The sequence below is a fragment of the Vigna umbellata genome, chromosome 11 (genome assembly GCF_029865625.1).
Source record: "Vigna umbellata cultivar VRB3 chromosome 11, Vumbellata_1.0, whole genome shotgun sequence".
Classification (NCBI taxonomy): Eukaryota; Viridiplantae; Streptophyta; class Magnoliopsida; order Fabales; family Fabaceae; genus Vigna; species Vigna umbellata.
Genome location: NC_142175.1, coordinates 24,868,385 through 24,989,667, shown reverse-complemented (window position 1 = coordinate 24,989,667; position 121,283 = coordinate 24,868,385). Strand labels below are relative to the sequence as shown.

The 121,283-nt window shown below is 39.1% G+C and overlaps 10 protein-coding genes and 4 long non-coding RNA genes across 20 annotated transcripts; 7 read left to right on the top strand and 7 right to left on the bottom strand.

Annotated features, from left to right (window-relative positions):
- The first annotated feature begins 2,853 nt into the window (after window positions 1–2,853).
- LOC148191302 (uncharacterized) lies at window positions 2,854–5,409 on the top strand. The gene is made up of 4 exons (XM_088101982.1): window positions 2,854–4,156; window positions 4,248–4,471; window positions 4,548–4,805; window positions 4,893–5,409. The coding sequence occupies exons 1-4, from the start codon at window positions 3,326–3,328 to the stop codon at window positions 5,407–5,409; spliced, it is 1,830 nt and encodes a 609-aa protein (XP_087958108.1). The 5' UTR covers window positions 2,854–3,325.
- Window positions 5,410–10,500: 5,091 nt separating this feature from the next.
- LOC148191301 (uncharacterized) lies at window positions 10,501–11,391 on the top strand. The gene is made up of 2 exons (XR_015782974.1): window positions 10,501–10,565; window positions 11,158–11,391. It is a non-coding gene; the product is annotated as an uncharacterized LOC148191301 (long non-coding RNA).
- A 10,443-nt stretch (window positions 11,392–21,834) lies between these two features.
- On the top strand, window positions 21,835–24,352 carry LOC148191300 (uncharacterized). Its single transcript, XM_088101360.1, has 3 exons — window positions 21,835–23,280; window positions 23,395–23,535; window positions 24,281–24,352. Exons 1-3 carry the CDS (start codon window positions 21,835–21,837, stop codon window positions 24,350–24,352), a joined length of 1,659 nt encoding a protein of 552 aa, XP_087957486.1.
- A 5,571-nt stretch (window positions 24,353–29,923) lies between these two features.
- LOC148191299 (uncharacterized) lies at window positions 29,924–32,222 on the bottom strand. Of its 2 annotated transcripts, XR_015782972.1 has the most exons (3): window positions 31,196–31,747; window positions 30,984–31,071; window positions 29,924–30,217 (listed from the first exon to the last, which is right to left on the bottom strand). It is a non-coding gene; the product is annotated as an uncharacterized LOC148191299 (long non-coding RNA). The 2 variants fall into 2 exon arrangements; XR_015782971.1 differs by lacking the exon at window positions 29,924–30,217 and having other exon boundaries at window positions 30,781–31,071; window positions 31,196–32,222.
- A 135-nt stretch (window positions 32,223–32,357) lies between these two features.
- On the top strand, window positions 32,358–33,262 carry LOC148191298 (uncharacterized). The gene is made up of 3 exons (XR_015782913.1): window positions 32,358–32,796; window positions 32,889–32,979; window positions 33,064–33,262. It is a non-coding gene; the product is annotated as an uncharacterized LOC148191298 (long non-coding RNA).
- A 10,010-nt stretch (window positions 33,263–43,272) lies between these two features.
- On the top strand, window positions 43,273–46,505 carry LOC148191297 (uncharacterized). Its single transcript, XM_088102568.1, has 8 exons — window positions 43,273–43,828; window positions 43,953–44,040; window positions 44,267–44,446; window positions 44,548–44,727; window positions 44,842–45,015; window positions 45,232–45,383; window positions 45,516–45,642; window positions 46,238–46,505. Exons 1-8 carry the CDS (start codon window positions 43,782–43,784, stop codon window positions 46,247–46,249), a joined length of 960 nt encoding a protein of 319 aa, XP_087958694.1. The 5' UTR covers window positions 43,273–43,781; the 3' UTR covers window positions 46,250–46,505.
- Window positions 46,506–47,717: 1,212 nt separating this feature from the next.
- LOC148191296 (uncharacterized) lies at window positions 47,718–49,351 on the top strand. 3 transcript variants are annotated; one of them, XM_088102393.1, is made up of 5 exons: window positions 47,718–47,929; window positions 48,063–48,515; window positions 48,591–48,692; window positions 48,781–48,846; window positions 48,937–49,351. In XM_088102393.1, the coding sequence occupies exons 2-5, from the start codon at window positions 48,498–48,500 to the stop codon at window positions 49,081–49,083; spliced, it is 333 nt and encodes a 110-aa protein (XP_087958519.1). In that variant the 5' UTR covers window positions 47,718–47,929; window positions 48,063–48,497; the 3' UTR covers window positions 49,084–49,351. The 3 variants fall into 3 exon arrangements, with proteins under 3 accessions (XP_087958519.1, XP_087958518.1, XP_087958520.1); XM_088102392.1 differs by lacking the exon at window positions 47,718–47,929 and having other exon boundaries at window positions 47,936–48,515; XM_088102394.1 differs by lacking the exons at window positions 47,718–47,929; window positions 48,781–48,846 and having other exon boundaries at window positions 47,936–48,515.
- Window positions 49,352–50,572: 1,221 nt separating this feature from the next.
- On the bottom strand, window positions 50,573–53,539 carry LOC148191295 (uncharacterized). Of its 2 annotated transcripts, none has more exons than XR_015782848.1 (9): window positions 53,329–53,539; window positions 52,318–52,352; window positions 52,096–52,227; window positions 51,790–51,879; window positions 51,588–51,710; window positions 51,383–51,511; window positions 51,200–51,281; window positions 51,012–51,102; window positions 50,573–50,916 (listed from the first exon to the last, which is right to left on the bottom strand). XR_015782848.1 is itself a non-coding variant. In XM_088101604.1 (9 exons), exons 2-9 carry the CDS (start codon window positions 52,339–52,341, stop codon window positions 50,815–50,817), a joined length of 795 nt encoding a protein of 264 aa, XP_087957730.1. In that variant the 5' UTR covers window positions 52,342–52,352; window positions 53,329–53,530; the 3' UTR covers window positions 50,573–50,814. The 2 variants fall into 2 exon arrangements, 1 of the variants encoding a protein (XP_087957730.1); XM_088101604.1 differs by having other exon boundaries at window positions 51,178–51,281; window positions 53,329–53,530.
- Window positions 53,540–63,483: 9,944 nt separating this feature from the next.
- On the bottom strand, window positions 63,484–71,196 carry LOC148191294 (protein CLT2, chloroplastic-like). Of its 3 annotated transcripts, XM_088101986.1 has the most exons (8): window positions 70,931–71,196; window positions 69,874–70,136; window positions 69,722–69,771; window positions 69,609–69,644; window positions 69,421–69,471; window positions 67,278–67,389; window positions 66,559–66,684; window positions 65,927–66,436 (listed from the first exon to the last, which is right to left on the bottom strand). In XM_088101986.1, exons 3-8 carry the CDS (start codon window positions 69,764–69,766, stop codon window positions 66,279–66,281), a joined length of 528 nt encoding a protein of 175 aa, XP_087958112.1. In that variant the 5' UTR covers window positions 69,767–69,771; window positions 69,874–70,136; window positions 70,931–71,196; the 3' UTR covers window positions 65,927–66,278. The 3 variants fall into 3 exon arrangements, 2 of the variants coding, with proteins under 2 accessions (XP_087958112.1, XP_087958111.1); XR_015782963.1 differs by lacking the exons at window positions 69,874–70,136; window positions 70,931–71,196 and adding an exon at window positions 63,484–63,633 and having other exon boundaries at window positions 66,210–66,436; window positions 69,722–69,857; XM_088101985.1 differs by lacking the exons at window positions 69,874–70,136; window positions 70,931–71,196 and having other exon boundaries at window positions 69,722–69,857.
- Window positions 71,197–77,391: 6,195 nt separating this feature from the next.
- Window positions 77,392–81,509, bottom strand: LOC148191293 (uncharacterized). Its single transcript, XM_088101989.1, has 2 exons — window positions 80,560–81,509; window positions 77,392–77,577 (listed from the first exon to the last, which is right to left on the bottom strand). Exons 1-2 carry the CDS (start codon window positions 80,804–80,806, stop codon window positions 77,486–77,488), a joined length of 339 nt encoding a protein of 112 aa, XP_087958115.1. The 5' UTR covers window positions 80,807–81,509; the 3' UTR covers window positions 77,392–77,485.
- A 6,016-nt stretch (window positions 81,510–87,525) lies between these two features.
- On the bottom strand, window positions 87,526–90,430 carry LOC148191292 (protein CLT2, chloroplastic-like). Its single transcript, XM_088101987.1, has 3 exons — window positions 88,883–90,430; window positions 88,620–88,765; window positions 87,526–87,737 (listed from the first exon to the last, which is right to left on the bottom strand). Exons 1-3 carry the CDS (start codon window positions 89,134–89,136, stop codon window positions 87,682–87,684), a joined length of 456 nt encoding a protein of 151 aa, XP_087958113.1. The 5' UTR covers window positions 89,137–90,430; the 3' UTR covers window positions 87,526–87,681.
- Window positions 90,431–94,698: 4,268 nt separating this feature from the next.
- LOC148191291 (uncharacterized) lies at window positions 94,699–97,664 on the bottom strand. The gene is made up of 8 exons (XM_088101788.1): window positions 97,394–97,664; window positions 97,182–97,269; window positions 96,766–96,945; window positions 96,485–96,664; window positions 96,197–96,370; window positions 95,830–95,981; window positions 95,572–95,698; window positions 94,699–94,991 (listed from the first exon to the last, which is right to left on the bottom strand). The coding sequence occupies exons 1-8, from the start codon at window positions 97,438–97,440 to the stop codon at window positions 94,980–94,982; spliced, it is 960 nt and encodes a 319-aa protein (XP_087957914.1). The 5' UTR covers window positions 97,441–97,664; the 3' UTR covers window positions 94,699–94,979.
- Window positions 97,665–98,654: 990 nt separating this feature from the next.
- LOC148191290 (uncharacterized) lies at window positions 98,655–100,553 on the top strand. The gene is made up of 2 exons (XR_015783120.1): window positions 98,655–98,713; window positions 100,295–100,553. It is a non-coding gene; the product is annotated as an uncharacterized LOC148191290 (long non-coding RNA).
- Window positions 100,554–102,357: 1,804 nt separating this feature from the next.
- LOC148191289 (protein CLT2, chloroplastic-like) lies at window positions 102,358–116,814 on the bottom strand. The gene is made up of 11 exons (XM_088101358.1): window positions 116,042–116,814; window positions 115,779–115,924; window positions 114,859–114,896; window positions 108,106–108,221; window positions 107,284–107,311; window positions 106,897–107,004; window positions 106,784–106,819; window positions 106,596–106,646; window positions 104,453–104,564; window positions 102,906–103,031; window positions 102,358–102,783 (listed from the first exon to the last, which is right to left on the bottom strand). Exons 1-11 carry the CDS (start codon window positions 116,293–116,295, stop codon window positions 102,626–102,628), a joined length of 1,173 nt encoding a protein of 390 aa, XP_087957484.1. The 5' UTR covers window positions 116,296–116,814; the 3' UTR covers window positions 102,358–102,625.
- Between the last annotated feature and the right edge of the window lie 4,469 nt (window positions 116,815–121,283).

Below are 121,283 nucleotides of genomic sequence, written 5' to 3'. Positions count from 1 at the left end.
TCGGTTTTGTTTACCAGCGTTCGTCATAAGCAGCGCTTAGTATTAGACTGAGCGTTCGTCCAAAGGAACTCTCGGTCTTAGATTGAGCGTTCGTCCTAGTTAGCGTTCGGTCTGATACCGAACGTCCGTTCAGATGAGCGTTCGTTCTATTTGGTGCTCGGTCATTGACCTAGCGTTCGTCCTAAGGAGGGTTCAGTTTCTACTGAACGCTCGTCCTTATCATTGCTCGTGAGCGAATTTCACAGCGTTCGTTCAATTTATTAATTAACGTTCGGTCTTTGACTGGCAGTGTTCGTTTCCGAATTTACTAATGCTCTGATTATTTATTTGAAATCATTTAAACTGTGATGGTCCTTTTCATTTAACCTCAAGTCTTTATACTTAGAATTTTCCTAAGTATTATTTGGATCTTTTAGACTCAATTTCAATTAAATTAGTCAATTGTCTCAACGTCTGTGAATGAATAATGGTGCGTTTCTTTTGTTCAGAAACGTGATAGCAGTGTACTGTAATACAATCATCTGAATCTATTAAATGATAAACTTTGTTTAAATTAAGAGAGTGGAACATAGAATGAAAATGTGAATAAGAGAACTGGTTAATATGTGCGAATGGTATTTGAATGAATTTTATGGGATTGGATTGTGAATGAGCGTTCCAAGGAGGAACGTCTCCATGATGTGAATATGAGAAGTAGTGTAGTATGACCATGGTAAAGCTGCTGATGGCTGTTTATCCTGATATTCCGTGAGTGCTCATCCTCATGTAGAGGGGAGTAGGTCATGTGTGGGAATGGCAGGAGGCCCTAGTCCTATTGAGTACTTTGGACTGATAGGGTTAACCTCGGGTGGCAGCTGATGGATGTTTCCAGTTACCACACCACCTGGGTGCAAAAACGCCTGTAGATACATGGCTTCATACAGTCCGGACAGTCTTTAATTATGAGAATTTGGATAATTTACTGTATGCGAGAAAATATATCTAATGTGGTATGAAATGTATGATTGATTTACTATGTTAAAATATGTTGATTGTATAAATTAAATTACCTAAGCTTACCCTTGCGTTTTCCTTGTGTTGTCTACTGTTTCTGTATGTCCGTCTTGTCAATGCAATGATCATCCGTTGTGGATGTGAGCAGATGGTGAGATACCTCTGGAAACAATGCTGGAAGAAGAAAATTTGGAGGATGCCAACTTGGTAGAAGTTGAGGTTAAAGCTGAGCAGTAGAGCGCTCGTCCTGTGGCAGTTGCTAATCTTTCTGTATAGTATTTTGGGACGTTAGGTGTATAGTTTTGCAGAACGTTCGTCCAGGGACTCATTTTATTTTTTTTTGTAGATCCTGAACGCTGTAACTGTAGTACGTTCAGTTTTAAATTTTGAGCAGCTGTTGTAAATATTAAGACTGCACTGTAATTTCAGTAAATGTGATTAGTTCTGATTAATGGTAATTACTATTTATTGGGATGTTACATGATCAAATTTTCTATATATTTTTAAATTGAATGTTATTTAAGTTTTGGTTAATTAGAGAATGTAGTTGTTATATTGTTTCACTATTTTGTTTATTTATGTCTACCTGTTAAGAAATGTTAGTTATTATAATTAATTAAAAATAATATTAGTTACTTTTATATTTTCATTAAAACATGTTAAATAATGAAGTTGTAATTTTCTCTAATGATTTTCATAACCTACAAAAATCATCGTTACTATGATTATTGATGTAAGTAATAACAACGGGTTTTCATCATCCAGTATGTTCTAAATTAGAGTTTTAATAAAAATCATTTATAATTTTACCTTAATCATAATATCATATTGTATTAACTTCAAAATTTCACATTTATTAATAATTAACACAAATAACCAAACAAATGACAATACTAAATAACAATCAAGTCACCTAATTCAAAAATATAAAATTTTAAATATTTAACAATTTTATTTATGAAAACAATTAAAAAAAACTTTTAACTTAATTAAACTTTATATTTATCATTATAACCACCATTATTATTGCCTCCAATCTTGCAACATATTTGTGTTTTAATTATGATATACATCAAATATTAAATGTTTATCAAAATCTTATTATATGGTGTTATCTTCTCATGACTATCAAACTAACTCTTATATTTGATTATCATCTAGCACAATACGAGAAACTATTGGGTCATGTACAAAAGAACCAACCAATGGCCTAGACCCGTGAAATAACAAACTAAAAAATATGCAATCCACTCGGACATAAAGGTAAAACCAAAAAAGACGTGCATCACATAATTGGATGTGCAATGGTAATAATAAACCAAAAAACACTATTTCATCGCTTCCAAAATCTCCAATCCACGTTCCCCATTGGGCACCAGCTAATTAGGATGGCAATAAAGTACAAAAATAAACCTACAAACATAAATCTACAAACATGAAGGAATTCCCCAATACCCAACACTAGCTGTTACATTTCCTTTGCATTCAACCTAATATTACTTCCTCCAACAGCATGCGGTGGTCAGTCTCCCATAACCCATTAGGTCAAAATCCTAAATCTCCTCCTTCAGTGTTTCCTCTGCAAAGAAGCCAAAATTGTTAGTTCTCTGTAACAGTACAATGCAATCACGTTGGTTGATAATGCATACACTAAAAATCCTTTTTCAAATTAAAAGCAAGATAAGGGANNNAGGCTGATGATGTTGTTGAAGGAGAAATTGAAACAGAGGTTGGTGAGGGTGAATGTGAACAACATACTGAAAGACAATTTGAGGTGGCTGTTAATGAAGGTGAGAGAGGCCACTATGATGGAATCAATGAAACTGTTGTGGTGTCAGAAGAAAGAGTTGAGGCTGATGATGTTGTTGAAGGAGAAATTCAAACAGAATGTGAACAACACAGTGAAAGAGAATTTGAGGTGGCTGTTAATGAAGGTGAGAGAGGTGAGGATGATGATGTTGTTGAAGGAGAAATTGAAACACATGTTGGTGTGGGTGAGGTTGAAGAGGATGGTTGTGATGTTCGAAGCTGGACCAGTAGTGGTCATGATGATGGCAATGAGGAGGTTAATTACGACTGTATGGAAGGTCTGGTTGATGTTAATGTTGAGTGTGATTTAGAAGAGGAGGTAGGAGATAGAGTGGCAGATTGGTTTGGTAATGTTGAAGTTGATGTGCAATCTGATGATAGTGATGTGGATGATGGAATCAATAGTGATCATCATAGAGGTTTGTCCGATGATGAATGAAAATCTGATGAATTAGACAGTGGAGCAGAAAGTGAAGCAGAAGATGCGGAAGAGGAGGGTTATGGGAAGTTTGTAACCTTCTGCATGCCTAAGACAATGGTAGATTATAAATGGGATGTGGGAACTTATTTTGCTAACAAGGAAGACTTTGTGGATGCCATTAAAACATATGCAATAGAAAATGGCAGAAATATTAAATATATTAAAAATGATAAGAAGAGAATGAGGGTAAAATGTATGGGTGCTAAAGGAGAGTGCCCCTGGATGGCATATTGTGGTTATATGGAAGCCATTCATACGTGGCAATTAAGGACTATTGTTGATGACCACAAATGTAGTAGAGAGCACAAATTAGGATTAGTTAATGCAAAATGGCTCAGTAAAAGGTTGGAAAAAACTGTTAGAGAAAATCCACAAGTAAAGGGAAAGGAAATTCGTGAGAAGATAAATCGAAAATGGAATGTGGGTGTATCTAGATGTATGGCTTATAGGGCAAAGGCCATTACTTCAGAAAATGTTGATGGGTCTTTCAAAGACCAATATAGAAGGATTTATGATTATGCCAATGAGGTTTTAGCTCGTAATCCAGGATCCACAGTAAAAGTCAAAGTTCAAGAGAATGTGGATGGAATCAGTTTTATGAGGTTTTATACATGTCTAAAGGCCTGCAAGGATAGTTTTGTGTCCTGCAGGCCAATAATTGGGTTGGATGGTGCTTTTCTGAAAGGAAAGTATGGTGGTGAAATGTTAACTGCTGTTGGTAGAGACGCAAATGATCAAATGTTACCTCTTGCGTATGCCGTGGTCGAAGTAGAGAACAAGGATACTTGGAAATGGTTCCTTCAACTTCTGGTTGAAGATCTCGGTGGGGAGGAAGTAAGTTCATCATTTACATTCATGTCGGACCAGCAAAAGGTAATGCACATGACCTATTCCCCGATTATGTTAATTATCTTTGAGGTTGAAATCATATCTCTAACAACACTGTCATAATTTGATTCAACAGGGACAACTACAAGCTGTACAAGAAGTCGTGCCTGGAGTTGATCAACGTTTCTGTGTTAGGCACTTATACGCTAATTTTAGGAAGAAATTCCCTGGAAAACAACTCAAGCGTTTGATGTGGAAGGCAGCTACAGCAACCCATCCACAAGCATGGGAAGCAGAAATGAGAAATATTAAACAACTTAACGATGAGGCTTTCAAATACTTGTTAAAAATCCCTCCCAGGTTTGTATTTAAATTTCTATTCTTAAAAATCTGCCAAATATTCACAGTAACATTGATGAACATATATATGTTGTAGGTACTGGTCAAGATCAAGATTCAGCAGCAAGGCTCAGTGTGATACTTTGGTTAACAACTTGTCGGAGGCTTTCAATAGTGTAATGCTGCATACAAGGTCTAAGCCAATCGTAACCATGATGGAGGAAATCCGGCTTTACTTGATGAAGAGATGGGCAACTAACAGGACAAAAAGTCAATCACTTTCTGGGAACATTTGTCCAAAAATGAAGACTAGACTAAAGAAGGAGTCTCAGTTAACTAAATATTGGATACCGTGGTAAGAATGAGGTTTGTTCACTTATATTTCTTTTTAAATGTGTTAGTGGTTTATGATTTAAATGTGTTTCTTGTTTGGATTTTACAGCTGGTCAGGAAACAAGATTTTTGAAGTTCGACATGTGTCCCAAGCCGGTGACAAATTTGTAGTCAATTTAGATGAAAATTTGTGTACATGCAGGAAGTGGGAAATCACTGCCATACCATGTTGCCACTCGTTAGCTGCTATGAAATTCCTAAATCTTGATGCAGAGGAATTCATTCCATGTTGTTTTAGGAAGTCAACATATGAAGAAACATACTCTTCAATTAACTATCCAATAAATGGTAACAATATGTGGGAGATTACCACATATGAAGATGTTCTCCCTCCACCAAAAAGAACTTTGCCTGGAAGACCAAAGAAGAAGCGAAGGTTGGAGCAATGGGAGTTGGTGAAGGATGACAAAAGAATGAGGAAGGGTGGTTTCAAGAAAAGATGTGGCATTTGTAAGGAACTCGGCCACAACAGGACTTCTTGCACCAAAGCACAACAAACACAACAAAGTAACCCATCAACTCAACCAAACATCCCATCATCAAATGAAGAAGAAGCTGTAGTTTAAGGGGATAAATGAACAACTTTAATGTATTTTTTAATGTCTCTTTGTATTAGACAGTACTTTGGTGCTCTTTTTGTATTACACAGCAACTTGGTGCTCTTTTTGTATTAGACAGTACTTTGGTTATCTTTTTCTATTACACAGCTGATAATGCTAATTTTGATGTTAAATCCTCTTTTTTGTCTTCTTTTGTAAATAATTATGATGTCTTCTTTTGTAAATAACTCGTCGCCCACCGATAAGAGGACGCTCGTCCACTCTGGATGCTCGAGAGGACGCTGCCCAAGCGATAAGAGCACGCTCGTCCACTGTTGACGCTCGAGAGGACGCTGGCCAAGCGATAAGAGCACGCTCGTCCACTGTTGACGCTCGAGAGGACGCTGGCCAAGCGATAAGAGCACGCTCGTCCACTGTGGATGCTCGAGACGACGCTGGCCAAGCGATAAGAGGACGCTCGTCCACTGTTGACGCTCGAGAGGACGCTGGCCAAGCGATAAGACCACGCTCGTCCACTGTTGACGCTCGAGAGGAAGCTGGCCAAGCGATAAGAGCATGCTCGTCCACTGTGGACGCTCGTCCACTATGGACGCATTAGAGAACGCTCCCTCAGCGAGAAATAAGACGCTCGTCCACAGACGACGTTCGGTGCACGGTCGGCCAGCGAGAATAGGACGCTCGTCCACAAAGGAGGTGTATGATAGCAATATATACACTCATAAAACAGTGACCCTGAGCAATGCAGATTTTTTTAGACTCATAAAAACATTACAACTTCAACATAATAACATTATTTTTACTCATCACATTTCATAACAAAAATAAAGTTTTCACTAGTAAGAAGTCTGACTTTCATTGAAATGGAAGAAAAGTACAACACGGTTACAACCCATCAGCCCATTCTCATCAACATTGATACGCAAATTGTATTTATTACACATAAAAGAAAAACCAAAAATATCAACACCTTCATCCAGTTTTGAACAACCAACAAAGATTTCTCAAACTTAACTAAAATTTTCCTATTACTATCCATTTCTTCACTGTGCACCGAACTTTCTTTGTTTCCTTCACACTTTAAGCATTTGCCCCTTTCCTCTTCCACAACATCATTGAACCATTTGAAGTAGTTGCAACCACCCTTTTCAGCACCATTCTGTATAAACAACAATTGATTCTCAAAAACACTTCCACATAATACAAACGTCAAATAAATCATACCTTATACTTCGAGCATCCCCAAAATTGCTTGCCACGATTCTTCAAAGTTTTAGCAGTTCTCAGCGCGCATCTCAGTCCACAGTGGCAAATCGGTGAACACAAATTACGGTTTTCCTTCCGCCACACACTGCATGTCGACGAACAACAAGAATGCTCCTTCGACATCGTCTTCGAACAACTACGTTCTTAAACCCACCCACCTGCGACGAACAACTACGTTCTTAAACCCACCCACCTGCGACGAACAACTACGTTCTTAAACCCACCCACCTGCGACGAACAACTACGTTCTTAAACCCACCCACCTGCGACGAACAACTACGTTCTTAAACCCACCCACCTGCGTCGAACAACTGCGTTCTTAAACCCACCCACCTGCGTCAACCGATTTGGGGATTTCTGCAATTTAGGGATTTCTCCTTCTCTTTATGGTTCACTTCGAACACTTTCGCCACTGCTTTCCACGTGCTTCACCGCCAACACCTTCCTGATTCTACCGAAATACCACCAATAGATCACTCGCAAATCTAGAAACGTTACCTATTGTCCGCCAAATTGGAACCACAAAAGACAACCGAAAACCCTCGACAAAACCCTCTGCAATTTAGGGATTTCTCCTTCTCATAAAACACTCACTGATTGTGTTCAAAATCAAAACGTTGCGTTTTGATTTACCATAAAGCACTCGCTGATTGTGTAAAAAACTCACCATAAAGCCAGGTCAATGCCACGTCAATAACATTTCCTGATCTCAGCATCCCACTCATCAATTTTTTTAACGCCGTCCAGCCAACTTAACGGGAAGGACTCAATTGATATGAATTTTCAAAATTAAGGACCATTTTGATACACTTTAAAAAACGAGGACCCAATTGAGACATTCGTACATAAATAGGGATGTAGTAAAGGATTAAACCTAAAAAAAACCCTAATTAGTTTATTTCCCCAATTTAAAAAATGTAACCCCATTTCAAATTCCCAATTCAGCCTGCCACGTCAACTCACTTAAGCCACCTCATTGCCACGATTGCACAAATCACATACACAGTCAGAAAAACGTTATCAATTATAACGGCGTTAAGTGGGTAGGATTCAATTGATACAAACTTCAAAACATAGGTATCAAATGCCTACATTTTTAAAACCGGGTACTAAACAACAAATTACCTCCGAACATGGGGACTAAGTAGGTAATTAAGCCTTGATTAATTATTGAAAGGTACATTATGGTTTACGTGATATTTGTTGTAGGCTCTTTTCGTATTTCTGTCTCTACCTTTACTTTCAAATTGAAAGGCATACTGTAACATCCTAAATACAGTAAACACCATATAGTAGAATTAATCACATTTAATGATAAACCAAATCATCTTAATTAAACGAAAGCACAGTTCTGGCCGAACGGCCTTACAAGAGATAAATATGAATAAAACGTTCAACTTAATCATACTTGACGAACGTTTTACAAACCAACACCGAACGATCGTAAGAAACTTAAAAACCAAAAACGGACGAACGTCCACTTAACGAAATAAGTAACACAAGCCGAGCGTCCTATTCTTCGGTCTTCACCTCGACTTCTACTAATTCTCTTTCCCCAGTATTGTTCTTCCAACGCCTCTTCCAACAAGGCATCTCCTTCTGCTCACATCAAACAAAAACACGGATGATCATTGCAAGGACAAGGACGGACGTACAAATACAGGACAACACAAGGAAAATACACAGGGTAAGCTTATATAATTTAATTCAATTAATAACATACAATCACATATACCAGCACAATCAAATACATTCTAATAGACACTTCCATCAAAACCCTGATGCTAGACTGACTGTCCGGACTGTATGAATCTTGTGTAGCTACTACGTTCGTGCACCCGGATGATGTAGTAACTGGAATTCTCATCAGCTGCCACCCGAGGTTAGTCCGTTCCGTCCAAAGTACTCCTAAGGACTAGGACCTCCTGCCGTTCCCACACATGACGTACCCCCTCTACGTGAGGACGAGTACTCACGGAACATCAGGATGAAACGTCGGCCAAGCTTTGTCCACATTCATACATTACCAATTCCAATATTCAATATACGTGAGTCGTTCCTCCCTGGAACGCTCGTCCAAAATCCATCATCATATAATCACTCTAAATAAGGTTCACACTTCAGAATATTACACTTTATCCTCATTTTCATCTTTAGTTTTAAGAGCATAAAATAACGAACGTTCAGTCTTCTGAAGAACGAAGACGAACGCTAAAGACTAGATTTAAAAGGACTCGTTGCCAATCAGAATAAGTCAACACATAATGATATGACGAACGTCATTGCTACTCGAACCAGATGAATGAACCGACTCTTAGAGATATACACTCAATATTCAGAATAATTTAGGTACAAAGACTCTAGGTCGAATCCAAATGGATAAAGATACAACAAGCCAGTTAATTAACTATACTGAGAACAATTTGTTTAAAGGGATCGACTGCCAGTCAATGACCGAATGCGATAATATACATTTACTAAATATTAGAACGAACGCTATTTACGCCCGTTTGGAAATCAAAGGTAAGGACGAGCGTTCGGTATAAGACCGAACACTACTTAGGACGAACGCTAGGTAGGTGACCGAGCAATAATTAGGACGAACGCTAAGTATAAGACCGAGAGCTCATTAGGACGAACGCTAGGTATACGACCGAGAGCTCATTAGGACGAACGCTAGGTATACGACCGAGCGTTACTAATTTTAAGTATAAGGTATAATTTCATTATTTCATTTCAGAGACTCAGATACCGCTAGGCTAAGCCGAACGCTCAAACCTAGTTTTTTTTCACAGGAGGACGCTCGTTCTCAATCAGAACTCTTTCCAAATGAAAGAATTCCTTTTTAAACATTTTACTAGAAAACCGAACGGTATAAGACCGTACGATGACGAACGTATTTTATCATATTCAGGATTTCATATTTCAAATTTTAAACTTAAGTTCCAACATACCAGTGCATACTTTATACTTCACCTCAAATTACAAATTTACAAACTTTAGAACATTTACGTTAATAATTCATATTCTCATTGATAAATATCCATCATCATCATACAGATTAATCAACATACACCATAATTATTCAGGTTCACATTCATACATTTCAACCATCATCCATCATGCATTCATACTCATACTGGATACATACATTTACTCAACATGCAATCATTTTCAGCAAACATACAACACCATACGAATTAAATCAATAAGCTTCCCTTACCTGGATAGTGGTGTACGTCTAAGAGTATGACTTTGTCTCGTTCAATTATGGCTTTCTACCCTCAACGATTTTCTTAAGTTCTTCACTAAATCTAACCAAAAGAAACGTAGAAGAATTTAGCTTATACCCTTGCATGCAGCCGAATCTTGGTTTGCATGTAACTCAGAAACGAGTGTCCAGAGTCGAGAGACTTACCGGTTTCAGAACTTGGATCTATTCTGTTCAGATTGAAGCTCTCAACTCAGAGGATGCTCCTACGGTTTCTGAATATGAATCGGAGAAGAGAGTGGTGAGTTATGGTAGAGAGAAGATGGAAGCTTTCTAGAGAGAAGGAGGAGAAAAATAGAGTCTGAGTTTGGAAGGGAGAAGATGCGTGCAGGAGAGTGGGAGAGTGTTTCAGAAAATCCATTTTGTTCTCCCCACGTCCACACGAACGTGCGTCTCTCCTGTCGACACCTGCACCCCCATTACTGACTTTAATTCTTTCCTGGTGACACTTGGCGTGAGTTGCAGAGTTATGGAAGTGGGTTTTTAATGAAATCAGAGAAGGGTTTCAGTGCATTAGTTAGATTTGACAGCTGGCTTACGGTTTAATTTTCCAAGGTCTTACACATACCATTTGCTGAACTTCCTTCATATTTTAAAAGCGGTGCCGGTTGTTTTCTAGGTAAACCAGGTAAGATCTAATAAATTGGTAGCAATGCAATTATACATATATATCCTCACGTGGTTTTCTAGTACTTGTCTGCGTTTCTTATTACACCTTCTGTTGTTAAAACACTATCAAGATTAGTTACTATGTGTATGTATGATTATTTTCCTGGGTTTATGACCTTGAATTTTCAAAATTGCATTAATAAATAAAATAACAAGGGCAAGTTTTAATTAATGGTATGGAATTTGAAGTGGGTCTATATGTCATTGGGTTTTCTTGTCTCGATGGGTAGATCTTGTGGCTATCACAAGGTTCATGTCATATTCGATACCTTACCTTTTATGTACTAGGATTATAGATGCTTTTAGTCCTTCAGGTAAAAGGCCGAATAGTATATAAGCAATGATTTAACCCGTCTATAACTAGATTACTTGGAGTTTAGTTATTTCTAACATTTTTATATAAAACAATTAAAACTCATAATTGTAAGAAATCAATAAATTTATATATAGTTTTTGTCTTGTACCCTTTAGATGATTTTGAACCTTGGTTTAACTTTCTTTTGTGTTTAAGTTTTAATATAATGTGTATTCCTCTTCAATTTCTGGCTTAGGTTGTGATGGCGCTCCCCTACTTCCACTGCTTTACATAATTACCAATTTGGCATTCAACATATCCCTCCTTAATGCAGTAAAAACTTCTTCTGCAGTTGTATCTTCTCTTCTAGTAATGTTGTCAGGTACTCGTTATCATTGCATCTCACTCTTCTTTGTTGCATTCTAAACTATGAATCGTAAGGTCTTTTGTACCTCAGGTTTTCTTAATAGTTTTTTAGCTTACGTGTGCTTATGATTTTTGCAGTGCCCATATCGGTTTATATTCTTTCTCTACCATTACCATATCTTCCCGAGGGAACAAGCTTGAGCCCATTTTTTTTGCTTGGCTGTGGAATTCTTCTGTGTGGTCTCTTACTGTACAACACATCTCGACCTGTGAGGAACAGCTCTGAAGTGGACTGAAACCGTCCCAGTTCTGAGGATGAACTATCGGCTGGGCACCCTGCCCAAAAGAATATCAGCAGCCTCCAGGTACTACTGTTCACGGTGAAATATATTTTCTCCAACGTGCTCGAATTATACATACTCACTATCGTTGCGATTATTCTTTTGAGCCGAAAATTTGTTCGGTTTCCACTTTTGAGTGTCACTTAGTTGCTTTATGATGGCTGACTTCCTCGTTCTTCCACTGGATTATTGTAACTTAAGATTATGCATATATCTCTGATCAATTGTTCTGGTATATTTTCATGTACATTAATACATAACAGAAAAATGCAGTTGACAGAAATGCAAGGTGCGAACATTTTTAAGTGTTTTTTTTTTAAATTCGCTTTTTAACACAATATTTAGAGTTGAGGCATGTTTATATAAATTTCAATACAAGCTCCTTCTTGGAGACAAATATAAAAAGGAAAATTGGAATTAGATTTTTTTACAAATTAAATTAGCTTATGTGGTAAGTGTAACATCCCAAAAATACAGTAAACACCATATAGTAGAATTAATTACATTTAATGATAAACCAAATCAGTCTTAATTAACAAAAGCACAGGTTCTGGCCGAACGGCCTTACAAGAAGCAAAATACAATTAACGACGTTCGACCTAAACATACCAGACCGAACGGTTTAGGACAAAATAGAAATATCGATCGGTCAATAAAATCAAAAGGGGAGGGGTCGTTCTAATACTGTACTCTAATCTAACTAAACTAACAGATAACCGAACGCACTACTGTTCGGCCTTCACTTCGACCTCGACGAGGTTTTCTTCCTCTAAGTGTTCATCTTCAAGCGCATCCTCAAGCAGCGCCTCTCCATCTGCTCACATCCACACGGATGATCATCGCAAGACAAGACGGACGTACAAGGTCGAGACAATACAAGAAAAAAACGAAGGGTAAGCTTATTGAATTTAATTCAATAACATGCATTTCATAACACATCAAACGTATCAAATACATTCCAACATATAGTTCAATAATTTCTTTAAATCAACCAATTCCTGATACTAGACTGACTGTCCGGACCGTATGAATTCTGTGTAGCTACGACATTCGTGCACCCAGGTGGAGTAACTGGAATTCTCATCAGCTACTACCTGGGGTTTGGGTGTTTTTTTTTTAACGAGGCCTGACATTCCTCTTAACTACAAAAATTTTCGTCCTCGAAAATTAAAACTTACCCAGAAACAAGTGAGGGTATAAGTCCTTCATGGCATCCTCCACTTCCCATGTAGAGTCGCCTGTCTTGTCGTCCCACACCACCTTCACCAATTTGATCGCTTTCCTTTTGTAGTACTTGGTGCGGATGTCTTCAATACGAACTGGCTTCATCTCTAGCGTTCGGTCTTGACGAAGACGAACGTCTTCCAACTCCAGTATATGAGAGGGGTCGGCTATGTACTTCAGGAGTTGGGAAACGTGGAAGACGGGATGAAGGTTGGACAGATGAGGAGGTAAAGATAATTCGTAAGCTACTGGTCCGATCCTCCTCAGTATTTGATAGGGTCCGACGAACTTTGAGGGATAACTTCTTTGGTCGCATAGCTCTGCCGACTCCTGTGGTCGGGTTCAGTCTCAAAAAAACGTGTTCTCCAGCTTTGAACTCTAACGGCCTTCTTCTCTTGTCTGCATATGACTTCTGCCGACTCCTAGACGTCTTCAACCTTTCTTGGATCAATTTCACCTTTTCGGTCGTTTGCTGAATGAGCTCAGGTCCAGTCAATACGTTCTCTCCTTCTTGAAACCAGCAAAGTGGCGTGCGGCAGTTCCGTCCGTAAAGAGCTTCGAAGGGAGCCATTCCAATGCTGGACTGGAAACTGTTGTTGCAGGTGAACTCTACTAACGACAAGACTTCATCCTAGACGCCCATATGATCAAGGACGCACGTCCTCAGTAAGTCTTCGAGCGTCTTGATGGTTCTCTCGGACTGACCGTCCGTCTGAGGATGGTACGCCGAACTCATGTGAAGTTTGCTGCCGAGCTCGGTTTGTAGTGATTGCCAAAACCGCGAGGTGAACCTTGTGTCTCGGTCAGAGATGATACTCGAAGGTACTCCATGTAGACGAACGATCTCCTTAATGTAGAGCTTGGCTAGGTTGGTCACCGACATCTTCAAGTTGACTGCCAAAAAGTGAGCACTCTTTGTTAAACGATCCACTATAACCCAGATGGAGTCGTGATTCTTGACTGTACGCTGTAGATGGGTCACGAAGTCCATTGAGATACTGTCCCACTTCCATTCTGGAATCTCTAACTGTTGTAGTAGACCGCCCGGCCTTTGGTGCTCAGCTTTTGCACGTTGACAAGTTAAACATGATGCCACAAAACGTGCGACATCACCCTTCATTCCTGGCCACCAGAATGATTCCCTGAGGTCTTGATACATCTTAGTCATGCCAGGGTGCATGCTAAGACGGCTGTGGTGCCCTTCCTCCAGGATAATTCTCTTCAGATCTCCATCGTTTGGAACGCACGTCCTACCCATATAGCGTAATAGGCCGTTCGTTCCAGCGTTGAATTCCTTTGCTTGATCTGTACCGAGCGCGCCTCTTATCTTCATCAATTCTTCATCTGTTAGTTGTTTCATTCTGATCCGGTCAAATACGTCACTTGATATCCTAAGGTTACAGCATTTGATGTTGTTCGGTTCTAAATTAAACTGTAACCTTAGGTCTCTAAAACTCTCCACCAAGCTTAATTCTCGTACCATTATGGACGAGACATGAACCACCTTCCTGCTCAACGCATCTGCTACAACGTTCGCTTTCCCCGGATGGTAGAGTAACTCAAAATCGTAGTCTTTTAGGAACTCCAGCCAACGCCTCTGCCTCATGTTTAATTCTTTTTTATCAAAGAGGTATTTGAGACTCTTATGATCGCTGAAGACTTGGAACGTAGATCCATACAGGTAGTGTCTCCAAATCTTCAGAGCAAAGACGACCGCTGCCAACTCCAGGTCGTGTGTCGGATAATTCCTCTCGTGAATCTTCAGCTGACGAGAAGCGTACGCGATAGCCCTCTTATCTTGCATAAGAACGCAACCCAACCCTTGATGAGACGCATCACAATATACTTCAAAGGGTCTGGCCGTGTCAGGGATGATTAACATTGGGGCGCTCGTCAACTTCTTCTTCAACTCCTGGAAGCTCGCTTCACACCGATCAGTCCAAGCGAACGGTTGATCTTTGCGTGTAAGCTGCGTCATCGGTGCTACTATCTTAGAAAATCCTTCGATGAAGCGTCTATAGTAGCCAGCGAGACCCACAAAACTCCTGACTTCCGAGACCGAACGCGGACTTTCCCATTCTAACACCGCTCGCACTTTGGCCGGATCGACTGAGATTCCTCCAGCGGAGACTACGTGTCCCAAGAACTGTATCTCCTTCATCTAGAATTCGCACTTGGACAACTTAGCATACAGCTCCTTCTCCCTCAAGACTCCAAGCACCATCTTCAAATGTTCTTCATGTTCTTCATGGCTCTTGGAGTAGATGAGGATGTCGTCAATGAACACCACCACGAACTTATCCAAATACGGCCTGAAAATGCGGTTCATGTAATCCATGAATATGGATGGGGCGTTCGTCACACCAAACGGCATCACTACATACTTGTAGTGTCCGTAACGAGATCTAAAGGCCGTCTTCTGAATATCTCCTTCTTTAACCCGAATCTGGTGGTAGCCTGATCTCAGGTCTATCTTAGAGAACACGTTCGCCCCATGCAACTGATCCAGCAAATCATCAATCCGTGGTAGGGGATACTTGTTCTTGATGGTCAGCTTATTCAGTTGTCTATAATCAATGCAGAGCCGAGAGCTGCCATCTTTCTTCTTTACCAATAACACAGGCGCTCCCCACGGTGAGATGCTTGGTCTAATAAATCTCTTGTCCATCAGATCTTCAATTTGTTGTTTGAGTTCGGCCAACTCAGCTGGTGCCATTCGATATGGTTGAACAGAGATGGGTGCTGCTGTCGTCACCAAATCAATAGTGAATTCAACTTCACGAACGGGAGGCAATCCAGGTACTTCATCCGGAAAGACGTCCGGGAATTCGTCCACAACCGATCGTCCTCCACTGGACTCGTTGTTGGACGATCGTTCAAAACTCCTATCTCCAACCTCCCTGTCTTCGTGTGTCATTATCAGAAAGCAGCTGGCGCCCTCCATGATGTCTTCTTTCAGCTGCCCGAGCGTCACAGACAAATCTTCTTCATCTTCCTCAGGAAAGATCAATTCCTTAGCACCACAGTCTATGAGAATGTGATTGGTAGTCAGCCAATCCATTCCTAAAATCACTTCTAGCTCCTTGAGAGGTAAACATATAAGGTTCACCTTATACCTACGCCCTTCTACCTCAATAGGACATCTAATACAGACTGTAGACGTCCTAACCTCACCAGCCGCTGGGGTTGACACCACTAAGTCAAACTGCATCTCGCTCTTAGCTAACCCCAGTTTTTCAACGCACGCCTTCGAGATGAAGGAGTGTGTCGCCCCCGAATCATACAACATGCAACAGGGTTCTCCATATACTAAACAGGTACTGGTAATTAGTGTACCTGAACTAGCAGCTTCAGCGCCCGTTAGTGCATATACTCTCCCAACAGCTTGGGCTCGTCCACCTCCTCTTGTTTGGTTTCTTCCAGCGTTCGGTGGTCTCATCACCGCTCGTCCGCCCATATTGCACTCGTTTTCTAGATGACCGTTTCTTCTACATCGGGTGCAATACTTTCCTCCAACCAATTGAGGGCAGACTGACTTGAAATGGGCCCTCTACACTGGAAACATCTGACCGCTCCCTGCTGTCCAGATTGTCCAGCAACAACCATCGTCTGAGACCCACTTGACTGTGTTGGGCGAGTGTACGGCGTCCTATTCCGATTCAGATTTGTTCTTGATAGAATCGGTCCCCTAATTGCTTGTTGTTTCTTCTGCTGCTCGACTTCAGCCACGTTCTTCTCCAACACCTTGGCCCTCTCGACCATAGCAGGAAACGACCTAATACACAGGCTGGAGATCAATACTTTCAAGTCACTCCTCAGCCCGTTCTCAAACTTTCGACATTGCCACTCTTCACTTGTAACCATGGTATTAAAACGAACCAGATGCTTAAATCTGTTTGTATACTCCGAGACGGACATCCCCCCTTGTACTAACTGTAGAAATTCCACTTCCTTGGCAAAGCGAACGCTGTCAGGGAAATACTCTTCATAAAACTTAGCCCTGAAAACTTCCCAGGAAATGGGACTCTGAGCTTCAGTCAGTAACATCTTCATACTCGCCCACCAGTGGCTAGCTTCTCCAGTCAGCAAGTATTCTGTAAAGGCCAACCGGTTGTCATCCGGACACCTCTTAGCGTTGTAGATACGTTCCATATCCCTTAGCCACTGGTCCACCTCATCAGGAAGGCATTTTCCACTGAACTTTGCAGGATGGTGTTGAAGAAAGTTCTCCAAACTCCATTCCGTCGGATGATTAGCAGAAGAAGTAGACGCCCCTGATGTATTTCTGGTGGCGGCAATGATCTCCATCACTTGCCTCTGCGTCGCTTAAGAGTTGGCGCGAGCGGCCTCTAGACTCTGTAACGCAGCAGCGTTCTGCTCCATCAACACAGCATTCTGCTGTTGTAGCCTATCTATCACCGATTCCAACAACCTAGTGTTGTTGGGCACATCAGGTTCATTGGGCTGTGGTGGAGGAGGAAGTCTAGGTGCCATTTGTTCTCTGGGAAATAGAGAAAAACGAGCGTTAGTCATGTTCAAAGAGTTGAAAAAAATAACTCATTAAACACACATTAAGCACACAGCAAAAACATAGTGTACTCATAACCTACAGTGTCCTTTAGAGAACAAAACTGCTCTGATACCACTAAATGTAACATCCCCAAAATACAGTAAACACCATATAGTAGAATTAATTACATTTAATGATAAACCAAATCAGTCTTAATTAACAAAAGCACAGGTTCTGGCCGAACGGCCTTACAAGAAGCAAAATACAATTAATGACGTTCGACCTTAGCATACCAGACTGAACGGTTTAGGACAAAATAGAAATACCGATCGGTCAATATAATCAAAAGGGGAGGGGTCATTCTAATACTGTACTCTAATATAACTAAACTAACAGATAACCGAACGCACTACTGTTCGGCCTTCACTTCGACCTCGACGAGGTTTTCTTCCTCTAAGAGTTCATCTTCAAGCGCATCCTCAAGCAGCGCCTCTCCATCTGCTCACATCCACACGGATGATCATCGCAAGACAAGACGGACGTACAAGGTCGAGACAACACAAGAAAAAAACGAAGGGTAAGCTTATTGAATTTAATTCAAGTAATAACATGCATTTCATAACACATCAAACGTATCAAATACATTCCAACATATAGTTCAATAATTTCTTTAAATCAACCAATTCCTGATACTAGACTGACTGTCCGGATCGTATGAATTCTGTGTAGCTACGACGTTCGTGCACCCAGGTGGAGTAACTGGAATTCTCATCAGCTACTACCTGAGGTTAGTCCGTTCCGTCCAAAGTACAGTTATGGACTAAGACCTCCTGCCGTTCCCACACATGACATACTCCCCTCTACTTGAGGACGAGCACTCACGGAACATCAGGATGAATCGTCAGCTAAGCTTTGTCCACATTCATACTTTACAACTTCCAATTTTCATCCAAGAGTCGTTCCTCCTCGGAACGCTCGTTCAAAAAAACGAGGACCCAATTGAGACATTCGTACATAAATAGGGATGTCGAAAAGGATTAAACCTTTTTTTTAACGAGGCCTGACAGTAAGCTAAGTTATAAATTTTATAACTTTTTCCATATATTGTATCTAATTCTTTTACTTGTAACTTGTGTATAAGTTAATCTTAGTTGAAGAGAAATTAAATTTATTTATTTATTTCCTATTTTTCCATTAAGAAATGTGTAGAAAAACTTGTCCGAACAGGTATTTCAATGAAAAGCCACCCGGTTAATAATTATATATGACTTCCAAGCTAAAGTTTTGTTAGCTGCCATGTTATACAATGCAATACTTTAGGTCCAGATAGAATATGATAGGATAATAATCACCTTATCCAATTTATTGTCTTGTTATTTATCTTGCATGTGTCATTTCATGTATAATCTTAACTATCAGTATTACCATGATTCCTCTGTCACTATATCATGACCACAAGCAATAACCATCAAATCTATCAACATTACTACACTCACTCTCACCCTTTTTTTCTCATTGTCACCATAATTATTCTTATCCTCATCATTATCCTTAGGATTATCATCACTATTCTCATTATTATTAGTATTATCTCATTATTATATTAGTTTCTCATGAGGAGAATTTTCAATTGAGTCCGATTTATTATGTGATCTGTGAAACCCTGATAAATTAATATATACAAATCCATTCTCTGATCACACTTTTAAATGCACTGTGCCACGTCAAATTCCACTCTTTTCCTCTCTGCATGCACTAATGCCATCTGTCACGTTGGAAGCTTCCAAAAGCTGTAGTGGAAATCAGGTGGCAGTATGTGAGTGCACCATTGTTTGACGAGGAAGAGAAAAACAATTTCTCTGAAAACACTTCTCTTCCTTCCATGCAATCTTCTTCTTCCTCAAGAAATTCTGGCCTTCCATCTTCTCTGTATTCTCCCTGAACTCTTTCATATTCTCTCTAAGATAACTCACCATCATCTCCTCCAATCTCATTTCAGACACCGTAGGAAACCTCTCTGCACCGTGAGCATTCTTCTGAACCGAACAGAACTGAGAACTGAACTGGTAAGTTCTCGTCCCTGCACCTTCATCTAATTTAGTTCATGCGAACCAATTTCTGGTTGCATGCATGAGTTATAGGTCTGAACCTTATGTCATTTTGGTTTATTAGATTTAGTGAGAATCTTGGAGTGACTCGTTGGGTAGAAAGCCGTGAGAACACTAGAGAAACCATAAGCATTTGGGAGTTCACTGCTAGACCAGGTAAGGGAAGCTTTAGTAATTTAATTTAATACTGGTTTGATTGTATGAATGTAATGAAATGTACTGGAATGTTTGAACTGCATGAAACAATTTCTGTGTAAGTGTACATGAATGAATATGGTTGCACTGGATGTATATTATAAATATCGTTGGAACATTATGCAGAGAATGAGATGTATGAGTTGTAATGTGATTGATTTTCTGTATGGTTTGGAATGAAAATGATTTGAACTGTATGTTGATGATGATATGTTTGAACTGGAAAAAAATTCTGTATTGATGAGATTGTAATACGAATTCTGTAATGTATGAAATTTATGGTGAAGATGAAATTTTTAAAGTTCAAATCATATGAAATCTGTGAAATTATCGTGTTTGAAAAATCTGGAAATTTTATCTTCTCTGATTGATCATGTACGCTCGTTGTTGAACGGTCTTATACCGTTCGGTTTCTCTGGAAAATCACTTAGAATAAGGGTTCTTTCATTTGGAAAGGACTCTGATTAAGAACGAGCGTTATTGGTGTCAAGAGTTAAGTGTGAGCGTTCGGCTTGGCTTAGCTTGTACCACGATTGAAAATAAATTGAAGTATAGTTAGGACGTTCGGTTTTGTTTACCAGCGTTCGTCATAAGCAGCGCTTAGTATTAGACTGAGCGTTCGTCCAAAGGAACTCTCGGTCTTAGATTGAGCGTTCGTCCTAGTTAGCGTTCGGTCTGATACCGAACGTCCGTTCAGATGAGCGTTCGTTCTATTTGGTGCTCGGTCATTGACCTAGCGTTCGTCCTAAGGAGGGTTCAGTTTCTACTGAACGCTCGTCCTTATCATTGCTCGTGAGCGAATTTCACAGCGTTCGTTCAATTTATTAATTAACGTTCGGTCTTTGACTGGCAGTGTTCGTTTCCGAATTTACTAATGCTCTGATTATTTATTTGAAATCATTTAAACTGTGATGGTCCTTTTCATTTAACCTCAAGTCTTTATACTTAGAATTTTCCTAAGTATTATTTGGATCTTTTAGACTCAATTTCAATTAAATTAGTCAATTGTCTCAACGTCTGTGAATGAATAATGGTGCGTTTCTTTTGTTCAGAAACGTGATAGCAGTGTACTGTAATACAATCATCTGAATCTATTAAATGATAAACTTTGTTTAAATTAAGAGAGTGGAACATAGAATGAAAATGTGAATAAGAGAACTGGTTAATATGTGCGAATGGTATTTGAATGAATTTTATGGGATTGGATTGTGAATGAGCGTTCCAAGGAGGAACGTCTCCATGATGTGAATATGAGAAGTAGTGTAGTATGACCATGGTAAAGCTGCTGATGGCTGTTTATCCTGATATTCCGTGAGTGCTCATCCTCATGTAGAGGGGAGTAGGTCATGTGTGGGAATGGCAGGAGGCCCTAGTCCTATTGAGTACTTTGGACTGATAGGGTTAACCTCGGGTGGCAGCTGATGGATGTTTCCAGTTACCACACCACCTGGGTGCAAAAACGCCTGTAGATACATGGCTTCATACAGTCCGGACAGTCTTTAATTATGAGAATTTGGATAATTTACTGTATGCGAGAAAATATATCTAATGTGGTATGAAATGTATGATTGATTTACTATGTTAAAATATGTTGATTGTATAAATTAAATTACCTAAGCTTACCCTTGCGTTTTCCTTGTGTTGTCTACTGTTTCTGTATGTCCGTCTTGTCAATGCAATGATCATCCGTTGTGGATGTGAGCAGATGGTGAGATACCTCTGGAAACAATGCTGGAAGAAGAAAATTTGGAGGATGCCAACTTGGTAGAAGTTGAGGTTAAAGCTGAGCAGTAGAGCGCTCGTCCTGTGGCAGTTGCTAATCTTTCTGTATAGTATTTTGGGACGTTAGGTGTATAGTTTTGCAGAACGTTCGTCCAGGGACTCATTTTATTTTTTTTTGTAGATCCTGAACGCTGTAACTGTAGTACGTTCAGTTTTAAATTTTGAGCAGCTGTTGTAAATATTAAGACTGCACTGTAATTTCAGTAAATGTGATTAGTTCTGATTAATGGTAATTACTATTTATTGGGATGTTACATTTATTGGTATCAGAGCAGTTTTGTTCTTTTAAGGACATGTAGGGTTATGAGTACACTATACTTTCGTTGTGTGCTTATTGTGTGTTGATGAGTTATTATTTTTAACTCTTGAACATAACTAACTTACGTTTTCTCTGATCCAGAAAATGAATGGCGCCTAGACTTCCTCCCCCACCTCAGCCAAACGAGGCTGACAATTCTAACAATACCAGAATGTTGGAGACGGTCATTGACAGGCTTCAACAACAGAACACCACTTTGATAGAACAGAACGCTGCCTTAATGAGGCAAAACCAGGAAGCACTGAATAGTTTGGAGGCCTCACGTATCAGCTCTGAAGCAACTCAGAGGCAGTTGATGGACCTGCTGACCTCTGCTAGAGGCACACCAGGAGCCTCTTCTTCTAATGCTGCACCTCATGCCGAATGGAGTTTGGAAAGCTTCTTGCAGCACCACCCTGCGAAGTTCAATGGAAAAGGACTTCCTGATGAAGCGGATCAGTGGCTTAGAGATATGGAGCGGATCTATGATGCGAAGAGGTGTCCAAATGATAATCGGTTGGCCTTTACAGAATACTTATTGACTGGTGAAGCTAGTCACAGGTGGACAAGCATGAAAGCCATCCTGACTGACGCGCAGAATCCTATTAATTGGGAGGTTTTTAGAGCAAAATTTTACGAAGAGTATTTCCCAGACAGTGTGCGCTTTGCTAAGGAGGTGGAGTTCCTTCAATTGGTGCAAGGCAGTATGTCCGTCTCAGAATACACCAACAAATTCAAACATCTTGTCCGTTTCAATACCATGGCTACCAGCGAAGAATGGCAATGCAGGAAGTTTGAGAACGGGTTGAGGAGTGATATGAAAGTATTAATATCCTGCCTGTGTATCAGATCCTTCCCTGCTATGGTTGAGAGAGCAAAGGTGCTTGAGAAGAACATTGCTGAGGCCGAACGACATAAGAAACAACAAGTGAGTAGGGGTCCGGTTTTGTCCAGAGGTGCATCAAATGTGAGAGGGTCCCCATATACTCGTCCCACTCAATCCTCTGGCGGATCACAAGCTTTGGTCACTGTTGGCCAATCTGGACAGCCGAGAAGCTTAACCTGTTATCAGTGTGGAGGACCACACTATCAGTGGGCTTGTCCACAGTTGCCAGGAGGAAAATATTGTACTCGTTGCAGACAGAATGGCCACTTGGAGAACGAGTGCAATATGGGAGGACGTGCGGCAATGAGGCCGCCGAACACTGGGAGAACCCAACAAGGGAGAGGTGGACGTGCGCAAGCCACAGGAAGGGTGTACGCAATCACTGGTGCTGAAGCTGCTAGTTCAGGTACACTCATCACCAGCACTTGCATGTTGTATGGAAAGCCTTGCTGTGTACTGTATGACTTGGGGGCAACTCATTCCTTCATCTCGAAGGCGTGTGTTGAGAAACTAGGAATAGTGGAGAGTGAATTACAGTTTGACCTGGTGGTGTCAACCCCAGCGGCTGGTGGGATCAAGACGTCTACCGTTTGTGTAAGATGTCCTATAGAAGTTGAGGGGCATAGATATAAGGTCAATCTCATTTGCTTACCCCTGCAAGATTTAGAAGTAATTTTGGGGATGGATTGGTTGGCTACCAATCGGATCCTCATTGATTGTGGGAAGAAGGAGTTAGTCTTTCCAGATGAAGAAGAGGAAGAACTGTCAATCACTCTTGGGCAGTTTAAGGAGGATATCATGGAGGGGGCAAGCTGTTTCCTTATCATGACGTATGAAAGCAGTGAGATGGAGCGTTCATCCAATGTTGATAACAGTGGAGAACGAACAGTAGTGGAGGAATTTCCAGATGTTTTTCCGGATGAAGTACCTGGTCTACCTCCCATCCGTGAGGTAGAATTCACAATTGATTTGGTAACCACTGCTGCACCCATCTCGGTTCAACCTTACAGAATGGCACCAGCTGAGTTGGTGGAGCTTAAGAAGCAAATTGAAGAGTTAATGGATAAGAAGTTCATCAGGCCAAGTGCTTCACCATGGGGAGCGCCTGTATTGTTGGTCAAGAAGAAGGATGGCAGCTCACGGCTATGCATTGATTATAGACAACTTAATAAGCTGACCATCAAGAACAAGTATCCTCTTCCAAGGATTGATGACCTGCTGGACCAGTTGCATGGTGCGTGTGTATTTTCTAAAATTGATTTACGTTCGGGCTATCATCAAATTAGAGTGAAAGAAGAGGACATTCAGAAGACTGCATTTCGGTCTCGTTATGGCCATTATGAGTATGTGGTGATGCCCTTTGGAGTGACAAACGCACCTGCAATCTTCATGGACTATATGAACAGAATCTTCAGGTCGTACCTTGATAAGTTTGTTGTGGTGTTTATTGATGACATCCTCATATATTCCAAGAACTTTGAAGAACATGAAGACCACTTGAGGATTGTCTTGAGCGTATTGAGGGAGAAAGAGCTGTATGCCAAGCGTTCAAAGTGTGAATTCTGGATGAAGGAGATCCAATTTTTGGGGCACGTTGTTTCTGCTGGTGGTATTGCAGTGGATCCAGCCAAGGTGAAAGCAGTGCTGGATTGGGAGAGTCCACGTTCAGTCACGGAGGTTAGAAGCTTTGTGGGACTTGCGGGCTATTATAGGAGATTCATTGAAGGATTTTCTAAGATAGTAGCCCCTCTAACTTACCTCACCAGGAAGGATCAGCCGTTTGCTTGGACAGATAGATGTGAGGAGAGCTTCCAGGAATTAAAGAGGAAATTAACGAGTGCTCCTGTGTTGGTCATTCCAGACACGGCCAAACCTTTTGAAGTGTATTGTGATGCATCGTATCAAGGTTTGGGCTGTGTACTGATGCAGGAAAAGAGGGCAGTGGCTTACGCTTCCAGGCAGTTGAAAATTCATGAGAAGAATTACCCCACACACGATTTGGAGCTGGCAGCAGTGGTGTTTGCTTTGAAAATATGGAGACATTATCTGTACGGTGCAACATTTCAAGTGTTTAGTGATCACAAGAGTCTCAAGTACCTCTTTGATCAAAAGGAATTGAATATGAGGCAAAGGAGGTGGCTTGAATTCTTGAAGGATTATGAATTCGAACTGCTGTATCATCCTGGAAAAGCCAATGTGGTTGCTGATGCATTGAGTAGGAAGGCAGTAAGGGTCTCGGCAATGATGGTGAAGGAGATGAACTTGGTGGAGAGTTTTAGAGATCTAAGGTTACAGTTTGACTTAGGAGCGAACGATATCAGGTGCTGTAACCTTAGAATTTCCAGTGATGTGTTTGATCAAATTAGGAGGAAGCAACGTGAGGATGAAGAACTGGTGAAGATCTTGAGCGTGCTTGGTTCGGATCAAGCCAAAGAATTCAATGTTGGAACGGATGGCCTATTGCGTTACATGGATAGGACGTGCATTCCAAATGACAGTGAGCTGAAGCGGATTATAATGGAGGAGGGACATCACAGCCGTCTTAGCATGCATCCTGGCATGACTAAGATGTATCAAGACCTTCGTTTATCCTTCTGGTGGCCTGGTATGAAGAGTGACATTGCACGTTTTGTGTCCTCTTGCTTAACCTGTCAAAGAGCCAAGGCTGAACATCAAAGACCAGGGGGATTGCTGCAGCCATTGGAAATTCCAGAATGGAAGTGGGACAGCATCTCCATGGATTTTGTGACTCATCTGCCACGTACAGTCCGAAACCATGATTCAATTTGGGTGATTGTGGATAGATTGACTAAGAGCGCCCATTTCCTGGCTGTTAATTTAAAGATGTCCATGACAAACTTGGCCAAATTGTACGTTAAGGAGATTGTTAGATTGCATGGAGTTCCTTCAAGCATTATATCAGATCGAGACACGAGATTCACATCTCGTTTTTGGCAGTCATTGCAAGGAGAATTGGGAAGCAAACTGCAAATGAGTTCTGCTTATCACCCTCAGACGGATGGCCAATCTGAACGAACCATCCAGACTCTTGAAGACTTGTTGAGGACGTGTGTTATAGATCATATGGGAGTATGGGATGAAGTTCTGCCGCTTGTTGAATTCACATACAATAACAGCTTTCAAGCAAGCATAGGAATGGCACCGTTTGAAGCTCTTTATGGAAGAAAGTGTAGAACTCCTTTGTGTTGGTTCCAAGAAGGTGAGATTGCATTAACCGGACCTGAATTAATCCAACAAACAACCGAGAAGGTGAAATTAATTCAAGAACGATTGAAGACGTCTCAAAGCAGGCAGAAATCGTATGCTGATAAGAGAAGAAGACCCTTAGAGTTTGCTGCTGGAGATCACGTATTCCTCAGGCTGAATCCAATCACTGGAGTGGGGAGAGTTCTTCGTCCAAAGAAGCTATCACCTAAGTACGTTGGACCTTATCAAATTCTGAAGAAGATTGGATCAGTTGCGTATGAACTGGCTTTACCACCTCAACTGTCCAACCTACATCCAGTCTTTCATGTTTCTCAACTCCGGAAATATATATCTGATCCATCACACGTACTGGAGTTAGAAGACATCCAACTTCGCCCAGACAGGACACTGGAGATGCAACCTGTTTGTGTGGAAGACAGCCGCACCAGACTCTACAAAGGCAAAGATGTTCGTCTCGTAAAAGTGGTGTGGAATGCAAAGACTGGTGACTCAACATGGGAGGTTGAAGAGGCTGTGAGAGAATTATACCCGCACCTATTTCCTGGTAAGCCTTAGAATTTTCGAGGACGAAAATTTTTTTTAGTTAGGGGGAATGTGAAACCCTGATAAATTAATATATACAAATCCATTCTCTGATCACACTTTTAAATGCACTGTGCCACGTCAAATTCCACTCTTTTCCTCTCTGCATGCACTAATGCCATCTGTCACGTTGGAAGCTTCCAAAAGCTGTAGTGGAAATCAGGTGGCAGTATGTGAGTGCACCATTGTTTGACGAGGAAGAGAAAAACAATTTCTCTGAAAACACTTCTCTTCCTTCCATGCAATCTTCTTCTTCCTCAAGAAATTCTGGCCTTCCATCTTCTATGTATTCTCCCTGAACTCTTTCATATTCTCTCTAAGATAACTCACCATCATCTCCTCCAATCTCATTTCAGACACCGTAGGAAACCTCTCTGCACCGTGAGCATTCTTCTGAACCGAACAGAACTGAGAACTGAACTGGTAAGTTCTCGTCCCTGCACCTTCATCTAATTTAGTTCATGCGAACCAATTTCTGGTTGCATGCATGAGTTATAGGTCTGAACCTTATGTCATTTTGGTTTATTAGATTTAGTGAGAATCTTGGAGTGACTCGTTGGGTAGAAAGCCGTGAGAACACTAGAGAAACCATAAGCATTTGGGAGTTCACTGCTAGACCAGGTAAGGGAAGCTTTAGTAATTTAATTTAATACTGGTTTGATTGTATGAATGTAATGAAATGTACTGGAATGTTTGAACTGCATGAAACAATTTCTGTGTAAGTGTACATGAATGAATATGGTTGCACTGGATGTATATTATAAATATCGTTGGAACATTATGCAGAGAATGAGATGTATGAGTTGTAATGTGATTGATTTTCTGTATGGTTTGGAATGAAAATGATTTGAACTGTATGTTGATGATGATATGTTTGAACTGGAAAAAAATTCTGTATTGATGAGATTGTAATACGAATTCTGTAATGTATGAAATTTATGGTGAAGATGAAATTTTTAAAGTTCAAATCATATGAAATCTGTGAAATTATCGTGTTTGAAAAATCTGGAAATTTTATCTTCTCTGATTGATCATGTACGCTCGTTGTTGAACGGTCTTATACCGTTCGGTTTCTCTGGAAAATCACTTAGAATAAGGGTTCTTTCATTTGGAAAGGACTCTGATTAAGAACGAGCGTTATTGGTGTCAAGAGTTAAGTGTGAGCGTTCGGCTTGGCTTAGCTTGTACCACGATTGAAAATAAATTGAAGTATAGTTAGGACGTTCGGTTTTGTTTACCAGCGTTCGTCATAAGCAGCGCTTAGTATTAGACTGAGCGTTCGTCCAAAGGAACTCTCGGTCTTAGATTGAGCGTTCGTCCTAGTTAGCGTTCGGTCTGATACCGAACGTCCGTTCAGATGAGCGTTCGTTCTATTTGGTGCTCGGTCATTGACCTAGCGTTCGTCCTAAGGAGGGTTCAGTTTCTACTGAACGCTCGTCCTTATCATTGCTCGTGAGCGAATTTCACAGCGTTCGTTCAATTTATTAATTAACGTTCGGTCTTTGACTGGCAGTGTTCGTTTCCGAATTTACTAATGCTCTGATTATTTATTTGAAATCATTTAAACTGTGATGGTCCTTTTCATTTAACCTCAAGTCTTTATACTTAGAATTTTCCTAAGTATTATTTGGATCTTTTAGACTCAATTTCAATTAAATTAGTCAATTGTCTCAACGTCTGTGAATGAATAATGGTGCGTTTCTTTTGTTCAGAAACGTGATAGCAGTGTACTGTAATACAATCATCTGAATCTATTAAATGATAAACTTTGTTTAAATTAAGAGAGTGGAACATAGAATGAAAATGTGAATAAGAGAACTGGTTAATATGTGCGAATGGTATTTGAATGAATTTTATGGGATTGGATTGTGAATGAGCGTTCCAAGGAGGAACGTCTCCATGATGTGAATATGAGAAGTAGTGTAGTATGACCATGGTAAAGCTGCTGATGGCTGTTTATCCTGATATTCCGTGAGTGCTCATCCTCATGTAGAGGGGAGTAGGTCATGTGTGGGAATGGCAGGAGGCCCTAGTCCTATTGAGTACTTTGGACTGATAGGGTTAACCTCGGGTGGCAGCTGATGGATGTTTCCAGTTACCACACCACCTGGGTGCAAAAACGCCTGTAGATACATGGCTTCATACAGTCCGGACAGTCTTTAATTATGAGAATTTGGATAATTTACTGTATGCGAGAAAATATATCTAATGTGGTATGAAATGTATGATTGATTTACTATGTTAAAATATGTTGATTGTATAAATTAAATTACCTAAGCTTACCCTTGCGTTTTCCTTGTGTTGTCTACTGTTTCTGTATGTCCGTCTTGTCAATGCAATGATCATCCGTTGTGGATGTGAGCAGATGGTGAGATACCTCTGGAAACAATGCTGGAAGAAGAAAATTTGGAGGATGCCAACTTGGTAGAAGTTGAGGTTAAAGCTGAGCAGTAGAGCGCTCGTCCTGTGGCAGTTGCTAATCTTTCTGTATAGTATTTTGGGACGTTAGGTGTATAGTTTTGCAGAACGTTCGTCCAGGGACTCATTTTATTTTTTTTTGTAGATCCTGAACGCTGTAACTGTAGTACGTTCAGTTTTAAATTTTGAGCAGCTGTTGTAAATATTAAGACTGCACTGTAATTTCAGTAAATGTGATTAGTTCTGATTAATGGTAATTACTATTTATTGGGATGTTACATGATCAAATTTTCTATATATTTTTAAATTGAATGTTATTTAAGTTTTGGTTAATTAGAGAATGTAGTTGTTATATTGTTTCACTATTTTGTTTATTTATGTCTACCTGTTAAGAAATGTTAGTTATTATAATTAATTAAAAATAATATTAGTTACTTTTATATTTTCATTAAAACATGTTAAATAATGAAGTTGTAATTTTCTCTAATGATTTTCATAACCTACAAAAATCATCGTTACTATGATTATTGATGTAAGTAATAACAACGGGTTTTCATCATCCAGTATGTTCTAAATTAGAGTTTTAATAAAAATCATTTATAATTTTACCTTAATCATAATATCATATTGTATTAACTTCAAAATTTCACATTTATTAATAATTAACACAAATAACCAAACAAATGACAATACTAAATAACAATCAAGTCACCTAATTCAAAAATATAAAATTTTAAATATTTAACAATTTTATTTATGAAAACAATTAAAAAAAACTTTTAACTTAATTAAACTTTATATTTATCATTATAACCACCATTATTATTGCCTCCAATCTTGCAACATATTTGTGTTTTAATTATGATATACATCAAATATTAAATGTTTATCAAAATCTTATTATATGGTGTTATCTTCTCATGACTATCAAACTAACTCTTATATTTGATTATCATCTAGCACAATACGAGAAACTATTGGGTCATGTACAAAAGAACCAACCAATGGCCTAGACCCGTGAAATAACAAACTAAAAAATATGCAATCCACTCGGACATAAAGGTAAAACCAAAAAAGACGTGCATCACATAATTGGATGTGCAATGGTAATAATAAACCAAAAAACACTATTTCATCGCTTCCAAAATCTCCAATCCACGTTCCCCATTGGGCACCAGCTAATTAGGATGGCAATAAAGTACAAAAATAAACCTACAAACATAAATCTACAAACATGAAGGAATTCCCCAATACCCAACACTAGCTGTTACATTTCCTTTGCATTCAACCTAATATTACTTCCTCCAACAGCATGCGGTGGTCAGTCTCCCATAACCCATTAGGTCAAAATCCTAAATCTCCTCCTTCAGTGTTTCCTCTGCAAAGAAGCCAAAATTGTTAGTTCTCTGTAACAGTACAATGCAATCACGTTGGTTGATAATGCATACACTAAAAAGTCCTTTTTCAAATTAAAAGCCAAGCATAAGGGAGGGGAAAGTGTGTATCTGTTGATGGATAAAACTCAAATTTTCAAATACATACAAAATTTGTGTTGGTGGTGAGCAAATTCCCTCAAGGGGCATTTTTAACTTTATTTCGTATTGTGCGGGTATCATAGTATCACTTTTATTACTGTGTTCAGCACACAGCTCAGAACTATCAGTAAACAACTGTACATATAGTATAACTCTCCATGACCAAAAATTGGTTCGAAAATTACAAAACTAGTCGACAAATAACCAACTCTACACGCTTACTCCAGAGGAATAAGACATTAGTTTATTTAAATAATTTTTTATTACACACAGTGGATATTAGAGCAATCATCAAATAATTTGGTTGGTCATATGCAATGCAGATGCAACAATACATAAACCACATCCACATAATTCGACTTAAACAAAATTTCGTATATGAAGTTCAAAAAAGTAGTCTACAATAATAATAATCATATCATTCATTGATATCAGGGTATATTTAGCTATAACAAGAAAACTTATAGAATCCCAAAAAGGCCCAAATTGCGAAACTTCATGTCCAAACAACAGAAAAACTTCTTTTAAATCTTAATATTATATGAATTTGAAATGACGTTAACGGAGTCCTTAAAAAAAATTACTTAAATTGAAAAAAGAGCCACCCACTTTGGCAGTTAAAGATTGAACTTTAAGCCTCCCAGTATCGAGCCCTTCCTTCACCTCTTTCAACAACGCCGCAAGTTTAGGCGATTCTCTGCGAAAAACGACAAGATTTTTAAAAGATAAAGGCTCCAGTTTATTACTTGCGTATCAGAAAATTTGAAGCAAACACAAATTGATGCACGTTCAAGGAAGAGGAACAATTTAAAAAAACCTACTCTTCCTTGATAATGTCATCATCTAAATGCTTCGCACTGTTTTCCATGACTTGAAGTGATTTTAGTCGGTGATAAAGGATCTAATCGGTGGAGAATGGTCGTGAAGCAGAGACGAATATGTGGTTCGGTGGATCTGGCAGACGTGAGGAGTTTGAGATTCTGAGGTGAAGAATCTCATGAGAAAAATGACTCGGAGGCTTCGTTCATGAGGAAATTGTGAGAGCGAGATATGAGGTTTGTGGTTCACATGTGAGGAAAGGCGAGAATGAAGCGTGGCTGATAAGGTTGATGACGCGACGAGAAGAGATGTGCCTGCGAGGAGAGCTGACGATGATTTTCTATAATCTCCAATCCTGAACCTTCTTTTTGTAGGAATGTGAGTGATTAAAATTTGATAGAAACAGAAATTAAATTATTGATGAAGAAAGGTTAAGGGGAAAAATGAACGGAGAGGGAGCGAGAAAGATTCAACGACCAAAGACAGAGAGAAGGTGACGGCTTCTTGGCGGTGGATGGTATTGAGAGTGAGATACTGCGGCGGATGAAGGGATTTGCGAAACTCAGAACGGGGCAAGATGGGTGCCCAAAGAAACCTTTTTTTCTTAAAAGAACAATATTTTAGGAAAATGATACTTGAACAACCTCTTTTGACAACATTTAGACACGGGACAGGTGTCTAAATGGGAGTGGTCCACGCGGAAAATCAATTTGAAAATGAAATCTGACGTGGAAAGGGGGTGGGCAGGGTTTTCAAGACGTGCCTTTCAAATTTGAAATTCATTTTTGGAAGAATTGTAGAGAGAGAAGCGCGAAGGTTGAGAGGGAGAGTGTGACCTAGAGAGAGGCCGAAAGAGTTGGAGAAAGGGCGTTCGAGAGAGAGAGGTTCGACGGAGTGCTTGCCGGAGTGTCGCCGGACAACGTTGAAGGACGTGTCGGAGCTAGTCAACCCCTCCAGCCGGTTCTGATTGACGGCCGCCGCAGCTCCGACGTTGGCCAACGAAGCGAAGACGGGATCGTGTTTTGTCCGGCCTAGCGAAGTAGGGGCGCGTTCAAGGTCTCGCTTCGTCCCACCTGCTTCCGTCCCTGTGTCGGAGCGCCGCCAGAGCGTCGCCGGAGCATCGCCGGAGTGTGGACTGTTCGGTGGACGAAAAAGAGGGGTTTTCCGGGTTGTTAGTCCCACCCACACATTTTTCCCACGTCTCTGTTCCAACCGGCACACCTTGTGTTCACTCAAGGTTCGTTCTTTTTATTCGAGTGGATTGAGGCTTTAATATAATATATGTATGATGTTGTTTGTGGATGATTTTGGTTATGTATGATCCGTTGTGTGTAAGCTGTAATAATATGACTTGTTGGATAAATTAAATGTGTGGTGATTGATACTATGGACATGAGAACATAAACATTATTCCTTTGACGATACTAAAATGTTTACGGAAAAAGTGGGAAAATTTATGGAATAAATTTAACTTTTTGTGGAGTGTGTTGTTTTTCAGGCACATAATCTTGCATTGCTTTTTGGACATTTTGATATATATTTCGGAAGACAAGAAACCATCATTGGAGGTACAACACTTGCATACTCCAATCCAACCAAACAAGTATGTTTGTTGATTTTTGTAAATATAATATTTTGACGTATAATTGATATGTTAAATATCATACTTGCGTTGTTGGACTTGTTTTGTTGTAGATTTGATTGTGGAGTAATTGTTCTGAAAATTATGGAGTTGTGGGATGACATTGAGAAATATGAAAGAAACACAATGCCCAGTTACACAACTGTAAGCTGTAAAAATTTATATGTTCTGCATCTTTCATACAAATGTTGCATTTGATTCATGTTTTGTGCATTACTGTCTTTGCAGGAAGAACTACAACAAGTTAGGGAGCAATATGTTTGTCAATGGATTTTGGATGTGGACAACGTGCGGAGGAATCAAGTGTTGGAAGATTTAGGCATTTTGTAGAATGTTGGAGATTATTGATGAAAGAAAACTTGTTACTTTTCATATTTATGTATTGGTTGGACATCAAATCTGATTTCAGAAATTGTTGAGAAATATATTTGGCAGTTGAAATTCAGTTTGTTGAACTTAATTGACTTTCATGTGCAAAACGTTTTACCCAATTACGTAGTTGGCCTTTATGTGCAAAAAGTTATACCCAGGTACCCACTTATTCAGCCTTTGGTACCAGTTCTGGTCCAGCACCTGCACCGTTACCAATTTTGCTTTGTGTGCCACGAATTTGTTAATTAATTCCTAAATAATTGTTTCCAAATTACTCAGAAATAGATGAAATGAGCTACAACACATGAGGCACTCCAAAATGAGTGTGGTGGACAAAGATGGCCTTTATGTGCAAAAAGTTATACCCAGGTACCCACTTATTTAGCCTTTGGTACCAGTTCTGGTCCTGCACCTGGAGCGTTACCCATTGTGCTTTCTGTGCCAGGAATTTGTTAATAAATTCCAAATAAGTGTTTCCAAATGACTTCTCACCAAATACTTATACACACCTTTAACCCATGCACTGTGGGAATAAACTTCTTTTTTGGGGTATGTATGTTGTTCAATATTATGTGTGTCCTTTCATTCAAATAAATAACATTAAGAAAAGGAATTAAACACTAACAATCAATGAAAGAGGCATAAATTCATTCAAAACATAGTAGTTTACATAAGATTTCAGTGGCTACATCAATCCCCCAACAATAATGAAACTAACTCTCCATGAATGGAGAGCTCAAGCTTACAACAATGATGGAAATGAAAGAAGGAAGAAGACCCAAGGTTGAAGAAGGACTGTTCCCACAGCTCCTGTCTCGCCTCCAAGAGCTCCAAATGAGAGAAATCGTGTTAGGGCAGCCAAAGATCCCCAAATGTTTCGAGACCACTTGAATAAATAGGCATTTTGACACATCAGAAAAAGTCGCGCCCGGCGCCCTCTCAGTCGCGCCCGGGCGTGAAACTCTATGGAAAAACAGCTTCCACTGAGCGTGGACGAGCGTCCACTTCTTGCTGCCGAGCGTCCACTGAGCGCCAATTTGGACGAGCGTCCTCTTAGCTCGCTGGACGAGCGTCCATTGCATGTCCTCACTGGACGAGCGTCCACTACGCGTCTTCGTTGGACGAGCGTCCACTGCGCGTCTTCGCTGGACGAGCATCCATTGTGCGTCTTCGCTGGACGAGCGTCCACTGCGCGTCTTCGACGGACGTCTTCCACTGAACGTATTTGCTTGACGAGCGTCCACTTCTCGCTGGGCGAGCGTTCTCTTCTCGCTGGACGTGCGTCCTCTAGTGCGTCCATACTGGACGAGCGTTCGTTCTCCTGGGCGAGCGAGCGTCCCTTGTCACGCCCGGGCGCGAGACTCTCTGTAAAGTTGCGCCGGTGCCCCATTGTCATGCCCGGGCGCGAGACTCTCTGGAATGTCGCGCCCGGCGCCCCTTTGTCACGCCCAGGCGCGAGGTGCCTTCCTTACTCCTTTAGCCTCCTGCTTTTGTATCTTTTCCTTTGTTCCCCCTCTTAGTAGTTAAGTACTTCTCCAATACACGCAAATTGTCTACAAATTTGAGGAATTAATGATGAAAACTTATATGTAAAGCATACACTAAACTTATTCACAAACGTAGATAAAAAGGGAGGATTAAACATGTTTCAAGCTTCAAAAGGGTCAATTTGGTACGAAAATTGGTTCAAAGATAATGGTAAAAATTACCGTTATCACTTGTTTCTTTTCCCTCATTTGATCTACTTATAAGTAATTTGGGAACAATTTCTTAACATTTTATTAACAAATTCCTGCCACATATAAAAATACATTTTGTGAGACTCATGGTTCAGCAACATAACTGGTACCAAAGCCGAATTAAGTGGGTAATTGGGTTGAAGTTTTTTCACAGCAAGGCCAACTAGGTCTACCACTCTCATTTTGGGGAAGCTTGTTTTTTTCACAGCAAGGTCAACTAGGTCCATGACTACCAATCCAACAAAATTACAAAAACAATGTAAGATTAACCAAACAACATCTATAAAAATCATTAACACAACAAAATCCATTACACTTCAATTATATTTGGATTTCTCTTAAAATTCTTATTCCAATCATTATATTTTACAATAAAAATGTCAATTTCTTTACAAAACCAATTGTCATCTAAAAATTCTTCATACAGAAACGCAATCGAGTTTTCAAACGTGAATAATACACACTTTAAATAAAGATAGCATCAACAAAGCAGGTGCACATGCAGTCATCCATGGTGCACCAGGCATAGGTAATTTATTATGGCCAGATACAACATTTTCCGAAATACTAAATAGTGTGCTAACAAACTAAATCATGTCCTTTTACTCTGAACTACAATGAATATCAGTGATGCATCAGTAAAATGTATGTGGAAAGGATTATGAATCTTGGAAAACTTTTTTACGAATCTTAATATGTATGGATGATAATTTAGATTTTTCAATTTACCTCATTCAAATTGAATACAGGCTAAATATATACGGTATCATCTTGATAAGAACACGATAAGGACCATGCAGTTCAAAATTAGAATAAACTATCAAATGTTATTATATTGTTCAGCCTTGAAACATGCTTTAACAACACCTATAAAAATCATTAACACAAGAAAATCCATTACACTTCAATTATATGTCAATTTATAAAGGATAAACATGAAATGGACAACCACACACACAGTATCATTAATTATATAAAAGGACCTTCCAAAATCCCAAGTCATCCCACCACATTTATTTCATCTAATAACTTATCAAATATCTAGATTACGGGTAAAGCACAAAAATTTTCTCACTTCAGAGACACATTTTCATCTAAAAAGTGAAATTACATTACTTTTGGAGGTCCTGTATTCCATAAATTTTCCCACTTCGGAGACACATTTTCAGTATCGCCAAAGGAATAATGTTTATGTTCTCATGTCCATAGTATCAATCACCACACATTTAATTCATCCAACAAATACTATTAACAAACCACCTCCATCATACATAAACAACATTTCACCGCCATCGAACAAGTCATATTTTTACAGCTTACAAACAACGTATCATACATAACCAAAATCATCCACAAACAACATCATACATAGATTAAAGCTTCATTCCACTGAAATAAAAAAAAAACGAACCTTCAATGAACACAACGTGTGCCGGTTCGAACACACAGGAAGAAAAATGTGTGGGTGGGACTAACAACTCGGAAAACCCCTCTTTTTCGTCCACCGAACAGTCCACACTCCGACGATGCTCCGGCGACGCTCCGGCGGCGCTCCGACACAAGGACGGAAGCAGGTGGGACGAAGCGAGACCTTGAACGCGCCCCTACTTCGCTGGGCCGGACGGAACACGATCCCGTCTTCGCTTCGTTGGCCAACGTCGGAGCTGCGGCGGCCGTTAATCGGTACCGGCTGGAGGGCTTGAATAGCTCCGACAGGCCTTCAACGTTGTCCGGCGGCACTCCGGCAAGCACTCCGTCAGACCTCTCTCTCTCGAACGCCCTTTCTCCAACTCTCTTGGCCTCTCTCTAGGTCACACTCTCCCTCTCAACCTTCGCGCTTCTCTCTCTACAATTCTTCCAAAAATGAATTTCAAATTTGAAAGGCACGTCTTGAAAACCCTGCCCACCCCCTTTCCACGTCAGATTTCATTTTCAAATTGATTTTCCACGTGGACCACTCCCATTTAGACACCTGTCCCGTGTCTAAATGTTGTCAAAAGAGGTTGTTCAAGTATCATTTTCCAATATTTTACTATTTGCACCCTTGCTGTATTTAATAATAGGTTTAATGTCTCGGTAGGTCCCTATTTTCGGCGTGAATTTCAAATAGGTCCCTTTTCTTTTCGGCGTCTCAATTGGGTTCTTTTTTGTGTAAAATTGGAGCAATTAGGGGTCTGCCGTCAAATTAGACAAACGGCCGTTTAAGTTTGCCTACGTGTTATTAAAAATGATTTTGAATTAATTTTTGTATTAAAAAATGGATTTGTTCTTCAAGGGCAAAAAAGGAAAACTGGGGCAAACCCTTTTCTTCTTTTCTTCTTCGATTGGAAGCGCGGTTCTTCTTTTCTTCTTCGATTGGAAGCGCGGAGGGGAAATCCCTTCCGAATGAAGAACTTACAAGAGGTCACGATGCTATTCGCTATCAGGACCGCCGGCGACGACGCCGGTCACCACCAGGGCTTCTCCCAGCGCCCCGCTTCACTTCGGGCAAAGCACTCCTGCACCAGCGTCCACAACCGTCGCGACCCCTCGAGATCTCCAGTCAGGCGACCGTTGCGCGACCACGCTCCGTCAAGATAGGACAGCCACCGGCGATGACGGTCACCATAGGAGGAAGATTTACCAGCGTCAACGCGACCTTCTCCTTCTTCGCTCTTCTCCGACAACCTAACTTCACCGTGCTTCTCACTGTTCCTGTTTTTTGACTGTTGGAGACATGAAGAGAAACTCAAAATTTGTTTTGTTTGTGCCCGAGTGGTTCTTGATGGTTCCTAGTGAATACAGGTGAGTACTGTGAGAAGTGTATGATAGATGATGAAGGCGTTGAGGTGGTTACGGATGAGAGGAGTCAAAGGTTGGAGTTTGTATGGTTGCAGTAGGCAGAGACTGGGAAAAAAATCTCTACATAATTGAGCTCAACCGTAATTGCAAACTAACTTTTAAGTGCCTTACTTGAGCTGGCATAATCCAAGAATAAACGAAGCAAACAAACAGAGGGCCAGTGAGAATGTGAACAGAAGTTAGACATTCTATTCCAACAACAATGCCACTTAGTGGTAACCAATGCTTGACCAAAAACGACAATATTAAAGGTTGTATTGAAGTTGAGCAGTTAGAGTGTTGATTCCAGATTTGTTGGGAAAAGAAGGAAAACCAAGGGTTTGCACCTAGCGTCACAGCCGAACGGTATGAGTGCGTATGTGACTGGAGAACGAACGTCCCTAGACGAACGCTACGAACACACAGTACTGCAGCGTGGATGACCGAACGGTATGAGTAACATGTGCGACTGGAGAACGAACGTCCCTAGACGAACGCTACGAACACACAGTACTGCAGCGTGGATGACCGAACGGTATGAGTAACATGTGCGACTGGAGAACGAACGTCCCTAGACGAACGCTACGAACACACAGTACTGCAGCGTGGATGACCGAACGGTATGAGTAACATGTGCGACTGGAGAACGAACGTCCCTAGACGAACGCTACGAACACACAGTACTGCAGCGTGGATGACCGAACGGTATGAGTAACATGTGCGACTGGAGAACGAACGTCCCTAGCCGAACGCTGAAGGAGATGAACAGAGAAAGAGAGAGTAAAACGCACAGAAACAATATTATTCAGTCTGATTTCTTCAAAGTCACATTTACAAGAACAGAGGTTTAGAATTTATACAATGAAAAGGCAACTGGACAGTTAATTATAAACTGTCCTCTCTGAAACAATCATTACAAAACTCTAACACAAAGTTGCCACAGTCCTCTCTTATTTAGGTAATTTCCTAATCTAAACCGAACAAATCTAACCCAGAACTACATAAATCAAGGTAAATCAACAAAAACATAGAAAGCCCTTTGAGAGAAGTATAAGAATGATCCAGTTAAAGGGAAATGAAGCCATACAAGGTACCAAATCACTTCATCTTAGCCTCTGTAAAGAGAACATGACGATTAACCCTCGGATCAAATTTTCGAAACTCAAGCTTCTCTGTGAACTGTCTCGGCTTTCTCTTTTCATAGAAAAATCCAGTGCCGGCAGCAGACACTAGTTTCACAAACATCTGAGCCTTTTTCTTCTTGTCACCCATTCTTTACTCTTGAAAGTGATATCACTATCTATCACAAACGCAAGATCTGTAATGGAGGTGTTGTGAGACGCAAATCTGTGTGGTAGATGTTCGATTCGTCGCGCTGCTGCAGGTGCGTAAGGCTGCTCCTTCCACTGTTTGTCGTGGCTAACGCCGGTGAGGTGCGATTGGAGGTTATCAGAGGAATGGCTAAGAGAAGATGATATGAAGAGGATTATATGAAAAGGGTTTGCCCCAGTTTTCCTTTTTTGCCCTTGAAGAACAAATCCATTTTTTAATACAAAAATTAATTCAAAATCATTCTTAATAACACGTAGGCAAACTTAAACGGCCGTTTGTCTAATTTGACGGCAGACCCCTAATTGCTCCAATTTTACACAAAAAAGAACCCAATTGAGACGCCGAAAAGAAAAGGGACCTATTTGAAATTCATGCCGAAAATAGGGACCTACCGAGACATTAAACCTTAATAATACTTTCGCTTTACTTTATTTTTTCAAATAAATTATAAAATATATAGCTTACGAAAATATATTTGGTTTAATAAATCAGTTCAAATAGTCCATGAATAGAATAAATCAAGTTTAAAAAAACAATAACTTAAGTTGAAGTGAATCAATTCCTATCAAATCTCTTTAAAAGTTGTACAGTATAAAATATTAACCGAGTGGTTACAAACAACCAACCGGATATTCAGGTAATCTGTTTATATCTTATTCTGTTTATATTTTATTGGGCTTATATCAGCTTAGGATCCATGAGGTAAATTATAAATACAAAGCCAGGGCCGAAAGCCAGGTACGTTCCACTTACGCATTATTTACTCTACGTTACTCTCAAATACTCAATAGTGATAATCATTCACAAAACATTCAACTAAGAGTCGAGGCTCCTCAAAATCACACGCCTAACTTGGGCGTCGGAGTACCTTTTGCAGGTACATCCTCCCTCGTCAAGAAGGAGACCGATCGGTTTGTGCCAACACCGATCGGCCAATAGCAGGAGTTTGGAAGCGAGCGAGCGGCCCAGACACATCAGCAGGTTAGTCTCTCGGTCCCAAAAATATCTACTTAAACATTTTGGCGCCCACCGTGGGGCCGAGCGGCAAACCCAACGGTGACCACGAGGAGCATGGAGGAACAACAAAGCTGAACGGTAAAGCCCGTTCCCTAGGAAGCACTCCTAGGTCAAAGACCGAGAGGTAAATCCCTCTCGGTTCATGTTGAAGGACGAGCGGTAAATTCCGCTCGGTTAATGTCGAAGGCCGAGAGGTAAATCCCTCTCGGTTCATGTTGAAGGCCGAGAGGTAAATCCCTCTCGGTTAATGTCGAAGGCCGAGAGGTAAATCCCTCTCGGTTAATGTCGAAGGCCGAGAGGTAAATCCCTCTCGGTTCATGTTGAAGGACGAGCGGTAAATTCTGCTCGGTTAATGTCGAAGGCCGAGAGGTAAATCCCTCTCGGTTCATGTTGAAGAACGAGCGGTAAATTCCTCTCGCTTAATGTCTAAGGACAAGCGGTAAATCCCGCTCGGTTAAAGTCGAAGGCCGAGAGGTAAATCCCTCTCGGTTCATGTTGAAGGACGAGCGGTAAATCCCGCTCGGTTAAAGTCGAAGGCCGAGAGGTAAACCCCTCTCGGTTCATGTTGAAGAACGAGCGGTAAATTCCTCTCGCTTAATGTCTAAGGACGAGCGGTAAATCCCGCTCGGTTAAAGTCGAAGGCCGAGAGGTAAATCCCTCTCGGTTCATGTTGAAGAACGAGCGGTAAATCCCGCTCGGTTAAAGTCGAAGGCCGAGAGGTAAATCCCTCTCGATTCATGTTGAAGGACGAGCGGTAAATCCCGCTCGGTTAATGTCAAAGGCCGAGAGGTAAATCCCTCTCGGTTCATGTTGAAGGACGAGCGGTAAATCCGCTCGGTTAATGTCGAAGCCCGAGAGGTAAATCCCTCTCGGTTCATGTTGAAGGACGAGCGGTAAATCCCGCTCGGCTAATGTCGAAGGTCAAGAGGTAAAGCCGTCTCGGTTGATGTTGAAGACCGAGACGTAAATTCCTCTCGGTTCATGTTGAAGGACGAGCGGTAAATCCCGCTCGGTTAATGTCGAACGTCGAGAGGTAAAGCCCTCTCGGTTAACGTAGAAGCCCGAGAGGTAAATTCCTCTCGGTTCCTGTTGAAGGACGAGCGGTAAATCCCGCTCGGTTAATGTTGAAAGTCGAGCAGTAAAACGCTTTCAATTCCGCAAACGCAGCCTCCCTCAAACTCATCAGTCCTACAGTTACCATGGCTAAAGCCAAACGCTTAACTCGGACTTGGGGGGCATAGTGTACAGTATAAAATATTAACCGAGTGGTTACAAACAACCAACCGCATATTCAGGTAATCTATTTATATCTTATTCTGTTTATATTTTATTGGGCTTATATCAGCTTAGGATCCATGAGGTAAATTATAAATACAAAGCCAGGGCCGAAAGCCAGGTACGTTCCACTTACGCATTATTTACTCTACGTTACTCTCAAATACTCAATAGTGATAATCATTCACAAAACATTCAACTAAGAGCCGAGGCTCCTCAAAATCACACGCCTAACTTGGGCGTCGGAGTACCTTTTGCAGGTACATCCTCCCTCGTCAAGAAGGAGACCGATCGGTTTGTGCCAACACCGATCGGCCAATAGCAGGAGTTTGGAAGCGAGCGAGCGGCCCAGACACATCAGCAGGTTAGTCTCTCGGTCCCAAAAATATCTACCGAAACAAAAGTGAGAATTATAATTTTATAAATTGCAAAATTATATTTATGAGTTTTAAAACTCACGTGTGTGTGTATATATATATATATATATATATATATATATATATATATATATATAGATATATATAGCGTAGTATTCAGTTTCGTAGTATCTGATCTCTAGCGTTCGTTCAAACAGTGTTTGAGCTCATAATATTCGGTCTCATAGTATTTGTTATATATGCGTTCGTCTAAACAGTATTGACCTAACAGTATTCGGTCTCGTAGTATTGATTCATCGCGTTCGTCCAAACAGTTTTTGAATTCATATTATATTTACTAACAACGTTCGGTCCCTAGTGTTCGTCCAAATAGCGTTCGGCAAATAGTATTCAGCCAAATAGTGGTCAACAAAACAGTGTTCGGCCTGCTGTTCAGCAAATAGTGTTCGTCCAAACAGTATTTATTCTCATAACGTTCGTCCAAATAGTATTTGATCTATAGCGTTCGTCCAAACAGCATTCGCTCTGATAGTGTTCGGTCTCTTAGCGTTCGTCATTGCAGTGCTCGACCGAATAGTGTTCGGCGAAAATAAAGGTGTTGTAGAACGAGCGTTCGTCAAAATAGTGCTCAAGTAGGCCAAAATAGCGTTCGGTCGTGTATTCTTAGGTAGCGAACGTTTGCGTTCGTTCTCAGGTGATCAATCTTCGTTCGGCCTTAAATTTCATATTCTTAAGTTTGAATCTTGAACGTTCGTTTGGTATAGTAGTGATATTGAGCGTTCGACCTGAAGTTGGTATTCTTAGGTTTCAATCTTAAGCGTTCGGTCTTGGTAGATTAGTGATGCTTAGCGTTCGGTGTTCATGATGTTTATTCTGTTAGTGATCGTTCATAGGGAACGTTCGTGAAATTTAGTGTTCGGACTTAATGAAGCTTGATCTATGAGCGTTCGTCCAAACAGTAGTGGATTCAATATGATGTTCGGTTTTAACGTTCGGTCTAATAGTGATTAATCAAAGATGGTGTTCGGCCTAATAGTGTTGATGTCAATATGTTGCTCGGTTTTAGCGTCCGGCCTAATAGTGTTGAATCCAATATAGTGCTCGGTTTTAGTGTTCGGCCAAATAGTGTTCGTTCAAATAGCGTTCAGCCAAATAGTTCTATGTAAATAGGGTTCGGCCAAACAGCGTTCGTCCAAATAGCGTTCGGTGAATAGTGTGTGGTGAATAGTGTTCGGCCAAATAGTGTTCGTCCAAATTATAATTATCACTTTTAAAGAGATTTGATAGGAATTGATTCACTTCAACTTAAGTTACTGTTTTTTTAAACTTGATTTATTCTATTCATGGACTATTTGAACTGATTTATTAAATCAAATATATTTTCGTAAGCTATATATTTTATAATTTATTTGAAAATATAAAGTAAAGAAAGTATTACTAAATACAGCAAGGGTGCAAATAGTAAAATATTGTTCTTTTTATTTGGGCACCCCCGTTCTCAGTTTCACAAATCCCTTCCTCCGCCGCAGTATCTCACTGTCAATACCATCCACCGCCAAGAAGCCGTCACCTTCTCTCTGTCTTTGGTCGTTGAATCTTTCTCGCTCCCTTTCTGTTCATTTTTCCCCTTAACCTTTCTTCATCAATAATTTAATTTCTGTTTCTATCAAATTTTAATCACTCACATTCCTACAAAAAGAAGGTTCAGGATTGGAGATTATAGAAAATCATCGTCAGCTCTCCTCGCAGGCACATCTCTTCTCGTCGCGTCATCAACCTTATCAGCCACGCTTCATTCTCGCCTTTCCTCACATGTGAACCACAAACCTCATATCTCGCTCTCACAATTTCCTCATGAACGAAGCCTCCGAGTCATTTTTCTCATGAGATTCTTCACCTCAGAATCTCAAACTCCTCACGTCTGCCAGATCCACCGAACCACATATTCGTCTCTGCTTCACGACCATTCTCCACCGATTAGATCCTTTATCACCGACTAAAATCACTTCAAGTCATGGAAAACAGTGCGAAGCATTTAGATGATGACATTATCAAGGAAGAGTAGGTTTTTTTAAATTGTTCCTCTTCCTTGAACGTGCATCAATTTGTGTTTGCTTCAAATTTTCTGATACGCAAGTAATAAATTGGAGCCTTTATCTTTTAAAAATCTTGTCGTTTTTCGCAGAGAATCGCCTAAACTTGCGGCGTTGTTGAAAGAGGTGAAGGAAGGGCTCGATACTGGGAGGCTTAAAGTTCAATCTTTAACTGCCAAAGTGGGTGGCTCTTTTTTCAATTTAAGTAATTTTTTTAAGGACTCCGTTAACGTCATTTCAAATTCATATAATATTAAGATTTAAAAGAAGTTTTTCTGTTGTTTGGACATGAAGTTTCGCAATTTGGGCCTTTTTGGGATTCTATAAGTTTTCTTGTTATAGCTAAATATACCGTGATAGATATGATTATTATTATTATTGTGTCTCTCGATGTTTCTTATACCAGGTGAAAGAAGGTCAGAATCCTACAGCAGATGGATTTAGCTACCTTGAGGCTAAGAATTTGCTGCTTTTGAATTATTGTCAATCCCTTGTTTATTATTTATTGCGGAAGGCTAAAGGGTTATCAATAGAAGATCACCCTGTTGTTCGAAGTGTTGTAGAGATAAGATTGTTTTTGGAAAAGGTATAGTTTTATCCTTCTGTGTGTTGATCTTCAAGGGCTTCCATGTGTATATTTACATTGTATTATGTGTTAAACATTTGACTTCCTGGTTTCCATTGCAGATTCGGCCAATTGACAGAAAACAACAATACCAAATCCAGAAACTAGTGCAGGCTGGTGAAAATGCAGCCAAAAGTGATATTCAAAGTACGGAGCCAGATGCGTCCCATAAGAGTGAGGATGCATCAAAGTATCGTCCCAATCCTGACATGCTAGTTAGCAAAGTAGACTTAACCTTGCAGGTCAGTCAGTGTATATGTGATATTATAAATGGTGTAAAATTTGGTGTACGCAGGGTGGTAATATCTTGAAAAGGGTATTTTCCTGGTCTATCTAACTTTTATTATATGATGTAGGATGGACATGATACATATCAACCTGTAAAGTTTGCCCCTACTTCTATGGATCTAGAAAAACCTTCTAAGCATGAAAGAAATGCCTTGCGAAGAGAAAAAGAAATTCTGAAACAAGCTAAGCAGAGTGATTATATCAGGACATTGATGAATGATATGGAGGAAAGACCTGAAGAGGTAAAGTTATTTTTAGTGCTGAATCATTATGACTTATAGTATGCTTGGGTTTCAGGTAAACTCCTTTCAAAAGTATTTTCAGACTCAAATGTACAAAGAGAGCATCCTTCTCGAAAGTACTTTTAACTCCTAAGAATATTTTTTGAACTATTATCCGAACTTGCATTTAATGATTTTACGTAATGGTTTGTTTTGGCTGCTCACTACTCTACTCAGGTGAGGGATTTTGAGGGAGCTAGCAAAGAAGTTGATAGATTTGTCTCCAAGATGGAGAAACGCGCTCAGCAAGAGGAGGAGATGTTCACTCGTGTTCCTCTTACGAAACAGGAGAGGAAGCGAGAAAAATACTTGAAGAAATCAAGAAATGGGTATGGGAAGTGTTTGGAATGTTTTCCTTTTGTTTCTCCATTCCTAACAAGTAAAAAGAATTAAATGTGTGATAGTATTTTTGTTTAAATACATTTTTTTCTCTCTTAGCTTTTGTGCTTTTTCTATTTCAGGTTGCAAGGTCTAACAGAAAGTTTCTATGATGAAATCAAAACATTACCCTTTGAAGATAGAACTGAAGAGCAAGTAATGGGATCTGGTAAAGGTAGCAGCAGAAAGAGCCGAGTACACAAGCGAAAGGTATGACATTTTATTCTTTGAAATTATGTGAAAATTGTAGACTACTTTTTTGAACTTCATATACGAAATTTTGTTTAAGTCGAATTATGTGGATGTGGTTTATGTATTGTTGCATCTGCATTGCATATGACCAACCAAATTATTTGATGATTGCTGTAATATCCACTGTGTGTAATAAAAAATTATTTAAATAAACTAATGTCTTATTCCTCTGGAGTAAGCGTGTAGAGTTGGTTATTTGTCGACTAGTTTTGTAATTTTCGAACCAATTTTTGGTCGTGGAGAGTTTTACTATATGTACAGTTGTTTACTGATAGTTCTGAGCTGTGTGCTGAACACAGTAATAAAAGTGATACTATGATACCCGCACAATACGAAATAAAGTTAAAAATGCCCCTTGAGGGAATTTGCTCACCACCAACACAAATTTTGTATGTATTTGAAAATTTGAGTTTTATCCATCAACAGATACACACTTTCCCTTCCCTTATGCTTGGCTTTTAATTTGAAAAAGGACTTTTTAGTGTATGCATTATCAACCGACGTGATTGCATTGTACTGTTACAGAGAACTAACAATTTTGGCTTCTTTGCAGAGGAAACACTGAAGGAGGAGATTTAGGATTTTGACCTAATGGGTTATGGGAGACTGACCACCGCATGCTGTTGGAGGAAGTAATATTAGGTTGAATGCAAAGGAAATGTAAAAGCTAGTGTTGGGTATTGGGGAATTCCTTCATGTTTGTAGATTTATGTTTGTAGGTTTATTTTTGTACTTTATTGCCATCCTAATTAGCTGGTGCCCAATGGGGAACGTGGATTGGAGATTTTGGAAGCGATGAAATAGTGTTTTTTGGTTTATTATTACCATTGCACATCCAATTATGTGATGCACGTCTTTTTTGGTTTTACCTTTATGTCCGAGTGGAAAAATGCATAGATATTAAACTGAATATATTTTTTAATTTGTTATTTCACGGGTCTAGGCCATTGGTTGGTTCTTTTGTACATGACCCAATAGTTTCTCGTATTGTGCTAGATGATAATCAAATATAAGAGTTAGTTTGATAGTCATGAGAAGATAACACCATATAATAAGATTTTGATAAACATTTAATATTTGATGTATATCATACTTAAAACACAAATATGTTGCAAGATTGGAGGCAATAATAATGGTGGTTATAATGATAAATATAAAGAACCAAAATAGTGAAACAATATAACAACTACATTATCTAATTAACCAAAACTTAAATAACATTCAATTTAAAAATATATAGAAAATTTGATCACATAATAAATCGGACTCAATTGAAAATTCTCCTCATGAGAAACTAATATAATAATGAGATAATACTAATAATAATGAGAATAGTGATGATAATCCTAAGGATAATGATGAGGATAAGAATAATTATGGTGACAATGAGAAAAAAAGGGTGAGAGTGAGTGTAGTAATGTTGATAGATTTGATGGTTATTGCTTGTGGTCATGATATAGTGACAGAGGAATCATGGTAATACTGATAGTTAAGATTATACATGAAATGACACATGCAAGATAAATAACAAGACAATAAATTGGATAAGGTGATTATTATCCTATCATATTCTATCTGGATCTAAAGTATTACATTGTATAACATGGCAGCTAACAAAACTTTAGCTTGGAAGTCATATATAATTATTAACTGGGTGGCTTTTCATTGAAATACCTGTTCGGACAAGTTTTTCTACACATTTCTTAATGGAAAAATAGGAAATAAATAAATAAATTTAATTTCTCTTCAACTAAGATTAACTTATACACAAGTTACAAGTAAAAGAATTAGATACAATATATGGAAAAAGTTATAAAATTTATAACTTAGCTTACCACATAAGCTAATTTAATTTGTAAGAAAATCTAATTCCAATTTTCCTTTTTATATTTGTCTCCAAGGAGGAGCTTGTATTGAAATTTATATAAACATGCCTCAACTCTAAATATTGTGTTAAAAAGCGAATTTAAAAAAGATCACTTAAAAATGTTCGCACCTTGCATTTCTGTCAACTGCAATTTTCTGTTATGTATTAATATACATGAAAATATACCAGAACAAGTGATCAGAGATATATGCATAATCTTAAGTTACAATAATCCAGTGGAAGAACGAGGAAGTCAGCCATCGTAAAGCAACTAAGTGACACTCAAAAGTGGAAACCGAACAATATAAAGTTTGTACCAGCGAAGGTGAAGCCAAAGGCAAAGTTCGTACCGGACGTGATCGATGTGGAGCGCGGAAGGTTTGTCCCCTTTCTAATTTCTCCCCTTTGTACCGTTTGAAGAATATAAAGTATGAGTTTCTTCTTCCTTTCTTCTGTTCTCATAATTTGTCTATCTTTCTTTTTATTTTTGGTTTATTTTCGGAAACCCTAGACTAAAGGGGGAAATGTCGTGAGAGATAAAATTCTCGATTGGGCAAACCTGTAGGATTATTTACTGTCCTTAGTGTTTTTGGGCTTGCTTTGCTTATTTGCAAAAGGGAATATTGCAATAAATGGATAAAGTATGAGATGATTAGAAGAAATGGAAAAAGGGTAGTGGCGATGGAGAGCTAGAGAGTGAAAAAGTTGCACGAAATCAGAGGGAATAGTGATTGGAATAGTTTGCAAAATGGCACCCACCCAGCACGGTTATTCTGCTCAGCAGCAGCACGAAATGCAACGCAAACGTTTCTAACTCTCTTCGCGCCAATGCTGGAGCTACTTTTGGGGCTTTGGATTTGAGCAGTGTTTGTAGTGGTGTCTACATCATGGCCTATGTTACTATCATACAGGTGTTCTTCTTGTATGTGGCTATTGTTGTCGACGTATGGTGAAGATGAAATCTGTAGGTCATGCTTGTTTACAAATGAACTAAGGTTGTCAACCAATAATTGTGATAAATGAACCTCTTTCTTAATAGGATCCAACAGGGACTGTAAAAGCAAGTGTTCACCACAAGGCCATTGATCATCCTGAAATAGGTGTACACTTAAAAGTTGGAAGTGTGATAATCCTACAAGATGTAAGTATATTTCATTTTCATAAATACTTAGCTATTGACCTTATATTCCCACATCAAAATATGGATTCCACCAATAATATTTGTACAGGTTTCAATTTTTTCACCAATACGTGAAACATACTATCTTAACATAACTCTGAGGAATATTGTCAAGGTAAAGATTTTTGTGAACAATTTTCTATTGTACTGTTATATATGTTGTAAACTTTTCTATGACTTTAAATGATACTCTGGGATTGTGCAGGTTTTTGGAAGTGATATTGGGGGCCCAACTGATGACCTAGTACGTCTATCAATACCAATTGATACCAACAAGCCTCCAACACGATCCGTTGATGACATTCTATCGAAATTGATTCCACCTCTTGACAAACCTGAAGGCACTGGATGAAATAAGAACAATATAAATGCAACAACTTGAAAACTTTCATAATTTCCTTGCTTGTATTTCAGATTTATCGTTGTTGTTTGTTGTCGAATATTGTGCATGGTTACATGGATGTGTTATTTAGAAAAATTTGTGAACTACTTAACTTATGTTGATCAATTTGTTGTTGCATTAAGTGCTTATGTAATGTTCGTTATGTTATAAGTTTTATATGAAGTTTATTTGGTGAAAAATAAAAGTGTTTAACTTTATGGACAACTTTATTCGGTTATTTATTGAATTGGTTTTCTACAACCATACAAGTGGTTATTTATTGAATTGGTTTTCTACACCACCACGGCTGCAGCGTCCTCTGGTTTCCTCCCCGTCAGAACTCTCTGGTTCTGGACTCCAGATCTGGTTTTTAAAGAGAAGGGTCCAATTATTGAGTCACGGGTGTCTCGCTGGGCCAACGTCCACTTTTCTGGACGACCGTCCAATTTTCTGGACGAGCGTCCACTTCTGGACGAGCGTCTGGACGAGCGACGTTATGGAAGAGCGTCTGGACGACCGTATACTTCTGGACGACCGTCCTTCTGGATTAGCGTCTGGACGAGCGTCCATCTGCTCCAGCGTCTGCACGAGCGCTAGACGAGCGTCAATGTGCGAGCGTCGGACGTATGGACGAGCGTCCACTACCAGATCGAGCGTCGTCTTGATATTCTGTGGACGAGCGTCCTCTTGTGCGTGCAGGGGGCGACGAGCGTCCGCTTGCTATGAAATGTTCGTGCGCTCGCTATGTGACGAGCGTCCTGGGCGACGAGCGTCCTGCATCACGCCCTTTTTCAGCGCCCGGGCGTGAAACTCTCGGCAGAACAGCGCCACTGAGCCTGGTCCAAGTCTTTCATAGTATCCAATCTTTATTTTACTTCGAATTAAACAAACAAAAGCATCAAAAAACATTTAAACAGTAAAAATTGTACTTATATCAACAATTATATACTTTTCATGAGAATTAACACTAAAACTTACTCAAAAGCACAACAATTTAAGCAACAAAAACAAGTTAAGTTTACACCTATCACTCGGTCACGTCACAATAAAGGAGGCGCACGGTGATGTGCTGAAACGCTGGACGCTCGGTCAGCTGGACAGAGCGAACGCTCGGTCACGTGTACAGAGCGCTCGGTCACGTCATGCATAGGCGCTGATTTGGTTACAATAACTGGTTATGTTGTTAAACCTATGTGGGTATTTCTGAATTTTATGTTGTACAAGAATATTACTGGTTAAATTCAATATCAAAGTTTTAATTCTTTGATGCAGTAACTGGATATATGGACAACTTTATTCGGTTATTTACTGAATAGGTTATGTACAACAATACAAGTGTTCAACTTCAATTTCAATGTCAAATATTTTTCGTACAGTAACTGGTTATCTATTAAGTTTTATATGGTTATTTGCTCAATAACTTTTGTTCACTGCATGTTCTGCTAATTTAGTTAATAGCTTATGTACACAAAATGGACATTTGTCATTTAACACCTCCTGGAACTACATTGGACACTGGTGATACTAGTACATAACTAATGCAATTTGTGATCCTTCATTATACATAGTAAACAACTTAAAAAGTGATAACAAAAATTGTTTCATATTCTATCATATTCCACCAACATCATTACAAGTTATATCCCTTCTTTAGTGTCTTCAAATTCTTCATTTTGTCCTACTTCATGACTTCTTCATTTGCTATAGCATTCCACAGTTCTTCATTACTGTACTTCTATGCATATTTCCTTCATGTAATACCCAATCACAAACCGTTTGTTGTCGAATAAGTTGTAATTGCTCCTGCATTGATATTACAGTTGTGAAATATTATAATTAATAACCTGTTTTCAAAAACCATATCAAACAATACAAACATATACTTAAAGAAGACCAACCGTTGTGTAATCGGGCATTTTTTTGCCATCAAATTTAGGTTGGTTGTCCCATAACTCCATATATTTCATCACCAACAAACCACAATCATACCTACACATTAAACTAATATTAGAAGGATCACATATGAGACAACCTAATACATTGGTTATGGATAAGGTCACTAACGTATTTGGTTGAATTGGCAAACCTTCTTTAATGACCTTCAATTGTCGCTCCTTACAATTTGCTTCATTATCTATCATATTGAATAACTCTTGCAAACAACCGACCTTGGAAATTTGTATTCAACACATTCATTATTATTGTACACCTTTTACTCTAAAATAATACTTCCATCAAAATAACAAGTCTACAAAACAACTTCTCTTACCATTGCCTTGTCAATACCATATCTGGTCCGCCTCTTATGACCAAGAGAATCTAAAATGAAAAATTCCCTTGATTGGCAATTGACACAATAGCACCACCAATGGTCATCACTCACAGTAGGCACAAACAACTACATAACCACAACCACAAACATCAATATAGTGAACAACACATGTTATGATAAAGGTATAGGTTGAAGTACTTACAAATTCAGAAATTAACAAATGATTTAATGAACAACTCTGAGGTTGGAAGAAATTATGGTAATCTATTGCTTCCAATAATTCTCTCTTTTTTTTAGGAATCTTCATTCTTTCAATGATCGTTGTCTACAAAAATTGCATCAGTAACATTAGTTCAAACATACGTACTTCACCAAGGTCAAACATCAATGAATAATTAATGTACCGCAAAAAATGGATTGAAACAACATCGAGTGATCATTCCTGATTTATGCAATTGATTTAACACAACCATCGCAGTCGCAAACAGCATAACCTACACCAAAAGTTCATAACCAATCACTCAATATCCTTTTCACATTTACATTTCATTATAATAAAATAATGTAGAATTTTTTAATCTTAACCGTTCTATATACTCCTCACATAGTACTTCTACACAACAACTTTCGGGTATTTGAACTTACGATGTTATCAATTTTTGAACGTCCCACCTACTGATTAACTCTATAAGAATAGGGCTAGAAATAACCATATCATCAACCATATCCACCAACCACTTGAAAGGTGTTGACTTTAAACGTTCCTTTTGAAAGGATGATAGGCAACCGTTCACTTGAACTATATGTTGTGTCTGGACTCGATGCCTAACTCTAAGTGAGGCCTGCAAGTATAAATCAAACCATATGTTACTTAATTCAATACAACAATGTGCATATTTAATAGTAAATTAATAAAAATACACCATACTTACCATTTCACTGACTTCTTTGTCCATATCACTATATCCTGCAAATTTAACAAAACAAAATAAAATTGATTGTATAATACTATGTATCTCACTTGACAGTCACATGTTCAAATTAATAAATTGGTTAAATACAATGTATCTAACTAATGCATGCATAAAGTGGAATTGTGATATTAAAATTTGAACATTGACCACTTACTGTACCAAAAAATACAATGTATCTAACTAATGCATGCATAACTAACCATATCACCACTTATTGCATTTTAAAATGTGGACATTGATATTGTATATAAAAACTGCTACAGATGTACAAAACCCGATTTACAAATAACCACATCCGACTAACAAGATAACCAGCTACTGCAGGGAGAATAATTTCATCTCATTCCGTTTGGGAGTGGAAGAAGAGGTTGTCCTGGAAGCTCACTGGCTTAGCAGGTTGTGAAGGGTCTCATTGTTTCTAAGGCTCTCATTGTCTCATTGAATATAAAAAACTTCTACGGCAGTACAAAACCAGATTTACAAATAACCACATAGGATTAACAACATAACCACTTACTGCAGCTCATTACTCAACTAATGCATGCATAAAGGGTCTTAAAAACCCACCTCAGTCAATGACATAGCGACAAAATCAAACTCAAAACTCTTAAAAACCACCTCCCCAATTTTTAACCGAATGGACCCCTTATTACGCCTACACCCTTCTTCCTTAGGGTCAAAATCAAACACAAAAGTCTCAACCTTTTTACTAGTGTGCTTCCTGTCGCACCACACATAAAGCTCCTACAAAAAAGTCTCAAAGAGTACTACTAAAACACGTTACCAGCAAAGCAACCCCACCTCCAACATAGAACACATCACCAACAAACCAACCCCACCTCCCATCAACCCAAAAATAAGAGATTGGTCGCCCACAACCCCAAATCAATAAACCGATATAGCAAAAAATGACATTGGGACAAAAACTACAAAGCCTAAGACAGAAAAAATAAAATCAAAAACCTGTACCTCAAACCCGAAGACGACACACGCGACACAAATCGATACACCAAGCACAAGCCTCCACAATAAACCACTTCAGCGCCTGAATAACGTTCACAACAAACCACTAAACTGCCTCAAACATGAAAATGGGAACCATACAACAGTGGTGGAAATCGAGTTTTGAAAGAAAACTGAAATGGGGATTTAGATTCTTAACCTAAACAAGAAACGTCCCCCAGTAGGTGTTTTTCCACTTTTACCCTCCATCACATTGCAATTTTTTTTTAAAAAAGCTGACCTGGACCGTGTCAAATGAGTGTAAGTGACACGTAGGCGTGTCACCCTATTACTACTCTTTTACTATTTGCACCCTTACTATATTTAATAATACTTTCGCTTTACTTTATTTTTTCAAATAAATTATAAAATATATAGCTTACGAAAATATATTTGGTTTAATAAATCAGTTCAAATAGTCCATGAATAGAATAAATCAAGTTTAAAAAAACAGTAACTTAAGTTGAAGTGAATCAATTCCTATCAAATCTCTTTAAAAGTGATAATTATAATTTTTTAAATTGCAAAATTAATATTATTTTATCAACAGAATATACATACCAATGCTTATATCTCAACTTGCATTGTGTACAAAGTGAAATTAAATTTATTTATCTAAGATGACAATGAATGGGGTTGGATTGCATAGGAACCATAACTATACACTGTTCGATTTATAATAAAAACTTTCATTTGATGTTAATCGGAAACTTATTTAAAAATATTTATGAGTTTTAAAACTCACGTGTGTGTGTGTGTATATATATATATATATATATATATATATATATATATATATATATATATATATATAGCGTAGTATATAGCGTAGTATATATATATATATAGCGTAGTATTCAGTTTCGTAGTATTTGATCTCTAGCGTTCGTTCAAACAGTGTTTGAGCTCATAATATTCGGTCTCATAGTATGTTATATATGCGTTCGTCTAAACAGTGTTGACCTAACAGTATTCGGTCTCGTAGTATTGATTAATCGCGTTCGTCCAAACAGTTTTTGAATTCATAGTATCCTATCTAATAACGTTCGGTCTTTAGTGTTCGTCCAAATAGCGTTCGGAAAATAGTATTCGGCAAAATAGTGGTCAACCAAACAGTGTTCGGCCTACTGTTCAGCAAATAATGTTCGTCCAAACAGTATTCCATCTGATAGCGTTCGTCCAAATAGTATTTGTACTATAGCGTTCGTACAAACAGTGTTCCACCTTATAGTATTCGGTTTCATAGTATTTGATCTGTAAGCGTTCGTCCAAACAGTATTCTTCGTCCAAACAGCATTCGCCCTGATAGTGTTCGGTCTCTTAGCGTTCGTCATTACATTGCTCGACCAAATAGTGCTCGGCCAAAATAAAGGTGTTGTAGAACGAGCGTTCGTCCAAATAGTGGTTGAGTAGGCCAAAATAGCGTTCGGTCGTGTATTCTTACGTAGCGAACGTTCGCGTTCGTTCTCAGGTGTTCAATCTTCGTTCGGCCTTAAATTTGATATTCTTAATTAATTATAATAACTAACATTTCTTAACAGGTAGACATAAATAAACAAAATAGTGAAACAATATAACAACTACATTATCTAATTAACCAAAACTTAAATAACATTCAATTTAAAAATATATAGAAAATTTGATCACATAATAAATCGGACTCAATTGAAAATTCTTCTCATGAGAAACTAATATAATAATGAGATAATACTAATAATAATGAGAATAGTGATGATAATCCTAAGGATAATGATGAGGATAAGAATAATTATGGTGACAATGAGAAAAAAAGGGTGAGAGTGAGTGTAGTAATGTTGATAGATTTGATGGTTATTGCTTGTGGTCATGATATAGTGACAGAGGAATCATGGTAATACTGATAGTTAAGATTATACATGAAATGACACATGCAAGATAAATAACAAGACAATAAATTGGATAAGGTGATTATTATCCTATCATATTCTATCTGGATCTAAAGTATTACATTGTATAACATGGCAGCTAACAAAACTTTAGCTTGGAAGTCATATATAATTATTAACAGGGTGGCTTTTCATTGAAATACCTGTTCGGACAAGTTTTTCTACACATTTCTTAATGGAAAAATAGGAAATAAATAAATAAATTTAATTTCTCTTCAACTAAGATTAACTTATACACAAGTTACAAGTAAAAGAATTAGATACAATATATGGAAAAAGTTATAAAATTTATAACTTAGCTTACCACATAAGCTAATTTAATTTGTAAGAAAATCTAATTCCAATTTTCCTTTTTATATTTGTCTCCAAGAAGGAGCTTGTATTGAAATTTATATAAACATGCCTCAACTCTAAATATTGTGTTAAAAAGCGAATTTAAAAAAGATCACTTAAAAATGTTCGCACCTTGCATTTCTGTCAACTGCAATTTTCTGTTATGTGTAACATCCCAAAATACAGTAATTACCATAATTGAGAATTAATTACAATTAACAGTAACATAAACAGTCTTTGCATTACTCAGGATTAAAAGCCAAATGGCATCAGTACAAAAGAACGCTCAAGAACGCATACAAGAGAAAACCTGGAACGGACGTCCTTAGATAAATAAAACAACGTGCGTCAAAATAGAATGATAGATGATTAAGACGAACAACCTTATAAAATACTTGGCCGAACATTCAAACTACAATAACATTTACAATTCTATTCTAACGAGCGCTCTAAGGCTCGACCTTCACTTCAACTTCTACCAGATTAGCTTCATCCAAATTTTCTTCTTCCAGCATTTGCTCAAGGGATGCACCACCATCTGCTCACATCCACAACGGATGATCATTGCATTTTGACAAGACGAAAGTACATGGACAGTAGACAACACAATGGAAATGCAAGGGTAAGCTTATAATATTTAATTTATACAATCAACACATACATTTACATTTCAATTCACATATACGACATGTAACTTATCAAATAACAATCATAGAAATACGTATATAAGACAGACCGTCCGGACTGTATGAACCATGTAGTTACAAGCGTCCTTGCACCCGAGTGGTGTAGTAACTGATCAAATCTCCCAGCTGCCACTCGAGGTTAACCCTATCTGTCCGAAGTACTCAATGGACTAGGGCCTCCTGCCACTCCCACGCATGACTACCCCCTTCTACTTGAAGAGGAGTATCACGGAATATCAAGATGGACCGCGAGGCTTAACTTATCCAGGTTCATACTTTACCAAATTTCACATTCAACACATCTGAGACGTTCCTCCTTGAAACGCTCGTTCAAATTCCACAATCGTATAATTCATTAATACAGTGTTCGAACATCTTAACATTTCATGTTTATAATATTTTCATTCTTTGTTCCACTCTCTGAAAAAGACGGACGTTCAACTTTCAAAAGGAAGAGGTCGTACGTTAGAACCGGATTTAAAAGAACTTATTAAAATCATAAGGACTTCAGAATAAAAGATCAACTCTAGAATATTTTTAAATAATAAGGAGTCAGATTATCTCAATTTAGATGAATAGACATTAAAGAGAATAATTGAGTATATAAGGAACTTTGGATTCGAAAGGAACAGGTTACTAGTCAAAGACCGGACGCGCAAAAATATAAAATTTTCAAATGTTTGGACGAACGCTATTTACGTTTGGTAAGGAATTAAAGAAAATGACGAACGTTCGGTTTAAGACCGAACTCTTTATTAAAGCGAACGCTCGGTATATGACCGAGCACAAATCATGACGAACGCTTGGCAAAAGGCCGAGCGCTCTTTAGGACGAACGCTCAATATGGAACCGAGCGCTCTTTAGGACGAACGCTCAATATGGAATTGAGCGCTCTTTAGGACGAACGCTCCGTATAAGACCGAGCGTTACTTATTTATAAAGTTTCAAATATTTATAGACATCTAAGCTGCACGAACGCTCAGACATTCAATTGGGGACGCTCGTTCACGAGCAGAATTCTTTCCAAATGAAGGAATCCCATTCTAGTTATTTTAAGGAAAACCGAGCGGTCTATGACCGTACGATGACGAGCGTCATTTATCAAAGGGAAGATTTAAAGTTTCAGATTTTTCAACCTTAACAGAATTTTCCAGATTTCAAATTTATAAACTTTATAACTTTCATTCCAGATTTAATTCACCTTAAATATCATCATCATATAGATCTCAACATTTTAATCATTCCAACTATACAATAACCATACTCCATTCATATGTAACCAAATCAACATGCATTTCAATCAAAATCAACACATATATAATACATACAAACAGTGCTTGTTCATGACAGATCAACCAAAACCAGAAATCATATCAGATATCAGTAATCTTCCATAACAGCTCAAACTTCAGATTTATCATACATGCAAATCAGAACATATAACATACAGTATAAATTAAACATATAAGCTTCCCTTACCTGGTCTAGCAGGGAACTCCCTACGCGAACGTTTGTTAACTTGTCCAAACAAAATTTCCTACCCGCAACGTGATTCTCAAGTGTTTCACTAACTCTAACCAAAAAGAACGAAGGAGAACTTAGTGTATATTCTAACATGCAGCTGCATCAAGTTCGCATGCAACTCAGAAAAGGGTTTCTAGGGTTTGAAAGCTTACCGGATGCAGAATTCTAATATGTTCGGTTCCAGTGAAAGCTCATGACGCCGTGAACGTTCCTACGGTTTCAGAAAGTTGATTGGAGTTGAAAGAAATGAGTAATGGTAGAGAGAAGATGAAGGTTCTTAGAGAGAAGTTGGAGAAAAATGGAGGTTTTAGATTCTGAGGAAGAAGATGAATGGTGCAGGTGAGCGGAAGGGTTTTCGAAGATCACTTTTGTTCCTTCCAATTCCAGACGAATGAGCGTCTCACTTTCGGACACCTGCACCTCCACTCTGACTTCCGAAACTTCCAACGTGACAAGTGGCATGCGTGCATGCAGCGCTTGGTGCGTTTTTAATGCACTGAGTGTGTGACGTGGTGCGTGTTTCAGAGAATGATGTGGCACGGTTTTCAGTGCACAGCAGAGGGATTTAGCAGATTTGAAGTGGGCTTTAATGAGATAAGCATTGATTATAGTGTGCATTAATTTGATTTAACACAAAATTATTATTGCTAATTATATAGGGTTTTACATTCTCCCTAACTACAAAAATTTTCGTCCTCGAAAATTCAGAAATTACATGTAAATAAGTGCGGATACAAATCCTTCATTGCACTCTCCACCTCCCACGTTGAATCTTCAGTTTTAGCGTCCCACACAACTTTCACTAAACGAACGTCTTTTCCCTTGTGTAGCTTAGTGCGAACGTCCTCAATGCGGACTGGTTGCAACTCCAGCGTTCGGTTCGGTTGTAGTTGAATGTCTTCCAGCTCTAAGACATGAGAGGGATTAGCTATATACTTCCTAAGTTGAGACACATGGAAGACCGGATGCAGATTTGATAGTTGAGGAGGCAAGGCAAGTTCATAAGCTACTGGTCCAATCTTCTTTAAAATCTGGTACGGCCCTATGAACTTGGGAGACAGCTTCTTTGGACGAACGACTCTCCCTACTCCAGTGATCGGATTTAGTCTCAGAAACACGTGGTCTCCTGCAGCAAACTCCAATGGTCTTCTTCTCCTATCCGCATAGGATTTCTGCCTGCTCAAGGACGTCTTCAATCTATCTTGGATCAATTTAACTTTCTCGGTTGTTTGCTGGATGAGTTCAGGTCCAATTAGCACGTTCTCTCCCTCTTGGAACCAGCAAAGTGGCGTTCGGCATTTCCTCCCATAGAGAGCTTCAAACGGCGCCATTCCAATGCTAGACTGGAAGCTATTGTTGTACGTGAACTCCACCAGTGGCAAGACCTCATCCCATGCGCCTAAGTGGTCTAGGACGCACGTCCTCAGTAAATCTTCTAGCGTCTGAATGGTACGTTCGGATTGGCCGTCCGTTTGCGGATGATATGCTGAACTCATCTGCAGCTTGCTCCCCAACTCGCCTTGTAATGATTGCCAAAACCGAGATGTGAATCTCGTGTCTCGGTCAGAAATGATGCTTGAAGGCACTCCATGAAGACGAACGATCTCCTTGATATATAACTTGGCCAAATTTGTCATGGACATCTTCAGATTCACGGCCAAGAAGTGAGCGCTTTTAGTCAATCTATCCACGATCACCCAAATCGAATCATGATTCCTAACCGTTCGTGGTAGATGAGTCACGAAGTCCATGGAGATGCTATCCCACTTCCATTCTGGAATTTCCAACTGTTGAAGCAATCCTCCTGGTCGTTGGTGTTCGGCCTTAGCACGTTGACACGTCAAACAAGATGCTACAAAACGAGCGATATCACTCTTCATTCCAGGCCACCAGAACGAACGCCTAAGATCTTGGTACATCTTAGTCATACCGGGATGTATGCTAAGACGACTATGATGTGCCTCTTCTAAAATAATCCGCTTCAGCTCTCCATCATTAGGAATGCACGTTCTACCAAGGTAACGTAGCATACCGTCCGTCCCAGCATTAAACTCCTTGGCTTTGTCTGAACCGAGCGCGCCAAAGATCTTCACCAGCTCCTCATCCTCACGTTGCTTCATCCGGATACGATCAAATACATTGCTTGATATTCTAAGGTTACAGCACTTGATGCTGTTCGTTTCCAACTCAAACTGTAACCTTAGATCCCTGAAACTCTCCACTAAGTGCAGCTCCTTTACCATCATTAACGAGACATGCACTGTCTTCCTGCTTAGAGCGTCCGCCACTACATTGGCCTTCCCAGGATGATAGAGCAACTCAAACTCATAGTCTTTCAAAAATTCTAACCAACGCCTCTGCCTCATGTTTAATTCCTTCTGATCAAATAAGTATTTGAGGCTCTTGTGATCACTGAAGACTTGGAATGTAGATCCGTACAGGTAGTGCCTCCAAATCTTCAGTGCAAAAACGACCGCTGCCAATTCCAGGTCGTGTGTTGGATAGTTACGCTCATGAACCTTCAATTGACGAGACGCGTACGCTACCGCCCGCCTCTCTTGCATGAGCACACAACCCAACCCTTGATGAGAAGCGTCACAGTACACTTCAAAGGGCTTGGACGTGTCCGAAATGACTAGTACAGGAGCGCTCGTCAACTTCACTTTCAGCTCTTGGAAACGCTCCTCGCACAAGTCAGTCCAAGCGAACGGCTGGTCTTTCCTTGTAAGCTGCGTCAGTGGTGCTACTATCTTAGAAAACCCTTCAATGAAACGCCTATAGTAGCCCGCAAGACCAACGAAGCTTCTCACCTCCGTGACTGAACGCGGACGTTCCCATTCCATAACCGCTCGTACCTTTGCTGGGTCTACCGAGATCCCTCCAGCGGACACAATATGACCCAGAAACTGCACCTCCTTCATCCAGAATTCGCACTTGGACAGTTTTGCATACAACTCCTTTTCCCTCAACACGCTCAGCACTGCCCTCAAGTGTTCTTCATGTTCAGCTTGCGTCTTAGAGTAGATGAGAATATCATCTATAAAAACGACCACAAACTTGTCCAAGTATGGCCGGAAGATGCGGTTCATATAATCCATGAACACTGCAGGAGCGTTCGTTACTCCAAATGGCATCACTACATACTCGTAGTGTCCATAACGCGACCTGAAAGCAGTCTTCTGGATGTCGTCCTCCTTCACCCTGATTTGGTGATATCCCGAACGCAAATCAATCTTAGAGAACACCGTTGCCCCATGCAGTTGATCCAACAAATCATCAATCCTTGGCAACGGGTATTTGTTCTTGATGGTCAGCTTGTTCAATTGCCTGTAGTCTATACATAACCGAGAGCTGCCATCCTTCTTCTTCACTAAGAGCACAGGCGCTCCCCAGGGTGATACGCTCGGCCTTATGAATTGCTGCTTCTCCATCAGTTCTTCAATCTGCTTTTTGAGTTCAACCAACTCTGCAGGCGCCATACGGTATGGTTGAACAGATATAGGGGCTGCTGTGGTCACCAGATCAATGGTGAATTCAACCTCACGCACAGGTGGTAGTCCAGGGATCTCTTCTGGAAAGACATCCTGGAATTCGTCCACAACCGTTCGTCCTCCAGTGCACTTAATGGACGAACGCTCAAAACTCTCATCCGCATTCTCTCGATCTTCATGCGTCATGATCAAGAAACAAGCCGCGCCCTCCATAATGTCCTCTTTCAATTGACCGAGCGTCACACTTAACTCCTCTTCATCTTCTTCAGGAAAAATTAACTCCTTGGCTCCACAATCTATGAGAATGTGGTTGGCAGCCAACCAATCCATCCCTAGAATTATTTCCAAGTCGTTCAAAGGTAAACAGATTAAGTTCACCTTATAGCTATGCCCCTCAACCACAATAGGACATCTAATGCACACGGTAGATGTCCTAAGCTCTCCAGCCGCTGGTGTTGATACCACCAAGTCGAACTGCATATCTCTCTCCACAATTCCCAGCCTTTCAACACACGCCTTCGAGATGAAGGAGTGCGTCGCCCCAGAATCAAATAACACACAGCAAGGTATTCCATGAACTAGGCAGGTACCAGTGACGAGCGTACCTGAGCTCGCTGCCTCCGCTCCAGTGATTGCATATACCCGTCCAGTAGCTTGGGCTCGACCACCTCTTCCTTGTTGATTTCTACCAGCGTTCGGTGGCCTCATTACTGCGCGTCCGCCCATGTTGCACTCGTTCTCCAGATGGCCATTTCGCCTACACCGAGTGCAATATTTTACTCCAACTAGTTGAGGACACGACGAACGATAATGTGGCCCTCCACACTTGTAACATACAACGCTACCTTGCTGCCCAGACTGTCCGGCAGGAACCAAGGCTTGAGATCCACTCGTGTTGGCTGCTGGACGAGCGTAAGGAGATCCTCTCTGATTCACATTTCCCCTTGAGACAATCGGCCCCCTTACTGTTTGCTGTTTCTTGTGCCTTTCCGCCTCTGCCAAGTTCTTCTCCAACACCTTGGCCCTCTCAACCGTAGCAGGAAACGTTCTGATACACAAACTGGAAATCACAACCTTCAGATCACTGCGTAGACCGTTCTCAAATTTTCTGCACTGCCACTCCTCACTAGTGGCCATTGTATTGAATCTGACAAGGTGTTTAAACTTGTTGGTGTACTCTGAAACAGACATACCACCTTGAACGAGTTGCAAAAACTCTACCTCCTTTGCAAAACGGACGCTGTCAGGGAAGTACTCTTCATAGAATTTGTTCCTGAACACTTCCCAAGTAACCGGCTGTTGAGCGTCTGTTAGAATGGCTCTGGCGCTCGCCCACCAGTGGCTCGCCTCTCCAGTTAGCAAGTACTCTGTATACGCCAAGCGGTTTTCATCCGGACATCTCTTGGCGTTGAAAATTCTCTCCATATCCCTCAGCCACTGGTCAGCTTTGTCCGGTAGACCCTTCCCACTAAACTTGGCAGGGTGATGCTGAAGGAAACTCTCCAAACTCCATTCAGCATTCGGTTGAACAGCGTTTGAAGAAGATGCTCCAGGCGCACCTCTAGTTGCGGCAAGAATATCCATTAATTGCCTTTGCGTGTTTTCAGAATTGACACGCGAGGCCTCCAAACCTTGCATAGCAGCTTGGTTTTGCTGCATCAGGGTGGCGTTCTGCTCCAGCAACGTTGTGTTCTGTTGATGCAGCCTTTCAACCACGGTTTCCAACAACCTAGTGTTGCTGGACGTATCGGACTCATTCGGTTGGGGAGGAGGAGGAAGTCTAGGCGCCATTAGTTCTCTGGATCAGAGAAAAACGAGCGTTAGTAATGTTCAAGAGTTAAAAAATAACTCATTAACACATAATAAGCACACAGCAAAACGTAGTGCACTCATAACCTACAGTGTTCCTTAAAAAGGACAAAACTGCTCTGATACCACTAATGTAACATCCCAAAATACAGTAATTACCATAATTGAGAATTAATTACAATTAACAGTAACATAAACAGTCTTTGCATTACTCAGGATTAAAAGCCAAATGGCATCAGTACAAAAGAACGCTCAAGAACGCATACAAGAGAAAACCTAGAACGGACGTCCTTAGATAAATAAAACAACGTGCGTCAAAATAGAATGATAGATGATTAAGACGAACAGCCTTATAAAATACTTGGCCGAACATTCAAACTACAATAACATTTACAATTCTATTCTAACGAGCGCTCTAAGGCTCGACCTTCACTTCAACTTCTACCAGATTAGCTTCATCCAAATTTTCTTCTTCCAGCATTTGCTCAAGGGATGCACCACCATCTGCTCACATCCACAACGGATGATCATTGCATTTTGACAAGACGAAAGTACATGGACAGTAGACAACACAATGGAAATGCAAGGGTAAGCTTATAATATTTAATTTATACAATCAACACATACATTTACATTTCAATTCACATATACGACATGTAACTTATCAAATAACAATCATAGAAATACGTATATAAGACAGACCGTCCGGACTGTATGAACCATGTAGTTACAAGCGTCCTTGCACCCGAGTGGTGTAGTAACTGATCAAATCTCCCAGCTGCCACTCGAGGTTAACCCTATCTGTCCGAAGTACTCAATGGACTAGGGCCTCCTGCCACTCCCACGCATGACTACCCCCTTCTACTTGAAGAGGAGTATCACGGAATATCAGGATGGACCGCGAGGCTTAACTTATCCAGGTTCATACTTTACCAAATTTCACATTCAACACATTTGAGACGTTCCTCCTTGAAACGCTCGTTCAAATTCCACAATCGTATAATTCATTAATACAGTGTTCGAACATCTTAACATTTCATGTTTATAATATTTTCATTCTTTGTTCCACTCTCTGAAAAAGACGGACGTTCAACTTTCAAAAGGAAGAGGTCGTACGTTAGAACCGGATTTAAAAGAACTTATTAAAATCATAAGGACTTCAGAATAAAAGATCAACTCTAGAATATTTTTAAATAATAAGGAGTCAGATTATCTCAATTTAGATGAATAGACATTAAAGAGAATAATTGAGTATATAAGGAACTTTGGATTCGAAAGGAACAGGTTACCAGTCAAAGACCGGACGCGCAAAAATATAAAATTTTCAAATGTTTGGACGAACGCTATTTACGTTTGGTAAGGAATTAAAGAAAATGACGAACGTTCGGTTTAAGACCGAACTCTTTATTAAAGCGAACGCTCGGTATATGACCGAGCACAAATCATGACGAACGCTTGGCAAAAGGCCGAGCGCTCTTTAGGACGAACGCTCAATATGGAACCGAGCGCTCTTTAGGACGAACGCTCAATATGGAATTGAGCGCTCTTTAGGACGAACGCTCAGTATAAGACCGAGCGTTACTTATTTATAAAGTTTCAAATATTTATAAACATCTAAGCTGCACGAACGCTCAGACATTCAATTGGGGACGCTCGTTCACGAGCAGAATTCTTTCCAAATGAAGGAATCCCATTCTAGTTATTTTAAGGAAAACCGAGCGGTCTATGACCGTACGATGACGAGCGTCATTTATCAAAGGGAAGATTTAAAGTTTCAGATTTTTCAACCTTAACAGAATTTTCCAGATTTCAAATTTATAAACTTTATAACTTTCATTCCAGATTTAATTCACCTTAAATATCATCATCATATAGATCTCAACATTTTAATCATTCCAACTATACAATAACCATACTCCATTCATATGTAACCAAATCAACATGCATTTCAATCAAAATCAACACATATATAATACATACAAACAGTGCTTGTTCATGACAGATCAACCAAAACCAGAAATCATATCAGATATCAGTAATCTTCCATAACAGCTCAAACTTCAGATTTATCATACATGCAAATCAGAACATATAACATACAGTATAAATTAAACATATAAGCTTCCCTTACCTGGTCTAGCAGGGAACTCCCTACGCGAACGTTTGTTAACTTGTTCAAACAAAATTTCCTACCCGCAACGTGATTCTCAAGTGTTTCACTAACTCTAACCAAAAAGAACGAAGGAGAACTTAGTGTATATTCTAACATGCAGCTGCATCAAGTTCGCATGCAACTCAGAAAAGGGTTTCTAGGGTTTGAAAGCTTACCGGATGCAGAATTCTAATATGTTCGGTTCCAGTGAAAGCTCACGACGCCGTGAACGTTCCTACGGTTTCAGAAAGTTGATTGGAGTTGAAAGAAATGAGTAATGGTAGAGAGAAGATGAAGGTTCTTAGAGAGAAGTTGGAGAAAAATGGAGGTTTTAGATTCTGAGGAAGAAGATGAATGGTGCAGGTGAGCGGAAGGGTTTTCGAAGATCACTTTTGTTCCTTCCAATTCCAGACGAATGAGCGTCTCACTTTCGGACACCTGCACCTCCACTCTGACTTCCGAAACTTCCAACGTGACAAGTGGCATGCGTGCATGCAGCGCTTGGTGCGTTTTTAATGCACTGAGTGTGTGACGTGGTGCGTGTTTCAGAGAATGATGTGGCACGGTTTTCAGTGCACAGCAGAGGGATTTAGCAGATTCAAAGTGGGCTTTAATGAGATAAGCATTGATTATAGTGTGCATTAATTTGATTTAACACAGAATTATTATTGCTAATTATATAGGGTTTTACATTATGTATTAATATACATGAAAATATACCAGAACAAGTGATGAGAGATATATGCATAATCTTAAGTTACAATAATCCAGTGGAAGAACGAGGAAGTCAGCCATCATAAAGCAACTAAGTGACACTCAAAAGTGGAAACCGAACAAATTTTCGGCTCAAAAGAATAATCGCAAGGATAGTGAGTATGTATAATTCGAGCACGTTGGAGAAAATATATTTCACCGTGAACAGTAGTACCTGGAGGCTGCTGATATTCTTTTGGGCAGGGTGCCCAGCCGATAGTTCATCCTCAGAACTGGGACGGTTTCAGTCCACTTCAGAGCTGTTCCTCACAGGTCGAGATGTGTTGTACAGTAAGAGACCACACAGAAGAATTCCACAGCCAAGCAAAAAAAATGGGCTCAAGCTTGTTCCCTCGGGAAGATATGGTAATGGTAGAGAAAGAATATAAACAGATATAGGCACTGCAAAAATCATAAGCAAACGTAAGCTAAAAAACTATTAAGAAAACGTGAGGTACAAAAGACCTTACGATTCATAGTTTAGAATGCAACAAAGAAGAGTGAGATGCAATGATAACGAGTACCTGACAACATTACTAGAAGAGAAGATACAACTGCAGAAGAAGTTTTTACTGCATTAAGGAGGGATATGTTGAATGCCAAATTGGTAATTATGTAAAGCAGTGGAAGTAGGGGAGCGCCATCACAACCTAAGCCAGAAATTGAAGAGGAATACACATTATATTAAAACTTAAACACAAAAGAAAGTTAAACCAAGGTTCAAAATCATCTAAAGGGTACAAGACAAAAACTATATATAAATTTATTGATTTCTTACAATTATGAGTTTTAATTGTTTTATATAAAAATGTTAGAAATAACTAAACTCCAAGTAATCTAGTTATAGACGGGGTTAAATCATTGCTTATATACTATTCGGCCTTTTACCTGAAGGACCAAAAGCATCTATAATCCTAGTACATAAAAGGTAAGGTATCGAATATGACATGAACCTTGTGATAGCCACAAGATCTACCCATCGAGATAAGAAAACCCAATGACATATAGACCCACTTCAAATTCCATACCATTAATTAAAACTTGCCCTTGTTATTTTATTTATTAATGCAATTTTGAAAATTCAAGGTCATAAACCCAGGAAAATAATCATACATACACATAGTAACTAATCTTGATAGTGTTTTAACAACAGAAGGTGTAATAAGAAACGCAGACAAGTACTAGAAAACCACGTGAGGATATATATGTATAATTGCATTGCTACCAATTTATTAGATCTTACCTGGTTTACCTAGAAAACAACCGGCACCGCTTTTAAAATATGAAGGAAGTTCAGCAAATGGTATGCCTTTCAATTTTGAAAGTAAAGGCAGAGACAGAAATACGAAAAGAGCCTACAACAAATATCACGTAAACCATAAATGTACCTTTCAATAATTAATCAATTAATAAACATAAACAAGAGACTATCTGGAACTTGCGCCAATAACCATTAGGAAAATTGCCTTGCCAATAAACAACTCAAGTAAGGACCTAATAAATAAGTATTTATTACGTAAACATTTAGGTGTAAGTTGTACTTACAATTGAAGAAGAAATAGGAATAATCAGTTTTCAGGAGCTATTCTAGAAGTTTGTTGTCATAAATTGAAAAACAGCTTATGAACCTATCATCTCATAAATTCTTTAAAACACCTATATGCTTATATTATAAGTTATACCCAAATAAGTTTCAAATTAGCTCTTCCACCCTAAAATGAAGGAGGGCTGCTTATGAAAACTTCAGAAGAAGAAAAACACACTGCCAAGTATCGAAAGCTGACAGAGTATCACATCTCCATTTTGATAAAAATTAGAGATGTGCACAAACTAATCCAAATGAATTCAGACAGAAAAAATTGAACTAAAATAGAAAACCAACTTTTCCATTGGATTGGATATAAAGTCTGTTTTTATTTATTTATTTTTTTCATTTTTATCGTCCCTGTCTGTTTTTTTTTTCATTTTTATCGAAGTTAGAGGTGTGCATATAAACCAATCCAATACATACAGTAAAAAAGGAACTAAAAGAAAGAAAGCCAACTTTTCCTTCGGTTTAGATAGTCTCTATTTTGATTAAGGTTAGAGATGTTCATATACCAATCCAACTGAATACAGACAGTAAAATGAATTAAATAAAAAGAAAATGAGCTTTTTCATTTGGATTGGATCGGTATTCTGTTCCAATTTTAAAATTTCATCTTATCCAAACCAAAAAACTTAACTTGTGCATCTATATACGTTTATTTATTTAATTCTTAAATTACCGTATTTAGAAATTTTAATATTGATTTGACTAATGTTTTATAATCTGAATCTAAAGTTTATATATTATGACGAATGTGACGAACACTTTGAATTACTTTTACAAAATCTATTGGGTATTCTGCGGATTTATTTACGGCCTCCTAATAATACCAAAAGCTTGATCCGATGCAAACCACTTTAACTAAAACAAACAAACTTTGGATAGAATCAAATGACTTTTCTTCTGATTTAATACAATCCACATAAACCCTCAGTCAAAATGTATATGACTAATGCACAGAAAATAGATGAAAAGAAAAGGCAGGTCAAGCAGAGTCCAGAACTTTAAAATAAATGAATAAGAATACTTAGTCGTTCTTGTTCATGTCTATTTCATCGTGGACAGAAGCAAATGGCAGCAACTCATGCTTTAATGTAATTCATGGTGCATTGTTAGTATTGGGAACTGAAGAATGGAACTTTGGGATTATTGTATATATCTTTTGTAAGAAAGATATTCAATGTTTTTGGGATAGTGAATTCAAATCTCTAGAATTAGCAATATAACTCTTACCTATAAGAAATGTTTTTGGGATAGTGAATTCAAATCTCTAGAATTAGCAATATAACTCTTACCTATAAGACAAATATTAGCTAATGTTTCCTTCATGTTCTTTTACCATTATATGTTTTGTTTTGGATGAAGGAAAAAGAATATTTAACAAACATGGCCCTGAAAATTCCTGAGATTTATTATATAAAATATAACCAGATACTAACATTTTAGGGCAAGTTCACATGTACTACAACTAGTACACAAATAGCTTACAATACTCTAATATAATAAGATTCATAAGACTACAACAATCCAAGTATTCTAACATTTAGTGTTTGCCGTTTGTTGGGGACAAAAAAGAGCAATACATTTTGAAATCATATAAAAAGATAGAAAGCAAGCAAATAATTTGAACTCATGTAAGTTGTTTCACAGTCATTATTCAATTACAAGAGGAAGCAAAGCAACTAATAAGAAATCAGTGATGAAGAAAGAAAAAGCTAACAAAATACTGGAAATAAACGCCATTTGCAGAATTTGAAAGGTACACTTAGTTCATTGCAATTTATGTTGCAAGATGTACCTGAAAGCCAGATCCAAACGAATTGACCACAAATATGTCCAGTGACTTGTGCTGCATGTGAACATGTAAGGGACACCAAATCATGCCCATGAATAAAATGTTAATGGAATATGTAGTCCCGTGACCTTATATCCTTATATACCACCTTCCCCAACCCCCACCCAAAAAAAAGGTAAAGGAAAGCATACCTTTAATCGAGTAGCTGAGTCAATGAAAATATACTCCTGACATACAAGAAAACATTGATTATAATGTTCCCCAAGAAGGATTAACTAAAAGTCAACAGCTGTTATTGATTAACCTTGATTACAGAAGCCAAAGCTTGAAAAGCACATGAAATTATCATCAATGCTGGCCAAAAGAACTGAATATCAGAGAGCATTTGACCAGCATTTGAGCCTGTTAGGACTTAGAGAGTATAGGAAAGAAGAAAAGGGAAACAGAACACTTAACTGTTAATCAGTTAAGTGAGGGGCCGGGAAAAGGCCTATATATTAGGACCTTTTATTGTTTCAGTTAGCGAGTTGTGTAGTTTGTATGTGTTGACCGGTCTTAGCACCAGGTAAAGGAGGTTAAGCTCCTAAGATACAGTGTATTCTTGATTCATTGTTGTGAATACCATTCATACTATTCCTTCTTTACAAGTTCTTGATTGTTGTGTTTGAGATAGAGAGAGAGCTTGTTAGGAATTCCTTCCCGAATCCCTACCAGAGCCACTGCAGTGATGGGAAACAAATTATTAGATGGGAGCCATTCCATTTGAAGTGAAAAAAGGAATTTCCTATCAACTAGCATGAGAATTTTACCCCAACAAGCACAACAAAAAATGTATGACAAACATCACAGCTTTTGAGCTTCTACAGACTATTACAAGCAGCTACTGACCTAGGCTGCTTAACGTTTTAATGAAAGCATGCTTAAAGTTTTACATGGAACAATATTACTCAGAAGGTTAGAACAAATGAAGCTTTGATATAAATATTTCAAATTTAAAGAAATTGTTTTGGTGGTTAATCAATTCAATGAGTGGTTAACCATTCCTAAAATGGAAATATTTTGCCAAGAAATTTGGTAACTTTCCCACAATTATGTACCCCTTCAGACCAAAAAAGGGATAATAAACTTACAATATTTTACACCAAAGGAGATAATGTACATAGTGAAATTCTTTCTGTTTATAACAATTATAAACTGATCACAAGTAACTAGTCTATTATTTAAAAAGTAAACTATTTCAGCTCAACAAAAAATGGGACACCAATCGGTCCTTTAGAGGCCCAAATTGATGTTACACATATATCTAAGGGAATACAATGACAGGTCCCTCATTTTTTTTTCAACTGATATTTTCAAGTCAATATCTTTTATCAAAGTTCATCACTGCACACTTTTGGGAATACTTGATTCACATGGGAATCTGACCTGATTAGTGACCTCGGCATGAGAAACTGAATATTGGAGAGTACAGATACGGAATATTGAATTTCTCTGTATTATAAAGTCAAATTACCTTGTAATAGCCACTATGACACCGGAGGCTACAAGTAAACACCCAATCAATTGATTGATTGTGTACTTTCTTTTCAAGAGAAGGCTGGAAAACATTAGCTGCCAAACCAAAAATGTCTGCAAAAAGAAGAATTCATAAACTGGATTTTGAGAAATCAATATTACACATAATGATGCATTAAAATAACGTATGTAATAATAAAGTCTCAGCCAATGCATAAGTCACAAATAGCCACCAGTGATGAATGGGAGAAGATACCAGATTTTACAGCAATATTATCATTCTCTTCCTTCTTAGTTGGAATAAAAGGACAGGCCCAGAGCACAAACCACAAATGTAGCCATGCCATCAGAACATACTGAATAAGTTTAAAAATAATAAGCCTCCTACACTGTTACGTACCTGAGTACGTGAACTTGCCACTCACAACCTTTCACACTCCCACAGGCAATAAACAATGGTATTTGACTGAATAAAACTCTTTATTAAATTGAAAATATTGGTATCACAATAAACATCCAATAACTGGGAGCAGGGTCTCCGTCAGTTACCTGAGAGCCTAACCTCTCTGACAACAGTCCTTTATCAAAAGCTACCTCAACCCTAGGTTCCTCCTTTATTAATACTAATTACTCCTTCCGAAAAAGGTAAAGAATAATAGTAATTATGCCTATTTATTATAATTATCTGGTAAGAATATTTCTATCCTTATTTACTATATTTACTTCTATAATATCCTGAAGTACTTCCTTTGAGTTTCCCGCCTATCCTACTGCTGTCAGATAGAACGCTCGTTGTTGCTTCCACTTGTAACATCCCAAAAATTCACCCAAAATTAAAAATTATTTCAAAACTTAAATATTATAATAATACATAACATCCCGAACATCAACTAAAATCTATACATCAGTTTTAAGCTCAGACGCAACTGCAAAGATAACATTGAATCCTTCTAATTCGATCTTCCATCTCTTCCTCCACTTGCACAGGATCACGTGACAATCCTTCAACTGCTCCCGTATAACATCACACATTATACGATCATCGCATTCACATGCACAAACAAGCAAAGTAAGGGTGAGTTAACCTGAAACACATCATTTATAAAACTTGCATAGTTATTTCAACACAAATATCATATGATAATTAAATCGGACATCCTCAAACCAACGTACCACAATTCCTGTTGGACACTCATCCCATAATACCTAATAATCAATCCAGTACACAATAGACTCTCATCCGGATGATACATTGATGAGCAAATCAATGGAAGGTGCCCCACTTGTGATTTCATTCTTAGTCCCCTCAATATATCCACAATCAACCACAGATCAAGACATCCTACTACAGTGCACTCAACCTCAATACATACCCAGATATCATATCATTACTGAATCAAACGATAAATCAACGAACTTATATTACATCGGATACTGTTTATACGAACATTAAGATTGATCACTTAAGCTCGAAACTAAACATCAACGCTATTATACCGAATACCATTAGGTTGAATACCAAAAGATCAAACGCTGATTAAGATCAAGTGCTTAGACTTCACGTTAAGACAGTGTACTCTACTAGAACAATTACTATTACTTCGAACACTATTCGAACGATTGCTCAAAGATCAAATCTCGCACACCACAGATTAAGTACCCTTCAGACGAACACTTAATTGATCACTTTACTGGATTTAATTCTATCTGAGGGTAACCTCATCGAGACCGGATGTTCCCTACGTACAACCACTAACTATTAATGATCCTTACCTGAGACAATCATCATCCGACCCGAGCATTACCTAAGAATGATCACTTCCTGAATCATGCATCATCACAACTAATCACTATTTATTAATCGATTGTTACCTCAACGACTATCAAGGCTGGTCACTCCCTATAAATGATTACATCCTCAGAGCAACATCACCAATAAAGATCATTCCCTAAGAACCATCGCTACGAGACAGAACACTATAATAAAGAACGCTTGAGTCTGGGTTAAACACCTACAGTACTCTGCTGAACACCTCAGTACTGACCGAACGTAATCAAACTAAACCTCAGGTTACCAAATTAAGATCGGACGCTAGCTACCTCAGATCCACTAACATCAAGATCAACTGTTACCTAATAACACTCGCTACCAGAAAATAAATAACACGAAGACCGAACGTCGTTAGTAAGAACGCTCGTTACTACCTATAGATCCAACAAGTTTTACTTCTCGTCTCTCTCTTGAAGTATTCCAAATCCAACTTTATCTGTACTACCATCTCTCCCATATCTGTACGACTATCACAGTTAGAAGCCACAGCCACAACATGCAGATGAATAACCAGAATTATCACATTATAAACCCACTACAAATACTATAACAATCCCCATGATAAATCTACTCACATGACTCTGCAGACTAGTCTTTCATAAACTGATGTCGTTTACTTGTAATTCGTCGTCATAACCTGCTCTCAATAACAGGCGACCCGAGCCGTCATCCATCGCGACTTCAGACCTATCTCCCCGACTCCTCAAGGACTAACGAGTAAAAACATCGATACTACGCGTAACGATGCACTATACTCAACACGAGCCGAAGTCAGTGGGCGAGACATTCACCTCCTCGCGCAGAAGAAGGTGACACTCGAATCTCCGTCTCACGCGTGAGACTAGCAAAAATGCTAAAAAGACCGACGAAGTTACAAGTAAATAACATAGTGTATGTACCACCTCCAACTAAATAAACGTGCTCAATCACGAAGTCATACATATTCTCAATAATATGTATAACTAGAATATACGTGCTCAATCACGAAGTCATACATATTCTCAATAATATGTATAACTAGAATATACGTGCTCAATCACGAAGTCATACATATTCTCAATAATATGTATAACTAAACCAATATTGGATCAAGGAAAATAACCAACAATTCTCAATAATTGCTTCAAAATACTCCCACGGATTTATGCATTATTACCGAACGCTATTTCCAACTCTGATGCTGTCTGAACGAACGTTCTGGGATCAATCCTCATCAAAGGCCGAACGCTCCAGCACTCCAAGGACGAACGCTCCCGAACTCCAAGGACGAACGCTCACAGAACTAAGGACGAACGCTCAAAAACCAAGGACGAACGCTCCTAAAACTATGGACGAACGTTCACCAATTCTAGGACGAACGCTCACCAACTCAAGGACGAACGCTCTCAAAGACAAGGACGAACGTCTAAGATCCATACCGAACACTTATAACCGAACGCTCTCTGATATCAAAAAAACCGAACGCTCACTTACACTCCAAAACCGAACGCTCACTTATACTCCAAAACCGAACGCTCACTTATACTCCAAAACCGAACGCTCACTTATACTCCAAAACCGAACGCTCAACTACCGAGCCGAACGCAAAGTCGATCAGCCGAACGCTAAAACCTTGGACGCTATCCTGAATTCATCACTGTTTGGACGAGCGCTTAAAGATCAAAATCCTTAAAGAACGGACGTTCGTTAACCCATAGAATGACCGAACGCTCATTACAACCTACGGACGTTCGTCTTGAGATCAAGGCCGAACGTTCAAGATTACTCCACCAAAATACTAAGTTACGAACGAACGCTCATAAGTTACTGTTTAAATACCTCTTGGACGAGCGTCCCTTATATTATGACGAACGAACTCGGACGTTCGTGCAGGACCGAACGCTCAATCAATTTGGACGAACGTCCAATTTGACCAGAATTGGACGAACGTTCTGAAGTTGGTCGACCACTATCTGGTCGAGCACTGTTGGGACGAACGTCCAATTTTGACTCACCAAAATTGGACGTACGCTCATTCTGCAGAATTCTGCAGAATCACGCAGGTTCCAGAGAAAACCCAGAAACACCCTATCTTCATCCCCTTCTTCCCAAATCCTACCCAGATTTGCAGCAAACACAACTATCTTAAAAATCAAAGAAATAAAACAAACTCCCCTTACCTCTTGAAGACTTCCATGTAAATTTGGGATCTATCTCCTTCCAGACGTGCAGATCAAGATCTCCTTGAAACTTCAGTAGTTCTCCCCTTCCTCTCCCAGATCTTACTGCAACAGCTTCACTCTCACAAGATGTCCAACCCAAATCCTCCTCTCTGCACTTCTGAAGTTGGTGCTGCTTCCCTTGGGTGCTCTTTGAACGGCTGGAAATGGAAGGAAGGGTGTCCTTCCTCTGGCTGCTCTCCCACATGGCTCTCTTCTATGCTTTTGATTCACAGCCACACGGCCCATGGCCATTCATTTCGGCAGCAAGCAATGTTTTGGAATTTAATTGGAACATTCTTTTTGGAGTATGCAAACCGTGCTTGATGGAATGAGGGGGCCACCAATTGGTTGAAAGCTCACGTGGAGGACTCCTAAATGCAAAAGTTGAATTTGTTGAAGTGTAAATAGCACACGGCCCTACACTTTTGCATGTCCATTATTGCTAGAATAAAAATGGGAGCCACCACTTATATAATATAAGGTGACTATTTTGTTGGAAGAAAGCATTATGGCCCACTTTATCACTCATTTCAAAACTGGTTTAGAAGAAACACACACCACTCACGACTTTATTCCCCATGTCCAAGAAATTAATTGAAGAAAGTGCACATGGGACATCTGAAGGAAGAGGACGTTGCTTCTTTTATTCCAAAGAACACGCATGAATTGTTTTGGAGCTGGAACGGTGCACTTCTTATCACAGGTTGATTTCCTTTTTCAAATGCTGCACCAAATTACTTGAGAATGAAGTTGACTCACGGATCTAGCAAGCTTGAGACCTGCAAAAATGAAGAGAACACACAGTCTGATTTGGTTTCACGGACAGCAGTAGCAGCATGCAAGAGGTGTCACTGCCTGGCTGGATGGACAGCGGCAACAGCACCAGTAGCACTTGGAGGAAACGGTCCAACACCTTAAAGACGTAGTTGGTCCAGCAAAAAGCCACCTTCACGGTCCAAGGTGCTGGAATCTTAGAGAGAAGTGAGAGAATTTTGGAATGAAGTTTTAGAGAGAGAAAGAATGTGTTTGGAAAATGAATGTCGGCCCTCCCTTTGCTAAGCTTCCAGTAAGTAATAATGCACCTCCAATAATGAAAAAGGTGGGTGACCACCATGTCCCCACCAGTCCTTAAAATACGGGTCTTACATTCTCCCCAACAACAAAAATTTTCGTCCTCGAAAATTAAGTTTATCGGAACTAGTCGAGGTAATTTCTCTCATCTCATCCTCTAACCTTCAGGTGGTTGCCTGTTATACCATTCCAGATGACCTTAAATCGTTTAACAGTTCGTCCTCGATCCTTACTGGTTGCACTTCAAATGACAAATCCTTTCTGGCTTGCATACTCTCAACCTCAAACACTTACCTAAAATGATCTTCATGCTCTTGTGAAGGAGGAAACCATAAACTTCTTTCAGGAAAACATCAAAGAAGTCATTCGCGACCACGAAGTTTACACTCCGAATTCTCCTTCGCCGCAAGATCTGAAGCTTGAGTCGCTTCCATGGGTGATAACACTAAGAAGCAACTATCATTTTCCAGGAGGTCTTGCCTTATCTAACTACTTCTCGAAATTTTCTCCTTCTACTTCCTTTCTTGATACTTATTTCCCCTAGTCTGCTATAGAATTTCCTATTCCATTCTTAATTTAAATTTTAGGTCATCCACCATTTTCTTATTCAGATTCCAACCATCACTAATACCTGGGTTCATGTTACCAAACTCTCACAGCGTCACCCAGTTTCTTGCCAACACGTCCTTTTCTTCTGACTGTTAACATTACTGATATTCTAAACCCAACTTATTTCTCCAACCTTGTTACAACCATATTTATCCAAAGCTTCTCTTAATCTAGCCTCTGAACTCCTTGCGAAAGTACAACATATGACCTTATGGCTTGATTTCTGGAATTTCTCATCACCCATAACCTTACTCCTAAACTCCAATATCTTCACTTGCCCTCCTAAGCTTAACTTTAAGTCTTCTAACTCCTATCTTCGCAGCAAGAACTTGTCTCAAAGGCTTAAACCAATTCTAATAAAGGTATACAACTCAAGTTGTCCTTGAACATGTATTCCTCTACTACTATCGAGCACATTAGACCACCACGAAAGCAAGAACAAGACATGAATTACTACAGGAAACTCCACTAAAACTCTAACTCCTTCTTAACTCTAACCTTCAGAATTAAGAAAGGAAAACCATCTATGGTAAAAGTCATGAGTGTGCACCCTCATTACTCTTATCAAGACGTTTTCTGTTCTCAAAACATCTAGTTAGATACACACCTTACTATATAGACACGGAGGAAGTGGTAAATCATACCATTTACACTCAATTCTTCACAGAGAAGACATGGCAAACTCACAACACACAGGTCATCCTAAGGATGAACTGCTCTGATACCATTACTGTAACATCCCAAAAATTCACCCAAAATTAAAAATTATTTCAAAACTTAAATATTATAATAATACATAACATCCCGAACATCAACTAAAATCTATACATCAGTTTTAAGCTCAGACGCAACTGCAAAGATAACATTGAATCCTTCTAATTCGATCTTCCATCTCTTCCTCCACTTGCACAGGATCACGTGACAATCCTTCAACTGCTCCCGTATAACATCACACATTATACGATCATCGCATTCACATGCACAAACAAGCAAAGTAAGGGTGAGTTAACCTGAAACACATCATTTATAAAACTTGCATAGTTATTTCAACACAAATATCATATGATAATTAAATCGGACATCCTCAAACCAACGTACCACAATTCCTGTTGGACACTCATCCCATAATACCTAATAATCAATCCAGTACACAATAGACTCTCATCCGGATGATACATTGATGAGCAAATCAATGGAAGGTGCCCCACTTGTGATTTCATTCTTAGTCCCCTCAATATATCCACAATCAACCACAGATCAAGACATCCTACTACAGTGCACTCAACCTCAATACATACCCAGATATCATATCATTACTGAATCAAACGATAAATCAACGAACTTATATTACATCGGATACTGTTTATACGAACATTAAGATTGATCACTTAAGCTCGAAACTAAACATCAACGCTATTATACCGAATACCATTAGGTTGAATACCAAAAGATCAAACGCTGATTAAGATCAAGTGCTTAGACTTCACGTTAAGACAGTGTACTCTACTAGAACAATTACTATTACTTCGAACACTATTCGAACGATTGCTCAAAGATCAAATCTCGCACACCACAGATTAAGTACCCTTCAGACGAACACTTAATTGATCACTTTACTGGATTTAATTCTATCTGAGGGTAACCTCATCGAGACCGGATGTTCCCTACGTACAACCACTAACTATTAATGATCCTTACCTGAGACAATCATCATCCGACCCGAGCATTACCTAAGAATGATCACTTCCTGAATCATGCATCATCACAACTAATCACTATTTATTAATCGATTGTTACCTCAACGACTATCAAGGCTGGTCACTCCCTATAAATGATTACATCCTCAGAGCAACATCACCAATAAAGATCATTCCCTAAGAACCATCGCTACGAGACAGAACACTATAATAAAGAACGCTTGAGTCTGGGTTAAACACCTACAGTACTCTGCTGAACACCTCAGTACTGACCGAACGTAATCAAACTAAACCTCAGGTTACCAAATTAAGATCGGACGCTAGCTACCTCAGATCCACTAACATCAAGATCAACTGTTACCTAATAACACTCGCTACCAGAAAATAAATAACACGAAGACCGAACGTCGTTAGTAAGAACGCTCGTTACTACCTATAGATCCAACAAGTTTTACTTCTCGTCTCTCTCTTGAAGTATTCCAAATCCAACTTTATCTGTACTACCATCTCTCCCGTATCTGTACGACTATCACAGTTAGAAGCCACAGCCACAACATGCAGATGAATAACCAGAATTATCACATTATAAACCCACTACAAATACTATAACAATCCCCATGATAAATCTACTCACATGACTCTGCAGACTAGTCTTTCATAAACTGATGTCGTTTACTTGTAATTCGTCGTCATAACCTGCTCTCAATAACAGGCGACCCGAGCCGTCATCCATCGCGACTTCAGACCTATCTCCCCGACTCCTCAAGGACTAACGAGTAAAAACATCGATACTACGCGTAACGATGCACTATACTCAACACGAGCCGAAGTCAGTGGGCGAGACATTCACCTCCTCGCGCAGAAGAAGGTGACACTCGAATCTCCGTCTCACGCGTGAGACTAGCAAAAATGCTAAAAAGACCGACGAAGTTACAAGTAAATAACATAGTGTATGTACCACCTCCAACTAAATAAACGTGCTCAATCACGAAGTCATACATATTCTCAATAATATGTATAACTAGAATATACGTGCTCAATCACGAAGTCATACATATTCTCAATAATATGTATAACTAGAATATACGTGCTCAATCACGAAGTCATACATATTCTCAATAATATGTATAACTAAACCAATATTGGATCAAGGAAAATAACCAACAATTCTCAATAATTGCTTCAAAATACTCCCACGGATTTATGCATTATTACCGAACGCTATTTCCAACTCTGATGCTGTCTGAACGAACGTTCTGGGATCAATCCTCATCAAAGGCCGAACGCTCCAGCACTCCAAGGACGAACGCTCCCGAACTCCAAGGACGAACGCTCACAGAACTAAGGACGAACGCTCAAAAACCAAGGACGAACGCTCCTAAAACTATGGACGAACGTTCACCAATTCTAGGACGAACGCTCACCAACTCAAGGACGAACGCTCTCAAAGACAAGGACGAACGTCTAAGATCCATACCGAACACTTATAACCGAACGCTCTCTGATATCAAAAAAACCGAACGCTCACTTACACTCCAAAACCGAACGCTCACTTATACTCCAAAACCGAACGCTCACTTATACTCCAAAACCGAACGCTCACTTATACTCCAAAACCGAACGCTCAACTACCGAGCCGAACGCAAAGTCGATCAGCCGAACGCTAAAACCTTGGACGCTATCCTGAATTCATCACTGTTTGGACGAGCGCTTAAAGATCAAAATCCTTAAAGAACGGACGTTCGTTAACCCATAGAATGACCGAACGCTCATTACAACCTACGGACGTTCGTCTTGAGATCAAGGCCGAACGTTCAAGATTACTCCACCAAAATACTAAGTTACGAACGAACGCTCATAAGTTACTGTTTAAATACCTCTTGGACGAGCGTCCCTTATATTATGACGAACGAACTCGGACGTTCGTGCAGGACCGAACGCTCAATCAATTTGGACGAACGTCCAATTTGACCAGAATTGGACGAACGTTCTGAAGTTGGTCGACCACTATCTGGTCGAGCACTGTTGGGACGAACGTCCAATTTTGACTCACCAAAATTGGACGTACGCTCATTCTGCAGAATTCTGCAGAATCACGCAGGTTCCAGAGAAAACCCAGAAACACCCTATCTTCATCCCCTTCTTCCCAAATCCTACCCAGATTTGCAGCAAACACAACTATCTTAAAAATCAAAGAAATAAAACAAACTCCCCTTACCTCTTGAAGACTTCCATGTAAATTTGGGATCTATCTCCTTCCAGACGTGCAGATCAAGATCTCCTTGAAACTTCAGTAGTTCTCCCCTTCCTCTCCCAGATCTTACTGCAACAGCTTCACTCTCACAAGATGTCCAACCCAAATCCTCCTCTCTGCACTTCTGAAGTTGGTGCTGCTTCCCTTGGGTGCTCTTTGAACGGCTGGAAATGGAAGGAAGGGTGTCCTTCCTCTGGCTGCTCTCCCACATGGCTCTCTTCTATGCTTTTGATTCACAGCCACACGGCCCATGGCCATTCATTTCGGCAGCAAGCAATGTTTTGGAATTTAATTGGAACATTCTTTTTGGAGTATGCAAACCGTGCTTGATGGAATGAGGGGGCCACCAATTGGTTGAAAGCTCACGTGGAGGACTCCTAAATGCAAAAGTTGAATTTGTTGAAGTGTAAATAGCACACGGCCCTACACTTTTGCATGTCCATTATTGCTAGAATAAAAATGGGAGCCACCACTTATATAATATAAGGTGACTATTTTGTTGGAAGAAAGCATTATGGCCCACTTTATCACTCATTTCAAAACTGGTTTAGAAGAAACACACACCACTCACGACTTTATTCCCCATGTCCAAGAAATTAATTGAAGAAAGTGCACATGGGACATCTGAAGGAAGAGGACGTTGCTTCTTTTATTCCAAAGAACACGCATGAATTGTTTTGGAGCTGGAACGGTGCACTTCTTATCACAGGTTGATTTCCTTTTTTCAAATGCTGCACCAAATTACTTGAGAATGAAGTTGACTCACGGATCTAGCAAGCTTGAGACCTGCAAAAATGAAGAGAACACACAGTCTGATTTGGTTTCACGGACAGCAGTAGCAGCATGCAAGAGGTGTCACTGCCTGGCTGGATGGACAGCGGCAACAGCACCAGTAGCACTTGGAGGAAACGGTCCAACACCTTAAAGACGTAGTTGGTCCAGCAAAAAGCCACCTTCACGGTCCAAGGTGCTGGAATCTTAGAGAGAAGTGAGAGAATTTTGGAATGAAGTTTTAGAGAGAGAAAGAATGTGTTTGGAAAATGAATGTCGGCCCTCCCTTTGCTAAGCTTCCAGTAAGTAATAATGCACCTCCAATAATGAAAAAGGTGGGTGACCACCATGTCCCCACCAGTCCTTAAAATACGGGTCTTACACCACTCGCTTGTCATCGCTCTACTCGCTTAGCCCTCTTTTTCTCTTCCCCCTATCGTTCGGTCATCGTGCTCCCCCCTTTCAACCGTTCGGCCACTGTCCTCTACCGTACGGAACCCTTCTTTCTCTCTCCTATATCTTCTTCTCTCGTAAACTCGCCAGCCCCTAACATTGCCCACCTCCTGAAGATCAACCTTGCCCTCAAGGTTGAAGTCCGGATATTGATCTCGGATGGTTATGGCATCTTCCCATGTTGCCCCGTCCGGCCCTCCCTCTTGCCATTCGATCAACAATTCCTGTCATTCGTCCTCTCCTTGTTGCACCTGCCTTTGATCCAGAACTCTGATCAGCTAGGGAGACGGTCCCTCCATCTCTAAGTCTATGGGTAACTCTTTTTCCACCCTGTTCTCCCCCACGGCCTTCTTTAATTGCGACACATGGAACATTGGATGTATCCGCGCGGCTTCGGGTAGTTGCAACTTAAATGCCACTTCTCCTATCTGCTGTATGACCAGGAAAGGTCCAAAATACCGAGCGGCTAGTTTAGAATGCAGTATGGACGGCATCGATGTCTGTCGGTGGGGTCTGATCTTTAGATACACCCAATCTCCTACCTCCACATTGGATGGTCTCCTTGCCTTGTCGACCTGCCTCACCATTAATTCTTGAGCCCTGGCTAGATGGAGTTTTAGCTGGCTGAGTGCCTCATCCCTCGTCTGTAACTCCTGGCCGACGGCTTCCACTAAGGTTTCCCCGGAACGAACCTGTGCAGGGAGGGAGGAGACCTCCCATATACTGTTTCAAATGGGGTGCATCTCGCCGACTCTTGATAGCTAGTATTATACCAATATTCCGCCCAAGGTAGTACTATGCTCCATTCCTTTGGTTGTTCTGAGCAGAAGCATCTCAGATAACCCTCTAATACCCTATTCACGACCTCAGTCTGTCCATCGGATTCAGGATGATAGGCGGTGCTTATCTTCAGTTGAGTTCCTTGTAATTTAAACAACTCCTTCCAAAAATTACTCAGGAACAGTGGATCCCGGTCACTCACGATAGATATTGGCACCCCATGCAACCGGACAATCTCTTTTACAAACACTTCAGCTACGGTCCGAGCGGAATAGGGATGTTTCAGTGGTATGAAGTGTCCGTATTTGCTGAGGCGGTCTACCACTACCAGCACAGCATCATACCCGTGGGACTTGGGCAACTTAACGATAAAATCCATGCTTATCTCCTCCCAAATGGCGTTGGGTATGGGTAAAGGTTGCAACAACCCTTGCGGAGAGGATGACAGATATTTATGTTGTTGACATACCAGGCAGCTTGCGACAAAGTCAGTTACGGCTTTCTTCATTCCTACCCAATAAAGAGATTGCGCCACCTTGCGATAAGTCCGATATACCCCTGAGTGTCCTCCTGTTTGCGTGGTATGAAACTCGGCTATCAATTTGGGTACCCAGGCCGATCGGCCAGACAGCACAAGCCTCCCCTTATAGTGTAACCTCTCGTGTTCCAGAGTGAACGAGGGATGTGAGTTGGGATCTTTTCTCAAATCTTCTATCACCTTCTTTAACTCTTCATCTGCCTCAACTTCTTCCAGAATCTCCCTGAAGTCTTGCCAGTAAGGTCGGGCCACAACCCTCAATTCCTTTTCTTCCTGCGGATCATCCTCTTCCTTCCGTGATAGGGCGTCTGCTACCTTGTTGGTGACACCTGATTTGTACACAATTTCAAAGTCATAACCCAGGAGCTTCGCAATCCAATTCTGCTGATTCTGAGTGGTGATACGCTGCTCCAAAAGGTACTTCAGGCTCCTTTGATCGGTGTGAACCACAAACCGTTGTCCCAAGAGGTAGGGCCTCCAGTGTTGTATGGCTAAAACCAATGCCATTAATTCCTTCTCATATATCGATTTACTCAGTGACCCCTCGGATAACGCTTTACTAAAGAAAGCTATGGGTTTCTTTATTTGCATGAGTATCGCTCCTATCCCTCTTCCCGATGCATCACACTCAATGTGGAAAGGCTGGTCAAAATTAGGTAGAACCAGCACCGGTGCAGTAGTGATGGCCTTCTTTAACCTTGACATAGCTTCCTCGGCTTGCTCCGTCCATGCAAACTCCCCCTTTTTAAGAAGGTCGGTCAAGGGTTTGGCAATCTTCCCATAATCCTTCACAAACCTCCTATAGTATCCTGTCAAACCCAGAAATCCCCTCAAGGCCTTCACTGTCTTAGGTTTTTCCCAGTCTATCACGACCCTTACTTTTTTTTCGTCCATTTCTACACCCCTCGCGGATATCCGATGACCCAAATATCCTATTTGAGTTTTGCCGAACTCACATTTCTTTCGGTTGGCCACCCACCTATTGGTCACGAGTTCCCTTAGCACCGTCCCCACATGCTCTAAGTGCTCCTCCCAGGATCGGCTATACACCAATATATCATCAAAGAACACCAGTACGAATTTCCGCAAATAAGGCTGCAGCAGGCTGTTCATTGCACTCTGGAATGTGGCTGGCGCGTTGGTGAGGCCGAATGGCATAACCATGAATTCGTAGTGACCCTGGTGCGTCCGGAAGGCCGTTTTCTCTATGTCTCCATCTCCCATTCGGATCTGGTGGTAGCCTGACTTCAAATCCACCTTCGAGAAATATTTGGCCCCTCTCAGTTCGTCTAACAATTCCTCTATCAGTGGGATAGGGAATTTATCGGGTACCGTGGCTTGGTTAAGGGCCCTATAATCCACACAAAATCTCCAGCTGCCATCCTTCTTCTTCACTAATATTACCGGACTCGAATATGGACTGTTGCTCGACCTTATGACGCCCGTTTTTAGCATTTCGGCCACCTGTTTCTCAATCTCCCCCTTCATCACATGGGGGTAACGGTACGGCCTTACATTCACGGGATTCGTACCCTCTTTTAATGGAATTTGATGAACCATGCCCCTATCTGGCGGGAGTCCGCTCGGTTCGTGAAATACGCTCGCGTGCTGATCCAAAATTCGAGTCATGTCATGCGTCTGCTTCTTTGTCATCTCCGGACCGAACGGTCCTTCTCTCCGACCGTACGGTTTTCTTTCCTCGTCCTTTTCTGTCTCCCCAAGCTCCCACACTAGCAACCAGACCTCTACTTCTTTCATTTTGAACAATGCTTCGGGTTCCACCACTCTCCGAGTTAAAGTAGGATCTCCTTTAATGGTCATGTTCCTCCCTACTTGACCGAACACCATGGTTAGCGTGCCCCAGTTTAATGTTACTTCTCCCAGCTTAGCCAGCCATTCTACCCCCAGTATCACGTCAACTCCGCCCAGTTCAAATAGGTGGAACCGTTCGGTGATCACCGCTTCTCCCATGCGAATCATTACTTCTTCACAACAACCCCTCGTCTCCTTTCTCTGCCCATCTCCCAAACTCACCCTATAGGGTGGTGTATCTACTACGGGTAGTGCCAGTTCCTCTACCAATTCTTTCCTTATGAAGTTGTGGCTGGCGCCACTGTCAATCAAAATCAGTACCTGTTTCGTTCCTATCTGTCCATGCAATTTCATCGTTCTGGGCTGGGTGAGCCCTCCTGTCGAGAATGCCGATAGCTCCATTTGGTCGAGTTCGGTCTCAGCTTCTTCTTCCCCGCTTGATTTCTCGTCTTCGGCCAATATCAGCATCTGAAGACTCCTTTCCGGACAACGATGGCCTGGACCGAACGGTCCCCCACACCTGAAACACCTCCCTTCTTCCCTTCGTTTGACATATTCAGCGTACGGTAAATCCCGCACGTTCCTTTCTTGGTTGTTTGAGAACGTTCGTTCTCCTTCTCGCCTCGGGATCCCTTCCTTTCCTCCTGTCTGCCCCCTCTCTGCGATTCCCGTTCGATTCTGATTATGCCGACTGGCGTTCGTCCTCATTACTGAACCGCTCGGTTTTCCCCACGTCTGGCTCTTGCTTATGATTCCTCCTCCAGCCTTTACGCCCCCTTGGAACTCTTCCACGTCCTTTGCTAGTCTCGTTACGTCCATCAATTCCCTCGGGTCAAGCAATCGGAGTTGATTACGGATCCCCTCCTGCAATCCTGCCATGAAGTATCCCATCAGCTGTGCGTCAGGTATTTTTTCTGCTTGGCCGACCAACACTTCGAATTCTTGGATGTATTCTTCCACGGTCCCTGATTGTTTACAGGCCGCCAGTCTCTCGAAGATCGTTCCCCGGCTTCTGCCTCCGAAACGGTTCACCAACGACTCCTTTAATCCGGCCCACGAGCGGTTCCTGGCCTTCTCCCTCCAAAACCTGAACCAGTGTCCCGCGATTCCCTCCATGCTGATGTAGGCTAGGTGCAGCTTTTCTTCCTCCGGCACTCCTTGCAGTTCAAAGAATTTGTCCGCTCTATAGATCCAATTCAAAGGATCGCTGCCTTCGAAGAAGGGTAAGTCTACCCTTCTCCTCCAATACGGTTGCTCCTCTCGGGTACCCCCATCTAGCCCGCTACCTTCTCTCTCGTCCTCCTCATTCCTTCTCCCGTTGACAGAACCCTGACTTCCATCAGGATTTCCCTCATGTCGTCGACCTCGCTCTCCTATCACCTTCACCAGTTCCTGGACTGCTGCCTCCAGTCCTCCCATGGAGATTTCTATGACCACCAATCTTCCTTAAATGACATTCACTCTTCCCTCCATGATGATTTTCCCTCGTCTCTATTAGGATCCGGCAGTTTCCTCCCTTGACGATCCGGCAGGTCAGACCAATTGTTACGTACCTGAGTACGTGAACTTGCCACTCACAACCTTTCACACTCCCACAGGCAATAAACAATGGTATTTGACTGAATAAAACTCTTTATTAAATTGAAAATATTGGTATCACAATAAACATCCAATAACTGGGAGCAGGGTCTCCGTCAGTTACCTGAGAGCCTAACCTCTCTGACAACACTCCTTTGTCAAAAGCTACCTCAACCCTAGGTTCCTCCTTTATTAATACTAATTACTCCTTCCCAAAAAGGTAAAGAATAATAGTAATTATGCCTATTTATTATAATTATCTGGTAAGAATATTTCTATCCTTATTTACTATATTTACTTCTATAATATCCTGAAGTACGTCCTTTGAGTTTCCCGCCTATCCTACTGCTGTCAGATAGAATGCTCGTTGTTGCTTCCACTCGCTCGTCATCGCTCTACTCGCTTAGCCCTCTTTTTCTCTTTCTCTATCGTTCGGTCATCGTGCTCCCCCCTTTCAATCGTTCGGTCACTGTCCTCTACCGTACGGAACCCTTCTTTCTCTCTCCTATATCTTCTTCTCTCGTAAACTCGCCAGCCCCTAACATACACTTTAGAAGTGACTGCTACGTGATACTATAAATATGGCAATGAAATGCTTTATGTGCGATGCCATCAGAGTGAGAGACAGGGCAGCTCAATCCATGAACAAGAATGGACTGTCCTTGAAAAAGTAAACTGGAAGATGCTGGTTGTATCAAAATATTTTTGAAAGACAAAAAATGAGAGTGATAGGTTTTAGAAAACCTTTGGTCAGAGAAACAAAAGTCTTAGTTTCTATGATGCTACAAGTTAATAAAAGTCAACTCTATGATTTATTGTTATTACCAATAAATTTGCCGGTTTAAATCATTGATCAGTGCTATAAGGTCCCCTATTCTGAATATATTACAAAAAACCATCATGCTTCTCAGAAACCATTGACTACACTGAATCAATGGTACATCATTTCAATCAAATTCTCAAATCTTAACTGCTAAAACAAAAGAAGATCTTCTCAAACAAGACCTTACCAAAAGTATGCCAAATGCAAATCAGAAAAAAAAAGTACACTCCACAGCTACATAAAATAAACGGCAGATGTATACTATTTTAAAGAAAGACAAACATGTATTTTTGTTTGTCACCCCCTCTCATCCTTCAATGAAAAGGGCTGCTCAAAATATTTCACATACCTGATTCAATATGGGTATGACTGGTCCAGGAAGTAAGGCTGCAGAGGGTAATCAACATTCATTTCAGAAACATTGAAAACAAACACGAAGGGTATGTTTGGCAGAAAATTAAGAGCAGAGTTAAAATGGAAAGATGTTGATTTTAATTCATTGTAGCTTGGCAGAAGGTGGAAACTCATTTTCAAAGTACTCATCACAAAAAAATTGTAACCTCCGCTTTTGTTCTTTCCTCTAGAAAGATTTCAAACGTCCCAGTCACTTTTTTCATTTCACACTCCTCTATTACTGACTATTAACACTATAAAACCTAACATATTATTTATTTAGTCAAAAGCTCAGACAACTCCAATGGGATGTGCGACCATGGTACTCCCTCTGTTCCACAATGGCTGCACTTTAAGGCATTGCACATCTATTAAGAGCAACAATAGCTACATCACCTTTTTAAACAATTTTACTGAAATAGCTTCGCTCTATCCAATAAATATATTATTTTTAATAAGAAATAGAAACCAATTAATTTGAAGAAAAGAATTAATACTTCATTGAAATGTGAGAACATAAGTTAATTTATAACTTTTTTTTTTAATGTGGCTAAAATTGCAGTCATTCTACACGCACACCCTCAACATTATAAAAAAAATGGGTCTTATAAATAGGAGTGCGGTGAGGACACTGAACACACAATAGACACCATTAAAAGCTTTTAATCAATTAAAAAACCACTAGAAGGAGTTTAATTTCATTCACACTGTGACATTATAAAAATATTTACATTGCATCTACAGTCAAGTATAGAAAATTTGTTGAGCTTTATAGTAACTATTATAAGATCATCTCTGCTTGATTGAAAGTATAAAAATCTTAGTGGCATGGAAATAAAACACGGTTAAAGACTAAAACACAAGCAAAGTCAGTACCTCCAGCAGACATTCCAGCAACCAATCCCAAAGCTTCCAGAAGTCCAATGGCGACAAAACGCAATTTCGGAATTGCCATCATCTCATCGGTTACTATTCTAGCCCGGTACCGAATATACAAGATGGAGAAATATATAACAACATACCTACGTTACACAAAAACTACAACTGTTCAACGCACTAAGAAATCCCCAAAAAGACAGATTCTCCTAGAGTTAAAACAGCAAACAAATGCATTTACAAGCAGCGACAAAGAGGTTTACCCAAAAGTTATGAACTGGACGAGAAAAAAAGGGTATTCTTTCATGGGAACAAGGGCCAATTTGTAAAGCACGCGATTGGCTACCGCTGATGTAACGGTGACAGTGGAGCTCAATAAGACGAGGTTGGTGCCACTTCCCGATGAACTTGCGTTTGAAGCACGAATTCTGAGTGCGGTTGGGTGGTGGTGGACATGGTTGCGAGTGAATCGAGCGTTGCCGGAAAAGTGTAACGGTAGCTTCGAAGACAGTGACATCTGAGGGCAACATCATCGAGACCGGACGTTCCCTACGAACGACCACTAACTATTAACGATCCTTACCTGAGACAAGCATCATCCAAACCGAGCACTACCTATGAATGATCACTACCTGAAACATGCATCATCACGACCGATCACTACTTATTAATCGATCGCTACCTCAGAACAAATATCAAGGCCGATCACTCCCCATAAACGATTGCTACCTCAGAGCAACATCACCAGTAAAGATCATTCCTTATAAACGATCGCTATGAGACAGAACACTATAAGGACGAACGTTTTGAGTCTTGGTTGAACGCCTAGAGCACTTTGCCGAACACCTAAATTACTGGCCGAACGTATTCAAACTAAACCTCAGGGTACCAAATTAAGACCGAACACTAGCTACTTGAGAACAACTATCATCGAGAGGAAAGGCTACCTAATGACGCTCGCTACCTGATAACAATTAACATCAAGACCGAACGCCACTAAGATGAACGCTCGCTACTACCTATGGACGCTCTCTACCTGAGGAAACCTGAGAACATTTATCATCAAAATCGAAAGTTACTTATGGGCGCTCGCTACCTGAGAACAAATAATATGAAGACAGAACGATTAAGATTCAAACCTAAGAATATCATATGAAGGCCGAACGCTACAATCACTAATTCACCAAACCGAACGCTACACATTGCTTCATGAGAATACTTAATTAAGGACGAACACCTAAAATTACTAATTCACTGTATACAGTTTGGACGAACGTCTAATATATTACTAACTTTACTTAAGGACGAACGCGAACGCTCGTTACCTTAGAACACCAAAACCGAACGCTCGTACTATTTTGGCCGACCACTAATTGGTCGAGCAAATTGGACGAACGTCCAATTTTGACTCACCAAAATTGGACGTACGCGCGTTCTGCAGAATTGCACCAGATTCCAGAAAACCCCATTTTTCATCCCCTTCATTCCAGATTTGCATCAAAAACAGATTATCTCAAAAATCAAAGAAATAAATCCAACTCCCCTTGCCTCTTGAAGACTCCCTTTGTAAGGTTTGGAATCTATCTCCCCCAAGACGTGCAGTTCAAGATCTCCTTGCAACTTTAGCAGATCTCCACTTCACCTCTCCCAGATCTTGCATCAAGGACTCCACTCTCACAAGATGCCCAACCCAAATCCTCCTCTCCGCATTTTTTAACGTCAGTATTGCTTCCCTTGAGTGCTCTTTGGACGGTTGAAAACGGAAGAAAGGGTTCCTTTCCTGTGGCTGCTCTCCCTGGTGCCAAAAAATGAGACCCTCTCCTTTTCTCTCCTTCCAGTAATAATTGCACTTCCAATAATACAAGAAGTAGGTGACTGCCCTGTCCCCACCACTTAAAATATGCGGTCCTTACATGTGGTAGGGTGGAACCTAATGGCAATGGCTTTGCAAAGCAGTAGAGGCCACCACGAGTGCATAACCCGCCATAGCTCGGTAATCATTCTAGTCCGGACGAGTCGGTCTATAAAGCAACGGGTCGGGGTATAAAGTAACAAGTCTTGTGATGTCAGTTTACCATGTTTTGATGACTTTTGCACGTCGTGTGAGATTGTATAACATGCTTTTTATATCTAGCTCACCCTTGCTTGTTTGTATTGCTTGTGTATGTTTCTTTGGTGATGATCATCCACTTGGATGGGAGCAGATGGCGAAGAGGATACTTTGGGAGCAGCTCTTGATGGAGATGGCAGTGTTGCAGCTTAGATTTGCTAGTTTTATTCCATGATTTCATGTTATTTGGAAGAACTTTTAAGTATTTAAAGTTTTAAATTTTCCGTATTTTCTAGGGAGAAATTCTAATACTCTAGTTGTCAATTTCGCACTATTCTAAGGATGACTGTAATCCTTAAATACTCTTGACTGTTTTCCTATATTATGCATGATGACGTCTTTATTATATATGCATGACGTATATAATTGGGATGCCACACATCTTACAAAAACAATAATGCACCAAATAAAAATAATAGTTGGATTTTCATTTCATTGGGCACTTACTCAGCATGATGCGATGTGTCTTAATATATTTCTTTTCTTTTTATCCTTATTATATGTTTTATGTTTATGTAAAATCTAAATCCTTTGTTCTGTCAAATAAAAGTAGTTGTGTCAAAACTATTTTTAAGAAAACTTATCAAAACAATTGGTTTGCTAACATACATAAGCTCTCTTTTTTCAGTTAGTTGATATATTTTAGCAGAGTGTACTGAATTTTAGTAGACAATATATTATGGTATCTAAGTTTCAAGGTCAATGATATTTGAATAATTTTCATCAATTATTTGTTATTAAAGTGGAAAACAGATTAACGAAAAACAAATAGCGGTGTCACGAGTTGTGTGTGGGTGTGAGAAATGACGGAGATGAGAAATAAACAAATTGGATTAGTGAGAAATGTGAGTGTTTCTAATTTTTTCGATTGGAACTACTAGAAATGATGGAGAAAATGTTAGAGTGAGAGAGGTGAAAGAGAAAGGGTTGAGAGAAATGAAGATTGAGAAGAATAAGAGATAAAATAAAGGTGAATAAAGGTTTGGAAGTTTCTTGTCTTTTTAGTTTTAAAAATGAAAATTATTCAAATACCCTTAACCTTAAAACTTAAAATCCATAATATATGAGGTTATTTTTGTCTACTAAAATTCCGTACACTCTGCTAAAATGTATCAACTGAAAAAAAAACTACAACGTTATATATATATATATATATATATATATATATATATATATATATATATATATATATATATATTTTGTTATGACCCGACTATAACAAAAAAAATTATTATTAAAATAAAATTCATTTTTTAACTGCCCTAGATGCATCCTCGTTCAATTTACTCTTAATTTATTCCATGTTTGGAATTTGAAAATAAATTCTATAAGTTGTTGGGTTATGCTTTAAATCATTTGGACGGATGTATTTCGTTTTCTTAAATATATTTATTTAATAAGTACAATAGTAATATTTTATCACATAATATACAATGTTAAATATTTTTTTAAGTTAAATTTTATATTTCTTTTATTTTTATAATTTAAAAATAAATAATGTTAATATCTTTTATGTTAAAATTGGAAATGACTTGGTGTTAATCTATATATTTAGAGTTTTTATTATTTTTATTTTATTTAGACAAAAGACTCAACAAAATTTCTAATAGAATAAGAGGAGTAGAATAGAAAAAAAAAAAGTCTTTGATTTAAAAAAAAAATACTCCTTATATATCTTTTAAAAAAATAACATTCTTTTTGTGTAATAAGCCAATTGGAAACCTTATTGATCCGTTGTTTACCGGGTAAACGATTAGCCTTTTGACAACGTGTTTTCACATTGACATTTTCTTACTAATCGATAGATGTTGGAAAAACTTTTTTACTCCCGACCAGATCTTCCTCTATTTATATATAAAAAAAATAGGAGTGTTCACAATTAAACATGTTAAAAAAATATCGGATGATAAACGACTTTTATTTAGTGAATCGATGCAAAACTATACCTTGGGAATCCTATTGTCCCAAGTCACCAAGGTCGGCCACAACTTGGACGAACATGTTTGCAATCGGATAATATAAGTCCTCAAACAAAACACGAATTTATTCGCGGCGTTGGTTAGCTGATTATGCGTAACTGCTTATCTGTAACCGCATGCTATGATATCGCGCTCTGTATGTCGACTATCCTGTGCGTCGACATGAATAGGCGACTTGTCGTGCGTTGTGCGAACGTTATGTCGCGACATCACTATTTGGTTGTCGAGGACCAAGTGGTTGACGACAATACGCGATCGCACACTATTACGATCTTTAAGAAGGCCTCGTATTGGTTTAACTGTCACCAGGTCGCCCGAGTTACCGGTCGACCATTGGAGGATTAGGTATCCTATATCTGTTTATATTCTTTCTCTACCATTACCATATCTTCCCGAGGGAACAAGCTTGAGCCCATTTTTTTTGCTTGGCTGTGGAATTCTTCTGTGTGGTCTCTTACTGTACAACACATCTCGACCTGTGAGGAACAGCTCTGAAGTGGACTGAAACCGTCCCAGTTCTGAGGATGAACTATCGGCTGGGCACCCTGCCCAAAAGAATATCAGCAGCCTCCAGGTACTACTGTTCACGGTGAAATATATTTTCTCCAACATGCTCGAATTATACATACTCACTATCCTTGCGATTATTCTTTTGAGCCGAAAATTTGTTCGGTTTCCACTTTTGAGTGTCACTTAGTTGCTTTATGATGGCTGACTTCCTCGTTCTTCCACTGGATTATTGTAACTTAAGATTATGCATATATCTCTCATCACTTGTTCTGGTATATTTTCATGTACATTAATACATAACAGAAAAATGCATTTGACAGAAATGCAAGGTGCGAACATTTTTAAGTGATCTTTTTTAAATTCGCTTTTTAACACAATATTTAGAGTTGAGGCATGTTTATATAAATTTCAATACAAGCTCCTTCTTGGAGACAAATATAAAAGGAAAATTGGAATTAGATTTTTTTACAAATTAAATTAGCTTATGTGGTAAGCTAAGTTATAAATTTTATAACTTTTTCCATATATTGTATCTAATTCTTTTACTTGTAACTTGTGTATAAGTTAATCTTAGTTGAAGAGAAATTAAATTTATTTATTTATTTCCTATTTTTCCATTAAGAAATGTGTAGAAAAACTTGTCCGAGCAGGTATTTCAATGAAAAGCCACCCGTTAATAATTATATATGACTTCCAAGCTAAAGTTTTGTTAGCTGCCATGTTATACAATGCAATACTTTAGGTCCAGATAGAATATGATAGGATAATAATCACCTTATCCAATTTATTGTCTTGTTATTTATCTTGCATGGTAGGTTGTCATTTCATGTATAATCTTAACTATCAGTATTACCATGATTCCTCTGTCACTATATCATGACCGCAAGCAATAACCATCAAATCTATCAACATTACTACACTCACTCTCACCCTTTTTTTCTCATTGTCACCATAATTATTCTTATCCTCATCATTATCCTTAGGATTATCATCACTATTCTCATTATTATTAGTATTATCTCATTATTATATTAGTTTCTCATGAGGAGAATTTTCAATTGAGTCCGATTTATTATGTGATCAAATTTTCTATATGTTTTTAAATTGAATGTTATTTAAGTTTTGGTTAATTAGATAATGTAGTTGTTATATTGTTTCACTATTTTGGTTCTTTATATTTATCATTATAACCACCATTATTATTGCCTCCAATCTTGCAACATATTTGTGTTTTAAGTATATATACATCAAATATTAAATGTTTATCAAAATCTTATTATATGGTGTTATCTTCTCATGACTATCAAACTAACTCTTATATTTGATTATCATCTAGCACAATACGAGAAACTATTGGGTCATGTACAAAAGAACCAACCAATGGCCTAGACCCGTGAAATAACAAATTAAAAATATATTCAGTTTAATATCTATGCATTTTTCCACTCGGACATAAAGGTAAAACCAAAAAAGACGTGCATCACATAATTGGATGTGCAATGGTAATAATAAACCAAAAAACACTATTTCATCGCTTCCAAAATCTCCAATCCACGTTCCCCATTGGGCACCAGCTAATTAGGATGGCAATAAAGTACAAAAATAAACCTACAAAATAAATCTACAAACATGAAGGAATTCCCCAATACCCAACACTAGCTTTTACATTTCCTTTGCATTCAACCTAATATTACTTCCTCCAACAGCATGCGGTGGTCAGTCTCCCATAACCCATTAGGTCAAAATCCTAAATCTCCTCCTTCAGTGTTTCCTCTGCAAAGAAGCCAAAATTGTTAGTTCTCTGTAACAGTACAATGCAATCACGTCGGTTGATAATGCATACACTAAAAAGTCCTTTTTCAAATTAAAAGCCAAGCATAAGGGAAGGGAAAGTGTGTATCTGTTGATGGATAAAACTCAAATTTTCAAATACGTACAAAATTTGTGTTGGTGGTGAGCAAATTCCCTCAAGGGGCATTTTTAACTTTATTTCGTATTGTGCGGGTAAACAACTGTGTTCAGCACACAGCTCAGAACTATCAGTAAACAACTGTACATATAGTAAAACTCTCCATGACCAAAAATTGGTTCGAAAATTACAAAACTAGTCGACAAATAACCAACTCTACACGCTTACTCCAGAGGAATAAGACATTAGTTTATTTAAATAATTTTTTATTACACACAGTGGATATTAGAGCAATCATCAAATAATTTGGTTGGTCATATGCAATGCAGATGCAACAATACATAAACCACATCCACATAATTCGACTTAAACAAAATTTCGTATATGAAGTTCAAAAAAGTAGTCTACAATTTTCACATAATTTCAAAGAATAAAATGTCATACCTTTCGCTTGTGTACTCGGCTCTTTCTGCTGCTTCCTTTACCAGATCCCATTACTTGCTCTTCAGTTCTATCTTCAAAGGGTAATGTTTTGATTTCATCATAGAAACTTTCTGTTAGACCTTGCAACCTGAAATAGAAAAAGCACAAAAGCTAAGAGAGAAAAAATGTATTTAAACAAAAATACTATCACACATTTAATTCGTTTTACTTGTTAGGAATGGAGAAACAAAAGGAAAACATTCCAAACACTTCCCATACCCATTTCTTGATTTCTTCAAGTATTTTTCTCGCTTCCTCTCCTGTTTCGTAAGAGGAACACGAGTGAACATCTCCTCCTCTTGCTGAGCGCGTTTCTCCATCTTGGAGACAAATCTATCAACTTCTTTGCTAGCTCCCTCAAAATCCCTCACCTGAGTAGAGTAGTGAGCAGCCAAAACAAACCATTACGTAAAATCATTAAATGCAAGTTCGGATAATAGTTCAAAAAATATTCTTAGGAGTTAAAAGTACTTTCGAGAAGGATGCTCTCTTTGTACATTTGAGTCTGAAAATATTTTGAAAGGAGTTTAACTGAAACCCAAGCATACTATAAGTCATAATGATTCAGCACTAAAAATAACTTTACCTCTTCAGGTCTTTCCTCCATATCATTCATCAATGTCCTGATATAATCACTCTGCTTAGCTTGTTTCAGAATTTCTTTTTCTCTTCGCAAGGCATTTCTTTCATGCTTAGAAGGTTTTTCTAGATCCATAGAAGTAGGGGCAAACTTTACAGGTTGATATGTATCATGTCCATCCTACATCATATAATAAAAGTTAGATAGACCAGAAAAATACCCTTTTCAAGATATTACCACCCTGCGTACACCAAATTTTACACCATTTATAATATCACATATACACTGACTGACCTGCAAGGTTAAGTCTACTTTGCTAACTAGCATGTCAGGATTGGGACGATACTTTGATGCATCCTCACTCTTATTGGACGCATCTGGCTCCGTACTTTGAATATCACTTTTGGCTGCATTTTCACCAGCCTGCACTAGTTTCTGGATTTGGTATTGTTGTTTTCTGTCAATTGGCCGAATCTGCAATGGAAACCAGGAAGTCAAATGTTTAACACATAATACAATGTAAATATACACATGGAAGCCCTTGAAGATCAACACACAGAAGGATAAAACTATACCTTTTCCAAAAACAATCTTATCTCTACAACACTTCGAACAACAGGGTGATCTTCTATTGATAACCCTTTAGCCTTCCGCAATAAATAATAAACAAGGGATTGACAATAATTCAAAAGCAGCAAATTCTTAGCCTCAAGGTAGCTAAATCCATCTGCTGTAGGATACTGACCTTCTTTCATCTGGTATAAGAAACATCGAGAGACACAATAATAACAATAATCATATCACTCATTGATATCAGGGTATATTTAGCTATAACAGAAAACTTATAGAATCCCCAAAAAGGCCCAAATTGCGAAACTTCATGTCCAAACAACACAAAAACTTCTTTTAAATCTTAATATTATATGAATTTGAAATGACGTTAACGGAGTCCTTAAAAAAAATTACTTGAATTGAAAAAAGGGCCACTCACTTTGGCAGTTAAAGATTGAACTTTAAGCCTCACAGTATCAAGCCCTTCCTTCATCTCTTTCAACAACGCCGCAAGTTTAGGCGATTCTCTGCGAAAAACGACACGATTTTTAAAAGATAAATGCTCCAATTTATTACTTGCGTATCAGAAAATTTGAAGCAAACACAAATTGATGTACGTTCAAGGAAGAGGAACAATTCAAAAAAACCTACTCTTCCTTGATAACGTCCTCATCTAAATGCTTCGCACTGTTTTCCATGACTTGAGATGATTTTCTATAATCTTCAATCCTGAACCTTCTTTTTGTAGGAATGTGAGTGATTGAAATTTGATAGAAACAGAAATTAAATTATTGATGAAGAAAGGTTAAGGGGAAAAATGAACAGAGAGGGAGGGAGAAAGATTCAACGACCAAAGACAGAGAGAAGGTGACGGCTTCTTGGCGGTGGATGGTATTGAGAGTGAGATACTGTGGCGGAGGAAGGGATTTGCGAAACTGAGAACGGGACAAGATGGGTGCCCAAAGAAACCTTTTTTTCTTAAAAGAACAATATTTTACTATTTGCACCCTTACTATATTTAATAATGCTTTCGCTTTACTTTATTTTTTCAAATAAATTATAAAATATATAGCTTACGAAAATATATTTGGTTTAATAAATCAGTTCAAATAGTCCATGAATAGAATAAATCAAGTTTAAAAAAACAGTAACTTAAGTTGAAGTGAATCAATTCCTATCAAATCTCTTTAAAAGTGATAATTATAATTTTTTAAATTGCAAAATTAATATTATTTTATCAACAGAATATACATACCAATGCTTATATCTCAACTTGCATTGTGTACAAAGTGAAATTAAATTTATTTATCTAAGATGACAATGAATGGGGTTGGATTGTGTCACGCCCCATTAATCTTTCTGCTGACTCACCTCTCTACTTTCATAAATGCACCTTGCCACGCTTACACCTCCATTGACACGCCCACCCCTTCATTTAAAACGCACTCACGTTCACGATGCATGCATGCTGACAAGTGTCATTTTGGAACGTTCTAAAAACGTTAATGGAATCCAAGTGGCAGCAGACGATTGGACGATCGTCCTGCGTGGGGAAAGAAATGATTTTCTGGAAAACTCTTTCCTTTCTCTGTGCATTTCATCTTCTTCCTCAAATTTCTGATCTCCTAAATTCTCCATTCTCTCTCTAAAACCTTTCTTTCTTCTCTCTTTGGTAACTCACCATCCCTTGCTCCGTTCACGTTTCAGCACCGTGAGAAGCATCCCTGTACCGTGAGCTTCCCATCAAACCGATCGGTTTTGGATTCGGAAACGGGTAAGTTTCACGTCCTCAACTACTCTTGACTTTCCACATGCAAGCTTCATTTTGAATCTGCATGCACCGTCTCTGAACCAATATTTGTTTCCTGTAATTTTAGTTGGAAGAGTTTTGGGGTTTTGAACGTTAAGGGTAGAAGAGTATATTGGAATCTTGTGTTCTTTTGAAGAACGAAAGCACGCTGCTTAATCCGGGTAAGGGAAGCTTGTTAGAATTTAATTCACATGATCTCTGTACTGCATGCGCGTTACGTAATGTTTGAAAGTATGATTTATGATATTTGACTTTGGAGTTTAGGATTATGATTCTGAGATGATATATGAAAATGTTGCATGTATGTACTGGGAATTATATGCTGAGTGTATGAATGGTCTGTGACGTTGTACGTGGATGATTTTGATATTTGAATGTTAGTATATGATGTTGATTAAAAGCATGAGAAGTATGGAAAAATACTATGTTAAGATTGATTTAATGCATGAAAGTTTATACTGGAAAATGAGTTACTGTAAAAGAAGAATTATATGAAAAGTGCATGAATTTGAACGTTCGTATTGATACGGTCATTGACCGTTCGGTATTATCAGTAAATTCTTGTATTAGTCGGACCCTTTCATTTGGAAAGGACTCCCTTTGAGAACGAACGCCCTCTAATATATTTTTACGTTGTGCTTTCGGCCAGACGTAAACATCACGAGTGTTGTGTGAGAATTGAGAATTTTGATAATATCCCCGTGAACTTTTAGTCAAATTATTGAAACATAAACTTTAAATATCTCATCTTATATAAATCCCAATTTCTATGATTTTGAATTCAGCCAAGAGTCTCGATCTAAAAACGTACGTCCTAAGTGGCGTTCGGTCTTAGACCGAACGTTCGTTCAAAAAGGCAAACGATTAGTAGCGCTCTTTCTTTTGTCGAGCGTTCGTCTTTGGTGGCGTTCGACCTTATGTCGAACGTCCGTTCTTGATAGCGTTCGTTCTTATGTCGAGCGTTCGCCTGTGGTAGCGTTCGACCTTATGTCGTTTGTCCGTTCGTGATAGCGCTCGTTCTTTTGTCGAGCGTTTGTATTTGATAGTGTTCGACCCTTGTCGAGCGTACATCCTTAATAGCGTTCGTCTTCTGTCGAGCGTTGGTCTTTAAATAGCGTTCGTTCTGATCTTAAATAGCGTTCGTCCAAACAGTGAAATAACGTTCGTCTTTTTATGGAAGTGTAATTAAGAATGAAAATGTGATGTTGAGGGAAGTATAAATTGTGCGAACCATATATGATATGATATTATGATTTTGGAATTTGAACGAGCGTTCCAGGGTGGAACGACTCTTGACTGGATATTGATATTTGTAGTATGAACGTGGTAAGCTTAGATGGTGATCCATCCTGATATTCCGTGAGTGCTCGTTCTCAAGTAGAGAGGAGTAGGTCATGCGTGGGAATGGCAGGAGGTCTAGACCATAACTGTAACTTGGCAAAAAAGACTAACCTCAGGTGGATACTGATGAGCATTCCAGTTACCCCACCTGAGTGCATGGACGCCTTAGCTACACAGGTTTCATACAGTCCGGACAGTCGGTCTAGTATCAGGGATTTGGTTGAATTAATGTATGATTTGAATGTATGTGTTATGAATAAATTGATATGTTTGATATGTATGAACTGTATGTTTGACTTGAATTAAATTCAATAAGCTTACCCTTGCAATTCCTTTGTGTTGTCTTGTCTATGTATATCCGTCTTGTCAAATGCAATGATCATCCGTGTGGATGTGAGCAGAGGGAGATATGTCTTTGGAGCAAACACTTGAAGGAGAACTCATTGCTGAAGAAAACTTAGTGGACGTCGAGGTGAAGGCCGAACAGTAAAAGCGTTCGGTTTTAGTTAGTGTAAATAGGATGTCGAGCGGCTGTGAGCGAGCGCTCTTTTATCGTTTGTTGTAGTTTGACGTTCGGTATTTATTTTGTAAACCGTTCGTCCTTATTTTTGTAAACGCTCGTTAATTTTTATATAACAGGCCGTTCGGCCATTTGTTTAATCTGTTCCTTTACGTTTAAAACTGTTTTGGATTATTAATACGTGTAATTATTCTAAGTATATAGTTGATGACTGTATAATTTTGGGATGTTACAGATTGCATAGGAACCATAACTATACACTGTTCGATTTATAATAAAAACTTTCATTTGATGTTAATCGGAAATTTATTTAAAAATATTTATGAGTTTTAAAACTCACGTGTGTATATATATATATATATATATATAGCGTAGTATTCAGTTTCGTAGTATTTGATCTCTAGCGTTCGTTCAAACAGTGTTTGAGCTCATAATATTCGGTCTCATAGTATGTTATATATGCGTTCGTCTAACCAGTGTTGACCTAACAGTATTCGGTCTCGTAGTATTGATTAATCGCGTTCGTCCAAACAGTTTTTGAATTCATAGTATCCTATCTAATAACGTTCGGTCTTTAGTGTTCGTCCAAATAGCGTTCGGCAAATAGTATTCGGCCAAATAGTGGTCAACCAAACAGTGTTCGGCCTACTGTTCAGCAAATAATGTTCGTCCAAATAGTATTTGAACTATTGTTCGTACAAACAGTGTTCCACCTTATAGTATTCGGTTTCATAGTATTTGATCTGTAAGCGTTCGTCCAAACAGTATTCTTCGTCCAAACAGCATTCGCCCTGATAGTGTTCGGTCTCTTAGCGTTCGTCATTACATTGCTCGACCAAATAGTGCTCGGCCAAAATAAAGGTGTTGTAGAACGAGCGTTCGTCCAAATAGTGCTTGAGTAGGCCAAAACAGCGTTCGGTCGTGTATTCTTACGTAGCGAACGTTCGCGTTCGTTCTCAGGTGATCAATCTTCGTTCGGCCTTAAATTTGATATTCTTAATTAATTATAATAACTAACATTTCTTAACAGGTAGACATAAATAAACAAAATAGTGAACAATATAACAACTACATTATCTAATTAACCAAAACTTAAATAACATTCAATTTAAAAATATATAGAAAATTTGATCACATAATAAATCGGACTCAATTGAAAATTCTCCTCATGAGAAACTAATATAATAATGAGATAATACTAATAATAATGAGAATAGTGATGATAATCCTAAGGATAATGATGAGGATAAGAATAATTATGGTGACAATGAGAGAAAAAGGGTGAGAGTGAGTGTAGTAATGTTGATAGATTTGATGGTTATTGCTTGTGGTCATGATATAGTGACAGAGGAATCATGGTAATACTGATAGTTAAGATTATACATGAAATGACACATGCAAGATAAATAACAAGACAATAAATTGGATAAGGTGATTATTATCCTATCATATTCTATCTGGACCTAAAGTATTGCATTGTATAACATGGCAGCTAACAAAACTTTAGCTTGGAAGTCATATATAATTATTAACCGGGTGGCTTTTCATTGAAATACCTGTTCGGACAAGTTTTTCTACACATTTCTTAATGGAAAAATAGGAAATAAATAAATAAATTTAATTTCTCTTCAACTAAGATTAACTTATACACAAGTTACAAGTAAAAGAATTAGATACAATATATGGAAAAAGTTATAAAATTTATAACTTAGCTTACCACATAAGCTAATTTAATTTGTAAGAAAATCTAATTCCAATTTTCCTTTTTATATTTGTCTCCAAGAAGGAGCTTGTATTGAAATTTATATAAACATGCCTCAACTCTAAATATTGTGTTAAAAAGCGAATTTAAAAAAGATCACTTAAAATTGTTCGCACCTTGCATTTCTGTCAAATGCATTTTTCTGTTATGTATTAATGTACATGAAAATATACCAGAACAAGTGATGAGAGATATATGCATAATCTTAAGTTACAATAATCCAGTGGAAGAACGAGGAAGTCAGCCATCATAAAGCAACTAAGTGACACTCAAAAGTGGAAACCGAACAAATTTTCGGCTCAAAAGAATAATCGCAAGGATAGTGAGTATGTATAATTCGAGCACGTTGGAGAAAATATATTTCACCGTGAACAGTAGTACCTGGAGGCTGCTGATATTCTTTTGGGCAGGGTGCCCAGCCGATAGTTCATCCTCAGAACTGGGACGGTTTCAGTCCACTTCAGAGCTGTTCGTCACAGGTCGAAATGTGTTGTACAGTAAGAGACCACACAGAAGAATTCCACAGCCAAGCAAAAAAAATGGGCTCAAGCTTGTTCCCTCGGGAAGATATGGTAATGGTAGAGAAAGAATATAAACAGATATGGGCACTGCAAAAATCATAAGCACACGTAAGCTAAAAAACTATTAAGAAAACCTGAGGTACAAAAGACCTTACGATTCATAGTTTAGAATGCAACAAAGAAGAGTGAGATGCAATGATAACGAGTACCTGACAACATTACTAGAAGAGAAGATACAACTGCAGAAGAAGTTTTTACCGCATTAAGGAGGGATATGTTGAATGCCAAATTGGTAATTATGTAAAGCAGTGGAAGTAGGGGAGCGCCATCACAACCTAAGCCAGAAATTGAAGAGGAATACACATTATATTAAAACTTAAACACAAAAGAAAGTTAAACCAAGGTTCAAAATCATCTAAAGGGTACAAGACAAAAACTATATATAAATTTATTGATTTCTTACAATTATGAGTTTTAATTGTTTTATATAAAAATGTTAGAAATAACTAAACTCCAAGTAATCTAGTTATAGACGGGGTTAAATCATTGCTTATATACTATTCGGCCTTTTACCTGAAGGACCAAAAGCATCTATAATCCTAGTACATAAAAGGTAAGGTATCGAATATGACATGAACCTTGTGATAGCCACAAGATCTACCCATCGAGATAAGAAAACCCAATGACATATAGACTGTTACGTGCCTGAGTATGGAATGTAACTAGAACGCTCTCTTCACACACTCTCACAGGCAATGGACAATGAAAACAATAGCTGAATGAACCTCTTTTATTAAATAAGAATACTGCACCACGAATTAAACAATAACTGGGAGCAGGATCTCCGTCAGCCACTTGAGAGCATAACCTCCCTTTCAAAACTCAATAATCAAAAACATGTCTTTAACCCAGGTTCCTCCTCTATTAATACTAATTACTCCTTCCCAAAAGGGTCGAGAATAATAATAACTATTATTTATTATAATTATCTGGTAAGAATATATCTATCCTTATTTATTATATTTATGCGTATTTATTATAATTATCTGGTAAGAATATATCTATCCTTATTTATTATATTTATGCGTATTTATTATAATTATCTGGTAAGAATATTTCTCTATCCTTATTTATTATATTTCCTTCTATAATATCCTTCTGTTGTCAGTTCGACGCTCGTCCTCGCTCAGGCCGCTCGTCCTTGCTCGTTCAGCCCTTGTTGCTTCCACTCGCTCAGGACGCTCGTCCTCGCCCCTCGTTGCTTCCACTCGCTCAGGACGCTCGTCCTCGCCCCTCGTTGCTTCCACTCGCTCAGGACGCTCGTCCTCGTCCCTCGTTGCTTCCACTCGCTCAAGACGTTCGTCCTCGTCCCGCTCGCTCAGCTCTCTTTCTCTTCCCCTTGTCGTTCGGCCATCAAGCTCCTCCCTTTCAACCGTTCGGCCATTGTCTTCTTCCGTACGGTCCCCTTCTCTCTCCCTCCTATATCTTCGTCTCTCGTAAACTCGCCAGGTCCTAACATAGACCCACTTCAAATTCCATACCATTAATTAAAACTTGCCCTTGTTATTTTATTTATTAATGCAATTTTGAAAATTCAAGGTCATAAACCCAGGAAAATAATCATACATACACATAGTAACTAATCTTGATAGTGTTTTAACAACAGAAGGTGTAATAAGAAACGCAGACAAGTACTAGAAAACCACGTGAGGATATATATGTATAATTGCATTGCTACCAATTTATTAGATCTTACCTGGTTTACCTAGAAAACAACCGGCACCGCTTTTAAAATATGAAGGAAGTTCAGCAAATGGTATGCCTTTCAATTTTGAAAGTAAAGGCAGAGACAGAAATACGAAAAGAGCCTACAACAAATATCACGTAAACCATAAATGTACCTTTCAATAATTAATCAATTAATAAACATAAACAAGAGACTATCTGGAACTTGCGCCAATAACCATTAGGAAAATTGCCTTGCCAATAAACAACTCAAGTAAGGACCTAATAAATAAGTATTTATTACGTAAACATTTAGGTGTAAGTTGTACTTACAATTGAAGAAGAAATAGGAATAATCAGTTTTCAGGAGCTATTCTAGAAGTTTGTTGTCATAAATTGAAAAACAGCTTATGAACCTATCATCTCATAAATTCTCCAAAACACCTATATGCTTATATTATAAGTTATACCCAAATAAGTTTCAAATTAGCTCTTCCACCCTAAAATGAAGGAGGGCTGCTTATGAAAACTTCAGAAGAAGAAAAACACACTGCCAAGTATCGAAAGCTGACAGAGTATCACATCTCCATTTTGATAAAAATTAGAGATGTGCACAAACTAATCCAAATGAATTCAGACAGAAAAAATTGAACTAAAATAGAAAACCAACTTTTCCATTGGATTGGATATAAAGTCTGTTTTTATTTATTTATTTTTTTCATTTTTATCGTCCCTGTCTGTTTTTTTTTTCATTTTTATCGAAGTTAGAGGTGTGCATATAAACCAATCCAATACATACAGTAAAAAAGGAACTAAAAGAAAGAAAGCCAACTTTTCCTTCGGTTTAGATAGTCTCTATTTTGATTAAGGTTAGAGATGTTCATATACCAATCCAACTGAATACAGACAGTAAAATGAATTAAATAAAAAGAAAATGAGCTTTTTCATTTGGATTGGATCGGTATTCTGTTCCAATTTTAAAATTTCATCTTATCCAAACCAAAAAACTTAACTTGTGCATCTATATACGTTTATTTATTTAATTCTTAAATTACCGTATTTAGAAATTTTAATATTGATTTGACTAATGTTTTATAATCTGAATCTAAAGTTTATATATTATGACGAATGTGACGAACACTTTGAATTACTTTTACAAAATCTATTGGGTATTCTGCGGATTTATTTACGGCCTCCTAATAATACCAAAAGCTTGATCCGATGCAAACCACTTTAACTAAAACAAACAAACTTTGGATAGAATCAAATGACTTTTCTTCTGATTTAATACAATCCACATAAACCCTCAGTCAAAATGTATATGACTAATGCACAGAAAATAGATGAAAAGAAAAGGCAGGTCAAGCAGAGTCCAGAACTTTAAAATAAATGAATAAGAATACTTAGTCGTTCTTGTTCATGTCTATTTCATCGTGGACAGAAGCAAATGGCAGCAACTCATGCTTTAATGTAATTCATGGTGCATTGTTAGTATTGGGAACTGAAGAATGGAACTTTGGGATTATTGTATATATCTTTTGTAAGAAAGATATTCAATGTTTTTGGGATAGTGAATTCAAATCTCTAGAATTAGCAATATAACTCTTACCTATAAGAAATGTTTTTGGGATAGTGAATTCAAATCTCTAGAATTAGCAATATAACTCTTACCTATAAGACAAATATTAGCTAATGTTTCCTTCATGTTCTTTTACCATTATATGTTTTGTTTTGGATGAAGGAAAAAGAATATTTAACAAACATGGCCCTGAAAATTCCTGAGATTTATTATATAAAATATAACCAGATACTAACATTTTAGGGCAAGTTCACATGTACTACAACTAGTACACAAATAGCTTACAATACTCTAATATAATAAGATTCATAAGACTACAACAATCCAAGTATTCTAACAGTTAGTGTTTGCCGTTTGTTGGGGACAAAAAAGAGCAATACATTTTGAAATCATATAAAAAGATAGAAAGCAAGCAAATAATTTGAACTCATGTAAGTTGTTTCACAGTCATTATTCAATTACAAGAGGAAGCAAAGCAACTAATAAGAAATCAGTGATGAAGAAAGAAAAAGCTAACAAAATACTGGAAATAAACGCCATTTGCAGAATTTGAAAGGTACACTTAGTTCATTGCAATTTATGTTGCAAGATGTACCTGAAAGCCAGATCCAAACGAATTGACCACAAATATGTCCAGTGACTTGTGCTGCATGTGAACATGTAAGGGACACCAAATCATGCCCATGAATAAAATGTTAATGGAATATGTAGTCCCGTGACCTTATATCCTTATATACCACCTTCCCCAACCCCCACCCAAAAAAAAGGTAAAGGAAAGCATACCTTTAATCGAGTAGCTGAGTCAATGAAAATATACTCCTGACATACAAGAAAACATTGATTATAATGTTCCCCAAGAAGGATTAACTAAAAGTCAACAGCTGTTATTGATTAACCTTGATTACAGAAGCCAAAGCTTGAAAAGCACATGAAATTATCATCAATGCTGGCCAAAAGAACTGAATATCAGAGAGCATTTGACCAGCATTTGAGCCTGTTAGGACTTAGAGAGTATAGGAAAGAAGAAAAGGGAAACAGAACACTTAACTGTTAATCAGTTAAGTGAGGGGCCGGGAAAAGGCCTATATATTAGGACCTTTTATTGTTTCAGTTAGCGAGTTGTGTAGTTTGTATGTGTTGACCGGTCTTAGCACCAGGTAAAGGAGGTTAAGCTCCTAAGATACAGTGTATTCTTGATTCATTGTTGTGAATACCATTCATACTATTCCTTCTTTACAAGTTCTTGATTGTTGTGTTTGAGATAGAGAGAGAGCTTGTTAGGAATTCCTTCCCGAATCCCTACCAGAGCCACTGCAGTGATGGGAAACAAATTATTAGATGGGAGCCATTCCATTTGAAGTGAAAAAAGGAATTTCCTATCAACTAGCATGAGAATTTTACCCCAACAAGCACAACAAAAAATGTATGACAAACATCACAGCTTTTGAGCTTCTACAGACTATTACAAGCAGCTACTGACCTAGGCTGCTTAACGTTTTAATGAAAGCATGCTTAAAGTTTTACATGGAACAATATTACTCAGAAGGTTAGAACAAATGAAGCTTTGATATAAATATTTCAAATTTAAAGAAATTGTTTTGGTGGTTAATCAATTCAATGAGTGGTTAACCATTCCTAAAATGGAAATATTTTGCCAAGAAATTTGGTAACTTTCCCACAATTATGTACCCCTTCAGACCAAAAAAGGGATAATAAACTTACAATATTTTACACCAAAGGAGATAATGTACATAGTGAAATTCTTTCTGTTTATAACAATTATAAACTGATCACAAGTAACTAGTCTATTATTTAAAAAGTAAACTATTTCAGCTCAACAAAAAATGGGACACCAATCGGTCCTTTAGAGGCCCAAATTGATGTTACACATATATCTAAGGGAATACAATGACAGGTCCTTCATTTTTTTTTCAACTGATATTTTCAAGTCAATATCTTTTATCAAAGTTCATCACTGCACACTTTTGGGAATACTTGATTCACATGGGAATCTGACCTGATTAGTGACCTCGGCATGAGAAACTGAATATTGGAGAGTACAGATACGGAATATTGAATTTCTCTGTATTATAAAGTCAAATTACCTTGTAATAGCCACTATGACACCGGAGGCTACAAGTAAACACCCAATCAATTGATTGATTGTGTACTTTCTTTTCAAGAGAAGGCTGGAAAACATTAGCTGCCAAACCAAAAATGTCTGCAAAAAGAAGAATTCATAAACTGGATTTTGAGAAATCAATATTACACATAATGATGCATTAAAATAACGTATGTAATAATAAAGTCTCAGCCAATGCATAAGTCACAAATAGCCACCAGTGATGAATGGGAGAAGATACCAGATTTTACAGCAATATTATCATTCTCTTCCTTCTTAGTTGGAATAAAAGGACAGGCCCAGAGCACAAACCACAAATGTAGCCATGCCATCAGAACATACTGAATAAGTTTAAAAATAATAAGCCTCCTACACTGTTACGTACCTGAGTACGTGAACTTGCCACTCACAACCTTTCACACTCCCACAGGCAATAAACAATGGTATTTGACTGAATAAAACTCTTTATTAAATTGAAAATATTGGTATCACAATAAACATCCAATAACTGGGAGCAGGGTCTCCGTCAGTTACCTGAGAGCCTAACCTCTCTGACAACAGTCCTTTATCAAAAGCTACCTCAACCCTAGGTTCCTCCTTTATTAATACTAATTACTCCTTCCGAAAAAGGTAAAGAATAATAGTAATTATGCCTATTTATTATAATTATCTGGTAAGAATATTTCTATCCTTATTTACTATATTTACTTCTATAATATCCTGAAGTACGTCCTTTGAGTTTCCCGCCTATCCTACTGCTGTCAGATAGAACGCTCGTTGTTGCTTCCACTCGCTTGTCATCGCTCTACTCGCTTAGCCCTCTTTTTCTCTTCCCCCTATCGTTCGGTCATCGTGCTCCCCCCTTTCAACCGTTCGGCCACTGTCCTCTACCGTACGGAACCCTTCTTTCTCTCTCCTATATCTTCTTCTCTCGTAAACTCGCCAGCCCCTAACATTGCCCACCTCCTGAAGATCAACCTTGCCCTCAAGGTTGAAGTCCGGATATTGATCTCGGATGGTTATGGCATCTTCCCATGTTGCCCCGTCCGGCCCTCCCTCTTGCCATTCGATCAACAATTCCTGTCATTCGTCCTCTCCTTGTTGCACCTGCCTTTGATCCAGAACTCTGATCAGCTAGGGAGACGGTCCCTCCATCTCTAAGTCTATGGGTAACTCTTTTTCCACCCTGTTCTCCCCCACGGCCTTCTTTAATTGCGACACATGGAACATTGGATGTATCCGCGCGGCTTCGGGTAGTTGCAACTTAAATGCCACTTCTCCTATCTGCTGTATGACCAGGAAAGGTCCAAAATACCGAGCGGCTAGTTTAGAATGCAGTATGGACGGCATCGATGTCTGTCGGTGGGGTCTGATCTTTAGATACACCCAATCTCCTACCTCCACATTGGATGGTCTCCTTGCCTTGTCGACCTGCCTCACCATTAATTCTTGAGCCCTGGCTAGATGGAGTTTTAGCTGGCTGAGTGCCTCATCCCTCGTCTGTAACTCCTGGCCGACGGCTTCCACTAAGGTTTCCCCGGAACGAACCTGTGCAGGGAGGGAGGAGACCTCCCATATACTGTTTCAAATGGGGTGCATCTCGCCGACTCTTGATAGCTAGTATTATACCAATATTCCGCCCAGGGTAGTACTATGCTCCATTCCTTTGGTTGTTCTGAGCAGAAGCATCTCAGATAACCCTCTAATACCCTATTCACGACCTCAGTCTGTCCATCGGATTCAGGATGATAGGCGGTGCTCATCTTCAGTTGAGTTCCTTGTAATTTAAACAACTCCTTCCAAAAATTACTCAGGAACAGTGGATCCCGGTCACTCACGATAGATATTGGCACCCCATGCAACCGGACAATCTCTTTTACAAACACTTCAGCTACGGTCCGAGCGGAATAGGGATGTTTCAGTAGTATGAAGTGTCCGTATTTGCTGAGGCGGTCTACCACTACCAGCACAGCATCATACCCGTGGGACTTGGGCAACTTAACGATAAAATCCATGCTTATCTCCTCCCAAATGGCGTTGGGTATGGGTAAAGGTTGCAACAACCCTTGCGGAGAGGATGACAGATATTTATGTTGTTGACATACCAGGCAGCTTGCGACAAAGTCAGTTACGGCTTTCTTCATTCCTACCCAATAAAGAGATTGTGCCACCTTGCGATAAGTCCGATATACCCCTGAGTGTCCTCCTGTTTGCGTGGTATGAAACTCGGCTATCAATTTGGGTACCCAGGCCGATCGGCCAGACAGCACAAGCCTCCCCTTATAGTGTAACCTCTCGTGTTCCAGAGTGAACGAGGGATGTGAGTTGGGATCTTTTCTCAAATCTTCTATCACCTTCTTTAACTCTTCATCTGCCTCAACTTCTTCCAGAATCTCCCTGAAGTCTTGCCAGTAAGGTCGGGCCACAACCCTCAATTCCTTTTCTTCCTGCGGATCATCCTCTTCCTTCCGTGATAGGGCGTCTGCTACCTTGTTGGTGACACCTGATTTGTACACAATTTCAAAGTCATAACCCAGGAGCTTCGCAATCCAATTCTGCTGATTCTGAGTGGTGATACGCTGCTCCAAAAGGTACTTCAGGCTCCTTTGATCGGTGTGAACCACAAACCGTTGTCCCAAGAGGTAGGGCCTCCAGTGTTGTATGGCTAAAACCAATGCCATTAATTCCTTCTCATATATCGATTTACTCAGTGACCCCTCGGATAACGCTTTACTAAAGAAAGCTATGGGTTTCTTTATTTGCATGAGTATCGCTCCTATCCCTCTTCCCGATGCATCACACTCAATGTGGAAAGGCTGGTCAAAATTAGGTAGAACCAGCACCGGTGCAGTAGTGATGGCCTTCTTTAACCTTGACATAGCTTCCTCGGCTTGCTCCGTCCATGCAAACTCCCCCTTTTTAAGAAGGTCGGTCAAGGGTTTGGCAATCTTCCCATAATCCTTCACAAACCTCCTATAGTATCCTGTCAAACCCAGAAATCCCCTCAAGGCCTTCACTGTCTTAGGTTTTTCCCAGTCTATCACGGCCCTTACTTTTTTTTCGTCCATTTCTACACCCCTCGCGGATATCCGATGACCCAAATATCCTATTTGAGTTTTGCCGAACTCACATTTCTTTCGGTTGGCCACCCACCTATTGGTCACGAGTTCCCTTAGCACCGTCCCCACATGCTCTAAGTGCTCCTCCCAGGATCGGCTATACACCAATATATCATCAAAGAACACCAGTACGAATTTCCGCAAATAAGGCTGCAGCAGGCTGTTCATTGCACTCTGGAATGTGGCTGGCGCGTTGGTGAGGCCGAATGGCATAACCATGAATTCGTAGTGACCCTGGTGCGTCCGGAAGGCCGTTTTCTCTATGTCTCCATCTCCCATTCGGATCTGGTGGTAGTCTGACTTCAAATCCACCTTTGAGAAATATTTGGCCCCTCTCAGTTCGTCTAACAATTCCTCTATCAGTGGGATAGGGAATTTATCGGGTACCGTGGCTTGGTTAAGGGCCCTATAATCCACACAAAATCTCCAGCTGCCATCCTTCTTCTTCACTAATATTACCGGACTCGAATATGGACTGTTGCTCGACCTTATGACGCCCGTTTTTAGCATTTCGGCCACCTGTTTCTCAATCTCCCCCTTCATCACATGGGGGTAACGGTACGGCCTTACATTCACGGGATTCGTACCCTCTTTTAATGGAATTTGATGAACCATGCCCCTATCTGGCGGGAGTCCGCTCGGTTCGTGAAATACGCTCGCGTGCTGATCCAAAATTCGAGTCATGTCATGCGTCTGCTTCTTTGTCATCTCCGGACCGAACGGTCCTTCTCTCTGACCGTACGGTTTTCTTTCCTCGTCCTTTTCTGTCTCCCCAAGCTCCCACACTAGCAACCAGACCTCTACTTCTTTCATTTTGAACAATGCTTCGGGTTCCACCACTCTCCGAGTTAAAGTAGGATCTCCTTTAATGGTCATGTTCCTCCCTGCTTGACCGAACACCATGGTTAGCGTGCCCCAGTTTAATGTTACTTCTCCCAGCTTAGCCAGCCATTCTACCCCCAGTATCACGTCAACTCCGCCCAGTTCAAATAGGTGGAACCGTTCGGTGATCACCGCTTCTCCCATGCGAATCATTACTTCTTCACAACAACCCCTCGTCTCCTTTCTCTGCCCATCTCCCAAACTCACCCTATAGGGTGGTGTATCTACTACGGGTAGTGCCAGTTCCTCTACCAATTCTTTCCTTATGAAGTTGTGGCTGGCGCCACTGTCAATCAAAATCAGTACCTGTTTCGTTCCTATCTGTCCATGCAATTTCATCGTTCTGGGCTGGGTGAGCCCTCCTGTCGAGAATGCCGATAGCTCCATTTGGTCGAGTTCGGTCTCAGCTTCTTCTTCCCCGCTTGATTTCTCGTCTTCGGCCAATATCAGCATCCGAAGACTCCTTTCCGGACAACGATGGCCTGGACCGAACGGTCCCCCACACCTGAAACACCTCCCTTCTTCCCTTCGTTTGACATATTCAGCGTACGGTAAATCCCGCACGTTCCTTTCTTGGTTGTTTGAGAACGTTCGTTCTCCTTCTCGCCTCGGGATCCCTTCCTTTCCTCCTGTCTGCCCCCTCTCTGCGATTCCCGTTCGATTCTGATTATGCCGACTGGCGTTCGTCCTCATTACTGAACCGCTCGGTTTTCCCCACGTCTGGCTCTTGCTTATGATTCCTCCTCCAGCCTTTACGCCCCCTTGGAACTCTTCCACGTCCTTTGCTAGTCTCGTTACGTCCATCAATTCCCTCGGGTCAAGCAATCGGAGTTGATTACGGATCCCCTCCTGCAATCCTGCCATGAAGTATCCCATCAGCTGTGCGTCAGGTATTTTTTCTGCTTGGCCGACCAACACTTCGAATTCTTGGATGTATTCTTCCACGGTCCCTGATTGTTTACAGGCCGCCAGTCTCTCGAAGATCGTTCCCCGGCTTCTGCCTCCGAAACAGTTCACCAACGACTCCTTTAATCCGGCCCACGAGCGGTTCCTGGCCTTCTCCCTCCAAAACCTGAACCAGTGTCCCGCGATTCCCTCCATGCTGATGTAGGCTAGGTGCAGCTTTTCTTCCTCCGGCACTCCTTGCAGTTCAAAGAATTTGTCCGCTCTATAGATCCAATTCAAAGGATCGCTGCCTTCGAAGAAGGGTAAGTCTACCCTTCTCCTCCAATACGGTTGCTCCTCTCGGGTACCCCCATCTAGCCCGCTACCTTCTCTCTCATCCTCCTCATTCCTTCTCCCGTTGACAGAACCCTGACTTCCATCAGGATTTCCCTCATGTCGTCGACCTCGCTCTCCTATCACCTTCACCAGTTCCTGGACTGCTGCCTCCAGTCCTCCCATGGAGATTTCTATGACCACCAATCTTCCTTAAATGACATTCACTCTTCCCTCCATGATGATTTTCCCTCGTCTCTATTAGGATCCGGCAGTTTCCTCCCTTGACGATCCGGCAGGTCAGACCAATTGTTACGTACCTGAGTACGTGAACTTGCCACTCACAACCTTTCACACTCCCACAGGCAATAAACAATGGTATTTGACTGAATAAAACTCTTTATTAAATTGAAAATATTGGTATCACAATAAACATCCAATAACTGGGAGCAGGGTCTCCGTCAGTTACCTGAGAGCCTAACCTCTCTGACAACACTCCTTTGTCAAAAGCTACCTCAACCCTAGGTTCCTCCTTTATTAATACTAATTACTCCTTCCCAAAAAGGTAAAGAATAATAGTAATTATGCCTATTTATTATAATTATCTGGTAAGAATATTTCTATCCTTATTTACTATATTTACTTCTATAATATCCTGAAGTACGTCCTTTGAGTTTCCCGCCTATCCTACTGCTGTCAGATAGAATGCTCGTTGTTGCTTCCACTCGCTCGTCATCGCTCTACTCGCTTAGCCCTCTTTTTCTCTTTCTCTATCGTTCGGTCATCGTGCTCCCCCCTTTCAACCGTTCGGCCACTGTCCTCTACCGTACGGAACCCTTCTTTCTCTCTCCTATATCTTCTTCTCTCGTAAACTCGCCAGCCCCTAACATACACTTTAGAAGTGACTGCTACGTGATACTATAAATATGGCAATGAAATGCTTTATGTGCGATGCCATCAGAGTGAGAGACAGGGCAGCTCAATCCATGAACAAGAATGGACTGTCCTTGAAAAAGTAAACTGGAAGATGCTGGTTGTATCAAAATATTTTTGAAAGACAAAAAATGAGAGTGATAGGTTTTAGAAAACCTTTGGTCAGAGAAACAAAAGTCTTAGTTTCTATGATGCTACAAGTTAATAAAAGTCAACTCTATGATTTATTGTTATTACCAATAAATTTGCCGGTTTAAATCATTGATCAGTGCTATAAGGTCCCCTATTCTGAATATATTACAAAAAACCATCATGCTTCTCAGAAACCATTGACTACACTGAATCAATGGTACATCATTTCAATCAAATTCTCAAATCTTAACTGCTAAAACAAAAGAAGATCTTCTCAAACAAGACCTTACCAAAAGTATGCCAAATGCAAATCAGAAAAAAAAAGTACACTCCACAGCTACATAAAATAAACGGCAGATGTATACTATTTTAAAGAAAGACAAACATGTATTTTTGTTTGTCACCCCCTCTCATCCTTCAATGAAAAGGGCTGCTCAAAATATTTCACATACCTGATTCAATATGGGTATGACTGGTCCAGGAAGTAAGGCTGCAGAGGGTAATCAACATTCATTTCAGAAACATTGAAAACAAACACGAAGGGTATGTTTGGCAGAAAATTAAGAGCAGAGTTAAAATGGAAAGATGTTGATTTTAATTCATTGTAGCTTGGCAGAAGGTGGAAACTCATTTTCAAAGTACTCATCACAAAAAAATTGTAACCTCCGCTTTTGTTCTTTCCTCTAGAAAGATTTCAAACGTCCCAGTCACTTTTTTCATTTCACACTCCTCTATTACTGACTATTAACACTATAAAACCTAACATATTATTTATTTAGTCAAAAGCTCAGACAACTCCAATGGGATGTGCGACCATGGTACTCCCTCTGTTCCACAATGGCTGCACTTTAAGGCATTGCACATCTATTAAGAGCAACAATAGCTACATCACCTTTTTAAACAATTTTACTGAAATAGCTTCGCTCTATCCAATAAATATATTATTTTTAATAAGAAATAGAAACCAATTAATTTGAAGAAAAGAATTAATACTTCATTGAAATGTGAGAACATAAGTTAATTTATAACTTTTTTTTTTAATGTGGCTAAAATTGCAGTCATTCTACACGCACACCCTCAACATTATAAAAAAAATGGGTCTTATAAATAGGAGTGCGGTGAGGACACTGAACACACAATAGACACCATTAAAAGCTTTTAATCAATTAAAAAACCACTAGAAGGAGTTTAATTTCATTCACACTGTGACATTATAAAAATATTTACATTGCATCTACAGTCAAGTATAGAAAATTTGTTGAGCTTTATAGTAACTATTATAAGATCATCTCTGCTTGATTGAAAGTATAAAAATCTTAGTGGCATGGAAATAAAACACGGTTAAAGACTAAAACACAAGCAAAGTCAGTACCTCCAGCAGACATTCCAGCAACCAATCCCAAAGCTTCCAGAAGTCCAATGGCGACAAAACGCAATTTCGGAATTGCCATCATCTCATCGGTTACTATTCTAGCCCGGTACCGAATATACAAGATGGAGAAATATATAACAACATACCTACGTTACACAAAAACTACAACTGTTCAACGCACTAAGAAATCCCCAAAAAGACAGATTCTCCTAGAGTTAAAACAGCAAACAAATGCATTTACAAGCAGCGACAAAGAGGTTTACCCAAAAGTTATGAACTGGACGAGAAAAAAAGGGTATTCTTTCATGGGAACAAGGGCCAATTTGTAAAGCACGCGATTGGCTACCGCTGATGTAACGGTGACAGTGGAGCTCAATAAGACGAGGTTGGTGCCACTTCCCGATGAACTTGCGTTTGAAGCACGAATTCTGAGTGCGGTTGGGTGGTGGTGGACATGGTTGCGAGTGAATCGAGCGTTGCCGGAAAAGTGTAACGGTAGCTTCGAAGACAGTGACATCTGAGGGCAACATCATCGAGACCGGACGTTCCCTACGAACGACCACTAACTATTAACGATCCTTACCTGAGACAAGCATCATCCAAACCGAGCACTACCTATGAATGATCACTACCTGAAACATGCATCATCACGACCGATCACTACTTATTAATCGATCGCTACCTCAGAACAAATATCAAGGCCGATCACTCCCCATAAACGATTGCTACCTCAGAGCAACATCACCAGTAAAGATCATTCCTTATAAACGATCGCTATGAGACAGAACACTATAAGGACGAACGTTTTGAGTCTTGGTTGAACGCCTAGAGCACTTTGCCGAACACCTAAATTACTGGCCGAACGTATTCAAACTAAACCTCAGGGTACCAAATTAAGACCGAACACTAGCTACTTGAGAACAACTATCATCGAGAGGAAAGGCTACCTAATGACGCTCGCTACCTGATAACAATTAACATCAAGACCGAACGCCACTAAGATGAACGCTCGCTACTACCTATGGACGCTCTCTACCTGAGGACACCTGAGAACATTTATCATCAAAATCGAAAGTTACTTATGGGCGCTCGCTACCTGAGAACAAATAATATGAAGACAGAACGATTAAGATTCAAACCTAAGAATATCATATGAAGGCCGAACGCTACAATCACTAATTCACCAAACCGAACGCTACACATTGCTTCATGAGAATACTTAATTAAGGACGAACACCTAAAATTACTAATTCACTGTATACAGTTTGGACGAACGTCTAATATATTACTAACTTTACTTAAGGACGAACGCGAACGCTCGTTACCTTAGAACACCAAAACCGAACGCTCGTACTATTTTGGCCGACCACTAATTGGTCGAGCAAATTGGACGAACGTCCAATTTTGACTCACCAAAATTGGACGTACGCGCGTTCTGCAGAATTCTGCAGAATTGCACCAGATTCCAGAAAACCCCATTTTTCATCCCCTTCATTCCAGATTTGCATCAAAAACAGATTATCTCAAAAATCAAAGAAATAAATCCAACTCCCCTTGCCTCTTGAAGACTCCCTTTGTAAGGTTTGGAATCTATCTCCCCCAAGACGTGCAGTTCAAGATCTCCTTGCAACTTTAGTAGATCTCCACTTCACCTCTCCCAGATCTTGCATCAAGGACTCCACTCTCACAAGATGCCCAACCCAAATCCTCCTCTCCGCATTTTTTAACGTCAGTATTGCTTCCCTTGAGTGCTCTTTGGACGGTTGAAAACGGAAGAAAGGGTTCCTTTCCTGTGGCTGCTCTCCCTGGTGCCAAAAAATGAGACCCTCTCCTTTTCTCTCCTTCCAGTAATAATTGCACTTCCAATAATACAAGAAGTAGGTGACTGCCCTGTCCCCACCACTTAAAATATGCGGTCCTTACATGTGGTAGGGTGGAACCTAATGGCAATGGCTTTGCAAAGCAGTAGAGGCCACCACGAGTGCATAACCCGCCATAGCTCGGTAATCATTCTAGTCCGGACGAGTCGGTCTATAAAGCAACGGGTCGGGGTATAAAGTAACAAGTCTTGTGATGTCAGTTTACCATGTTTTGATGACTTTTGCACGTCGTGTGAGATTGTATAACATGCTTTTTATATCTAGCTCACCCTTGCTTGTTTGTATTGCTTGTGTATGTTTCTTTGGTGATGATCATCCACTTGGATGGGAGCAGATGGCGAAGAGGATACTTTGGGAGCAGCTCTTGATGGAGATGGCAGTGTTGCAGCTTAGATTTGCTAGTTTTATTCCATGATTTCATGTTATTTGGAAGAACTTTTAAGTATTTAAAGTTTTAAATTTTCCGTATTTTCTAGGGAGAAATTCTAATACTCTAGTTGTCAATTTCGCACTATTCTAAGGATGACTGTAATCCTTAAATACTCTTGACTGTTTTCCTATATTATGCATGATGACGTCTTTATTATATATGCATGACGTATATAATTGGGATGCCACACATCTTACAAAAACAATAATGCACCAAATAAAAATAATAGTTGGATTTTCATTTCATTGGGCACTTACTCAGCACGATGCGATGTGTCTTAATATATTTCTTTTCTTTTTATCCTTATTATATGTTTTATGTTTATGTAAAATCTAAATCCTTTGTTCTGTCAAATAAAAGTAGTTGTGTCAAAACTATTTTTAAGAAAACTTATCAAAACAATTGGTTTGCTAACATACATAAGCTCTCTTTTTTCAGTTAGTTGATATATTTTAGCAGAGTGTACTGAATTTTAGTAGACAATATATTATGGTATCTAAGTTTCAAGGTCAATGATATTTGAATAATTTTCATCAATTATTTGTTATTAAAGTGGAAAACAGATTAACGAAAAACAAATAGCGGTGTCACGAGTTGTGTGTGGGTGTGAGAAATGACGGAGATGAGAAATAAACAAATTGGATTAGTGAGAAATGTGAGTGTTTCTAATTTTTTCGATTGGAACTACTAGAAATGATGGAGAAAATGTTAGAGTGAGAGAGGTGAAAGAGAAAGGGTTGAGAGAAATGAAGATTGAGAAGAATAAGAGATAAAATAAAGGTGAATAAAGGTTTGGAAGTTTCTTGTCTTTTTAGTTTTAAAAATGAAAATTATTCAAATACCCTTAACCTTAAAACTTAAAATCCATAATATATGAGGTTATTTTTGTCTACTAAAATTCCGTACACTCTGCTAAAATGTATCAACTGAAAAAAAAACTACAACGTTATATATATATATATATATATATATATATATATATATATATATATATATATATATATATATATATATATATATATATATATATATTTTTGTTATGACCCGACTATAACAAAAAAAATTATTATTAAAATAAAATTCATTTTTTAACTGCCCTAGATGCATCCTCGTTCAATTTACTCTTAATTTATTCCATGTTTGGAATTTGAAAATAAATTCTATAAGTTGTTGGGTTATGCTTTAAATCATTTGGACGGATGTATTTCGTTTTCTTAAATATATTTATTTAATAAGTACAATAGTAATATTTTATCACATAATATACAATGTTAAATATTTTTTTAAGTTAAATTTTATATTTCTTTTATTTTTATAATTTAAAAATAAATAATGTTAATATCTTTTATGTTAAAATTGGAAATGACTTGGTGTTAATCTATATATTTAGAGTTTTTATTATTTTTATTTTATTTAGACAAAAGACTCAACAAAATTTCTAATAGAATAAGAGGAGTAGAATAGAAAAAAAAAAGTCTTTGATTTAAAAAAAAAATACTCCTTATATATCTTTTAAAAAAATAACATTCTTTTTGTGTAATAAGCCAATTGGAAACCTTATTGATCCGTTGTTTACCGGGTAAACGATTAGCCTTTTGACAACGTGTTTTCACATTGACATTTTCTTACTAATCGATAGATGTTGGAAAAACTTTTTTACTCCCGACCAGATCTTCCTCTATTTATATATAAAAAAAATAGGAGTGTTCACAATTAAACATGTTAAAAAAATATCGGATGATAAACGACTTTTATTTAGTGAATCGATGCAAAACTATACCTTGGGAATCCTATTGTCCCAAGTCACCAAGGTCGGCCACAACTTGGACGAACATGTTTGCAATCGGATAGTATAAGTCCTCAAACAAAACACGAATTTATTCGCGGCGTTGGTTAGCTGATTATGCGTAACTGCTTATCTGTAACCGCATGCTATGATATCGCGCTCTGTATGTCGACTATCCTGTGCGTCGACATGAATAGGCGACTTGTCGTGCGTTGTGCGAACGTTATGTCGCGACATCACTATTTGGTTGTCGAGGACCAAGTGGTTGACGACAATACGCGATCGCACAGTATTACGATCTTTAAGAAGGCCTCGTATTGGTTTAACTGTCACCAGGTCGCCCGAGTTACCGGTCGACCATTGGAGGATTAGGTATCCTATGCAGTAAAAACTTCTTCTGCAGTTGTATCTTCTCTTCTAGTAATGTTGTCAGGTACTCGTTATCATTGCATCTCACTCTTCTTTGTTGCATTCTAAACTATGAATCGTAAGGTCTTTTGTACCTCAGGTTTTCTTAATAGTTTTTTAGCTTACGTGTGCTTATGATTTTTGCAGTGCCTATATCTGTTTATATTCTTTCTCTACCATTACCATATCTTCCCGAGGGAACAAGCTTGAGCCCATTTTTTTTGCTTGGCTGTGGAATTCTTCTGTGTGGTCTCTTACTGTACAACACATCTCGACCTGTGAGGAACAGCTCTGAAGTGGACTGAAACCGTCCCAGTTCTGAGGATGAACTATCGGCTGGGCACCCTGCCCAAAAGAATATCAGCAGCCTCCAGGTACTACTGTTCACGGTGAAATATATTTTCTCCAACATGCTCGAATTATACATACTCACTATCCTTGCGATTATTCTTTTGAGCCGAAAATTTGTTCGGTTTCCACTTTTGAGTGTCACTTAGTTGCTTTATGATGGCTGACTTCCTCGTTCTTCCACTGGATTATTGTAACTTAAGATTATGCATATATCTCTCATCACTTGTTCTGGTATATTTTCATGTACATTAATACATAACAGAAAAATGCATTTGACAGAAATGCAAGGTGCGAACATTTTTAAGTGATCTTTTTTAAATTCGCTTTTTAACACAATATTTAGAGTTGAGGCATGTTTATATAAATTTCAATACAAGCTCCTTCTTGGAGACAAATATAAAAAGGAAAATTGGAATTAGATTTTTTTACAAATTAAATTAGCTTATGTGGTAAGCTAAGTTATAAATTTTATAACTTTTTCCATATATTGTATCTAATTCTTTTACTTGTAACTTGTGTATAAGTTAATCTTAGTTGAAGAGAAATTAAATTTATTTATTTATTTCCTATTTTTCCATTAAGAAATGTGTAGAAAAACTTGTCCGAGCAGGTATTTCAATGAAAAGCCACCCGGTTAATAATTATATATG

What these genes read in the sequence shown, in the direction of transcription:
- LOC148191302 (XM_088101982.1), top strand. Translation starts at nt 3,326, where the DNA reads ATGCCTAAGACAATGGTAGATTATAAATGGGATGTGGGAACTTATTTT. An exon ending in TCATGTCGGACCAGCAAAAG is followed by an intron (nt 4,157 to 4,247) that starts GTAATGCACATG and finishes TTGATTCAACAG; the next exon opens with GGACAACTACAAGCTGTACA. An exon ending in TTGTTAAAAATCCCTCCCAG is followed by an intron (nt 4,472 to 4,547) that starts GTTTGTATTTAA and finishes TATATGTTGTAG; the next exon opens with GTACTGGTCAAGATCAAGAT.
- LOC148191300 (XM_088101360.1), top strand. Translation starts at nt 21,835, where the DNA reads ATGGCGCCTAGACTTCCTCCCCCACCTCAGCCAAACGAGGCTGACAAT. An exon ending in TACCCCTGCAAGATTTAGAA is followed by an intron (nt 23,281 to 23,394) that starts GTAATTTTGGGG and finishes ACTCTTGGGCAG; the next exon opens with TTTAAGGAGGATATCATGGA. An exon ending in CAGATGTTTTTCCGGATGAA is followed by an intron (nt 23,536 to 24,280) that starts GTACCTGGTCTA and finishes GTCCACGTTCAG; the next exon opens with TCACGGAGGTTAGAAGCTTT.
- LOC148191297 (XM_088102568.1), top strand. Translation starts at nt 43,782, where the DNA reads ATGGAAAACAGTGCGAAGCATTTAGATGATGACATTATCAAGGAAGA. An exon ending in GATGACATTATCAAGGAAGA is followed by an intron (nt 43,829 to 43,952) that starts GTAGGTTTTTTT and finishes CGTTTTTCGCAG; the next exon opens with AGAATCGCCTAAACTTGCGG. An exon ending in TGGAGGAAAGACCTGAAGAG is followed by an intron (nt 45,016 to 45,231) that starts GTAAAGTTATTT and finishes TACTCTACTCAG; the next exon opens with GTGAGGGATTTTGAGGGAGC.
- LOC148191296 (XM_088102393.1), top strand. An exon ending in GTGTGATAATCCTACAAGAT is followed by an intron (nt 48,693 to 48,780) that starts GTAAGTATATTT and finishes ATATTTGTACAG; the next exon opens with GTTTCAATTTTTTCACCAAT. An exon ending in CTCTGAGGAATATTGTCAAG is followed by an intron (nt 48,847 to 48,936) that starts GTAAAGATTTTT and finishes GGGATTGTGCAG; the next exon opens with GTTTTTGGAAGTGATATTGG.
- LOC148191295 (XM_088101604.1), bottom strand. Translation starts at nt 52,341, where the DNA reads ATGGACAAAGAAGTCAGTGAAATG. An exon ending in ATTTGTTAATTTCTGAATTT is followed by an intron (nt 51,512 to 51,587) that starts GTAAGTACTTCA and finishes GTGGTTATGTAG; the next exon opens with TTGTTTGTGCCTACTGTGAG. An exon ending in AAATGCCCGATTACACAACG is followed by an intron (nt 50,917 to 51,011) that starts GTTGGTCTTCTT and finishes ATATCAATGCAG; the next exon opens with GAGCAATTACAACTTATTCG.
- LOC148191294 (XM_088101985.1), bottom strand. Translation starts at nt 69,802, where the DNA reads ATGCTCTCTGATATTCAGTTCTTTTGGCCAGCATTGATGATAATTTCA. An exon ending in ACTCAGCTACTCGATTAAAG is followed by an intron (nt 69,472 to 69,608) that starts GTATGCTTTCCT and finishes GTTCACATGCAG; the next exon opens with CACAAGTCACTGGACATATT. An exon ending in CGTTTGGATCTGGCTTTCAG is followed by an intron (nt 67,390 to 69,420) that starts GTACATCTTGCA and finishes TATTTGTTGTAG; the next exon opens with GCTCTTTTCGTATTTCTGTC.
- LOC148191293 (XM_088101989.1), bottom strand. Translation starts at nt 80,806, where the DNA reads ATGTGGGAGAGCAGCCAGAGGAAGGACACCCTTCCTTCCATTTCCAGC. An exon ending in TACATGGAAGTCTTCAAGAG is followed by an intron (nt 77,578 to 80,559) that starts GTAAGGGGAGTT and finishes ATACGGGAGCAG; the next exon opens with TTGAAGGATTGTCACGTGAT.
- LOC148191292 (XM_088101987.1), bottom strand. Translation starts at nt 89,136, where the DNA reads ATGTCACTGTCTTCGAAGCTACCGTTACACTTTTCCGGCAACGCTCGA. An exon ending in GTCCAGTTCATAACTTTTGG is followed by an intron (nt 88,766 to 88,882) that starts GTAAACCTCTTT and finishes TGTGTAACGTAG; the next exon opens with GTATGTTGTTATATATTTCT. An exon ending in TGCTGGAATGTCTGCTGGAG is followed by an intron (nt 87,738 to 88,619) that starts GTACTGACTTTG and finishes TACCCTCTGCAG; the next exon opens with CCTTACTTCCTGGACCAGTC.
- LOC148191291 (XM_088101788.1), bottom strand. Translation starts at nt 97,440, where the DNA reads ATGGAAAACAGTGCGAAGCATTTAGATGAGGACGTTATCAAGGAAGA. An exon ending in TAAGATTGTTTTTGGAAAAG is followed by an intron (nt 96,665 to 96,765) that starts GTATAGTTTTAT and finishes TTTCCATTGCAG; the next exon opens with ATTCGGCCAATTGACAGAAA. An exon ending in TGGAGGAAAGACCTGAAGAG is followed by an intron (nt 95,982 to 96,196) that starts GTAAAGTTATTT and finishes TACTCTACTCAG; the next exon opens with GTGAGGGATTTTGAGGGAGC.
- LOC148191289 (XM_088101358.1), bottom strand. Translation starts at nt 116,295, where the DNA reads ATGTCACTGTCTTCGAAGCTACCGTTACACTTTTCCGGCAACGCTCGA. An exon ending in GTCCAGTTCATAACTTTTGG is followed by an intron (nt 115,925 to 116,041) that starts GTAAACCTCTTT and finishes TGTGTAACGTAG; the next exon opens with GTATGTTGTTATATATTTCT. An exon ending in GTCATAGTGGCTATTACAAG is followed by an intron (nt 107,312 to 108,105) that starts GTAATTTGACTT and finishes CCATCACTGCAG; the next exon opens with TGGCTCTGGTAGGGATTCGG.